The sequence below is a fragment of the Syngnathus floridae genome, chromosome 12 (genome assembly GCF_059516105.1).
Source record: "Syngnathus floridae isolate MCC-2025c chromosome 12, RoL_Sflo_1.0, whole genome shotgun sequence".
Classification (NCBI taxonomy): Eukaryota; Metazoa; Chordata; class Actinopteri; order Syngnathiformes; family Syngnathidae; genus Syngnathus; species Syngnathus floridae.
Genome location: NC_142424.1, coordinates 2,959,349 through 3,067,441, shown reverse-complemented (window position 1 = coordinate 3,067,441; position 108,093 = coordinate 2,959,349). Strand labels below are relative to the sequence as shown.

At 40.8% G+C, this 108,093-nt stretch overlaps 3 protein-coding genes across 5 annotated transcripts; 2 read left to right on the top strand and 1 right to left on the bottom strand.

Moving 5' to 3' along the window:
- The first annotated feature begins 3,130 nt into the window (after window positions 1-3,130).
- Window positions 3,131-19,727, top strand: plppr1 (phospholipid phosphatase related 1). 2 transcript variants are annotated; one of them, XM_088392528.1, is made up of 8 exons: window positions 3,131-3,336; window positions 7,349-7,450; window positions 11,117-11,305; window positions 14,520-14,652; window positions 15,982-16,232; window positions 16,763-16,939; window positions 18,185-18,316; window positions 19,488-19,727. In XM_088392528.1, exons 2-8 carry the CDS (start codon window positions 7,391-7,393, stop codon window positions 19,530-19,532), a joined length of 987 nt encoding a protein of 328 aa, XP_088248654.1. In that variant the 5' UTR covers window positions 3,131-3,336; window positions 7,349-7,390; the 3' UTR covers window positions 19,533-19,727. The 2 variants fall into 2 exon arrangements, with proteins under 2 accessions (XP_088248654.1, XP_088248656.1); XM_088392530.1 differs by having other exon boundaries at window positions 18,603-19,727.
- An 865-nt stretch (window positions 19,728-20,592) lies between these two features.
- On the bottom strand, window positions 20,593-40,147 carry grin3a (glutamate receptor, ionotropic, N-methyl-D-aspartate 3A). Its single transcript, XM_088391127.1, has 10 exons — window positions 38,715-40,147; window positions 34,553-35,268; window positions 29,854-30,523; window positions 29,391-29,774; window positions 28,718-28,863; window positions 27,710-27,825; window positions 27,081-27,232; window positions 24,090-24,251; window positions 23,954-24,024; window positions 20,593-22,321 (listed from the first exon to the last, which is right to left on the bottom strand). Exons 1-10 carry the CDS (start codon window positions 39,429-39,431, stop codon window positions 21,769-21,771), a joined length of 3,687 nt encoding a protein of 1,228 aa, XP_088247253.1. The 5' UTR covers window positions 39,432-40,147; the 3' UTR covers window positions 20,593-21,768.
- unm_sa34860 (un-named sa34860) lies at window positions 35,502-105,761 on the top strand. Of its 2 annotated transcripts, none has more exons than XM_088391128.1 (21): window positions 35,502-35,538; window positions 59,278-59,338; window positions 72,333-72,413; window positions 74,330-74,394; window positions 78,668-79,382; window positions 87,873-88,028; window positions 88,354-88,692; window positions 92,072-92,196; window positions 92,711-92,800; window positions 93,109-93,178; window positions 93,332-93,434; window positions 95,415-95,482; window positions 95,915-96,040; window positions 96,103-96,288; window positions 96,390-96,451; window positions 97,862-97,929; window positions 98,025-98,166; window positions 98,934-99,083; window positions 100,285-100,478; window positions 101,572-101,736; window positions 101,798-105,761. In XM_088391128.1, the coding sequence occupies exons 2-21, from the start codon at window positions 59,296-59,298 to the stop codon at window positions 101,907-101,909; spliced, it is 3,060 nt and encodes a 1,019-aa protein (XP_088247254.1). In that variant the 5' UTR covers window positions 35,502-35,538; window positions 59,278-59,295; the 3' UTR covers window positions 101,910-105,761. The 2 variants fall into 2 exon arrangements, with proteins under 2 accessions (XP_088247254.1, XP_088247255.1); XM_088391129.1 differs by lacking the exon at window positions 35,502-35,538 and adding an exon at window positions 50,786-50,826.
- The last annotated feature ends 2,332 nt before the right edge of the window (window positions 105,762-108,093 follow it).

The following is a 108,093-nucleotide window of genomic DNA, read 5'->3' as shown; positions in this document are numbered from 1 at the left end:
GAGTCATTAACGGAGATGAATGTCGCCTCCACCTTCATCGCTGATTTAATCATATAATTAGGCTGCCACGCTCACCTTTGTCCGTATGTCCCATGCATGCAAACTCCAGAGAGAGCACTCTTGTATACTATTTTGGCCTTGCGTGGCATTTTATTTTATCCTCAAAATATGCTGTCAGCCTGTATTTGGACACAAATATTAAAAAAAAATCCTCATGTTTAAAAAATAAAACTCATTCACTCCCAAAGACGTATTTACAGGTCATTTTTTCCCAACAATTAGGAAATAAATGGTTGCTAATGTTATTGCTGCTGCCATGGCAACCACCAAAACATACCTAACCCCACCTCCACCACGAACATCACTGGTGTGTGCTTTGCCATCATTTTGTGTCCTCCTCAATGCACCTTTCACCTCACCTTTAACCCTTCCCACACTCATTTGCCAATCCCCGCCCCTTAATTGCATCCTTTGCATCCCAGCAATGACCTACTCCCGTTTCTCCCTGTGATCGCGTTAAGCTTTATGTCAGTATGAGTGTCTCAACACACAGGGCTAGGTTATGCTACATGTCAAAGAGGATGGCTGCTGTATGAGGATGATGGTGGGAGGCAGATGCAGGCAAGGGGTCACACGTGGGATCTGTCTGGGGGAGTCGATTGAAAGGAGAATCTTGCTGTAAATATTTTTTTTCATAATTTATTATTTAATTTAATTTATTTCATTTCTTTTTAATTTATTTCATTTAAATTAAAATAAATACTAAATAAATTCCCTTAGTGTGGGATTTTATTTTTTTCTAAGACTGTACTTTTATGTTGACAGCTGAGAAAGTCCTCCAAGAATAACTTCAACATTGTTTTCATAAAAAATAAATGAATAAATAAGCCTTGGTTGTTTTGCATCTCCCTTGCTTTCATTATGTCTTTTGTCACCGCCTGTCCGTTTGCTCAATGTACTTCTCTGAAGGAGCTGAGCATTCCCACCACTGGCATCAGTTTGTTGGTTGCCGCGGCAACCGTACGGTCCAGTTATTTATAGCGGCAGATCATCACGACTCCCACGAAAAATGTGAAGCAATACTTTTTTTTTTTCATAATTTGTGAACTTACCTCAGAAGAAGAACAGTATCTGAAAAGATGACTCCTTAATTCAAAATGGATAAATAAAATAAAAAAAAAACATTACTATCATCATGCTGCATGAAATTCACTATATTATATATTTGCGTTTGCAAAGTCTCTCCAGGAACGCTGATCACAGCCAAGGCCGGCGCTTCACGGGCAGTCTGCTCCATCACCATGGAAACGTGGAGCTCACAAGCTTAGGAGACTTCTTGGAAACCAAACACTGATCAATACGCCTCTCCAATAATGAGACCACGGACACCCCGATGAACATGGCGGTCGTACTATTGTGCAACTGCCAAATTCCTTTACTAAGAGGATAGGAGCTCATCTTCAGATAAATTTAAAAATTCCCTCTAGGGAATAAATATACTGTCCTTCATCTAAATCCCAAAACACGATCTCCATATTTCAATTCTTTCTAGCTCCACAAATGATTTACCGGATCATATTATTCATGCGCCATTCATTTGCATTCACCTCTGCCCTCTCTCACCATGTTTTGTTGTACGCCATCTTATTAGTGAAAGTCTACACAAAGCTTGTTGAGTCTGAGTGAAGGTTTGCTCGCAGATTAAAAGACTAAAGCCAAGCTTGAAGCGTATACGTCATGACAAACTCCGAGACGAGGTCTAAGCTGATATTTCTGTGTGGAAGTGCATTACAACATATTGCGTAATCCCCTGGGGGGTTTCCGATAAAACAAAAACACCCCAAAAAAAAATCCTCCATCCATCAATGCACTGAATTTGCATAGTTGACTCAGTCATCTGTTTGGTTAGCACCCATGTGACCTTTCTCTTTAAAACAAGTCTTCCGTGAGTGTGGATGACCTTTATAAATTTGGAAAGGGAAATAAAAAAAATGTAAGATTCAGCCGTATTCAGCTTGATACCTGCTGAGTTATTTGGACTTGAATGCCGCAGTCTTCAAGCTATCTTGCACAATCGCTTATCTCTTATACAGAAGGAATAATGCATCATGGGAATTGGAATAAATATGATAAAATGGATTCTTTGGAGGGTGCCATCAAAACATTGACAAATAATGCAGAATGATTTCACCATGGAAGTGGAAGTATATTATAAAAAAGATCTGGGTGTAAATATCACATTGGATTACTATCTTTGGTAGCCAATCTCCACAATCCAAACCAATTTGAATGCACAGATGGGCCACATCATGTTTTTGCTTCCCTTCTGTTTGCTTCATTTGATGGGAGGCCTCCAAGAAGTGAGCTGGGCAGGGAAAAAAAAATGCTGAAGACTGAAGAGGGGTAGACAGAGGACAGAGTGTAATGTGGCGTGCCATCTAGAATCTAGATCACTGAACACACCAATGTTTCCTTCACTTGATTCTTGTAACCACTCGCGTCAACCTGCATGTGTCTATCCCACCCCAGTCACGAAATATTTCTCATCTTAATAAATAATAAATTTAAAAATAAATAAATATATATGTAAAATAAATCTCATGCATGTGTCTATCCCACCCAGTTCTGACAGTTATGAAATATTTCTCATCTTAATAAAGGAATGAATAAATAAATAAATAAATAAATAAATAAATAAATAAATAAATAAATAAATAAATAAATAAATAAATGAATAAATAAATAAATAAATCTCTCAAATTTCAATGGGGCTTGGATTCAATGTAGGGGTGTTTGAAAGCCCCCACTGCCCCATTCAAAAATGGGCTAGAATCGCCCCTGGTCACAGATATTCCACTTATCAAACTTGTGTTAGTTTTGCTCTGCAATTAAACTTCATCTTCATGCATTTAATAAATCAATTTAATCTTGTCATTTTGGGGTAAATCACGACATCAACGCCTCATTGACTATGCGAACCCACATGGATAAGGACAAACCCCAATGGAATAAAAACAAGGATTCTTGTTGGGGTTGTAAAGGGCAGCCAGACTGGGAATAGGCGGACGAGACAGCCCACTTGCACGGAACACAAGGTCCCTCCAGCGAGTTAAACACGCTCCACTAGATCCCACTGCACGTCTTGTCCCCGCCCTCCGACAAAGCACAGCATCCGTCCTCATCCACGCCGCGTGATGCCCCTCACATCCACGCAGAGCAGCTCGTGGAATCGTAGTAGTTGGAGTAGCAGCAGCAGCAATATAGGAGTGTTCTTCACACCTTCGCCTTCTTTCATGGATTCGCCTTTTTTCTGGAATATCGCTCCATCCCATCTCGGTAAGGCGCGCGCGTGCGTGCGTGGTGTCGTGGGTGCTGCTGTGTGGGGGGAGAAATACGCGCACGCACACACAAACACAGAAGCGTTGGTGTGGCGCTATTGTCTGGTAACCGAGGCAAGTTGTGGCATGAAACGCGAGGAGGGTCTCGTTTGGTTGCGTTGAAAACGCTTCAATGCGTAAAAACCGCTTTCGGCGTTTGCGTGGAAGATTTTTCCAAAAATGATTGCTTGTGTTGGTATTTAAGAAGACACCTGTCTCTCCATCAGCAACAGTGGATGCGTGCCCCAAAAAACACGCCCTGTAAACATTGATAGTGTTTAGACTGACGTGCGCCTTATATGCGTGAATCCCTCACGCACGTTTGTCGCCTTTTTTTTACACAACAAATGCAGATTAAGAAATATAATGTGATTCTTTTCCCCGCCCCCCAAGACTATAGAGGCTACCCCCCCGTCTCTCCCCTTTCCACAAACACAGCCCCCCTTTGTGGACTCAAGGCGCAGTTGATGCCTCTCGGATCACTCAATGGCTGAAATCTCACGCTTGTTAAGATGAATCCATGAGACGTAACCTTGGAATACATTCAGGGCATCACCCTCGTTTGCAGCTTCACAGCTTCAAGTGTTTGGGTGGTTCTTTATTCAAGGGCTGATTAGAATGTGGAGGAACGGCATCCTCTTGATTGGATTTTCACATTCGTGACGCACATGTGTTTTCCCACGATGAGGCCAATTTATGCATTGTATTGCCTCAGGATTTTGTCTTTAGGAGATGATAAAAGTTGCTAATTATAATGATGTAGCCTTTTAGCAGCACCCTGAAAAGAAAAACTAAATAATTGCACTGAGTAAGATGTTTTGGAGGAAAATAATAAATAAACAATACGGTGAACACTACTAAATGAATCTTATTAATTTGAAAATTAATTGCAAAATTGCAATTATTGTAGCAATAGCGATTTTAGGCTACAACATTGGGTTTCTTAAAACAGCAGAGGTTGTAGTGAGACTGCAGGAAGGAGTGACTTTTGACCTCACAGAGGCTGGTTATTGATCACACACACATTTTATTACACACACACATAAGCGCACAAAAATGATTTAGTGATAGCGGGTATTTGATTACCTCTCCGGGTGCGCGTGGGGGTGGGCAGAGCGATTTGGGCAGTGGAGTTTTGATGATTGGGTCGTAGATCTGTCAGTGATCCCTCAAGGGATTGATGGACCGTAAAGGTGAGGTACAAATCCACCCCTCGGATATTTTACGAGAGGAAGGAAGAACACATTAGGATTTTTTTTGGTCCTGTTTGAGAAGACAACAAAAAGTTTTTATCTCTTGCGGTGGTTGTGTTGAGAGTTTGATTGATCTTCCTGATATCAGTTCCAGGGCAGATCGTGAAAAATCCTTTTCCACTGAAGAAGGACATAAATAACTGGAGTTAAGGACTGCTTGAGGAAATGCACCCCGCCCGGCTCGCCCATTTTTATTTTATTCGGATATTATGCAGAGCTACCTGCAGGTGTTTATCAGTAATCATTTTGGCTATGCAGGACAACCCTCTTCTAATTTTTTTTGACTGCACATGCCACAAAGTTTGAGTTTTTATACTTTCTGGAGTTGGACTAATTAAAATGAAAACACGGTTGCCTCTTTTGCATTTTTCAGAAGCGGTTGAATCTTGATTTGCACAGACATGCAGAAAAATGCCCGCTTGGGGAGTCAGCGCTTTACAAAAACACAAACTTTTTTTTTTTTTTGGGCTTATGGCGTGAGAAAAGGCAGAACACTCAAACATGAATCAAGCTCAGAGAAGCACAGGGGAGGAATGAAAGATTCTATTTATAGCGGCAAAGATGCTCCATTGGCAAGAGAGGCAGCCATGGGACAGTTCTATCTGCGTAAGAGTGTGTGAAGTGCAAATGAGGAGTGCAAAAGGACTTGTGGACATTTCTTTCATGTGGAATTATTTCATGTTCAATGTATAGCCTGCAGAAGAAAATATCTCTGTCTCACAAGCTAGCTTTATTTTTAGCGCTGGTTAGATTAGCCAGTGGTGGTTTTTACGCAGGCGGGATTTTCAATTTGGGGTAGTCAACAAGTAGACAGAGATCCATGACCAGCTAAAAATAAATAAATAAATAAATAAAACTCCATTTTATTATAATTATTTAATTATTTTAGTATATTATTATTATTATTTTAGATTTCAGCTCTATATTTCACAGTCACTTCTTGCCAAATCTCGCTCATGGAGAGGTACGGTGCCGTTTGGACAAAATCATCGCAGCTTGGCTGAGCCAAGAGGACGAAGCTGATGAAACGTGACAGGGTCTGGAGCCTGTGAGTTTGATGAGCTCGCCTTTGGCGGCGACTGTCTGAGCACCTTTCAGCCCCAGCAATTTCAAGAAAAAGGGCTCTCACTTTGAATCCCGGCGATGTCCCGAAGCTTCGTCGAGGCGTGGAAGAAATATATCAATGTGGTGAAGAGCCACGTTCATACTTAGAAACAACTTGGTCTTGCTTTTCCAACTGTGAATTCACTTTGACATAAAAAAGTAATATTTTAATATTTTATATTATGTTATGTTGTTATGTTATGTTATAGAATTTAGGTAGATTCAAATAAGGTTGGGCAAAATTTTCCCAAACCAGAAGAGGCACTCCTACTCCTACCTGCCGTAATCCAAACAGACAGTGAGCCACCAGAGGCCGATTACGGCGTTGAAGTGCGCCGAGACGAATCCAATGAATGTTTTCCAAGAAGTTGCAGAGTGCAGTTCAATTTACACGAGACAAACGCTTAATGTTTTAGCCAACCGGTTTGAAAGAAAAGACACCTGGTTCACACATATCATACGGTGACGTCTCAAATGTTTTGTCACTGCCAGTGTTTGGTAGACTGACATCAGCAGATGTTTGTGTCCTCGATGTTTCGTTTGGCTGAATGAGACATCAGGACAGATGTGAGAGTGACGGTCAGATTGCCGCCGCCATCCAGTGTCAGCGCGAGATTGCTGATTTTAGTTTTGCAATGAGAAGGGACAAGCGCTTAGGGACTGATTAAGGCTCATCATCATCACCGCTGTGTCTTGCCTGCATCTAATGACTCAATTTAGGAGGGGGGGGGGGGGAGGGGGGGTGCAATAGTGTGTTGTATATTGTGATTAAATAGTATTCAACAACACAGAGGAAGGCTTGTGTATAGTTTTTTATCATTTATTAGTGGCAAGAAGATTTAAGTTTTAAGAAGAAAATGGTCGTCAAGAAAATTCAAACAACAAAGAGCAACACTTTCCTTTCTAAGTAGGTTAGCAACAAACCTCGTACTCTTAAAAAGAAGCTCGAAAAATATCTCTGACGGGGATTACATAATTCCTTTGGCTGCGGGAATGCAAATGAAACAATGCCAGGATGACACTTTTCAGTATTTTTTTTTTCTGCTTAGGCTACTTATGTGTGCTAATGTTTTCATGCGTTGTTTGTAAATACGGAGAGTAAAAAAAGAAAGTTCAGCTCGGTTTATATTGTCATTTTTCAGGTTCCATATCTCAACAAACTAGAAGTCATTTCCAAAATATGCCTGTTTGCGACAGATAAAGTCAGTAGTGGAGTTTATTCCCTTTTTTTTTTTAGGATGGGGGTCCTCATCCTATCATGAGAAGTGACCCACGTTGATGACCCCGTGGGTCAACTCAGGCACGGTTGCGAGACGACATCTCGCAGCTGTTGAGAGTCCCCCAGAAGGAAATGAGTTGAGTTGAAAGGACATTTGAGCTGCTCTGTTTGTTCTTTTGTGCCAATGGGGCCAAGGAGAAGCGGCTCAAATGTTAGCGCGCAGATGTTTGGGTAGAATGTTCCAAGGTCACCACCGTTCGTATCTGTTTACATTTCATAGACACAATAATGAGCAAATCAATCAAATGCGATTTTCGACTCCTAATAAAATAAACTTACTGGTGAATATCTGACTGGGTTATAAGATTAGCATTGACAAGTGATGTCTTTTTCAGAGTGAGGTGAATCCTGAGAGGTCTCCAGGAGGGGGAGACAAGATGGCATCCAACCACATCCTACGTAGCTACTCCATCATTCCATGTTTCATCTTTGTGGAGGTGAGAAGTTGCCCCAAGTGCCGACGATAAAAATCTGGGAATGAATTTTGTGTGAGATATTTTAACCATTAGCAAAATGACCTTGTCTGGTTGATTTTAAAAGTCTAAGTGGAGCGTGAAGTGTCGGGATGAGTGCGAAGCAAAACGCGTGTGCCATCTTCCATATTTAATTACCTTGTAGCCGACGGTCTTAAATCAGCACCAAATAGTACTTACATTCACATTTCCCGGAGAGAAATCCTACAGAATTTAGTGTGGCATTACTATTCCAACCTCGTGCTTTCACCTCCACTGACTTGTCACTTTCGGACGGTCCACCCTATGCATCTCGTGTGTATTTTAATTTCTCTTCTGCGCCTCAGAGCTTCACCTTGCATTCAGGGCAGCCTCATCTCTTTGCGCTTGTTATGTAAGAATCACATGACAGATCTGCATCTCTTTTCAACCTCCTCTTACAGCAAGCAAAGGGTCTAAATAAAATAGATCATGTATAAAATGTACACAATAAAATACTGTAGCTCTGTTAAGAATGAATCTTTGACGTCTATAGCCGTCAATGGCAGTGAATGAGTTCATTTTTGCGTCCGGGTCATATCGACCCGTCAACATTTTTTAGTGTATCAAAGAAACAAATTGGGGTGTTTTAATTTTATAACATAAAATGTACTATATTCATTTTTTATAGGTCAATTTGACTCTAAGTTGTTTTAATTGGATTAAACTCGTTAAAAAAATGATTTATGATCGTTGTGGAGTTGTAGTGCTAAAAGACGACAGTGGTTTCAATCCAATTGCAGCCAGATTGAGTCAAACCATGTGTAACATTGCTCGGCAGCTTGCGTTGACATTAAAAAGTGAGCCCAGACGCATTTGAAGCACCATTGCCTCTATAAAATGTTGTTGTGTTGTCTTTCACAGCTTGACTTCATCGTACAACAATTTGCTCAGATTGCAGCTTTCAAGTGTCTTGGCTTGAAGTCGGTGTGCGCCGTTCATTTGGACATTGCTAATCACCACGCAATTAACTCAATGAGGGTATTTGATTGCAAGAGGGTCAATAAGTGACTGTTAATTGCGTTGATGACAACATCCGCCAATTAACATAGTGGTGGTGGGAAGGCCTGCCAAAAGCTCCAAATTATTCACTGTTGACACGGATATAAATACAAATATTCACATCAGACGGACAGGCGCTTAAAAAAATGGCCACTGGTTGAGTGCTTGTAAAACACACGTACCAACAAGACCTTTAAATCAAAAGTCTTGGGTAATATATACTGCTCGGTGCAGTTAAAAAACAAAGAGCCCCTGCGCCGTTGTGGGTGTGAACACAGCTGACTTAATTGGCCAACACTCGAAATGAAACCTCCACTGGAAGATTATACTCGGTGTATGTGACACAAATAAATAGAGACAGTTTTTTTTTTTCATGTCACATGATCAAGACATGAAACCAAAGTGGAGCAGCTGGCTTGTAAAATTTTGCCCCACAGGCAGTGTTGACAGTTTATGTCCGTTTGTCACAACCTTGCTTTCATGAACCTCAAGCGCATGTTTGTTTCGCCATTACCTTTTTGCTGAAAAATAATCCAAGACAAAAGAGGCATAGAAATTCTAATGAGAATCACAAGAGGTGGGATGAAAGTAAGCAGGATGAGTAAGGTGTAACGAAGTGAGCTGGAAGGAAGAGGGAGTAAATTAATTAAAGGAACAGTTGTTCTGAGAAAAAGTGAAGCAGATGGAAGCTGAACCTCCCTTTGGGTGCGCTTATGTAACAATACAATTTGAATTTCCTGGGAAAGGGACAAAATATTCATAGCTAGGATGACATCACTGATTATCAATCACCGATATATTGTCTAAAAAACACCTGATTTCATTTTTGCATGCATGTGGCATTCCCCTCGGTAAGCTCTGAAAATGCATTACAGCCGATAAATTATTCAAATCAACCAACGCCTACTTTGTATTTGTGTTCAGCATTCATGTTTGGAAAGTGACTAAGTTCATTTCTACAACTTGCTGTTGGTTCGAAATCAGGTCATGCATTTAGTCTGCTGATTGCATTTGACAATCCCGGAAGCAGCTGGCACACCTTGGTGTGTCTTCTTGCGTGTTGTCCTCTTGCTTGCGTGGCTTTCCACAGCTGCTTCTTCCCTTCCCTTCCCTTCCCTTCCCTTCCCTTCCCTTCCCTTCCCTTCCCTTCCCTTCCCTTCCCTTCCCTTCCCTTCCCTTCCCTTCCCTTCCCTTCCCTTCCCTTCCCTTCCCTTCCCTTCCCTTCCCTTCCCTTCCCTTCCCTTCCCTTCCCTTCCCTTCCCTTCCCTTCCCTTCCCTTCCCTTCCCTTAGGCATGGGAGCTTAATTGAGGACTAACACAACTTAAACACAAAAGGTGACGCAACACATGTAGATGGGTAATATACATGCAACAGTACTCGAAAACATACTTTCTTTATCCAGTATGAATGACTGATATGACTATGTAGCGTGTAACTATTATATTATACTGCCCCCTTGTGGCCAAACATTTCATGATGTATTCGGATAAAAGTGAGGTTCCAGAGACATTTTAACACCTTGAAAATGTTTTATATTGAGGGAAAAAATATATAATATGCCCATTCCAATCCTGCTCACGACCACAAACGACTTAACGCCAGTATAGTCCGTCAAGTTTGCCCTTCAAGGTAGGCCGGCTTACTGCATTAACTTTGTAGCTTGGTTTTACGAGCACCAGTGCCATCAGTCTGCTCTTCTCACAGTTGAGGTGGCATGATGCTGGCTGGAAGCGGAGAAGCACATATAATGGAGCCAACAAATTTCACAGAGAGGGACCCTTGTCTCGATGGGATATAAATTTGGAACATACACAGACCCGCTATAATATTAAACAGATACTTGGGAACAAAACCAGTAACTCAATTTGACTCAAGTGCAAACTGAGGTTTTGTGTATAATAATTTCATATTTTACACGAGTAGGACTCTCACATAATTTCCCAATAGCACTAAATATTTAATAGCTCTAGCGCTGGCTAAAATGAAGGCCTCTATTAAAACATAACTCCATACTTCAGAGGTAATTTAGCGACACCAAGTGTTCGTGATCGGTATTACATATATTCTAAACTAAAATTAAAATGCACAGTTTATAAAACCACAAATGACTGATGTTTCTACATGTATTTATATTTTCGGGACCTTCTCTTTTGCCCAGATCCTTCAAACACAGCCTCATCACACTCCTTTGGCTAAAAAACAGATCTTGCCGCATTAGCGAGTGAAGAATACAAATGTGGAAAAATATTCAAAGAGCCACTTAAAAAGGTTTTGATACGCTTTCCGTTTTGCATTGTAGCCTGGCTTCGTCATCGCGGGCTAAATATACCATACTTTATAAAAAGAAGCAAGCATGCCTTCAGCTAAATTCTGGAAAGAGTGGGGTAAAAAAGCAGAGACAAAAGCTTCACGTTGGAGGGATGAAAAGGACGAGGGGGTGCAGTAGGAGGAGAGCGAAAGAGAGAGAGAGAGACAGAGACTGTTTCTGTGCATGTTTTGTGTGAAAAGCTGCCAGACAAGCGCAGCCGAGGAGCCGAAAGCCTCGAATTCACTTTGAACTTTTTTCACTATGAACAATTCCTAAGTCCTGCAACATGTTCTTCTTCCAGCTGGTCATCATGTCAGGTACGGTGTTGCTGGCCTACTATATGGAGTGCACGGATCTTTTCAGCGTGCACGTGCAGGGCTTCTTCTGTAACGACGCCGAGCTGATGAAGCCGTACCCCGGGACGGAGGAGGCCAGCTTTGTACCCCCCCTCATCTTGTACTGTGTGGTAGCCGCAGCTCCAACCGCTATTGTGAGTAAAACTGCCTCAGTGAAGGAAAACGCTAAATTAGTTTACCGCATGCATTTATTCATACATTTCATATAGCACTTGTTCCTTTATTTTAATTTTAAAAAGCGATAGTGGATGAAACAGTGCCCTCTGCTGCCAGTTGAGGGCAAATTACGTAAAAGCCAAAACCGAAGCATTGAAATTCTGGACGAAAAGTGCCTGGATCAGTATTTATTCTTGCCACAAAAAGCCAAAATGCCAAAGCAATATTTTCATGCAGCGTTAATTCTTTCACGCTGGTAGAAATAAGATTTACTGAGATTAGAAATTAACGTCTTGTAACTAATGTGAATGACTTCAGAAAGCCTTGCTGACCATTGTAAATGAAGTCCAACTTCTCTCAAGCAGCTTGTAATGATATTTTAGAATGAAACCTATTTGTCTCATTCAAATGCCTTGAAAAAAGTGACATGGCTCTGCCGATAGGTGTCAGTGTTGCTCCTTCACTTTTGTTGATTCCAATTAGAGTATTAGCTTATTCATCATAATGTCATATTGGGTTAAACACAAGTTAAGATAGGCCTGATCAACTAATGACTCCGTCATATCCAAAAACAAAATCTGAAAAATAATATGGTAATTTATTGGCATCTGTTTTTAAACACATGTATCAAATTCAGCTGCATGCAATTTGTCATCAGGCCTTCCACTCTAATAGGATGCCAACAATCGGCTCTCTAGTCATGTTATATTTAGCATCTCTATCTGATGCATTTGGATTAGTTTTTCCCTCTTTCCGCTAATTTCATTTTTCCTTTGAATATTTCCATAAACGTATTCCTAAGCGTATAAATCCTTTTAGCTGTTTGTCCCTGGTCATGCTTCATCTCAGTGACGTGCTGCGTCAGCTTCGGTTTAACACTCCTCATCATTTCCCGTTTTACCTTGTACACACGTGTATTTTTTTCCCACTTTTTTTAATTGTGCCCTCCGAGAGTGCTTTGTCAGGTGTTACAGTTGACTCCGCAAATTGCTCCTAAGTCTTCTCATGTGTAAAAAAGCAGCCAATCAAAATTAATGATGTTAGGTCTGGGAAGTTGGCCAATTAACATGTAACCTGCTTCTTTTTTGAAGGAAGAACCCCCACCACGTATTTAAATATTTATATATACATTTATATAATTTAAATTTGATTTATTTCAGAAAAAAGTGGAACTCAAATCAAATTCCAGTGCTCATTCCTACCACCAGAGGGCAGTATTTCTCATTATTTTTCCCTGGACAAGGGCAGTTGTCCTTGTGGTTCTTTCCAAAATTTCAACGACTGACTGGCCTGGAATACACAATTCCAGTATTTTCACTAAATTGAGATATATTTGAAGCAATTTGCGAATTCTAAATCGCAACGTGGCCTGACATTACCCCCGAATTAGATTCAGAGCAATTCTGTTGAACTACCTGATCAATTACTGCCCTTACTAACTAGCCATAAATCAATTTCAATTGGAGTAGTTTGAATAATGTATGAATGTATGTTAAAAATTGGTATTGGAGGAGAGATTAGAACTTTTAAAAGCCCATGAGGTTGAAAAAGTGGTTAGTGTCGCTGTTTGTTTTCATTTAAAAGCAGACCGATTACAATTAGTGGCATAGTGCGATAGCCATTAGCAATTGAAAATTGAAAATTGAAATTCATATTGTTCAAAGTTGGGGCAAGTGGTTTTCAAAGATAACAAGATGAAATTCTAAAGAAATCACTCTGCAAAATGAGAGAGCGAGAAAAAATGTGCCTTACTGCATAACTGATTTATGTCTTGAGTTATTTGTTTCCTCCTTGAAGGGAGGCATATTTGTTTCACAGTTTGGGCATTAGCTTGCTCGAAGAGAAGATTATGCAAAAACGCTGCGGTGCAAGAAAACAAATAGAGCTCGGAATTGATCGGTGGCATCGGCGGATACCGAAATCATTTTATGCCTTGATCATTTTGAATTGAATTCCACTTTTGTTTTTTTTTTGGACGCTAGCCCTGCAAAGGCTAAGTGAAGGATGGATGATATTTGCATGGTACAGTTCAGCTGATTTGTTTGGTGGTCACAAAGAATTTGCCATTTGGCACCATCTTATGACGGAATAGAAAGGCAACATTCATCAATTGTGGTTTTTCCTCCCGGGGACGTCGACTTGCCATACTTAGATTGTGAATAAGGTGACAGACACGCAACGACTCAGCCTGAATCTGTTGGGCAGTTGCAATCCGTCATTTGAATTTCACAGGTGAGGTGTTTTATGGACTCGCAAGGATATTGCGACCCTGCGCTTCCCCTTAATTACTCTGCCAGTGTTATTAAGATACATGAAGCTGCTGCTGCTTCCATTCTGTGTCAGGGAAGAATGCGAATGAGTCACTTGGTTTAATTCTGTGTGGCATGCAAAATTTCTTCAAGCCCACGTTTCTGTTTTTAGGATAAACACCTATTAGGGGTATTCAGGAGATGTAAAGCGATTACAGTCTATGTTTATGTCATGATGCATTTTATGGCTGCATAATGGTTGCCAGGCGTGAGGGCACTTAGATTTAGTCTTCTTCATAATGATGACTATAGATGGGATATAAACCAGCTCAAAGTCTTCCACGTATCAGTGTAAAACACTCTGTTCGTCTTAAAATTTAATTTAATTTCTTTAATTAGGTTACAAATGAAGCTGTTTTTCCAGCTGTTTTCAGTGTTCCGATTGGAGAATTAGGTGTAATTGCAGATCCATGACAGTAGATGGCGTAGCATATTCGTTGTCAGAGTTTAAAAAGGAATTATTCGCAAATTTTTGGTCATTTAGGGGGGGGGGGGATAAAATGGAAAATAAAAGAAGAACCAAAAAAATACCCTTAGTCAGAGTACAGTAGTATTTCTCTGTTTAAAACCGCAAATAAACATGTGGGCAAGATTCCTTGGAGTTTGTTGCGTTCAAGAAAAACATTCACGAAGGACATTGTGAGGGTCAGAGCGGAGTCTGTTATGATCACAAACCCACAGCAGCTTGCCTCACTGTAGGAATTTCATTTAGTGTGTCCAGCAGCAGTTTTTCCATCAGAGGTAATGAAATGTCACCGCTGTAATAGAGCCGAGCAAAGACCGCATTGAGAAACACTGCTTGTGTACACAAGAGCCACCCACGGGCTCAATGTTATCTCCCGTTATTATTATAACAGGTCTCTTTCTTTTTGTGTGTCTGTAGATTTTCGTCGGCGAGGTGTCCATGTACGCCATGAAATCGACAAGAGAATCTCTCCTGTCTCAGGAGAAAACCATCGTAACTGGCGACTGTTGTTACCTCAATCCTCTTATTCGCCGCGTCATACGCTTCATCGGTAAATAATATTTTTTTTAAATTAACATTAGCTAAACAATATTTCAAGAAACGCGGTGATCAAGCAAGTTAAATTTCCATGACCTTTGCGTGCATGATGAGATGGGGCATTTGTCCAAGATGGCACCAAGCCAGTAGATGCAGTGATGGATTCGATACCAGCCGCAAACTAAATAAAATCTTTAATGGCCGCCTTTTACAAGGCTTCTTTGGAAAACGTTCATTGGAGTTCACTTTGCTTCTCGCAATTAAATTGCAGCACACATTTTAGCGGTTTCTTGACTTAAATAAGTGTTGTTGTTTTAGTATTTTTTATACTCAAATTAGAAAAGTGACATTTTGGACAAAGCACTACAACAGCTGCCCCGTGTTGCAGATGAGAATACAAAGCACAGTCATTTCATGCCTATGCAAGCCAGATAGCTAATCAGCAGCCATATTTCACAGTGAAATCAATGCAGACGCTGCTAAGATTGATTGGGCTGCAAATGTCCATGCAAATATGCACATTAAGCAAATATTTGTAGCTTTGCTGCCATGCAACTCAAACTTTTGTTTTCCTGAGTTTGTAGAATATAAAAATGGATTTTGCAAACAAAGTACAGAGACAATGAAAAACACAAACTCAGCCAAGTTCAACAAATGGAAGTGAGAATGAAACAGTGACCTAAATATAGGCCAGGTGATGAGTTAATAAGTTACACTTGGACAAGGCATGAGTGACTGGGCGGAGCTTATTGCTCTTGATACAAACCAGCAGGTAGGCTAGAACAGGTGGAAAAAAACAACAACTAATGAGCAAGTCAAGTCATGAGGAAAAAACACAAAGAAACCAAAATTGACAAAACAAAATCAAATTATAAAAAAAAGTCAACAAAACATGGCAGATCAATTTTAATTACCTAGAAAAGACAACACAGCAACAAGACGGATGTGATAAATTTCCCAAAATGCAAACGTGCGTGCAACAAAAACAATACGAAATGAACCAACCAAAATATATAATTTAACAAGCCATGGTCTTCTTGCTAAAGCGTTCTCTAATAACAACAACAAATAAAAATGGCTGCCATCAGTCGGCTTCCCGTTACATCCTGGTACGGCGTCTACATTTATTTCAGTATATATCATTCGAGTTATTACTTTAATTAAGTAAAGGTATTATAATAGTTTTCCGCAGTGTAAATGATGATTTTGGCTCAGGCGCAGAAACCACAGCCCAAATTTCACACTAAACTCATATTTGCTATTACGCAATACCACATGGTGCTTTTTTTGTAGGTTTGTATCATCCCGAATTTTCACATTGTTATTCTTTGTGCGTCCATAGGTGTGTTTGCATTCGGACTCTTTGCCACAGACATCTTCGTCAATGCCGGGCAGGTGGTCACGGGCGGCCTCTCGCCGTACTTTCTGACAGTTTGCAAACCGAACTACACCGGCACCGAGTGCCGTTTGAATCACCAGTTTATCAATAATGGCAACATCTGTACCGGAAATCCCATCATTGTCGGGAACGCCCGGCGATCTTTTCCGTCCAAAGACGCCTCGCTGAGTGTTTACTCTGCTGTTTACCTGACGGTGAGTTTTGATGATGTCTTTGTGTCCATTTTAAATACCGCCAGTTCAAAGTGAATGAAAGATTCAAAGTATTAGGAACAACTCATTTCACACCCAACCACAATTTGAGCACAGGCAGTGCTTTTCGGAGAAAACATCTATTTGTATTCCCGCTTACCAAAATTCTTTTCAGCTGCGGGAAAGTGAAAGGGGAATAGAAGTGTGTGTTTTGATAAACAGAAAATAATAATCCACAGACGTGTTTGTTGTTGTGGGCGCAGCAATACGTCCTTGAAAGGCTGTTGAAAAAGTGTCTGGCTTCAAAACATGACCTTGGTCACATCTGGTAATGTGAATTAGGTTGTGGATTTGTGGGAATAACAAACCATACACACAGTAAAGCCAGCAAACTGGTTGCCTTAGTCAATATTTTGAGAAACTCAACAGAAACAGATTTCGGTACGAAACTCTAGTGGTCTCGGTACGGTTCCATGCAAACTCTGCCAAGGTTAACAACAGAGTTTACCAATTACTCCATCTTCCTTTTCCAGATGTACATCACCAGTACCATCAAAACCAAGTCTAGCCGCTTGGCCAAGCCTGTCCTCTGTCTCGGGACTCTCTGTTCAGCCTTCCTCACCGGACTCAACCGGGTCTCAGAGTACCGAAACCACTGTTCGGACGTGGTGGCTGGATTCATACTTGGATCAGCAGTTGCACTTTTTCTGGTGAGGACAAAAAACAGTCTGATCCTGACTTATGTATTTTTCTTTCAAGGTCACAATTGTTTTAAGTCGAGGTGGTCTACCAACGAGACCCGTAGGGAACTCCGTCCGAATCGAAAACGATTTATTCCACAGTCTCAGAGGCTTCTTAGGTGTAATTGCTGTCAGGTTGAAGAGAAGAGAGAAGATATAGCGGGAAGACTGACGACACGTTAGCGAAACGGGAGTCCTACTGGCACCGAGCGTGCTTTTAATCAGGGGATTGGATTGTTCCCCCTGCCAAGGTTTTATCCCACATCCGTCTGTTTGTTCGTCCGTCTGTCAGCTGCTAAAAACTATCAGGCTGATTTGCCTCGGCTGCTGTCAATACGAGTCGACGCCGCACTTGGAGTTCATCGCAAAGAATTTTTAGCAATTTATTACGTTCCTTGTCCAATTTTTGCTATTTAGTTCAGACTTGGTGGCGATGTCCAATGTTTAAATTGGATTGTCCGTGTTGCTACCAAATAAGAAATCCAACTCAGTCTGGATGACAGGAAAAACAAATTGGTACTAAGATTGTCTCGCATTTTATTTGGGAGCTTTAAAACAAAACACTGTCTGGATAGTTTACTTCAAATGAGCTTTCTTGCGCAGGATCAGATATAATCTGTCAGTGAGCATCAGGATTAAGATTAAACACAGTGTTTGGAATCACACCACCAAACCCGCTTGGGTTTATAAAATATTGGTTTTCTTGTTCAGATCTAATCAAAGAGACATTTTCGTATCTTATCCGAGGAGCAAAGGTGTTTTCTGCTTCATGTTCTGAGACCAAGTTTGGTTATGAGATATCCACTATACATTTAAAAAATGTCAAATTTCCTTTCTCTCTTTAACGTTATTCCTAGAGAGTTTTGACAACCTCAGATGTGTGACATATTGAAATTAATTCAGCGAAATGACATTGTTGAAGACTAACTGACGATTCTACTACAACGCACTCCACAACTGGACCAAACTTTCTCTGGGCTTATTACTTTCGATTTTACCGTAATTAAAAACATGGCTTGGGAATATGGCCTATTATTAACTACTGGCACTCTTTTAAGAACATTACAAATTAGTTTACAAAATCCCCCAATCCAACAGAGTCTCCCTAAACGCATTAAATTTTCTATAAAATCCTTCTAAATACTCTCAGGTGGACTCGTACAGTTTGCATGACTCGTTTCCCCCGTCCCGTATTTATTGTCGATTGGGCGACAGGGGGTGTGCGTGGTGAACAACTTCAAAGGCGTCCACGGCGCCACGACCAAACAGAAGAGCGAAGATTACCGCGGCCTCCCCCTGATGACTTTCCCTCGCGTCGAAAGTCCCCTGGAGACCCTCAGTGCACAGGTACAACCTCGAAGTTTTTTTTAATAATTGGCAGAATTCCCTCTAGGCTTTTTTTTCTCTTTCTTTCTTTACAAATGACTCATCAACGAAGCATGAATGTTTGCATGCACCTTGTCCTCGTCTCCCTGAATGAAACGCTAACAGAAGATCCTGACACTTGCCTGATGATGTTTTCCCTCTTTCCATTCACCACGACCCCTTTCCACATTTCTCCCAATTCCTTTTCTTGTCCTTAAAATCCCCCCCTCCCCTTTTTATACCCTCCTGCTATCACATCCATTTTCAGAACCACTCGGCATCAATGACGGAGGTCACATGACTAAGGGGGCAGCACCGGGTCACGTTTGCGTCTCCGCAGCACTTCCAGACACAATGACAAGGACGCATGTCACGTGGCTCCGATTGCTTACCAAAACCAAACATTTTTGTCTCGTTCATTCCTCCCTTCCCGATGGGGGGGACCAAATCCACCATGTTTGTAATGGGCATCGGTATTACAAAGCAAACTCAAGCACAGATTGTTTTCTTCATAACAACTCATTGCAACATGGGGCATTTACGTTCCTCCCAGATGTTCTGTTTTTGATTGGACGAGGGTGTTTTGCACATTTTGTATGAGCGATCGCTGTCGAACCCAGCCTGACGGTGCTCCACACCCCTGTGTCGCATCACATCCCGTCAGGTGACTTCCCCCCCCGTCCCGTCCCCACCTCAGTCTGAAAATGTGCTATGAAAAAAGTAGCAATGTTGATGTTGTCATTCTGTGATGTTTGTCATTTGTACAGAAAAAAAAGAAAGAGATAGAATTCTTCTTTCCATGACGCCTGAATATGAGTGTCGGGTCGAAATTTTGTAAAGATTTTGGTTAATCGATCCTTTTGGACCTGTTTGCCTGCTGTAAATGTCGACGTGTTTCGATATCGGTCAGACGCATCAACCACGTGTGAGACGCTACACGGTGTATCCAGATTCATTGTTTTGCTGTTCGGAATTTCTTCTCAGAGAGGTTCTACATGGCTCGCCTGTGCCAGACCGCTCCAAAATGAAATTTTAGTCTGTACACTGTAGAAATGTGTTTTGGAGGGTTTCTCCAAGGTCTGGCTAGCTAACGACCTTGGCTAGCTGACAACGTGAACCAGGCTAACGACCTTCTTCACCTTTCCTCCTTGAGGTATCCCTCCCCCACCCGCCAGTGGATTGTGATGCAATGTTGTGACTCCATTTCCTATTGGAAGAAAACGCCCAGCATGAAGAGAGAAGTCAAGATGTTTTATAAATATTCATGATTTGAATGATAACATTGTGATGATACTTGCCATTTTATCATATGTTGGAAAAGTTTTCAGTTCAAATGCTGCATAATATTTTATTTTCTCGGTTTGTTCTCAAATTAAATAGTCGGTAGCAACGATGTGGCCTCCTGAGTGTATTTTTCCCCTGACTTATACCCCATGGTTTACATTATTTAGATCATAGGTGTCAAACTCAAGGCCTGGGGCCCAGATATGGACCGCCTAATAATTTTAAGTGGCCCACATAGACAAATTGTGCATCGACTTCAAAAAGTAATTCTGTTTTAAATACTACTGTCAGTGAAATTTTAACAGGTCCGTAACTTAATAGCGGCGATTTTTCTAAAGTTCTAGGCGTCACAGGCTTGGTTGAAATAAACAGGAAAGACAGATAATATTGGCAGGAGCAACGTGTCATCGCGTGGAAATGTATTGACCAATTCCCAACCTGAAGAGAAGCACTAATAGACTTTGAATTTAATAGCATGCCGCACAAAAGAACAAGACGTTGAAGGAACACAATCCGGGAGAGTCCCCCCAAAAATATTGACTTGTTGCTAGCTAACAAACCTTGACTTTATTTTCCTTATTTTCAGTGCTTTCTTCTTCAATCGACGTTCCTCAGACAGTAGGAGCCCGAGATGGGTGACCTGACACTTTGTTTTGTTTTGAGTTAAGTCATTCCGTCACGGCCTTATCAACCTTTGTGACATTCACGTCAGCACAAAGCAGAACTCTCTGTCTCGCTCTCTCTCCGATTCACAAAGAAAGCTGGCTGCCGTGCCAATGCACTTCTGCTCGGTCAGGTATTCATTTCAACGGTGACAGTCGGCGCTTACCGCATTAGACACACTGATGAAATATAAGAGCTTGTTTGTGTGGGTCGCAGTCCTTGGCTTTTCCCAGACTGCCTCCTTTGTCTATATCGTTCTCTCCAAGCAATGTGGGATAGTGCAAGGACCTAATATTCGTTATATTGCCGGCGGTGATGTTTGAAACTATAATGGAGTCTTTTTTTTTTTTTAGATTGAAAAGCATGTGTAGCTGTAGGTGAATCTCAGTGGTCCTTGAAAAACAATCCTCACAAATAAATATTACAAGAATGCAGCCGACAGTGATAAATAATTTCGTGATCATTATAAGTGCAAACGAGAGAGGTCGGTCTTTAATGACAGAACTCAAAAGTTGAACAGCAAAGGTGAAACAGATTTCATTACAGGGAGACGACTTCAGTTGTGAATGTTAAACAAATATGTCAGAGGTGGTTTGTGTCAGATGTTCACAATGCACTAAAAAATTTAGACTGTTTTATGTTATGATACGTTTTGAGCTTCTTTTTAGCAAGACAGAACAAAAAACGGATCTCCAATGCCAGGGGTAGACAGGTTCGGTCCTAGAGAGAGTTTTCTTTCTTCACACACCTGATTCTAATGATCAGGGTCGTTCTCAAGCTTCTACAGAGTTTGCTGATGAGGTGAAATTTGGAACCAGGTGTGCTGCAGCAGGAAGACCTGGAAAACTCAGAATAGATCATGACCAGAAAATGAGACTCAAACCAATCGATTCATAACCCCAAAGAAGTCATTGGTAAACCAAATCAGGTTTCATTAAGATCTAAGGGACACCAAGACTTAATGGCTGGGTTCAAACTCAGGTCATGGCAACTTTGGCTGAGCTGTAACATAAGACTCGGGTGATTTGGACCATTAGGCTTAAATACCTATGGGTCTTCATATCTGGGATGGGGCTTATCACCACTGCAAAGCAAATGTGCTCCCTTGAAGAGGCGAGGCTTAGAGGTGGAAGGCGCCAGAGAGAGAGAGAGAAGGAAGCAGTAGGGAAGGGATGAAAGAAAATGACGGTAATGAGAGGCAGGGAAGGGAAATGGTTTACACAGCTCACCACAAATTGCAACAAGCGAGGAAGGACTGACTTGGTGCTCGGTACTGTTCGCGACTCCCCGTTAAATGCAATTCACAGGTTAAGAAATGATCGATTGATTCTGTTGGGATTGACTCAGACCAAATGGAAGGATTCAGTCCAGCGTTCTGGAGTCCTCCCGGGCCTCATAACATCGTTCGTCTGTAAATGCCTTAGCTGCATCTTCTTCTAGGACCAGCACATGAGGGAAGTTGGCCCTTGACAAATTGGGAAAATGTTTCAGAATTCTGGTAGTGTGTTTTGGTGTTGGTTAGTCTGTTGGTGGGATTGTGGATACTGTGAAAGCTGATTGGACTGCGGCACCGTAGCTTGGCTAGGTGGAGTTTGGTTTGCTAACGGGTTTTCCGATTGGTACTTTTCCAGTTCTCTCTTCCTCCTCATGGCCGATTGCAGCTGTTGTTTGATGACGGAGATTTGAGTCTCCAGTTCGGACAGCTCTTGCACTAGTGGGATGTGGCCCACACCCAGTCCAGGATCACAGTCCCCCGCACTCAAACCCAGACACTGTCCTGGTGTGGCGCTCCCCTGCCCTCGCCCAAGTCCTTGGGAACACAAGCGGCCCAATAGGTTGGACCGCCCGTTCGAGGCGGTCACAACGGGGAGATGTTTGCCCAGTAGAGGAAGAGAATGGTGAAGCGGAATAGCCGAAGCCGGCGGGGAAGATGGATGCTCCAAGTCATTGTGCGCCTCGTTGGGAAGAACCCTACGCCTGTTACAGATCGACGAATCGGCGGGATTCCAGGAAGCCGACTGGTTGTTTCCTTCATTGCACCTGGAGATGCAGACAAAGACGGAAATGTAAGGTAGGACTTTTTTTTTTTATCTTTGCTAATATGGTCCATGTACTGATTCTTGGAAGCCTACAGCCATGATGCCTTGACTAATTATACAGATGACAAAACCACATTTTTACTTAGACCTGAAGTTAATATTATCAAATAACATAACATAACATAACATAACATAACATAACATAACATAAAAAGGACAAACCTGGAAGTATGTGTGTCCAAAGTGAGGAAATAAATATGTGTAACATAACATAACATAACATAACATAACATAACATAACATATATTAAATCTAAATAGGTGCATCCTTTGAAAACTAAAGATCCCAAAATAAATAAATCAAGTGGACTTTTAAAGCCCTGACAAGTTTTAAACCAGCACAGAAGGTTTTACCAGGCTTGACAGCCTTAAGTGTGATTCAGCTGAAACGTGAATCGGTTGAACATCTCCTGTGACTGAAGCTGCTGCACCCTCTGACACAACAGTGACTCCTCTTCGTCCAAGTCACTTCCATCCACGCCATTTGTGATCTTGATCCAAAATCAAAATGAATTGGGCCCGTTCAGCACTTTTTACACTGCAACGTGCTATGGACTGCAATACGCGGATTTCTATTCATTTGCTTATCCGCACTTCTCTAAACTGGTGTTTCCGTTGGGTCAGCAAATTTATGATTGTATAGTGTTGTATAGTAAAACAAAAATCCCGATTGTGGTCTATGATTTAATATTCTATATAACAGGATGTATGGAGCCATAACCCCATGACAGCCTATAGTTCTATTCATTATTCAAACAGCAATAATTAATTTAGTTTTACAAGTGCTCCGAGTCAGACAACCGCAAAAGGTTGTTTTTCACTTCTCTGTCCCACTTGGAGGACGCTATAAGCATTTTCCTTATGTCAGTTTCAAAAATAGCCGACATGCACTTTGCCACATTGTCCACATGCTCATAATGTGCATAAATATTAATTTCCGACAATGTTCTTAAGTGTTACATATGTTTTCCTCTCGGCAAGTTCTTCCTAATATTTTCTCGACAAAGGTTGTTCGCTGATAGCCTTTAAAAGCTTTTAATTGGAGCAAAATACAGACTCCATTATACCGGCAACACACTGACAGGTTGACAGTTATAACTTGAATTGGAAGGGCACAGCGCAGAAGGGCCTGATAGAATGAATTGAACTCCACGGGCAGAGTAATCTATTCTCATTACTCAGACATTCCTCTTGATTTGGAGTGTCCTCTCTGCGTGTAGAGCTAAGCTAGGACAAATTTGAAACGGCATCACAGAAGCTTCTCTCTCTCACATAACAGAAGTCTTACTCAGCAAAAGCTCAATGGATACTTTAACCTCCTCTTGAAAGAATAAAGCTACGAGTGTAGGACACAAATCATCCTTATCTGATAATCTGCAGTCATGGTGACTCATGAGAAAAGCTGGAGTGGGTGCAGTGATGGTTTTCTAAAGAACTTGGTTGAGTTTTGACCGTCACAGAGGTGGTCTAAATTGCGGTACACTCAAGGCAAAGAGCGATTTAAAACAACTGTATTTGCAGATATTAAGGGATCTTTGGGTTATACCGAAAATAGCTAAAGAAATCGATGTTACCTCTTCTCGGGTTTGGTGACAGTCTGGAGTTTGTCGTCAGCGAAGACGGAGTTGAGGGCTCGGTGTAATCTCTGGAGAGGAAGCAACACATCACTTATTTGGCCTCAAACAAACTTTATGAGAAAGAGCTGAGTACCTGACTGGTATGCAACCAATATTTGAAGCGTGGCTCCTTGACCCTCGGAATCACCAGTTTATACACGATGTGTTCGGCAATGGTGGTCAACAGAGATAAAGCCACGCCCACGCAGAGCATCACAAAGAGCCCGGAGAAATGTTTTATGCCCATTTGTAAGGTCTGCGGGGAGATAGAGGAATACCAAAGTTGGTGTTGAAAGCAGAACGGTCATCTCAAATGAATTTTCTCGAGCATGAATGTGTCAGCGCTCCCTAAGAGGCGTATCATGAGTGTGCAAGTAGCAATCAACAAATGTGATCTTGCACTTTTCTTAATGGAGCTCTTGCTACAGATACTGCCGAAGCACATCCCCCTCGTATGAATCTTTTTTACTGCCCCGTATGGAGTAGCTCTCAATACGGCTGCAGTGGCCGCATTATCAAGTGATGTGGGATGTAAATACATGATGGATTAAATTGGCCATCTGCCATATTGTGACTCAACTAAGATGGCTGTAATGACATTTCAGGTGAAGCCAATTACTTCCAAAGCTGGGGGGAAATTGGCCCAGTGCTGTCAACATGTTTGGCATCATGAGAAATTCGAAATATTTTTTACTGGGATTCCACAGTGGGATATTCTTGAAATAAAGAGGAAGCGAGTTGAAGAGTTTTTTTAACTTTACCGATTTTTAAATTGTAAGCAAACTCAGCCTGGTGCCTCGGTTCATTCGGGCTGCCTTGAAATAAAACAGGAAAAAAGTTAAACCAAAGTTAACATTCACAGACTGAACAAAAAGGGTTCAAGGATTGACCCTTGAGGGACTCCACACAATGGCCAATCAATCGCATTCAAAAGTTTTAATGCTAACAAAATACCGCCTTTCCTCTAAGCATGATAAATTTAGGATTGTTCCATCTAACTCCACCCAAGTTTCCAACCTGTCTAACAGTATATGATATCAAATGGCGCAGAGATCGATAAGTGGCTAAGCGAGGTGATGATTCATCCCGTTCATTGAATGTGTGGTATTAATTAATCAATTAGTAGTCAAGAGATTATTTTTGATATGCAGTTATTCTCTCATGTTGTCTGGAGTTCCCCACTTTAAGAAAGGCGATCTATCAATTTTGTTCCTGTTTTGTCGGACAAAAGTTTGCCAGCCATCCGATTGAATGATGGCTTTGAAAATGCTGAGCGTGTCTCAAACGTAGCAGCATGGTCAATATTTTACTGCTTGTGTCACATGAATCTCTTTGCTTATTCTGTCTTATGTTCACTTTGACAGAAACTTGTAACATTGCTGAAAATGATTGCAATGTCAAGGTAATCACAAGAGTTCATTTGCAATGAAACATGAGTAATGTTTCGTTGAATCATTTTTTTACAAGGCTTTCATTTGACAGTTTATACTACATATTTCGCCGCCCGCCACTTGGTGCACCTCTGGCATCATTCGTGATCTGCTTGCCGGGCCTCGGACGGATAAATCGCGGAAAATTGAATGGCATCGAGCTAAATGCCTGCAGTCATCATAGAACGGGGCATGGTGCTGGAAAATGAAAAGAACCTGAAGCGACTTGAATGTCTGCAGCGACTGACACCCTCTCGAACAAATCTGCGGTGTGAAAAAGCTGACTTATTACTGTATTAAGGAGACGTGGGCAAAGTTTTACAGCTCAGATATGTCTTATAATTCTTTTATTTCATCTATTGTTTTTATATTGGTCCATGAATGTGCTTAGTCCTAAATAAATAACTAAATAAATGAATACATAAATAGATAGAAAATAAATAAATATAAAGGAAATAAATATTAAATAAATAAATAAATAATTTTTTAAAAAGAAATCTATATAGCACTATAAGCAAATACGGCGTCTTTGTGAACAGAATTAAGTTACAAGTCCCGAAACCACATTTTTTAAAGACCTAATAAGGTTTGTACAACCCAATGTAAGCAAGGAGACACTTTACGAGATCCCAAATCACAGCCGGCAGTTAAAACGACTGACTTGTCGTGGACAACGGTACAAGATGGAGCTCAGAGGGCTGTTTGACTGCTAAGGACAAAGCAAAGTAATGGACGTCCAGCTTGGTTAGCAGCTGGAGGGTTTCAAGAGGGCTGACTTTGAATTACAAGTTATTGCACACATGGTTGTTGAAATGACCTTGAATGGAAAGCATAGCGAGAGCACCTTTTTCCTGACGTGTTTTTAAGAGGTAGCCATTATTTGAGTATGAGCATGAATCTTCAAGTAGCCTTGACTTTTACACAAGTAGCCACACTTCTTTGTACTCGGACTCGACGCCATTATGTAAGGAGAAACGCTCGACGGATGCCACTCCAACGAGCTTGTGAGTTTTATTTTATTGTTGCCAAATATAAAAGATTGAGTGCAGTCACAAGTGACACACATTTACAGGCAGCCAAATAAAAGGCTGACTCATTTCCCGAGTTCATTTATAGAGATTGTTGATTGTCTTTATCCTGACTACCTTTTTTTTTACTAAGTTTAATCGATAATAATTGATAGATATACTTTACCGCAGCTGTGAGGCAAATTAAAGATTCCGACAATTAGGAGGGAAACAAATGTTAAAGCCAACAGTTAATGATCTAGATAGCCATCCTGCATCTCCTAATTAAACATTAAAGATGCATTAGGAAGATAAGCGGAAGTTGATTGTTTCAGTGAGTTGCTAGTTTTCGGACTTCATCGCATTAATAACGACATTAACTCGTGCTTATCAAAAAGAGCTCAGCAAAAAAAAAAAAAATGAAATTAAGAAAAGCAATTTAGGATTCTGCTTATCATTTCAGCAGGTCATGGTGCAACATAGACGTACAGTACCTAGAGGCACACAAAGCGACTCTCATCGATGCGAGTACGTTCAGTGAATATAAAGAACGCAAACTCAAATAAATAAACATGACATCGAGATCAAAACAACATCGGCGGGGTTTAATTGAAACGCCGCCAAGGTGAAGGCGGCTTGCGTAATTACCTCAGTAACAGCAAAGCTGCGTTTCCCGCATGGCACCACCTTGTACCATTTGTCATGCAGCATGTCCATGAAGCCGTCCGACTTGTACTGACTAACAAGCTCGGAGAAGTTGGAGGTGAGCGGAGAGTTCTGAGGCAGACCGATCCCGTATCCTGTCAGTGGGCACACAATCAAAAACAAAATCATCCATTTGTGTGGCAGCATTTTTATTGATTTCAGTCTTTATATAAGACAAGTTTTCATTCAGGTCGCAGGTGTCTACGGTGACGACCGTCTTTTTCGAAACTTTCTGCTTTCCCTCGGCAACCAACAGTGTCTATAACGGCAAATTACTAAACTTACCACTTGATAATGTGAATAGACCTGGAGGCTGCATTAAGTAATTAAAAGCAGCGATGGTATGTGGGACTATGGAGGCCTGTAATGGACGTTAAAAACCACGGGGACGTTTTCACTGCGGGTGGAACGATGCTTTCTAAATGGGCCTGCAATTATCAGGAGACTACGTGAACTTTAAGCTTTTGAAAGCTACAAGATAAACACTGTTAAATGATGTCTGGTAGGAAAAGTTGATAGATGGAAACTGATCATAGGAGGAGGAAGAAAAAACTATTTTTATGTTCGCTTACCTTCGATCGCAAACGGTTTGCCAACAGTCAGAGTCTTACAATCTGCGTCGATTGAGACCTCGTAGTCCAGCAGAGCTTTGTCCATGATGAAGGCGTCCAGTTTCTGGGGATCGGCCCTAAAAAAAAAACATTTTTCACTGTGTTGTCTTGCGGCTGGATCCAGATGATTTTAGTTCTCGAAATAAAATTGACTCATTTCAAAACTGGCTTCCAAATATAAACATGTTTATTTCATGAACTTTTGAACCCACCACCACAAATATCAGCCCGTTGCCGACACACATCGTCATTTCTGTAGCGTGGCTTCATCGAGCTCTTCTATTCACGCTCCATCTCTGAGGTTGATTACTAAAACGTCTTTGCATCTTGATGCTTGCAGGCGGGTTAATAAGAAAAACCTGTGCTTGAAATTGCATTGTTTTGAATTCATCAGCGACGAGTTGAGCCGTGAAAATCTGGATCCTGATGGAGGTGATAATAGCAAAAGACGAAGCAACCCTGCAATATTTTTATTATATTATCACGTGACTGTCAAAAAATGACGAATTTCAGGCGTGCATCCTTAAGATACGATTTCCGACTGCTGAGCTGTAATTTCCTAAGGTCGACATTTTCCTTGAACCTTATAATCAGCATTTTAGAGACTCAGTTGAGGAAAAAAAAAACATGTTTCATCCTTTTAAATTGTGTTCTCTCCAAGCTCTGTTTGTATCCAAGCGGCTGTTTCTGACTTTATTTTTTTGCTTTGCTCAGTGGGGACACCGGTGGAATGTCGAAGCAGCTTAGGATGACAGCGATGGTGGTGAAAAAGAAGACGATAGGAGCTGAATTTGAAGTGAAGGCAGACTCGCAGTAAGGAAAATGACAGCAGTGTTATTTTTTTTCCCTCTTCTTCCCATTCACTTGACATTTGTGTGATATTTCCAGAGACAATAAACCCTTGCAGGATCATGACTGTGCAAATATTTGTATACACATGCACGAGTATGCAAAAAAAAATGGAATTACTTCAGATTGTGTATGCCGTCCGGTGTTGCCGGGACGTTGTATCGCCGCATGTACTCGTGCATTTCGGGAAAACTCTTTCTGACGTAGTCCTCGGCGCTGCTTTCCCTCACCGTAGCGAATCGGAATCCCTGAGAGGGATGGTGCAACTGCAGGAAAGATAGCAAAGGCATTTAAGCTTTAATAATATCAACCCTACCACCTTACTTCAATCTACTATTGATTTTCTACAGTTACGCAACAATTTCCGCATTCGAGTACCTACATTTAGCAGTGAAAGGTAAATACATCCAAAAGAAACTTTTTTGTATTACCGTATCAAATAAAGTCTAAGAGATATGTTTTTTTTTTTGTGATCAGAATTTGGTTGTCGGTTGAAGATGTTTCAAATAATAAAAGACATTTTTATTCTCAGTACCAGGTTATATGGCGTATTCAAACATTAACTTTAATTTGACATCCATACAAAACCGCACCTGATTATAAGGTTGGTTTTGTGAAAATGTAAAAATTTTGAATCGTCTTTATAATCAGAAAAATACGGGCAATACATTTTTTTTAAAGACTTATCCTGGTACATTCGCACTGTCTGAGTAGGAAATGAGGCCAAGCTGACTGCATGAACACCTCCACTGACAAGTCAGTCTCCCCGTCTGTCAGTTTTTGTGTCGAATACCTTTGGGTCATGGATCCCTGACAGCTGCTCATAGGTCTTCTCACCAACCATGACCGCCGCCAAATTAGCAGTGTAGGTGGACAGGCAGAAGAGACAAAAAATGGCCCAAAGGTTCATCAGCAGACGGCCCGTCCAGCACTTTGGAGGCTTGATGGCGACGGTTCTCCCAAAAAGTATGGCGTAGCACACGTTCAGAGCCGAGGAGAAGGAAAAGACACGGTCGCGGTTGCGTCCCCGTGGCGTCATACCAAATGGGCTGTGCCACTCGTATAAGGTGAGGAAGATGGCGGTGACGTGGAGCGAGACAAAGATCCCCAGCCACATTGACCAATGGAGAGGCCACATGAAGGCCCCGATGGGTGCCGCGGTGTCACGGGTACGAACCTAAACACAAATTCGGAACAAGGTTGAGGTGAGGTCAATGATAATAGCAATAGAAAAATGAGAAGAATCAAAAACTGACCAGAATTCCCAGGCTGGTGGAGAAGAAGGGCGAGGTGAAGTCAATGACTTGGCTTCTTGCTGAATTAATGCTAAAAGATGTCACAGCTAGGTGAGCAGCACCGCTAAGCAGGTCACCAACTAATCCCGTCCAGCGTCCATTTTTAAAGCCTCCGTATTTCCCATCTCCAACAATGTAGAGGTCAAAGGTGAATCCCATGTCCTCTGCTAGCTTCTCCAGCAAGTCAATGCAGTAACCATAGCAACATTTCTTCGCATCTGTAGGGACAGATCCATTTGGTCCTGCAAGATTTTGGAAAAAACTCTGTAAAACCGATGAGTCATTCGTGAGCGGGTCGAGGCACAACTGGCCGGCGGGACACATCCCGTCTCCATCTACATCCCGGGTGAACACAAACGGGTGCTCCACCAGCGTCACCACCCGTAAATGCAGCCTGGTGGGTCTGCGCCAGTCACCTCCCCCTCCGGAACCCTGGCGGCTCGTCCAAGCCCCATGGTCCATCAGAACTTTCCCCCTACGCCAACGTCCGAGTCTCGTCCAGGTTGGCTGGCCGAGGGGGTCCAGCTGGAGGGACCAGATGTAGTGATGGGCTTCTGAGATTACATTTTGGCTCTGACGATCTCTGGATATAAAGCCACTCTGGCCCTCAAAGGATGTGTTGGAAAGAAATCTGAAGGGGACCAAACAGAAGCATGACTTAATAACCGTTCAACTTGGACAATGGATCCACCAAACTCCCTCAACCAATAAGTCAGCTCCACGTGACGGTTTCTCGAAAATAGAAAGCTGTCAGCAACATCAGCGACAGACACGAGCCAATTTCACACCGACTTCCCAATAAATTGCTGCTTCAGACGTAACAGAAGAGCCAGGAATTATTTGGCCGTCTGTTTCAGACAATGGCCACCCGAGCGAGACGTCGCCTCGGCCAAAGTATGCAACACTCGGCTTGTCGTGAGATAACCGGATGGATGGCGACATTAACACACCGTCGTTGTTTTGCTTTCAACGCCAGGGACCGGCTGAAGGAAATATTGTCATTGATGATAATCTCCGCTCTCTGTTTATCCACCTGCGTTAAGACCCCACCTCCCATCTCATATTGGTAGCATCCACACAGGAACGTGAGCAGATCAGAAGGCCTCTTATCTGTGTTTACCTTAAACACGTCACTTTTACCTTTGGCGGACATCTGTCAAGCCATTGCCGCGGTGTAAAATCAATCCACTCATAAGGACAACATGAAAAGGTCATAAATGAACGATGATGTGTTTAAGGTCAGAGAATGTTGGTTAGTTGGAGTTCAAATGTCAGAATATTCTTTAAGTTTTAATTTGTATGTGTTGTGATGAAGAAAAATAAACTGTTGACAGGATTCAGTTACGGGTTATATCAGTCTGACTATTCATAATATACGAATATATTAATATATATGGATGTTTGTCAGACTATAAGGTGTACTATATATTATAAGGCGCGGGATAAATTAATGGAAATATATTTATAAGCCATTAAACTTTATTTAATTTCAATTTGTCAGTGCCAAATAAAGTGTGCATCTGATTTTTGGGAAGAATAAAAGAGTTTGTGTACCTCATAATCCCAAAATACGGTCCTGTACATTATTTTCATTTTATAAAGTATTTTGTATTTAATACAGAGCTGTGGTTGACAAATAACATTTGAAGAATCCCAATAATTCTGTTGAGCTTCAACTGTTATATCTGCTTAAATATGATTGCATAATGTGACAGAATAGTTTTTCTGGTGATTGTTGCGCCGCCATTTTTTTTAGCCCAAATAAAAATGCCCGCGACAGAGATGAGGTGTTCATTTTGGTGACTTGAGTATTTGCGTGTGAAAGTGAGTGTTACAACAGAGGACAGAGCATGGCCTCATGATCACGCCATGCCTCGCAGTAAGCTACTGGCTGTCCGAGATTGTCCGGAACCAGAACAGACACGCACGCTAAAACACACCCGCAGTCATGTTTTCCATCACACCCTCGGAAATCTCAATGAAGTCAATACCTCGCTTGTCCAGATCCAAAACCTGACCACACAATCGCCACCCAAAGATTTAAACTAAACTTGATATCACGACAGTGACTCCTTGCAGACTATGAGAAGAGAAAGGAGCTGAGTTGGTAGACTTTTCTTGTGATGCACAGTCACGATTTTGGAGGACGGCCTCTCGCGGTTGTCTCTTTCATCTCGGACGCCCGCCGTGATTTTGCTGTCTCACACAACTCCAACAACGCAAAGTGACATTCAACAAGAAAAATGGCTCCAACTATCAAGAGTCTTGCTGACAAGTGTGATGAATGTCCAAGCTGATTTTCTTTTGTAGAACCTGATGGGCCATTCGTTCTCATGCATCATCTACTGAGGAGTGGTTATCGGTTAGGGAGAGAGACTAGTTTGTCCAATACGACCAATACCAATAATTTGAATTTATTTTTTCAATTTCAGTCAATTATGTGCAGATTTTTGCTTTTCAAAGTCTACTCTGAATTCTCTAGAAATAATGGAGGTCCACTGTGCAGTTTTCAGTTGTAATATCACCATCCACCTCTAGATGGCAGACATTGTTAGTTTATACGTACCTATGAGGCCCATTTGAGCAAAATTCAGACAATTTTAGATCTCAATGATTAATTGACTATAAAAAATATCGATTAATTTGATTGGTTGTCAATTAATCGATTACTCATCACTCGGATTGTGATCACACATACGCAATTTACCTGCTTAACATTACGTGGCATTATTAAGATTCCTGATCCTGGTAATTCTCATGATAGTTGCTCATAATCAAATCCAAACATTTGGTGGTGTTCCACGTCATAAATCTGATTTATTTGGTGTGTAAACGCTCTGCTCAAGGAATTTTAGTGCGAATATATTCTTCTGCTTCATTTCACTCATTTGCATGGAAGCTAGTTTTATCGCTGAGGGATGCTTCACCCTTTAAACACAACTTAGAAGTTCACAAGTAATAATAAAGTGTAACTTTATTTTCAGGGTCGTCGGAATCAACGCGCCACATAAAAATGAAGTTTTTATTATTTCCTGTGTGATTCACAAATGGAAGACTGATGGCATTTGAAGCGGAGAATCCAAGCTGGTATTTTAAGCTGGAGAATGACAGCGGGGTGAATCAAATCTGTTTCTCACCATCACGACCTCATTGCCTGCCATGTCAGCTCTGTGTTCTTGATGCCAGAAGATACGCGAGCAAAGAAGCGCAGCTGTTTTTATAGAGGCTTTAAAACAATCTCACACGCCCAGAGCAAAACGGAAAGTGTTTGACTTACACAGTACAACCCACGGAGGGAACATTTATTACGTAGGATTTTTTTTTTTTGGTAACCGAGCTAGCTTGGCACATTAAGAGCATAAACCACTCCTCTGATTAGTGATCTCATCTGCAATTTGTGCAAACACACTCAAAATCTTTCTGGGGACTTGACAAGACATTATCATCCATTATGAAAATTTGCAAAGCTTTGACAAAAATATACAAGAGAGCCAGTGCACATGGCTGGCTTAAAATCATTGACATTTGCTTGGTCGTAAATGGCATCGACTTTGTCGTGATGCGCATATTTAAGCTATTAATGGCAAATGACAAGCTTTGCATTTTTGCAGGTTGTTTGGACCTGAACGTTAATCAATGTTTGGTTTAAAAAGTTCAGGATAACCAAAAATATGGGATAGTAAATTGAAAACAATTTAATGTGAGTCTTTGCCTTTGCTGCTGCCAGTATCCCTATTTTCCCTCATCATAATACAAAGTGATGTGCCTTGAAAGAATCTTCCCACAGGAGCGAGAGAATTAACATCCAATGATGCAGCACTTGGTGCTCAGCCATCAGATCAGAGAGGTAAATAGAAAGGAGTATAAAGTGGCATCTCTTTGAGGACTTTATAACACTTCCTGCTCTAAGCCTATAAAGGCAAACCAAAAGTAAGGACAAACAAAAAAATAAAACCTAACCTCAACAATGTTAAATTGCCAAACTTTGCAGTTTGTTGATTATTTCAAAGATTTGCCACTTATATTTCCCTTCCTTTGTCGACTCTTGTTTCAAGCATTCAAGGTGTCTTCAACATCTCGAATGTCAAAACACAATTTGTACAACGACACGTTCTCCGTCACGGGGTGGCAATAGCTCATCTTTGAGGAAGGCTGTAATCCCGGACGGGGTTCTCCTCAACCCGCTTGTCTTTGTCGACTGATACATGTAATTCCAAGAGCGACTACTCAATAATTCATAAGATGCTCCAACCAGAGTAATGTTAATACAAGCCTAATTCCCTTGCCTTTCTTCCTTGAGATGCTGATTCAGTTATTTTAAGGTAAATCTCAGCAGGAAAAGGCACACTGGAATTGTAATGCAGCGGCTTGTTCACTTCACCTTCTCATCAAAGCGCTACTAGCAGAAGTGCCATCAAGTCAGTCTCGGTTGGCTAAAAGAAAAAAAAATGCTACAAGATAATGGAAAGTCTTTAAGAGCGGTCAAATGGTTTGCTAACTACCTTAGTGACTACCAAAATGGTTCAAGATGATGGTATTACTACATGCCACCTGTCAATTTATTATGGTGTCCCCCAAGGGTCCATACTAAGTACCGTTGTATTTACTATTTAAAATGTCTATCGGGGGAGAAATAATAAAATCAGCACGGTCTTCTTACCTTGTCAAGTATTCCCCTGAGCTTCCATTTCTCGGTTGTACATCCATACAATTTGTAGTTCCAGGAATGAGCGCCAGGGCGGGATTCTCTTGGGCTGCACTTCCGATAGCCCGTGCCACCAGTTCCAACGAGTCTTGGACGTACTTATCCAGTGACGGTGGCGCCATGATCCCGTGTGCCAATAGTCCAAGGGGTAATCCTTCTGTTCTCAACTCAGCCACATTCTGGCCGTCCCCTAAGATCCAGTGGAATTCCGGAAGCGTCATCCGAGTGGCCGTCGCCCAGAGTCGACGAACCTCACGAATCTCGCAACCGAAGGTCACCACTCCGACTGTGGTCGAAGGCTCTCTCAGGGCCTCCAACTGCCGCATGAGAGCTTGCTGCTGCTCTGTTTTAGCGTTGGAAGCCGAAGCAGGTGAAGACAAATGATGGGAAAATGTCGATGACAACTCCATTCCTGTTGAGACACTTAACGCGCCTCCTGAGTTAGATAAAGATGATGACGGCAGTGCGGAAGTTGAAGATGTCAGGTTGACAAGCGCGCCCAGGTGGAAACGGGTGTTATTTTTGATGAGGAAAATAAATTCACTTATGTCCCATTGCTGGCAGAGCAACACGCTTATGTCCCACCAGCCATTCATCATCAAAAGCGAGTAGAGGAGATAAGGTGCCGGGGCCTCCGCTGATCGCATTGCCATTTGGAAATGAAGAGGATTCTGATGAAAGAGGAGATTAATTAGCACGTGTAAGAAAATAATTAAAAACATACACAGAAATGTGTCATGTGATGTAAATGTGAGATGACAAAAAGGAGGGTTCCAAACACGTGTTGTTTTACCCCCAACCACTAAGGGGCAGTCTGTTTATTTTTACTCAGGTGTGGGCGGGGCCAATAGGCTATAAAGGTGGCCAGGTATGACTGATTAGCAGAGCAAACAAACGACAAAGGTGGAAGTTACTGCTGAAGCTGTTGGAAAAGTTTTAAGGTAGGACCTACATTTTTTGTCTGAACAAAAGAAAACCAAATGTTTGTACTCGAGTACATTTGTTGGGCATTTTGTTGGTTCCTGGTTATGAAATACAAGTTGTTTTCTTTCAAGGAATTATAAGTTGAACATTATATAAATGGAAAGACAATTTTGTTGGTTCAGTCAGAATTTAAACACTTACCACAAATTTAGCAAACAAAGTAGTGGTGGACATGTCCCCAGATATTTTTAGACATTTCATTTATGGAAATTTCTGAAAATAGACTTCTTCCTCAAGTCTTTTCAAGAGATTTGGAAAATAGTTGGAATGATAAGGAAGGAATGGAAACGATAAGATTAGGATAATATCAGTGATAAAAAAATGGAATGACGCAGATAAGATTTTTGAAGGGGTCATTTGGATTTCAGAGAGGGCAAGAGAGACAGTGGGGAGCACTGCGAGAAACAAAATGAAATGCAATTAGACGGAAGGGGAAATCCGGATAGCGACTGGGGAACGTTACAGTACGGGAAATGGGATAGCGGGCGATGGCTTGAAGATGAGGCCTCGAAAACAGATGTAGTGAAGTGGAAGAGGAAATAAAAAATGGGTTATGAATCCAGCACTGGAATTACTTTGCCGCTTTGAATTCAATTTGTTCCTTGAGACCAGACACAGAGGTGAAGAGAATGGATTTTCAACCTTCACTTACCTGCTTCCATGAATATCATTACTCACATCACAAGTTATACTACATGTGTTTATGCCAAAGCAAAAGACAAAAAATGAAATATAGACAATATTCGTGACATACTTTATATCTTCTAATCGTTGATAAAAAAAGGGAGTTCCACGACCTTTTAAAAAAACCATGATAAATGAGAAACTTATTTTAAAAAATGGCAGTAAAATGGCTTTTCAGATATTTTTTGTAAGGTACACAAAGTGATGTGTATTATGTCTCATATATATTCTTTATTTATTTATTTTTTTGCTTAATTTTGTTTCAAACTGCCAAAATGGAAAAAAAATCCACTTGTTTGATATCCTAATTTTTTTTTCCATCTTCCTACTCCTATTCATGTACAAGAAACTGAGAGGAATATCTTGGGATGTACGCATAAAATTATTTCTTAACATTTCCTCACAACCGACATACCTTACTGTTAATCGACTTTACACAACCTGTGAAACCAAAATCTATCAGAGCCACCAAAAGCTTTTAATCACATTAGTCACTTCATATGCGCGTAATAATTTTTCATTTGCTTTCTAAACTGTGCCAATATAAGCATCGGTTACAGCCAATTAAAAAAGCTGTTTCCTGATTGGAAGATAAATAAATGCCACTTCATATTGACTCCAACCGCCAAAATCTGCACGACCCAATTCAGTTCTCATTGTACTGTGAGCGCCTAAATCTGTTGATGTCATGAAAATAAGATGAGGGGGGAAAGAAAAGCTCTGCAGTGCGGCTACCTGTTAACATCTCTGTACAAGATCCCAACTGTGTACCAGAATCATTCATTCATCTGTTTGTTCACCATCAAGCCGGCTATCCATCAATTTGCTTCCAAATACTACCTGTCTATCCGCTGTCTAATCATCATCCAGTCATCATACATATTCACAGTTCCCACCATTGATCCTTTTCACTTCTACCGTCCATTCATCCTCCATACACTGGCATCTTTCATTTATTCACAGTTGACAAATGACTCAGTGGATAGATGGACCCCAAGGAAGATCAACGGATGACTGGATGGATGAATTTATTACTGGATGAAAGGCGATGGGACAGATGAATCAGAGGATACAGTGAATGGATGTTTGACTTGATTGGTTACTGGATGGATGGACGGGATACATGCAAAGGTTAGATTACTTGATGGATGAATGGACAACCCAAGTAGCTAAGATTTACCCATATGTTTCCATCCATCCATCCATCCATCCATCCATCCATCCATCCATCCATCCATCCATCCATCCATCCATCCATCCATCCATCCATCCATCCATCCATCCATCCATCCATCCATCCATCCATCCATCCATCCATCCATCCATCCATCCATCCATCCATTCACCCACCCAAGCGCTCACCATCTAGACTTTCTCATCTAAGGTACGGAAGTGAGAAAGAGACAAAAACGAAAACACACACAGTCTTTTGTGTCTGAAAGTGGCAATTGTCCCAGAAGCATTCATCCCCACTGCATGTGTGTGTACGTGTGTGTTCGTGTGCACGTGTGGGTTTTATTTTGAGCTGTGTGCACGGAATATCAAAAACTCCCCCGGTGATGAGCAATGACTCTCCTGTCAGTGCAATTTAAGAGTGTGCATTTACTTGCAATAAATCAATTTAGTTTATGTGTCTAAGTGAGGATGGCAGATAAAGACACTGTGCCGTATAGATTTAATGTTCAACTAATTTCATTTTTTAAGTAAAAACCTGACAAAGTTCACTTGTGAGTTCATTAAAATGACTAAACGATCTTTTAAAACAGCAGCAAGGATGCTAACAAATTTCTTATACGGCTGAGATAAAAGATTCCTTTCTCCAACCGATTCCTCAGTGACCATAAAACCCGCATTATCGATCCAAGGTACACAAATCAACTAATTGTTTCAGCCTTTAAAAATAACCATGAGAGGTAACAGGTAGGAGATCAATAGTGTGGATGAAAGCCCATCCCGAGGCGAGATTGTCCTGTGTAAGTGTGTATTCATCTTCCACTGACTTGGCAGCGCTATAATAATGGAATCATTGGCTGCCAGGTGATCACCTTCGATCATTTATGGAAACGGAATCACCCCCACCACACCCCCGCCCCCTCCTGTTAACCGCTACCATGGACAGCTCCCTCGCTTCCGTTGCCATTTTGGAGCGACGTGCGTGTTTTTGGAAGCAAACACAAAGATAAAATGCAAATTCTATATTGCACGAAGGCCTGAGACTAAATTTGAACCTTCAAATTGTGAAGCGGATATGCTAACCACGTGACACATAGTTTTACACCACTGGAATTGTAAAAAAATGGATTCTGTTACATATATTTATCAAGAAGCATATTAAATTGTGCGACAGTCTATTTGATGATGTAAATGTGATGGAATGTGAAATCTTTTTCAATTTATCTTGCAAAAGCATGTAAAAATAAAAAAAACAACTTCTGTTTCTGATTATTACCTCACTTTGTCGCTTAAACTCTCTCGGAAGCACGCTGACAACAGGCACCCGAAGAGCTTGAGATACGAACTCCAACTTAACAAACTCGTCACGGTTTCGAGGGAAGGACACCACGGCGGAGATCCCCTGCACGACCACCGTGTGACACACGCTCTCCACAAAGGACAGCGGGTCCTCGTCCTCGGGGCTTCCCGGCGAGGAGAAAGAAAAGGCTGGAAGCTCTCCGAGTCCTGAGCCCATCGCCATGACGAGCTCCAGTGACAAATTAAAGGGAAGAATCCCGGCTCGGTTCACAGCCTCCACCGCGAGCAGGATCGACTCTCTGGGTGCGAATAAACGATCATCCCACGATGTGTTCTCTTCCCTCTGCCGTGCGTGGATTTTACCCCGATTCCCACCCCGTGGACTGGGAGCGGAACTTCTACTCCGAAGGCTTCTGAACTCGGCACTTTTGGAAAGCTGCTTGTCCACATGCGCTCGCCCATCTCTGGTCTCCGATGGACCGCCCGCGGTATTCCAGATATCGGAAGTGCTGGTGTCGGGGAGTAAGCGAGGATGCACATGCAGAACTCCCACCCGAACCGTGTGGCCGATGCGCTTTAGAACCTGACAGGGCTGCGGGTGCGAGTAAGAGCACAGCGGGAAAAAGACAATTGCGCACATCAGTAAACACACTGAGGAGCTTGTGCCATTCACCAACATCATCATCAGCCCCATCTTCAACGTCCCCAAACCATAACCGGATCCCCACAGATCGGCCCAATGCGGGGGCCGCTCCTTTGGTGCCCCTCCCGGGCCCCACGGCGTGGCCCTCGTGATGCGCTCAAATCAACCGCAGCCCCGAATCCAGCTTCGGTTCCACGTCCAGATGCCGGTCCAGCTCCCGGCAAAGTTGCGCGTTCCTCCACAGACTCGAACAACAGGCAGGAGCCGCGCGCAGGCAAGTAAATATCCCCCAAAGTGCCGTTTTTCATCTCAACAGATTGCCATCATTCAAGCCTAACGCGAGGGAACAGGTTGTGCCATTAAATGACATCTTCACGTATTGGACGCGAGGAAAAAGAAAAAAGAGGACGATATGAAGACAAAAAATGTCCACTGCGCATTAATGAACATATTCCAAAAGAGTGGAAGCCCCTTTTTGGCTTGTTGGCACAGAATGAAAAATAGCCCATTTTAATCCAAAGCGCAGGCGCTTCAATAATCTCAGCAGGTATTAGAAAAGATGGACATAAAAAAAAAGACATTTCCCACTTTGCTGAGCTTGTGTTGACAGGTTCGAGTCCACGTCAAATACTGACACCGCTGCCGGCACGAGAGCGCAGTGGGTTGGCTCTCATTGCGAGGAGGTTTAACCCTCTACTGGCTTTACCCCCACATTCCACACCTCACTTGTGTCGGAGAAGAACCGAAAATGAGACAAAAGTATTGGGACACGCGGTCATGACGCATACAGTCAATTGCTTTCTTGCGCTATTCAGTGAAGAACGTTTTTCCCATTGTTAAAATGACTATGTAATTATGATTTCTGTTTTATTTTAGAATGTGATTATGTCTGATTTATCAGAATAGAATCAACCTAACAAAATATACCAAAGAATTTTGTGCAAATTATTTGAGTATTTTTAAATTGACTCGCTGTTTTCCGTTTTACAATCTTAAAATGACTGATATAAAATTTCAATATTATTACTTTTAATTTAATCACATTAGCTGGTGTTTAATTGAACCTTGATGTATATATGTTGCAAAAAGTAGGTCACTTATATGTCCCCAAAAAATAAATCACAATTAACCAGCATGGAAATTTAATCTGTGTTGATGGACAGGCTTGAAATAAAAGACACTAATAGGGACAGTGATCCTGAAGGACGAACAGAAGGGGCAAATGTCTTTTGGGCAACAGGTGATCCAGAATGGGTGCACAACATCAAAGTCAAATGGGTTGTCATGTCTGGCGGGGAGAGTGACATGTTATGTCACGCATTACGTCCCTGCTGCAGGCACTGTTCGGACCATCTAACCTCTACACCGAATGCAATTTCTGAACTCAAGCGGTGGGCGAAATAGTCCAGTTATGACACAACTATGGCTCTGTGATGATTTTTTTTTCCTAGCTTTTATTTATTGCTCTCTGATAATTGAAACAATAATTCCATTAATTTCTTGATGACAGTAACCTCTGATCAGGGCATCCCTACTATTTATTATACTGTTAGGCTAGTAAGTTTCGCTACAGGTGCCTGGAATGAGTCGGGAATGTTGGCGAGCAGCCAGATTTAACAGTTGCTGCCAGTGCAAGAGTTTTTTGTCAGACTGTCAAAAGCCGCCTAAGGGCAGCCATTCTCCTGGCCGGCCGCTGACGGAAGCGACCAAACGTTGCTGGCACTGGCGTTAATGCTTTGTAGACCATCTGGAGGGGACTTACCAAGACCAGAAGACTAAGCGGGAAGAACCGCTCTGTGAAGATCGAAGGCCATATATGAAGGTGAGCTTTGTGTGGGGAAGTATAAACCCGAAAATCCGAGGTGGCTGTTTGGCGACAAAAAAGGATGTCAAGAAATGTCTTCCGCTTATCTATTCACTGCTTACTTTTTGTTTTCCCTGTTAATCCTTTCAACTTTTCCAGGTATTTTGTCGTCTGTGATGTAGCGGTCACCCATTTTAATCCCACCCAATTTTAATCTCACATCCGACTAGCCATTGCTCTCTTTTTTATCCCTGTCTCAGGTCTATGACCTTTTTTGGTTCAGGATTCTATTAAGTCCACTAGGCGATGTTACATTTGTCTAATCTGGCCTTTCGATTTTACACACTCGTTCTCCTGTAAATTGACTTTACGGGGACCTCTGTAACACACCACAAACTTTTTTGGGGGACTCTAATTAACATCTGATTTATTTGGATTTTTAAACATAGGGAAAAGAACTGCATATGGAAAAAAAACAAAAAACAGCCAGTACTGGGAAAATTCCAATTTAGAGGTTCCTTTGTTTCCATTTGTTTGTCCCGGTTTACACCAATGAGTTCCCCATCATCCATCTCTCCGTGTGAGTCCTCTTGCTTTATAGTCATATGTTGACCTTTACACCTGCCATCCTAATTCTTCCATGGCTCATTTCCCTCTCCAGTGTCAGGGCTCATGACCAGATCAAACTTGAAGATGAGGATAAACTTCAAGGTCAGAGTGCGTATCTGTGTATTTGATCACAGCATGGGTCAGCAGAGAACGACACTCAGATCTTTCCCCGTTTGGGAGGGGGGGGGTATATCAACAAAGACAGGTCACGGAGTTCTTTGATAGTTCCGTCATGTTCAATAATAGAGTCCCAGGCTTTAAAAAAACGAAAGACATCTACAGCTCATGCTTTTGTATGCATCCTTTCTAAAAAATTGAAATTCAATAGGAGGTCATTCGATGTCTTTGCAGATTAGATATAAATCAATAGCTTGCACAATTATTTGGACAACTTTGCATCGCATGGAATCCCTAAAACAGTTGAGCCACGAGTAAACACGCATTTTTAATTAATTAATCCGTCTCATTGGTTAGCTTAACACACATAACTTTAAAATGACTTTCGGGCTTCTCGTAAATGAATTTGTCACTGATAATTATCAAATCAAACACTTTCGGATTTTTTGCTTTTTTTTACTTGTAGTCTAGAGTCGTGTTTGGTGAAAATCAATTGAGAACGACACAGTCCAATCAGATGCAATCACATTTTGATTGCGTATTCAAATTCAAATCTCGAGCTCAGGGATGTCAAACTCATTTTTGTTGCGGGCCGCATCGTAGGCATAATTTCTTTCCGAGGGCTATTTTGACTCTCAAGGTCGTATACAGTATAGGCTACACAAAAAAAAAAAGATAAACTAGTTTTGAAATAAAAACTGTATTTTAACTAGATGAATGGTAATAAAAAAAAAAGTGAAATATGTAATATAAAAGTGAAATCAATTTGTAATTTTAGTATTGACACATAAAGTTGATGCATAATTTGGCTTCATGGGCCACATAAAATGATGGGACGGGACATACCCGCCCCCCCGGGCCTTATGTTTAACCCCTATCTTGTATGTCTCGTAAGTCAGACAAAAAGTTCAACGCATCATCATGTGCACCTCTTATGCAATTGCATGTGTAGCGGATGTATCGAGCAGGGAAAAAAGGAAATGCTTATATTGACACGGGCCTGTGGTCTCAGCTCATGCTGACATTAGCGTTATGCTAATCGGCTCTTCCGCTGGAAATTTAGCACACTGTGCAACACCTTTTTTTTGCACAAATGTTCTTCAATTTAGGGAGATGAAAATTACATATATACATATAATATCGGGAGGGGAGCCAAGAAAGTAATGATTCAATTTGAGAGCATAGCCAAGTGATTGTCGTCATAGCAACCGAGTCACAAAGCAAAGGATTAGTGGGCAATGGGCTAACCTTCGGCTCGTTCTTCTCCTGCTGAGTGGAAGATATTTGACAAATGAAAATACGTGACCTGAACGTATTTTAAAATCAGGAGCCGCTTGAACGCAGATGATGATTATGATAATATATGAAAGAGAAAGTGATAGTCTTGCTTTATAGATTCATATTTTGTGTATGAATATGCTATAAGTAGAACATGTCATTTTTGGCTTGGCCACAGAAACGCCAAGAATTCCGTGACAGTGCCACGTTCATATAAATAGCTAATATTAATGGGCCGCGCATCCGCAATGTCAGCCGGTCCAATGACATCGTGGAGTCTCATATTTCAATGAGCCACTCGAGTCAGCACATACTTTATTTCTCGGGATTTTTCTATTTTTTTTTGTTTTGCACAGGCAGAGGATTACTGGCTCTGCAGGATGGCTCCCCCCGTCGAGATAGCCGGCCTGGAATCATCACATACACCGTTTCTTTTTTGGAATCCTCATTCCGACATTTCTCTATCACCAGCAGGCTGTGTCAGCCCTGCTCCAAAATAGTCAGCCATTTTTTGGTGACTTTTTTCATAGGTGTCAAAATCAAGGCCCGGGGGCCAAATATGTCCAGCCACATCATTTTATGTGGACCCGGAGAACAAATCAAATTTATATCAGTGCTAAAAATGCTAATTGTTTTCATTTTTGAAAAATAGATATTAGCATTTTTTACACTTCATCTTTTTAAATTATTTGATTTTTTTTCCCCCTTTTTTTAGATTTGAAAAATAGTTATTCATCAATTTGTTGTGTAGTCTTTAATGTATGTAATACGACGCCTTCATACATTTATTTGGGTTGAAAGGAAACTTTTCTGACTCTGAAGATACTGAATGTGTTTTTCTGTCGAGAAATTAACGGTTGAGTGAATAGAAAAAAAAATGTTTCATTCACCGTCCTCACCTTCAGGCTGTTCAATACCCAGTTGGGTATTGTAATGCAATCTCATTGCACCTTTAATTGTCCAGATTTTCTAATTTGCCCAAGAAAAGAAATAAAAGTTTACGAGTGCTGTGGCGGGGATCATTGAACCGCTCATTGGACCACTGTGGCAGTAATCATCTTCTCCTCGCTTGCTATATTCTATAATTAACCTGCTAAAGAAAGCTACAGACAGCCAGTAGAAAAAGATGGATTGTGCTCATCGTTTCTTTTTTTTTTTTGGTGGATTGCGTTTAGGCGACATAACAAGATGGCGGATACAAACGTGACAGACATATAACGACTTGCGTTCAGTCGAGCGAAGTTGATTGCCTGACATGTTGGATATCTACGGAGCACACGGGGGACACTGTTAGGCGATGTCAATGGGGACAAGTCCAATTACAGCATGGAACAGGTGTTCCTTGTAAAAAAAAAAAAAAAAAATATATATATATATATATGGCTGGTGTCAATATTGTTGGCGGAATGGGATTCGTGATGACACTATAAAGTTTTTAATGAATATATCTGAATAACTAAGCTGAAATGATATTTTGTGAAGATGAAAAAAAAATGCGAGAAGACGGAAAACTAGAACATCAGCAAATTGAGTTGTGCCACGAAAATGAGTCTATAATCTTGTTTTTTTTTTCTCGTTCTTGAGCCTCAACATGAAGAACAACCATTTTTGGTTGCACATGCACCTTTTAAAAGCTGTTTTTAACCCCGCTCAACTTTAAGGTTAGTCAGTGCACATCATTTTCATCACTTACATTCATGAATAATAATATTAATAAAAAGCTTTTTCCTGTAACACCGTCCAGAAATATTTCAGAAGTTGAACGTGGCAACTGAGCCTTTCTGTTTTGGGATGGAAAATCTATAAAATGTTTCCATATCTGGTCGGAATATGAGCATCGATGACATCACACAAATGTTTTTTTTCTTGATCAAATCCATATTTTCTTAAATATTAATTATTATAGGTGGATTGACCATATATCTATTCTTATTTACTGTCCTAGTCACTGCTCACCCTGCTAAAACGTGATTAGAATCTCATTCCACTCTCTCATTAGGCATTTTAAATGACTTGATTAGGTTTCCACAACACACACACAAACACACACAGTTCTGAGATAATACTGACTGTCTGCACTTTTATTCTACATGTCATCATTTAGGATAAAACGAATAATGGTGATTGTATCTGATATGATCGTATGTTAATATATATCAATTATTCGACATATTCAACTTTAAGTTTTTATTGTTGGTGTTCCCCGACCTTGGAAAAAATTTCGTACCACTAAGCAGAACTGTGCCAAAAATGGACACCTGACATCTGGAGCCATGTTAAGTGTGTATCGGGTTAAGTATAATTAGAATATATGTGTTTTTCAGATGCTGTGTGTGTGATTGCATAGTTGCTCAGGTGTCTTTTTCATTTTGTGAGTGTGTTAGTTTGTGCGCCTCTTTTTTGTGTGTCGCTTTAGAACTCCCAAGTGGCCAGTCTGCTGTCAGTCACATTGATGCAGCGTGACAGCACATCTTCCAAGATCGAGCCCAGCCAAGAACCTTCTCTCTCTTTCACTTAATGCTGCTTTTCTCTCTTCCTGCTTTTTTTTTCTCCTCCTCCCTTCTTTGTCCTCCCATTTCCATTTGTCTCATCTGTCATTTAGATCCTGCTTTTTCTCACTTCACCTTGCATTCTCCATTCAAAGGTATTCAACTCCATGCATAATCAGAGAGGAGGAGGCAATCCATTTGTTTACTTCCTGTGTCTTTATCACACAATGTCAACAAATATAAAAGAACCGTTCTGGTGATCGGCTAAACGCTGACATCGACTTCCAGTTATTTTGTCGACTATTGCTTGTGATGAAATGATGGACAATTTTCCTTTCATAACGAGACAAATCCCTTGAGGGTGTTTATCACAGAATGTACAATATTTAATAACTGGCATCACTTTCCAGGAGGTGCCATTAGTCTGTCATATAACACCAAAGGACTTAAATTATATCGACATTTGATGAGCTTGCAGCATTTTGCCCAAATGATTTTTTCTCTTGCCGGGTTGCTCGGATTAGTATAAAAGGGTTCATATCAATCAGATTAGCATTTGGATGTTCAAATTTAGCAGAAGGAAGGCAGACATGAAGATACACTCGAACATCTTGAACACAGAACCATGCTAGAGCGTTTAAATGTTCTAATATAAATATGACCTTTACTTGAAAAACTTTATCCTTTTTTTCAATTGACATCGTGTCTTTATGTCTACTCGTTACGATCGCTGCATCAGAGCTAAGTCACGCAAATTTACACTCACCATAGCATAACTTTATTGATTCATTTGCTGACCTAAACAGTCAAGGACGTGATAATTAATATTCGCCGAACCGTCCAAAAGGTCACAAAAGTAGCAAGGCTGCTTTCATTGCTATTCTCGCTGTTGGGTCCATGCGGCAAATATGCTGTCAACATCTTAAATAGTACATTGCGGTATGGGAAGCTAGAGACTACCACGCTTTGTGTCACCAGATCTTTGGGAACAACATTGGGGTATAGCCTTCTGTTCAAGGACACTTCAAGATGGCATCCCGGGGAGGGAGAGGGTGGGGTGGGGTCCCAGGCAGATACCTCCTGGATCATGTCAACACAAGTTAAAGATCTTGACAGGGGAAGGGAAGAGAATTGAACTTTCAGTCCCCCCCCCAAAAAAAATATTTTTGAGACGGAAGAGCCACTGCTGCGAAATACAAAGTCCGGGAGACACAGCTATCCTTAATAATGACTAATGACCTGACAGACTTTAAAATAAAGTGTTGCGCTCAGTTTTATTGGGTTCCATTATTTATAATCATATCAGTGTGAGTGCTGGAATATTAAAAGAGTCACAAGACAGAGAAACTCTGCTAATGCTTCTTTATACTGATAGTCCAATTGCAATATTTTATAAAAAAAAGTATAATATTTAATATTTTTTTCATAATTTTGGTTGATTCGGTATTCAGTATTAAAAACACAGTAGGTAAAAATTTAATTTGTTCCAGAATATTAGATTTCTGGTGAGGTTAACAGAAACTAAAATTGCAAATGAAGTACCTGTTGATGAATGATAGAACTCATTTAAAATAAATTTACAAGGAAATATTTTTACCTCTTCCTAAAATTGATCCAAATGACATCACGACACAATCTTCTCTTCACCTGCAACCTTTACGGATCAGATGTAAAAGTGCACAGCCGCTGCCGAGTGCACAGCATAGCAAGCATGTGTCCCAAGGGTCGGGCGTGAAGGTTAAAGAGAGGAGGGAGGTCACCGCCGCTTATCATTTTGAGTGTCATTTTGGCGTCTTACTCTGGAGGCTTAACGACACACTCCATGTACTGAACCATATAGATAAGCACACGCGGCTACGCATGCGCACACGCTTCCGGCAATTAGCTCCATCCACAAGGACGTGGAAAAATTAAAAAAGATATTTATCACTGCATCGAGAGAGAAGTCACTCATACATCCAGTCGGGGAGAAGAGACAGGAAGTTAGGTGGCGACTATTTATTTCGGGGTGCGTTCAGACATTAGAGCAGACTGTCTCTCACTTGCAGCATGGGCAGAATTTACCACAATAGGTCAGGTGTTAATGTGATTTCCTTGCTTACATAATCTGCACCCCCCCTATAAGCTCATAGAGGCGCGGGCCAACTCTGTCGAGTCAAGTCTGCAATTTTTGCAGACTCGTCTTCCTCTGGTAGGCATGCGGGGACGGTAATCGCAGGGAAAAGCAGATCGGGTCGAATCTTTTCTTGCTATTTCTTGGAATATTTTGTTTTGAGTTGGCTGAAATGAAAGTCACAGAGAATATATTTCCTGGAGATTTGTCTTTTTTTTTTTGTGTATACCTTAAACTCAGTTGATGATGTTTGGCAATCCCAAAAAGTGGAAAAAAAATACCGGATTGTGTCCGGGGTTAGGGTTAGGGTTAGGGATTTGTTTGTTAGTCTAATGTCACTTATTGTTAAATCGACAATGAAGTCAGCGACATGTTGGAATCGGGCACATATTCCATTCAGATGGCAGATTGACATTTTGCTCTGAGTCATAGGGCAAACTTTTTATTCATTGTGATTGATTTGTTGTCATTTGTCAGTCAGCGGCTGAAGCACAGCAGAAAACATGGCCGCAGGTTTTATGTGGTCTTGTTCTTTAGGACTGTCAACCGATGGAAAGCCCGCAGCTTCATTACACTCATGTTAAGCCGGCGAGAGACGACAAGGGCATATGTGAACCGTCAGCGTAATGATACTGATTATGTACACTGTCATGTAATGATATGATTGTTGTGGCGGGGTGAGAAGTCGAGATAACATCAGGCTCGCAAAAGTTTTTCCCAAATTGCTTCTCGTAATCGCTGCATCTTGATATGTTTCGTTTAATTTTCCGTATCTCTGAAATTAAAAAAAAACAGCAGGAAGTGAAAAAGGGGATTTTCCTTACCGTCATCGTCAAACAGTGGCGGATCTAGAAGGGGGGGCCATGGGGGCACTTCCTCCCCTTGTGAACTACTGTTTATTTTTCTTTTTGAGAGCTGCACCGCAATTTATATCTGACACCGCATTCTGTCGTATGCCATTCACAAAAAAACTTCAAATGCTAATTAGCGACGGCAGCGTTAAAATCTTACCTCATAAATTTCTCCCAGCGAAGAAGTTTAAAGAGACCTTGCTAATAAAAGTTTATGATTCATTAGAGAGGTGAGCCAGGTGGTCTAAAATCTTTTTTTTATTTCCTGTGGACATTTCCAGCTGTTGCTTTTCCTCACCGTAGTTGCGTTAATCTCACATCTGGGCCGTCATTAACTTGATAAATTAATTTCCGTCCTACAAATCCTTCATTCAGGTTGACTCCCATGCGTTTTGTCCCGCAATATAAAATGATTTTACAACCTTGACTTTTTCAAGTTCATCTCAACCTTCCCTGCGGTTTCTGTCCTCTTTCTCCATCTTTTTACACATGAATAATTGTTGAACGAGGGCATGTTCCCCCCCCCCATCTAGTTTTCATCTTTTTACTTGTCCAATATATTTCCGTCACAACCGCTGTATATCTTCCACCTGCATAACTTTCCTCTCGTGGGAGCTTTTACTGGAATTTGGTGCTAAAAAGCACACACACATAAATTAATAGAGAAGTTCATTCTCAAAATCTTACTACCCTGCACTCTGTACTGTCCTAGTTAAATTTGATCGGACTTTACCGTCACCCTTATTTTACTTCTACCGCCCCTCCAGCAAGTCTAATAATGCAGAACAATCAGTTTTGAGTCTTGGAGTGGTGATCAGTAGAACAGTTTACGTTTTATTATCCGGCGGAATTAATGCGGTCGATACAGATCAGTGTGGTGATGAAGCCGATAGCTGTGAGTCAGGACCAAGTCGGAATCAATAACACTCTAAACTTTATGATGGTTATAAAACGCATGCATACACACCGGGATGGATTTACAACAAGTGTGCGTTTAAAAAAAATGACGCTGTTGTAAAAATGTCTGTAAAAATAAATAAGGGATGCTGTTTGTCATTTTTCGGGGAGAATCTGAAAAAAAAATGCTTCTCAGCAAACTGCGAATTCAGATATTTGCCTTTCTATATTTGTAAATCTCAATTAATCCATTACGAGGACCCTACGTTGACGAATTTCTGCACAAATCCCCTTCACACAAGCTCGAGATTTAAAGTGCATATCTTGAAGACACAAAGAAACATCATTAGTTGAAGCTAGGCTGGCTTTTGAGTGAGGCGTTAGAAATATTTTATATAGTAGACGACTTGAAATGCATATTAATTACTTCAAAAGGTCTCGGTACATCAATGCAACTCATGTTTGGCTTTAAGGCTTCATTTAAAGTTGAGGTCAGACTCCAAGGGTTTTTTATATTTTGACAGAAGATGGAATAAGTAAAAACGATTCAAAACCTTAATAAACATTTGTCTCCTGCAAAATCTGGTCAGCACCTAAAATTTATGTACTGACCCTTAGCTCGAAGAGATTTTTAGTTAGATATAACGATCAGGATGCGTCAACAAATTCAGTTCTGGATATGATTAGGTAACGATAATTTCGTTTCCCATTTTCTTTTCATAACCGACAATCAGCTTTGTCCACACCCACAACGGCGCAAAAGAACAAAACACCAAAACAAAGTCTAGCCTGCCAATCCGCAGATTTTAATCGACTGTCTTCTTCCCTTTCCCACCTGTCAGGTTGTGATTAGTTCTTTTGTTTCCCTTGTTTGTTTTTTTTCATTTCTCAGCCGCTTTGTCTTCTATATTGTCTAATGTGTTTGTGTTTTTCACCCCCAAGGTTTTCTAAACAGGATTTATCATTTTTGTCCAAAGTTTTTCTGTCTTTAGCTTCACCTGCCTTCACACAACAAGCAGGATTATACAAATGGAGGCAATCCTCTTTCCCTCGATATGTCCCAGTTTTGGAATCCTGGAAGATCACTAAAACTTATTATACTGCTACAGTATACACTCAATTTATAATATGTACTTAAATAAAACTTGTAGGTCAGTCTTGCAAGTTTTATTTAGAATTTTTCATTTTCAAATCCTTACTCAAATTTGCTTGCTGTGCTTTCAGATGCATCGAAATAGCCACAACGTGTTTTAGAAAAGTGTTACGATTAGGAGGATTACATGCCTCGGTGAGTGTGAAAATGTCGTTTACATCAACTATAGCCAATCGTGCGACTCACAAGTCTTTTTTAAATGCAGCGCATGTGTGTCTGTGGTGTTGTGCAATGTCCAGCCCTAATCCCACTTTGAGAGAAGCAGCCACATATTTTAAATTGAATAGCTACCCAGTGGGCTCTGTTAATCTTCGATTTCTGTATTGTGCATTGTGCTTGCGCTGCATGCATACAGAATTTTGAAGCTGCAGTCAGCGATTGAACGCTTAAGTCAGATATTTGGAAAACCACTAGTGAATTTACTATCAGAAAATTAATGAATGCCAAATACTGGCTTGGTTCAGTTGAATTTTATGCACATTTGCATGATGAGTTTGTGGAATATATTCCCCATATATGAAAGTGGTGTTTTTCGAATCGAGGTCCTGAATATAACTACTTGCTGAAGATATATTATTTTATAATTTTTATTATTTTTTTGATTTTTTAATTTTTATCTAAAATTCTATATATATATGTATATTTTTAAATTTTTATATAAATGAAATATATTAATATTATATTATATATTATTTTTAAATTTTTATGTAAATTTTATGTATCATTTTTAGTATTTTTTTAGTTTTTGTATGAATGAAATATATTTACATGCTTCTCGCAAACAGTGTCTAGAATCAGTATGTCCCATCAAACCCTTTCCAAATATCCATCTGGCCCCTTCTCCATTTATCGGAACGTATTTTTTTTATATGACAGCCGTAATAATAGCACATTTGCAGCTCGGATCAAAATTGTCATACATGATACAGTGACACAAAGCGGTGCCAGACTATGTTTAACATCGACTCTAAAAAACGCTTTCCAATAAAAGCTGACATTGAACACATTGCTGCCAACTCACTCGACTCTTTAGTACAGCAATTACACAAAGTGGTGACACGTATTCTATATAGATCCATGGATTATCCCAATATAACCTCACAGGCTAGTGTGAAATGAGTCCGTCTCCACATCATAAAGCTAGTCATACATCCCGAGAGTGTCTACAAGATGAGGTCGCAACTCTTGATGAAAAATTGTGAAAAGGAATCCAAACAGACCGCACATGGTCTGGAGCAGCCAAGTTCCAACCAGCTGCTCAGCTTCAACGAGAATGGACTCGGGAACGAAAGTCCGCAGCGAGTGGGGAGGAAAGGTGGCTGATTCATAAACAAACTTGAAAGTGAGGATGACGAGCACGGTGCTGTGAGATGGGAGGGGGGGAGCAGACAGATGAAGGTACATGGAAGTCGAACGGGACGGGAAGGATGCTGATGTAAGGAGACAAGGGAGAGAGGCGGAGTGAGAGACAGATGCTCAAAGAGTACAGAGCCAGCATGTGTCGACACCGTTGTAATTGCTATCTCATGATGGACCGTCTGAGTGGGAAGTTGAAAAAGGCCAGAGGCTGAGATAACATGGTGAAAAACTCAATTTGACATTTTGTGACATGAACTATGGTGCTTAGGCTACATAACAAGCAGAATAAGCTTCACATATCGGCGGGAACTTTGAACTTGACATCGGGACTTGCTGAACTGGATGTTTCCATAATCGTGTAAATGAAGTCACTCCCCTAATTTTCAAGCTACCGTAAATTTCCAGACGATAAACCGCGACTTTTTTCGCAAATTTTGAACCCTGAATTACGAGTTTTAGCTGGTGCGACTTATAGTCCGAAAATTACGGTAATTTACATAGGTGTCAAACTCGAGGCCCAGGGGCCAGATACGGCCCACCACATTTTAAAGACAATTTTTGCATCGACTGACTAAAATTACAAATTGTCTTTTACTTTTTAAAAATAGAGATATTAATTTTAGATATAGACATTAGATATAGATTTAATATATAGATATCTATACATCTATATGTCTATATATGTATCTATATATATATAGATATATAGATTATTTCTATTACTATTATTAATTTGACACCCCTGAATTCTACATAATGCAATTGAGGACATATTGAAAATTTGACGTTTTCCATGATTTTTAATTCTACAAAAATTCACTGGGTCTTTCCTCACTGCCTGTTTGTTTTAATGACTCTTTTACTCAAGGAGTTGCACGAGAATGAAATACGTTTTCAAATTAAGTGAGGGAACTCCTTTCACTTAATCCCAATATGAAATAAGCATCCGTCACCTGTCCAATAATCAGGCTTTCAATTTGATATGAGAAAAAAAAATAAAATTGCCTCAAAAGCTTTCGGGCAATGAGTCGCTCATTCTCATCTGCTAAGTAATGCACCAATTCTACCTTTCCAAGCAAATTTTCTTCAACCGTTCAATCTGCAGGGAGAAAACTTTTCCACACCTCGAGTCTCCTCTGCACTTAACATCTGCATCACCCTCCCACCCCCACCCGCCGCGGCTTGTCTTCATGTCCCATCTCTTTCTCGCACTCAGCTGGCATCAAAGGCTGGATGTGAGGAAGAGAGGCAGCGAGAGGCTGCCAACGCGGTTGGGGAGCCATCCACAATGCGTTCGGCATACTAAAAGCTCAAACGGGATTTTAATTCAGGATCTGGCTTTCATTCAAAAGCCATGATTCACCTTTACAGTTTTATCCAGTTATGTATTTTTAAAAAGAACACACAAAAAATATAGAACAAGTAGATATTTCAAACCACACGACGGTGATGAGGACAAGGTGGCGACTCTACACGACGTCATTCCATTTCGTTTTAATATTAGAACAGAATTCATAATGGAGCTTTAAGGTGGCTCTTGAAACAGATTAAGCCGTTCCATTAATGGAGATTGTGGCTCATCCTGGAAGAGCTGAGTCGAAATATCTGCACTGTCATGGATATAAGGCCACATGATTGGAACTGACTGCCACAATCTGAAATCCAATTTGGCACGCGGGCCAATTTGGCTCTTGTTCAAATACACTCCAAGATGTGAATTAGTGTTTGTGATGAATTTTTTTTTCTCCGTGTTTTTGCTAATGTACGCTTTGTCCTGCACCATCTGTGAAACCTCAAGATTTATTCTATGTATGTACATGTGGGCCTTAAAGTATATTTTGTCTCACAAGTGTTTTATATATTTTTTTTTAGGATGTGAAAAGTCGTGGTAGGACACGCAGGTAACAGCTCTCGAAAAAAGCTTTTCGGAGTTCCAAACCAAAAGGGACGACTTCTGAAAATGGATTTCTGGCAGAGTGAGAAAATGAAAAGACTTGACGTTGAAGGTGTTAGAAAATAAATAAATACATAAAAAAATACATTAAAAGATATATATTTTAAATTTTTATTGAGAAAAAAAAAAGAAAAAAAAGATATACATTAGGCAGCCATTTTTTTAACTTTTACTACACACACAAAGAGACAATTATTTATTTTCACCTGACAGATTGAAGCAGGCCTCGGAGAATATGACTCTCCCAACAGCCCATATCACGTTCCCACAGGTGGCCCGAGCCGGCGGCTGAAGTTGTCGCAGTGCTGTGACAAGGTCACGACCCCGTCATCAGTTTCCAAACTGTCAACTGTGCCAGTTGTAATGCAAACTGACTTAATGAGCCTTTTGAGACTGTGTTGAAGAGGTCAGGCTGTCGTTTCTTTGCGACTTTTGCTACACGAAAAGGCGAATGAATACTTAAACATCACTAAGCATTTGGAATGGCTAATTATAATATGGCAAATATGTTTTAAAATGACTGAAAAATTATATTACACTAGATGGCATATTAAAATAGTCTGAAAAATGAAAGTAGGAATTAGTTCAATGCCCCTTTGGAGTCTGTAATTTCATCTTTGAAATATAAAAAGAGAGCAAGAGGGAAATTATACTTCAGCCCGTCTTAATTAATGTAAATACGTATTGAATTGATTGCTTGGGGCGCGGGCCATATCGGCACGCAACCATCCCATTGGTTTGTCTTGGCTTTTGGTCCAAATTCCCGACAGACACGTTAAAACTCTTCCAAAGAAGTAGATAATAAAAAAAAGACATTGACAGCTCCATTTCTACTTAAGCTTATTGGCTGTTTGGATCCAGGATCCATAATGATACGTAACCGACTACATTTCTGTCAGGGTGCACATTGGTTTTTCGATCTGCTCACCTTGCCTGCTTTGACTCGCAAGTTGTGGGTGGGAATGAGTTTGTCTGGCAGGACGTGCTGATCTTTTTGTCTCTCGGGATCTTTGGCGGGCTTGAGGTATGATAAACGAGAAGCTGCCTAGTAGGTTATCAAAGATATAATGTTATGTTATGTTATGTTATGTTATGTTATGTTATGTTATGTTATGTTATGTTATGTTATGTTATGTTATGTTATGTTATACATATTTATTTCCTCACTTTGGACACACATACTTCCAGGTTTGTCATTTTTATGAGACCTTTATGATGTGTTTGAGCAAGGGACTGAGAAAATTTGATTTTTTTCTTTCCTCCACCCGCCACTGTGTAATACAGCACATGACATTTTGATCAAGAAGTGACTTTTTTGCTTTGCCTTTTAGCGATGGCTTAACAAATAGTTATGTGAGGGGGGTGCACACTATAGCAACACTGGGGGGGAGAACAACCGTGAACTGATGGACGAGTGACATTTGCAACTTTTTTCAACTTTAGAGCGTATGTGTGACAAAAACCGACGTCTTATATTAGCACTGACGTAACATTATGAAACGTTATTTTATTCTTTGCTTTTTATTCGTTTCGTGAAGTTGACCTCATGGAAGCATAAATCAGCGCCACTGATTTTCCGATCGTCTTCATTACTTTGTGCTTTCCCGAGATCTGCAGCAGACTAATTGCTGGACTGACATTTGCATACTCGTGCTTGTTTTTTGGTGCACAAGCAGAAGAATGAATTTTAGATTATAAAGCTGGTTAACACTCTAACGTTACAACTATGTCCTGTTGGTTCACCGGCTCCAGCTGACCTGTCAAGTGACCCCATTACTGGATCCGTTGGCTCTATTAGACTCTCTTGTTGCTTTAATGAGTCTGTTCAAGCACAACATTAGTTTGAATGATGACTTTGGCATGATTGGCCGTGACCCTAATTTGCCGGTCATAGTGTTTTCTCTAAATGCTTTGAAATGATGGGAACGTTACAGACCCAGAAATTTCCTTGTTCTTTTTTTTGTCTGTGTTTCGTTACTTGGTTTCTTTGACATGTCTTGTTTAGAACTTTGCAACAGAAATCACTGACAAGATGAGACAGCACCTTGAATGCCCGGACCTCCAGGAGAAGGGTTGCATTCATTTATCTGACAGCATGTACAAAAAATGCTTGGATCAAATAATTGACTTTTGGGTAGTTTTTGATTTTTCCATTTTTTTCCCTCCGCATTTCCATCCGACCCTGTTGAGCTCTTAATGTATTTCTATCAACATTTATTTTTGTAGAATTATTTGGGTTTCTATCCTTGACCTCCCCACAAAAATCCTAACGCCAACCAGTGCCAGTACCAAACAAACTCCGGAAAAAAAAACCTGATCTGTATTTCTATTACCTCTTATCTATTTCCATCACTAACGCTCTAACTTGTAAATAAAACTAATCACTTTAATTTAAGCAGGGAACCCATTTGGCTCACTCCAGCTGCACTTGCATTATTGATTGGAACCAAACATCGGTTGAATATATTACCTTTCCTATCTCACACCGTTCTATTCGGAGCAGTTCGAGATGAATGACGCAATTACATTTACAGGTAAACGACATCTGCCAATGCGATTTGGTCATACCCGCCATCGTACGTAAATCAGTTCTACGAAACCATATGAGACGTCATGTCTTTATTGGAGTTAGCAGCCTCTTCAAACGATTGTTTCGGCCCTTGTATTGAATTATCCTCGCCGTCACTTTGAGAGCGCCGTAAGGTATTGACGTACGGTAAATCACGGAGAGAACCCGACGAGAGAAGTGTCGTTGGACCGGAGTTGTCTGCGTGGGTGTGCTTTTCAACAGGCTTGCATTTTTCCAAGCGGCGCACACCTCCCTTTGCAGTGTGACGCCCAGTCCCAACGTGGCTCAGTACGACAAATGAGAGGTCATTAGATGATTCTCAGTCAAACGGTCATCAGCTCGAGCCGACCTAATCGCATAATGGCCTCAAAGGCTGGCACGGAACAAGCTGGGGAGGGAGGGGGGGGGCACTGCTCGCTCGGCTTGCAACCATCTGGATGACTAATGAACTTGCTTTTCCACCAGGAAAATTGTTAGTTTGCAATCACGGTAATTTGATTTTCGAAACTGAGACTGTGACAAAGTAGCTTGTTTTTTGGTGAGGACCATCACAGGCACCAGTCGGCTTCAAAAAGACCCCAAATAATAAGATTTTTTAAAAGTTTCCCTATGTGGGTCACTACTCAGTGGACTTTGGAGAAGTGCGACTTTGGACTTGTGACTTTGTATGTTTTATTATTTATAGCTGCTAATGTGTTTTTGGATCTCTGAGGATGCTCCCAATGGGTCACTGCGTCACTTTGTGTCAAGTCCACGGATCCTTTTTGGGACAAGTTGGAACAGTTCTTCATGAATCAATGATTCCAATTAGGGGATTACCATTTGAGGGTTTTTTTTTTTTTTTTTTGCAAACACTACATTTTATTTAGGTCAGTCAGCTACTAGATTTTTTTTGCTCTCCCAAGGCTGTCAATGTAAAAATGTGTTCTCTTGAATCACTGTGCTTGTTCAATTTAATGTGGTTTTTCCAATCCCATGCTGTGCCCCTCCCTCGTGGGAGCAAAAGCTTGGGACTCCCCCCCCCTCCACTTCTTTATTTTTTTTGCTTCATCTATTAAACCCGGGGCCCCGTTCGGCAAGTCAGGCTTCTCTGGTGAGTCTTCCTTTGTGTTTTTCTGACTCTTGGACGGGTTGTGACTCTTAAGCCAATTTTGTTGTTCTGTGCAGTGACAATAACTTTGATTCCATTCCGTAACTTGGAATTATTGCTTGTACGGCTTCTCTTGTTTGAGGTCATTATTTCCACTTTATTTCACATGAACAAGTCTGTCCCTTTGCGCTGCATTGATTTCACTTCATGTTACATTTTGTTTTCACTAACTTCATATTTCTTCGACACCATCACTGAGGTATTCCCTTTGCGCTGGGAAGATTTCATATCCCACCTTTCTCGTGCAAAGAAAAGGCAACTTAAATATTAAACGACATCAAACGGTGCCATCCCATTTGCATTCATGAGTTCCTACTTTTATGTCTGAGACACCAGCCAGAATGATTTCTGTGACATCTTTAGAACAAATTGAGCCAAGTATTTTAAAATGGCAAATTTTGTTCCTTCAAATATTTGCACACGAGTCAATCAGAAGATATTCCGTCTCAATACCTGCTGGATACCTCACACTGGAGGGTTTTCAGGAAAGTCCATCCTGGTAGGATAACCCAGGATAATACCGGAACATCCCCGGTGGGATTATGCACCTCCTCTGGCCTGCATGTGAACACCATTTGGACCCCTCACTGCTGTCGAAAGGAAATGTTCACATTCCACCCTCTCGTCGGATGCTGCTGTTACATGATTGCTAAGAAAAACAAAATGGTTGGAAAGGTGAAATTATCGTTCGTGTTGGAGACTAAGAAAGTAATTGACAGTTCAAGGTAGAAAGACAAGGCGAGAATAAATTTTATACACCAATCCCTATTAAAATGCATTGAAGATAACACGCTCAATCTGTCAGCTGTTCATTTTATCTTGACGAGTTGAGGAAACAATGGGCGAGGGAGCTGTGATAAGGGTCAATCCAAAAGGGGAGCTGGAAGAAAGATCAGATGCCAGGACAGAAAGGGACCCAAGATGGTTGTGTTGTGCAAGGTGGATGAAAAAGGGCTTCAAAGAGGAGGAATTTAGTGGACTGCAGAGGAGAGCAGGACGGGGTTGGGATGAAGAAAGTTAAAACAGGCATCCCTGAAGCCAGGGGGAGAACTCACTATTTCCTATTTTACAAAAAAATCCGTCTTAGTTTCTTTCTGTAATGGACACACACACACACACAACACAGATAATAAACACAAGAAGTAGACTGTGAATAATTGCCTCATGGGAGGAGGGAGAAGAACCCTCAGCAATGGATTGACATTTGGGCTGGTGAGTGGAGCAGAAGGGACTGATTGAGAGAGCTTGTGATATTTATACATAAACAAACAGATACATGTAAACAATATGTTCTCGTTAAATATCGGTTACATCATTGTTGGAGACTCAATCCTTGTGTGCCTGTTTTTGTGAAAATGATTAAATGGGTCCAAAACACGAGTCGGCACGGATTGCTGAATTACATAATTTCGAGATTATATTTTAAAACATGGGTAGGCAAGTTTGGTGGACTTTGTGTTGTCCATGTTTTTTATGTCTCCCTGTTAAATGGGCAGATAATTAGGAAGGTCTGCAGGAGCTGGATAAAAATCTGAATTATTTGGTGTGTTGCAGCAAGGAGATGTGGAAAACATGCAGGACTGGAGTTGCCTAGCCATGCTGATGGAATTCTTAGGTGAGTAAACCACTAAACAAGTCAATATGAATTCAAAGTGAGATGTGAATTAGATAACAAGTGTGATGATGACTGCAAAGCAGCAGGGTTTGCTTCCAGGATGCTTCATAAATTGTATGCTTCTGACATCTATAGGTCAATAGAAACATTGCAACGTTTATTTTGTACCTAAAAAAAAAAAGCTTTGAGGTTAAGAGGAAAATTAAAAAAAAAATTTTTACAACTAAGATATAAAACCATTAAAAAACGTACTTTGCAAAATTATGTTGGTAAAATAATAATAAAATAAAATCAAGACCATAATGTAAACAAATATACTTTCCAGTATAATATATAAGTATATAACAAATAGAATAATTTTATAAAAATACATGGATCACCTGTATTGATCGCAAATGACTGAGAAGGTTGTGGGAAGTGTTCTTATAATTAAAATCCAAAATGTCAGTGTCATAATCCTTTCATAAAAACGGATCCTGTTTTGCATACCTTGTTCTGCTTGTGAACGATGCCCATTAAATCACATCATTGTCAAGCCTGCTAAAGCAGCAGTGCAATTAAAGAGCAATGGACCAAATCATAAAATTGTCAGAGAATTTTATGTCAGCATCTACGCTGAATAGCTTCACTGATAATGAACTCTCCATACGTATGACTAAATAACAAGCAGCAACAATAAAATAGCCTGGTGGTCGCTATCATTTTTTTTATGTGGCTCCTAAATATAATGAATTCAGAAATCCTTCTAACCAGATGAGGGTGCTAGTTGCTCACACTTCCACTGTCTAGTTTAACTCAAACAACTCAAATAGTTCTTTAATTATTTTGTTTTATTTTATTGCAAACCATCGATTTTTTTGTATACCACAAGCCCTCAAAATATTCCAGATATCTAAAGTAAATTAATAGAAATAAATTAAGTGGTTTATTTAAGTATTTTTATCAGTCAAATAAAAGTGACCAAGCTGCACAATGAAAAGACACATTAATCTATGTCTAAAAAAGTATTACATTGCCATTAATCTCACTAGACCTCTCCAATTAGTGTAATCTAATTAGTTTGTGCTGGTTAAAGGAGGCCAGTGGCTCAACCTCTGACAAGTGCCGTGGACCATAAAGGGCCTTTGTGCAGATGTTCGGTGCAGTATGTTTTATATTGTATTGATATATTTAAAAAACCCAAAGTAAAGTAATAAATTAAAATAGTGGGATATTAGACCAGGGGAGCTCTGGAGGAAACATGGAACCAGGGGGAAAAAAAAGTCATTACTTTTCAATTTACATTGGATATAATATGTCCACATTATTTCCTCTATCTTTCAATTCTGAGGAGGGGGGTCGCAGATAATGATGCCTTTCAGGTGATGGACAATGTGATTGGGTGTAGGGATAGCAAAGTGGATGAAAAAAATCTGAATTGGAGAAACACAGAATTCAGCCCTTTGGCTATGAAGGATATTAATAATGACAATGGCCAGATAACACACTTGATATATTCAAGTCTACCAAGACATGGATGAACATCAAATGTCTCTCAGTCTTGATAGAGTTGACCCAGAAATGAGTAAATTAAATGTATTTATTTATTTATTTATTTATTTATTTATTTATTTATTTATTTATTTATTTATTTATTTATTTATTTATTTATTTATTCATTTATTTATTTGAATAGGGACAATGCACATGAATTAATGCAACATCAGTATAAAAAAAAATTATTTACGTATATGTTCACATCCAGCACCATTCCCAGTTGATTTTTTCCGATTCGTGCCGACTTCATTATTTACACACTCGAAATAAACGCTCCATAATCAAACACATTAAGCAATTTGCAAACACAAACAGTCTTATTGACAAGCGTCTTATTGACAAAGAACAAGAAGCAAATCTTTCTCCTTGACTAAGCATCTGCTCGAGTGAACAGAAAACCGTTTAATGAACACGGATCGGTGTCCGCTAGCAATTAACGTTTTCCCAGCGAGGCCCGGAAGGCCTTCAAAAGGAAAGCTCAAAGGTAATCGGCAAGCCCACATAAGGAAGACTCACCTGGGACCTAACACAATGTGCTGCGGAGGAAATTCACAGTTGGTGCTCGCCTCAAATGGCTGCAAATGTAGGAACAAGGTTGGAGGAAAACAGAAAAAGAGATGAAATAAAAAAGCGGCTAGTGAGAGTGGGGGGACACAAGAATGTAACAAAGTGCACAGATGGTGGGGCATACGGTGAAATGTGTCGCCGCCGATGCTAGCAAACTTGGGGGGATGCTAAATCTGCAATGTGTGGGCATGTGTGTTTATATTTTATAACCCGTTACGCCTTATATTTGGACATTTCCTGAAATACCCCAAGCATTAAGCACCTGGGACGAACAATACCGTCCGAACAAATCGATTTGAGCTCGGGCCTAGGCTGCGGCTTTATCAATAATAGATTGTTTAGTTCGGCTTTTCTGTTCTTAGCTACTCTTTGTGCACTTGCAAAACAATTCAATCTGAGATAAGAATGGCATGCACTTACCTCACTCCATCTACATGCACTTTGGTGTCTCCAAGGATGACCTCTTTGTTGCCAAACTTGAGGCAACTTGAACTTTATTTATTCATTAATAGCTTGATTAATTGTTTAACAATAAAGAAATAATATAACTTTCCGCAGCTGATCTGAATTCACGAAGATGGACAGAAGTTAATATTTAATCAAGATAAAGGGATGGACCAAGGTGGCCAAAGAATATGAATGAGGGTTATGAAAAATAATGCATGCGGGATAATTTATTCCTCCGCTATGCAAATAGTGTGACATATAATGCTATTATCTGTAATTATATTAGGCAGCTATTTCAGGAAGAGAATCTGCCCCCAGCTGCTATCACAGATGTTGAAGCAGAGATTGGAGGCGAGGGAGGGGTGAGGGGGGGGGACATGTTTATTTTTTTCATGCTCAGGCAATAAAGTGCATGTTTGCACGCATGTTTGACCTCCCCGTTGGATACGTGCATATTTGATTGGATATGTTTGTATGCAAAAGTAAATTGCACTACAAGTGCGGGTATGCATGATCAAGTGTGTGGACCCCGTTACCCCCCCCCCCCCGACATTTGTCCTTCCTGTGTTAAGGTATCCATCTTGCCAGTATTGTGATGTTTTCATCCATGTGTGATTGCTACAGTTCCCCTCAGCCAAAACACACAGCTCTCCAAAGGCACACGCCGTGCCAGCTTTAGCCACCCTCCGAGGAGTGAGCGTCAATAAAATATGAGCGCATGCATACACCCAAGCAAACAGACACTCGCTGCGGGTCGCACATCAATACACGCAGCCGGGCCCGACCCGGCCTGCGCGTTTACACTGCTGTGAACACCGACACTAAGTGGAAGTTTGCACGCAAACATGGCGGCCACGAGTTACCTCAGGCCGACTGTCATAGAGAAAATCATGCTTCTCACGCTCGAATTTTAATTAACGCTTTGTCTTTATATTATTATATATATTTATATATTATTAAAATATTAATAATATATATTTTATAGTATATTAATATATACACAAATATTAATTATATATATTTTAAATATTAATGTATACACACAATATATTTACATTTTTTGGACCTATTAAAATAACATTTTTCATTCAAGTTTGAATATATATATATTATATATATATATTATATATATTTATATATTAAAATATTAATATATATTAATATATACACAAATAATAATATATATTTTATATATTAATATATACATACAGTATATTTACATTTTTGGACAGCCATATTTTTCATTCAAGTTTGAAGCTCTGCGCCATAGTGGCAGTCATCTCAAACTTTTGCTAATTAGTCCAGACAATGAGAAATGGACTTCTATTAATGCTTGTGTTATCGCTTCAGATCCAGACTAGCGGGGTATTTCATGGTCTGGCTGAGAGGACATCAAGCGTGGACTGACGTTTGCAGTCTTTTATGTAAGTGCTCAGACAAAAAAGGAACCAGAGTTGATGAACTTTCATAACTCCATCATATCTGCGCTTCGTCGAATGTTTTTCTTATCATGAATTGCATTGCGAGTGAAACAATAAAAATCCTTGTTGGCATCCCTACTGCTTTTCCAAACCACTAGGCTCCCATTAGATGGTAAAAATACAATTCTGATTTGCCCTACAGGGCACTTGAGTGGGAGGAAGCCAAAATACTCGGAGAAACCCTTCAGGTTTGAACCCAAGTTCATCTTGGCTGTGATTTCCCAAAAACGCTTTTCTGTGCCATACCTGTTCTCATGTTCACCTTCGCTCATGGGTGACGACACCGATATTTCTTTTTGCTCAAAATAAAACCATTTAGATGTATAAGTGACTTAAAATACAAAATTGTAAAATTAAATAATTTACATCGGTTGTAGTAACAGTCTGCAAAAGTGTCGAAGAGCTTATTGCCAAATTCCAATCACTTGTCTTTCTTTCAATTGCGGTATGTCCAAAGTTATGGCGGCACTCATTAAAGTCTTTCTTTATCATTTAATGAAGTCATTGGATTAGAGGTGATGCTTGGACCACTCAAACACGGAAAAGTCTTGACGCCGAGGTGTTTGATAGCCCAAGCGAGAACTTCTATTTTGCACTCTCGCTATTAATTTATTGACTTTCATGACTGGCGCTCGCTACAAAAAGCTACAACACAACAACATGGTCCAACGTTGTCTTAAAAACATAAATTGCGGATCTAAACAAACCACAGAGGTCACGACTTCATTAATTTAATATGAAGTCATGCTCAATGAAGTGAGACTGTCAACAATCTGTCTTGCTCAGCCAAGCGTTCGTCTTTGAGTCGACGCACCTGCTTGTTGGGCAAACGGCGGAAAGGTTTCACAGACACATAATATTTACTTCATTAGCAATAGTCTGGGATCAAATCTATTTATAATTTACAATGGAAAAAGTCCAATTGAAAAGCATGAATTCTTGATCCTCGTCTGTTTTTGCTCTTTGCGGACATTTTTTCAAACTTCCATCCTCTCTTGGTCGTCATCCTGTGGGGAGAGAGTCGCAGTAGAATTACCGTCCTCTTGATTTATAATTACCACGTAATTCGTTACCGCTGGCTCTTTCTCCGTCCTTGCTTGCCAAGACAACGTGGACGACGCATGATGTTCTTTGTTGAATAGTTTGGTAACATATTAACAAGATGCACCCAAATCGCTGAGAACTGTAGTAGGCCACTTCTTCACACAGAATACTAAAATGTTTTATATAACAAGTCTTATTCCAAAAATATTTTTTAATCAAATTACTACACACTGCCTGAATAAATTTACATAAGTATTCACAGTTCTTGCTTCATTTTGCCCACGCATCTTTTGTAGCAATTGCAGCCTCTGATCTTTTTTGAATATCTTCAATCAATAGTTTGAGATCTGGATGGGCCACTTAAGGGCATTCATGGACTTTTCTTGAGGTCATTCTTTAGATATCTTGGCTGGAAGATGAACTGTCGTCCGATTCGAGAGTACTCTCAAGTTTCATTTTACCCTCGATTCCGACTCAGTTCCTCCAATGATGCTTGACCTTCTAGATAGGTGTCAAACTCAAGGCTCGGGGGCCAGATACGGCCCGCCATATGATTTTATTTGGCCCGCAAAGACAGACTTTGTGTTTGACACCAGGTTCTCCTCTTTCCACACTAGAAGTCCGAATTGCAGAGAATAAAGTTAAGAGAACCGCGTGATCGAATCAAACGTCCATTTTTTTTTGTACTCGCAGGTGGATGAAAGACGACTCGCGCTCGGCGATGATTCAACCGCCTGTTTTTATCACCGTTGCGCTTCGTAAAATGAATCAGATGTTTCTGTAAAAATTGATAAGACAGTCAATAAGGCGGCGAGGGTAAACACAGTTTGTAAACCACACTTCTATTCACCTCACCATCTATTATTCATCGCTTGAGATGATTCTTTCATGAAGCCAGCTAGTTGCACATAATTCATAACGCTTGCTGTGGAAAGTAGGACAGCGTAAGATGCGGGCGGGTTGGGGAGGAAAGATGAGAGGGTTGAGGGAAAATGAGGGTGACGAAAAGGATGTAGACAGAGAGAGAGAGAGAGAGAGGTTTTGGAATTACAGTTTGAGCGGGGGTCTGTTTACCGCCGAGAGAAAAAAAAGGGGGAAAATTGGGAAATTAGGAGATAAAAGGCAAGAGAAAGACAGACTGACAAGCGGGGACGGATAAGCAGAGAACACCCCAAGACACTCTTAACAAGGACAGGATAAGGAGGGGGCGTTTGGTCGAGACATCTCTATTAAGCGTTGGGGGGGCGGAGTTTGCGGCAACAAGAGGACCTCCTGATTGGCTGTTTGTTTTACAGATGCAAATTTGCTCCATATGACAAAAGCCGTCTCCTCGACATCACCTTTTAGCGCTTTGCATCATGTCACATTCCAGATATCCATTTTCTACGCTGTTCAGGGTCAATGATTTGTTGGAATCTAGCCCGGCAGATTTTTTTTAGGGTACAGTCCATTAGGCCTGAATCTTTGACTGATGCTAGCAGGATCAAACGAAAAGAACCATGTTCTTGGATGACATGATTTGTGTGTTTCTCCTCTTTGACATGCTCCTCATAGATACATACATTTCTAGTGTTAACCCCAAACATCCTAGCTGAATTTCTCCGATAATCTCATCACACCCACGTTACCCCTGCAGCTATGTGGTGACATGTGAAAGGGCGGACTTTTTACTCGTCTCGGTTTCTCTTTCTACCAACCCCCGTCTTCTTTCCTCTTGATCCTTGCGCTGCCGACGCCCGTCAGTGGAACCTTCATGTCGCATTTTAACGGATGACTAAGTTATCACAAACACTTGTCTGCCGCAGTGACACGGGGAGGGTTATGCATATACACGGCAGAAGTTCACGTCGGTTGGAGCGAAGGGTAATGTTAATGTTGGTTTGCCTCAAGGTTGCTGTGTGTGTGTGGTTGCTCTTTGTTTATATTTGGGTCAACCGAGCTCACACATCCTGTGCGCTACGAGTTCCTGTTTGTGTGTGTTTGTGTGCAAAGTCCCCACAAAGCTTTGTTGACGATATTTTTGTGTATACCTTTTCTTCCGTCTTTCGCAATTTCTCAATTTTTGTTTATACTCATTTTTATGGTCTGCCTGCCCCATTTTGTTTCCTAATTTCACTTTGTCACATCCATCTCATGCTTCTTGCTCCACTCCTCTTTGCCACGACTCTCCTCTGCAGGCCTCCAATCCTCTTTCGACCTCTTCCTTCACTCGCTCTCTCCTTCTTTTCTGAATCTTCACTCCTTCTGTCTGCCCTCTCTCCTCTCTTTTGGATTATGGAGATGAGAATGTCATTGTTAAACGCGGGGAGTCGTCTGTGATCCCTTGGTGTCATTTCACCGGCAGGAGAGAGCAGAAAACATGTGACTGTCAAATTTAGGGGCACTTATATCTCAGAATAAGCTACGATAAATCTCGATACACAAACATACCGACATAGAAGCACTGAACTTGTGTAGCCATGGATAATGGTTAAACTATGATACAATAAAATCGAAGAACACGTACGATAATACAAAACTTTTGAAAATTCACATAAGAAACCGTCAACACCTGGGGTGTCAAACTCATTTTTGCACAATTTGTCTTTGAGGGTAACCTAAAAGGATGTGGCGGGCCAAGTCCGGCCCCCGGGCCTTGGGTTTGACACATATGGTCTACACAGTTTAAACTTAACATAGCTGTCAAAATAGTGGAACTAGCTCCATCTGGCAACCGCCAGGGGGTATCAAACTGCAGAGAGGGCCTTTTCTTTGTTTTTCTTGCTCTTCCTGAATTGAAATTTTAATTTCCCGCCGCTCGTCCTTGCCGGTGTTCTGTATTATGGGAACGAGCGGAGAGGGGCCGACTCGGAAGGTAATGCGATCCATTTGTTACAGTTACAGTCGGCCACTCAAATAATTTCATCAAATACAGGTTGTGTCCTGCTATATATTATATCTGGCTGGATTATTAATGGCCTTGTACTGATCATGAGTTCATTTCCGTTGTAATTAGCCTACGCTGCAGGCTATAAAACGGGAAGTGATTATACGATTATTATTATATACTATTTGCAACAGGATAAATGACAGTATGGAAATAAAAAACATGGAAGATTTGTTTCTGTATGTTTTATTGTGCAAAAACAGAAGCCACAATGTGGGATTGCTGGTGAGGTATTTAAATCCTTTCTCTCTTCCGACGACATTGTGACAAGTTAAGACCAAATTATTTTCCACATTGTTTTATAAATAAGGCTTGATAATGGAATGCTGTGCTGTCTTTGTCATCTGCACAATGTATGCAGGGAAGCACTCCCAAACCACCATAAAGCAAGATTAAAATAAGCCCGTCCATTTTGTGTTTACACACACACACACGGGCAAACACACACAAAAAATAACAACAGCAAATATGCAAACATAAATCACCTTGTTAAAGCCTCGCTTGTATCCGTGCCTGTGTTTAGTTTTTATTTATTTATAAAGAGGAAGCTGAACGGTAAATTGGAACGTAACCTCTTTTACACAATAATTATTCACATAGTGGCAATAAATCCCTTCAGCAGGGTAAATTTAGACTGACTTTCCTTTCTCATGTTACTTTTTTCATTTTATTCTGACACACTTTATGGCTTGTGTGAGGGGATAAAATAAAAGTTTAAATCATCATAAGGGGAAGATAATGAATTTTGGCTTATGGGAAAAAAAAGGCAAATGATTCCCAAGTTGACCTTCAGGCAACCGACCAGAACGATTTTTTTTTTCTTTGTGTACCTCGACAAAGTTTTGTTGACATTGGTTTTGCACTTGTTGGAACCTGCTGCGTGGTGTCCTGGTGTTAATGTTTTACAAGTCATACAGACTGCTGTGAAAAAGGGGTCATTATCAAAACAAAACTACTGGTGAGCTGAAACTTTTAGCTGGACTGTATTTTGTGGAGCACTGTATTAATAATTACCCACAGGTATGCTAACTGGGAAAAAAACAACTCTTGTTCTCTTGGGTAGCGGTAATGGTTCCATTCTCATTGTGAATGAATAAAAAAAAGGAGAAAATGAAGTTTTTAAAAATTTAATGAACATTGCACAGTTTTTTCAAAGCAAACAAACAAACCATGTGAATAAACCAAAACCATTGTTTGTTTGTTTATTTATTTTCACATACAAAAACAATTTAAAATGTACATAGATTAAATAAAAGTGATGGAGAATGTCTAAAAAACCCTCCAGGGGCTTACGAAGTGGCATTCTCCAGAAATATGAATATATTGAAGATAAAATTTCAATGGATAGAGAAATATGCATCCTAATACATGTCATACAGATGGAAAAAAAAGAAAAAAATAGAAGAGGGATAAGTTATACACATACAACCATAGGGGAAAAATACCATAACTATAACTAAAGAGAATAATGAATGGACCATATTTCTTTATTGACTTATACCACACCAACATAAATAACAAACAAACCCACTGAGGGTTGATTTTTTTTTTCTTCACTCATTCAACTGTGAGCATGGAGTAGCTGCACATCGAAGGTGCTCCTCTTCGAGCTCTTCTGCAGTGTCCAGCAGCTGTGCCAGCTCTCTCCTGGCAGACTCACGACAGTCATGAAACCATCTGTGTGTGCAGGCAAGCACAAGTAGATATAAATGTCCTCCTTAGATCTGGAAGCGACGCAATACCTCCTCCACAGCAACCAGCAAGTGCTTTTCAGTCCACATCAGGCTTGCTTGCATCTGTGTTTACCTTTTTGCTATTTTAGAAATGTCTTCGTCTGGTTTGGGTAGTTGTGATTTATTAAAATTTGATTTTATGGACAATTATCGTATGGTATTATATTGCTATTGTGGTTGTGGTAGCAAGATGAATAAATCTTGCTAGCTACAGGATAAAACGGGTCCCAAGTGAAAAAGGTTGACGTAATATAAGTCCACAGTAAATCCTCGACTGTGGCAAATTGTTTGGAGGCTCTTGACATGACCTTAACCAACATGTTTGCCTTGAAAGAATTTATATAATGTGGACCGTGCACGATAACACGCCTATTGCTCTCGTTCCTGTCCAGACGTTTTCCTCGCTGAACACGTCTCAATTTATCCAAGCCCATTATCACACCTTCCATGCCTACGCAGATTGAAAATGTTCCACCGGCTTTTTGTCTTCCCCTAGTTGGAATTATACAGGAGTCATTATGAGAATTGGTTGTATGCATTCGGAATGAAAAAAAAAGACAGAAATATGAAAAAACTGATTTAGTCATTTTTATGGATTTCTGCTAACTTTGGCTATCATACCTATTATGTCTTTTTTTTTTAAAGCTTCAGCAAAGTTTGGAGGAACAAAATGGAGGGAAGAGAACAACAAAAGCTAAACGAGATAAAAGGCAAGTAAAGGCCTTTAGGAAATAGATGTGATCAATTAAAAAAAAAAAAAATCCAGCTGGCAGGAACGATGGGCGAGTTATATAACCACAACGTGGCCGCCATGTCACAAATGTGTGGTTGTCCTCTGCTGACTGTTTAATCGCACCTCAAACATCGCCTTCTGCAAATAACGATGGCACCAACACGAGGCGGCGGCGTGCCAGTTCTGGGCGTCCCGTGATGATCCAAAAGCAGAAGTTACCATTTAAGCTGCATTGTAAATATCACGCGGTCGGAAGCCAACGAAACGTCGACATTGACCTGTCACGTGATATATAGAAGAATCAAGAAAAAAAAAATCATATTCCCAATGGCCACCACTTCCCGATATTATCGGATATTATCCGTACATCCATCGGGCTCAAGGAAGTCAACTTTATTTGATTCAGTTAAAATCCACATTAATGAATACGCTGCATATCAATTACGAGTATTCATTTAAAATGTTGTTTTAACACAATTAATTTAATAGAAAATTGGATTAAAAATAAAACCCTGTCAACAGCAGTCTTAATTTTGTTGGACGACATTTCACATAACAGTATATTTATTTCATTTACTGTAATAAAATTCTCATAAGCTGCACTTAGTCTAAATGAGCGTACTTTCTTTGAGGCTTGTCATGCATTCGCAGGCTTCTTATTTTTTTCTTTTTCTCTGATGATTCCACTTAGAAGAATCTATCCCCGTGGTCCTATACATAGCCCCTTCTCACATGAAGTATATATTCTGACTTGGGAGATAAAATGTGTGAAAGAAGAGCAGCAGGATTGGGAGCAGTGTGCAGAAGAGGGGGACAAGCCAAAATAGAGCGAGAATATCAGCAGCGCTGCCTGCCAGACTCGCTGAGCTGCTAAGCAGGGCTTAACGATGCCCAAGGGTGTGTGTGTGTGTGCAAGTGTGTGTGCGTGTGTGTTTTGGGGAGCTTTCCTTCTTTATAAGCCCCAAACATGAGTTCCATGTTTTGGGTTCAACCAAAGGCCAAAGAGTCTGAATAGCAGAACTTTGTTTGAAGGTTGATTACTTGGCAATTAAGTTGGTCAAGTGACGCTAATTTCGTGGGTGGAGGACGAGCGGTCGATTTTAAAACGCGGTGATTCAGTAGTTTTGGCGGTGTGATTTAAAAAAAATTAATTCTTGCCGGTCATCGGTCAGGGCACCTGCTGCTTCGCTCGACTGGAGTTCCTAATGAGGCCAACCACAGTTAAGTCAACCAAAAGTCCGACTTGACCTTTGGTCTCATGCCGCGTGACCTTCACGGCAGGGCCTGTTTAAACTCAAAAATTCAAAATGCATGAGAAAAGTCCAACCTCAAAGATGCGACTTGAGAAATTAAAGGTAAATGCTATCAAATCATGTGTTTTTTGGACTTGATATCTTTTTTCTGGCATTCTTCTCTGCAAACATTGCATGGAATTAAACAGCGACACCTTGAGCAAAACACACTTTTCTGGCATCCCACAACCACCTCCACACCCGCTGTCACACACACACAAAAAACAAACACCCACACCTACGATGATACTCATCTTTTTACACGCAAGAAATAATTCTATTCCATACTCAGAAAGGTGAGAATATTTAGGAGGTCATGCCAGCTCGAATGTAGCTGCCCACATTTTTGGCAGTCGCTGTACACAATATAGCAATATTTTTGGATAATATATAATAAAGTGTCAGAACACAAAAAAAAGCCCTTAATTTAATTTAAGGGGAAATTTTTTTTTACACAATTGAGCTTTTCTCCTGACTTAGCAGTTTAATCACAATATGTCACAATATTAAAATGAAGGCATAAAAGAAAGAAAAATCAATAAGCCGACTGTGTAGTTAACAACAGACATCAGAGTGGGAGTGCAGCAACACTTAATTGTCAGTGAGTCACGACTCCCAAAGTTTACACCACACAGATTTGCACCTCCATTAGCTGTCGCCTGAGGGTGTCTACAAAAAAAAAAAAAACACACAAAACGGAATAAAGTGTTTCTAGCTATCGGTCTAAAAGGAAGTCCTTTGCATGAGAAAAAAAAATAGTATTTATTTTGTTCTTTGGATTTTATCATGCATCTGGGCAATGTGGGGGTGGCCCCACTGATGAAAAATATGTCCCCCCCTGCATTTTCTAAATTGCCCATCTGTGTGTGTCACATCCAATTAAATGGCCACACTTGCGCATGTAAAGCCATTACGCCTTTATTATGAGGAGCAATTTTGAGGCTTTTGCGCCACGAGGGTCCTGCGGTGGGGTTTACCTGTGGACTTTTCCTGATTGGATAGGATCGGATTTTAAACCCCACCCCCTTCCGCCCAGTCTCTCCAGCTGGTGATCGGAGCGCACAGTTAGCGTTCAGCTCCCCGCTGCAGAACATGAGCTCTCACCCCACGGATCGGACACTCCACGTCACTCATGCTTTCACCACGCGAATGTTGAGGGAACCTGCCAAGCTTCAGGCACCAATTTGCGTTTGAATCGTTTTGTTTTTCTTTATTTTTTGGATGCGCCATGAAAGCGCGTTGGAGGAGTTGTGGAGCGGCGTTGGTGGCGTGGACGTGGGTTTGGAGTGTGGCGTGGTGCATCCCGGCAAATGAAGGTAATGTCTCTCAATATTATCTTCTGGGCTTGACTTGACGCTGACAAGTCAGTTCGTGGACCTCCGTGCGCGTCTCATGGATCTCCGCCTCCTTTTGACATGTCAAAAAAAGACATTTTTTACCTTTAATGTCACTTGCGCGGACTGACATCTTAACTGTAATGTTTCCTCTTTTGGATAATTAAAAAAAAAATAAGTTAATCAATAAACTGTCAGTATCATTTCATCACCTCATGCAAACATGATGACATAAGTCACCTGACGCGTCATATTCACCTGTCACCAAAAAAAAATGGGGGCTGATGTCAATACAGCTTGGAACGGAGTGTCAGGTTGTGTTCCCACGCTATTGTCTGCCCACTGTGCAGAATTCTAATCGTGTGAGATGAAGGCTATTGTTGAAGGCTATTAGTTGGCATTATCCAGGCGAGAAAGAGAGAACATTCTTCACCCTGCTTATTCTTCACATGATAGATTTATTTGAACAAAGTTTTGGGTGCACTGAAGAAGTGTTTTGTCCATTGTGTGGTTGTAGAATGGCTCGCTACTGGTGTTTGCTGGGTACACCATAATTCAGTAGAAAGTTGGAATTCACCTGATTAGCAAGCTTTGATTGAACATTTTCTTCCCGTTTTGATTTCTAATTTGAAAATTTGTTTTTGTTATTTGCTATTTCCATCATTCTAATCGGCCAATTGTCTTTCTCTTGTTTGTAAGGCTGGTGATTAATTGGAGGCACAAACTGTGAATACCAAAAAGATCTTAATGGCTCTTTTAATATTTAAAGATGAGCTCCAGTAGTGAGGAAACTTCTTGAGTTGCACATTTTAATTGATTGTTTTTTTTAATCCTGTTAGTGTTGTGCAAGATGCCCACACTTTTGTTTTAGAGACCGCCAGGCCTTATTAATGATAATATTATTTGACATTAGTGTCGGCCAAACCTTTCAGAGTGGATTAGCCAAATTTGGGTAAATGACATGAAATAAAGTGGCTGTGTGTGAAATGCATGAGAGGTTAGCCATAAAGATCACGCTGGAGTGATTCAAGCTAGCTTGCATGAAAACAAATTTGGAGAAGAAAGAGAAACCAAGACCAGGTTGGTTGTTGTGAGGTCACATTAATGCCGCCCACCTGCGTTTTTATTCCCGAGTTCAAAATCTTAAATATGTAAAATAACGATGACTTTTAAATGCCTGGAATGGATCATTGTGACGAATTAAATGGTTAAAGGTAGAGTGAAAGCAGCCACGTCTCCCATATGATCTAGTTCAGCATCACTTATCTCTTCTTTATGGCCTAATTAGTTGTCTAACAAGCGCCAAAGGACATCTTTTATTATTCTCAGCAGAGCGGTAGGGACTTTAAGATTAGCGGAGTTTGTAAGGGAGCGAGTCTTTAGGCACAGAATAAGAAAAGTTACTTTCGGAGAATTCGGAATTTGATTTTTTTTTTTTTATTACGTCACTCAACGTGGTTTTTTATGGCCACTAGGTGGTGTCGTTTAAAATCTGTTTATTTTTCACAGTTGATTAAAATAATAAATAATCCAAAATCCATCCGTCATGTGGAATTTTTCTTTTTTTACTGATTCATTGCATAACTGCATTTCAGTGAGCTGGCAAACATGAACAGACAAGAGTTGGACTTTCACTTTTATTATTTGAGTGCAAACCGTGTACAAGTTCAACATTATCACTGATGTGATAAGGGGAAGTGAACCTTGCCCACATGACTCAAGATGCTTTTACCTTATCTTGCGTCATCCCAACCTCTGTTTTCATTCCTCGTAATCAAAGTTACCCATGTTGCATGCCACGTGAAAATTACCTTTGTGCACTTTATTCATTTCTCACTTCTGTATTTCGATACTTTTCACATCTTTGATTTCGACTCACTGCTATTTTTATTTTACAGTTAACCTGCTGGATTCTCGCTCTGTGGCGGGAGACCTCGGATGGGTGTCGTACCCGAAAAATGGGGTGAGTGTGCATAAAATTCATTCAAAGGGAAAAAATTCCACCTTATAATCAAATAGATTTGTTTCAGGAATGTTGAAGGTTATTTAAGTTTCTAAGAAGTCCTAGTTAATTCTAAGGGTCATTTTAATTCATTAAATAGACGATTGAAATTCATCAAAATTCTTTTTTAGCCGATTAGTCAATGGAATAATCGGTAATATAACCGATTAATAAAATCTCATCTGTAGTTACTTATGTATTTTCCACGTCACTACAAACATCAACAATAATTGAATTCCTGTTTTGCAGCCCTGGGAAAAAATACAATCTCCAATAACAGAAAGCTCCATTTAATCCCCATTGATTACCTTGTAGCCTATATGCTAACATCTCCCGCTTGTAAATATTCAGGTGTACACGTCAAACCAGCGTACACGCTGACCATAGCGATTTCTTTCCTCTTTTTTATATTCCGATCACGGCTCCTCAGGCTGTTTTGGTGCTCCATGGAGGAGATGTGATGCAGACATAGCCCCAATCATATAAATCTACTAGGACTATACCTCATGTGTATATATTTATCTATATTTATTTAATAAAAGACAATATTCTCACATATTAGCATTTTTTTTCCTTCCATTCAGTGCAAGCTGCTATTTGTTTTTTTCCATTTACCATATTGTCGCTTGTTCAAATGATTTGCGGGAGGAACAGCAATTACTGTTGTTCACTATTAGAATTCTTATTGTGGAAGCTGTTTACAATGGAGTCCAATTTGGAGCAGCCTCTATTAGCTCACACACACACACATGCACACACACACTTGCACACGACTTGGCAGCAGCGGTCTACTACGGCTAAATAAGATGTTAAGCAGGGGGCTTTTTTGGGGGCTCATATTCCAGATGGTTTGTTTCATTCTCCTCCTCCGCTATCTTTTACATTGGCTTCTTCTATCTCTCCTCGTTGCCTCTCGTTTCTTTTCATGTCCTTGTTGCCATCTGCTTGTCTTTTTATCTCACCATCCTTGCTCGTTTCCTTTCTTTGCTCCCCACCAAATGTTTCAGTTGGCTTTGAACAGAAAAAAAAAAAACCACATGGAAGGTGCGTTTGAGGAATATTTTGTCTGGAATTAAATGGGATTAATCTACTCCTGATGCTCCATATATTTCCCAAAATTTTATTTACTTTAACGTTGTGTAAAAGGTTTCTGGATGGAAGTCAAGCCTGAATTATTTGCAAGTTACAGCCAGACCGCAAAGGCAAGTCCTGGCGAGAACACTTAACTTTGTTCTTTCTTCCAGTGGGACCATCCCTCCTCCATTTCATCTCCCGTATTGTGTCGGAGAGTGATGGCAGATTAGCTGAGCTGCTTTTCGCATGCTATTTCACAGAGGCTTTTATCTACTGCATCTTCAAGCAAAGAAAAAAAAATAAAAGAGGCGGCACAAAAAAAACGAGGGTTGTCACAATAAGCATTATTTTTCCATCCATGTCACCTGTCTCGGTTATATGCTGTTAGTCTAACCAATTCCAGGCCCGGTTTGATCTGGACCATATCTCCTGGCTTCATCGAGAGTGCTGACAAAGGCCCAGTGATGAAAACATTTGGACTTGAAACATTGAAGGCACGAAAAAGGCACGTGATTGCCAGCTGCCAGCTGGCGTCAGATTGGAAGGAACCAAAACAACTCTGAAACTAGCTACTCACTTTTCACGCACTTGAAAATCTGAAAGAGTTTCGTGCATGCTTGGAATATGAACCGTGGATGCCTCATGGATGGATGATTTTGAATCAAGTTCTTTCAAAAAAATGACAGAAAACATCGCGGAAAGACTCAAATTTAGTGCATAAGACATTTGAGAGACTACTAAAAATCTTTTTTGGTAGTTTTACCACATCAACACACAAAATAAGCTTTCAACATAAGTGCATCATTCAAACACACACAAAAAATAAAATCCGGCGCAAACTTAACACTTGACACAAACCTCACTGAAAATCTCCCCTACAAGCTCGTCGGTGAAAACGCATCGGGGCGATGATTTAAAAAAAAAAAAATTCAGGCACGCTTCAACCGTCTCGCTGATTCAGCGTGAGAAGCCCGAGATAAGGCCAGACGAGCGACAAGAATGCTGAACGCACACGTTCACAAAAATGGCATCGATGCCTCATGGTAGCCGACTCACGACAATGTGGATCTGAACTGTGTTGAAAGATTTAAAAAGTAATAATAACCCTCACTTACATCATTGTAACTTTTTTTATATACGAGTCAATTTTGCATGTGAACCAAATTGCCATTTCATTACGGGGGGAAAAAAATAAGACTTGATGGTGAATGAAGTCCAATTACCGGCTATGTGAAAAGAAAACTTGCAGAAATTGGAACGCGGAGGAAAATGATTACCGTGATGGACAGAGCAGAGTCAGCCGGGTGCAAAAGTCGATAAAATAAAAAAAAGTGAGGGTGTTACCGCCGGTTGTCGCGGTTGTGTTTCATGTTTCATGGATAAAGAGCCGGGGAGGTGCTGTTCTATTACGATGTCATGGCGGTCAGCTGTAATAGGCGGTAATAATAAGTTGGAGACAGCTTTGCAATGCCGGGAGGGCACTCCAAGCAGCCGCGGGGGGTCGGACGCTGACTGATGTGACACAACGCAGACACAAACACGCATGCACATAATAGTCAGCAAAACAAATACACACGCTAATGAGGAGCTGGAGGGATGCCTACGGGGACTCAAGCGTGTTTGCATGCGAGTGATAAGGACGGCGAGCCCGAGCGGGATGGGGAGGTGAAATAGATCAAACTTTGTCGTTATTTTCACTTTAGAGTGACGATGTGGATTATTTTGCAGATCAATCTTGAGTTTATTTTATAATTAAGTTACTGATCGTATTTTCTGGAGTATAAGTCGCAGTTTTTTTTCATTTTAAATTGCCTTTCAAGATGACATGTCTGTTCCTGATGTTGGATTTTATCAAATAAATTTCCCCCAAAAATGCGACTTATACTCCAGTGCGACTTATATATGTTTTTTCTACTTTATTGTGAATTTTATGTTTGGTGCGACTTATACTCCAGAGCGACTTATACTCCGGAAAATACGGTATTTATTTGGTATACTCACATGATAGTCCAGGTGATAGTCCAGGTCCTGCCTCCGCCCGACAGCCCCTCCCCTCCCTGATTCGCTGTTATGTTGCTGTTGTTTCTTCGAAAAAATCGATGACTTATCTAAATTGATCAAGTTCCTTTCACATTAGTTATATTGTGGGGTTACTCGGTCAGTGTGTGTGTGTTAAGCTGTGTGAAGCTCAATGATGGCTGCAGGATCCGTGCGATCTAACCGGTAAGAAGCTTAATGTCTACACAGGGGAGACATAACTCCAGTCATATCTCCACATGCATATGTTTGTGAATTGTCTCGGCAGTGATCTCGTCATGTCCTGAAACGTCCCCTCTTAGTAATCTCCTTGCGTTCCTATTGAGAAAAAAAAAAAAAATCAACAATCTTGTGTTAGGTACCTAAATGGCTCAACAAAGAAAGTGGATGATTACGACCTAAACAAAAGGCTGAGAGGTGGGGAGGGGATGAGGAGTAATCAGGTGGAAGGCGACTGATGCAGAAAGACATGAAGGGGGAGGCATGGTGGGGGAGACAAAGGCACAAGGTTGTGTACAGCAGCCGCAGAAAGGATGATTAATATGGGCTATTAAGCTATAACACCAGATCATAGTCTGGTCCCTCCGGCTATATTACGCTGACATGATAAAGCGCCTGTATTAGCCATGGGAGAGTGCTAGCGATGCAGATAATAGCCACATCCCAGGAGAGTTGCGGAAAGGAATTAATGCCACCGGAAATCATTTACATTCCAACTTTGTGAACAAACACAGTCGGGGATGACTAGACTGTAACTTTTCGGCAGGTGTGGCTCGACAAGATTCAGGCTAATTCGTTTTTTTTGCTGACAAGGACGCCGCCCTCGTTTATGGTAAATACATACACTCATAAGTCCCTCTACTCCTTTGGACTGAGGGGAAATGAGGTGGAAGGGATGAGGATTAGTTTGCCGTCCATATTGAGGCACTCATGGCTCTTTAGGTACTTTCCTCTTTCTATGTTAAGCCTTGACGAGATTTTCATGGTAATGGAATATTGTCAAATGATTTAAGGGATTTACTCATCTATGGATCGGCGGTTCCCATGGACCGTTTGGGAGAATGTGTGAAATTCCCAATGGCCACCACCACCACCTTAATCGTTTTTTTTTTTCTTGTACCAGTGGGAAGAAATCGGGGAAGTCGATGAAGACTATGCCCCCATCCACACCTACCAAGTGTGTCGGGTCATGGAGCAGAACCAGAACAACTGGCTTCACACCAACTGGATACTGACCGAGGGAGCCCAACGTGTTTATATAGAACTCAAGTTCACCCTGAGAGACTGCAACAGCCTCCCGGGTGGCGTCGGAACTTGCAAGGAAACGTTTAACATGTACTACTACGAAACGGATGGCTGGGAGTTGGAGGATGGAGAAATGGGGGACGGTGATGGGATCACGGAGGAGGAAGACCGGGCCTTGAAGGAAAGCCAGTACATCAAAATCGACACCATCGCGGCCGACGAGAGCTTCACCGAACTCGACCTCGGGGATCGGGTTATGAAGCTCAACACCGAAGTTCGGGATTTAGGCCCTTTGACTCGGAAGGGCTTCTTCTTGGCCTTTCAGGATTTGGGAGCCTGCATCGCTCTGGTTTCCGTTCGCGTCTTCTACAAACGCTGCCCGTTTCTCGTCAAGAGCCTGGCTGAATTCTCCGACACCATTCCCGGGTCGGAGGCCTCGCAGTTGGTGGAGGTGGTGGGTCGCTGCATCAACAACTCGCTGCCTTTATACGAACCTCCCAGGATGCATTGCAGCACCGAGGGTGAATGGCTGGTTCCTATCGGCAAGTGCGTGTGCCAGCCTGGATTTGAAGAAATCCTCGGATCCTGTCAAGGTGAGCACAAAAACTTTGAACCTGCTTTTGTTCATCTGGTGTCTTGACTGTATTTTTTCCACCGAGTGCATGTGCTTTTCCTCGGCTTAGTGGACTTTTTTTTTTCTCCTCCCCCTGAGCCTCCAAGCACTTTGCTGCTCTCATACAGTCGCCGCTCTGCTAAGCCAAGAGCCCAAACATTCCCGCCTCCGACGTCAACTGACATTCCCATGTGCATCCTGTCCTCTCTTGTTTTCGCTGATGCTTTTTATTTTTAAACAAGACAGTCTGTACAATTAGCATTGTTATTCTCAATATATTTAACAAAAATATTCAGACAATACTGTCATTAGTCAAAACGGCCGACGATTTTCGTCATCGACTCGTACCGTTCATTCACGAACACCAACTCTTGAATCTTGAATCTTTTGGGCGTTTACCAACTCTCGATATTTCACACTTCCTAGAAACATGGTGCGCTTCAGTCGTTAGCCATTTTGAGTTCAGTGTTGTTCAAGGACACTTAATATGAGCTGCGGAGCTCAGCTCGTCTCGTGACCTTCTGATTACAAGACAGCCAATCTACCCCCCACCCCTTTCCCGCGCCCTGCCGGCCCACTTTGTTGTTTCGTTGTCCCCGAGCTATGTGAGGTTAGTCCACAAAGTGGCTTTATCAAGGACCATTTAGCACGTCTTTTTCATCACCAGAAAGTCACAATACTTTCCCAGCTTCACGTGATTATTTGCTACAATGTCTACCTTAAAAATCATCTCTGCGAAAATAGATGGCAGAAAAGCAAAAGGAGTAACTTGAGGACAATTTACTTTCTCGTAAAGGTGGCGGGAATGTCCGTGTTTTATAACTGACAGCGAGTGGAGAGCACGTTTTGTCTGAGCCTCAAGGAGAATTTCTCCTTCCACATGAAAACCCCAAAATGAATTTAACTGTCAAAGTAAAATACAATGTGAGGATGTCTTTAAAAATATATCAGGAGGGACATTTGAAGGTTACCAAACATTAGGTGCTGTTCGTTTCAAGGCGTGTTGGCGTTTCCAGGCCCCGAGACCATAAAAGTTGTGTTAAATGCTAATTATTACAGCTTGTTCAACATTTATTTCTGGATAAAAGACGTCTCGCTGCTCACCGGTAAACACGGCTCACGTCGCTAACGGAGCAAAACAAATAAATGTGACTCCTCTAGCAATTAATGAAGCTACAGTCGTTTATACACCCGGACATGCAAATGAGGTTGTCACTCTGCCAAGTCTTTTTAAATGTTCGAATGAGAAAGGAAATATTTCCACTAATATAGCTCGATATTTATTTTTGTAAACAATCTTGTAACTGTGGATTGGTGTTGAATTCAGATAAAATATTGAATATTATTTATATATCCATATATATTTTTTGTAAATATACTAAATATATACTAAATATACTAAATATATATAATATATACTAAAATATATATATTTTTAAATTTATAATTATTTTTTTAAATATACTATATTATATATTATATATTTACATATTTATTCTTTTTTATATTATACATATATATATATATATATATATATGATTTTATGCAATGTTAACAAACCTATTGTATTCACTTCATTTAGTCTATTTTGCCCTTAAAAGCGAGACGCGGCTTTCTGAAAATAATACAATTGCATATTATTGCCACGTTCAGCCTATTCAGCACCTGTTTCAAGCACGCACGCCTCGCCGAGTGGGAATCGTTGCAGGTCAGAGTTCAACACAATTGGAGAAAATGTAGCACGCTGCCGAGCCGAGCATGATTTAACGCGGTCTTTGTAAAAGTGGCACGGAAAGAGTCGCGGGCAGCTCGTTCGCACCTCCTTTGTCTTCCTCGCGTTTTATTACCTTACCTCATTGGCACGCCGCTATTTCACTGTCTGGTTTTTATCTTTATTTGACTTCCTCCAATCTCCCTGGTGCTCACGTGTCTTTTCTTTTCCATTTGCCGTGCTCCACGTTTATCTCCATGTCACTGTCAATCATTTATTGTCTCCCAATTCCTCACGGCCTCACGCTGCCTTTTCTTGAATACAACCGCCTACATTAGCACTCCAACGGCATAAGCGGCGGGACCCTTTTCTCTCTTTGTGTCACCACATTATGTCTGTATTTGCGGAAAAACAACACAGGCCATTGAAAGAAATGGATTTATTTAAAAGGTGAAACTTCTGCTATGGATTTGGGTGTGTATCTCCAAATTCACTTGACATGGTCTTGGAAAATAAAATAGGAATGATAAAGTGCTTTTTTTTTTCCCCCCAGTCTCTTCACTCTTCCTAATCCAAAGCAAATGGAGTCATTGCTTTCCGCTGTAAACAAACGTAATAAAATGTTTTGCTTCGTGAAGTGACAAGACAATGAAACATTATCGGTTGAATACAAAACTGAAATAAGTCTCAAATTTGCACGTTCCAGAAATATTCCCTTCCATCGTAAAAAACTTGATTAACTGACCGTTTTATGATACTTTTGATATTCTTAACGGCCAGACAACTTTTTTTTCTTTATTTTACGACAAATGTGGAGCACCTAATAAAAATCACAGCTGTGCATTTCACGTCAGTCATCAACAACAAGAATCAAAATTAAAGCAGTGACTGTAAAACAATGGCGATGATTTCATTCAACACAAAACAAGTCATCAAAATTCAAGTTTATATTTACATATGTGGTGATATCTTGTTACACTGCAGTTGTGTGAGGTGACAGATAAAAATTCTGTATGTGCTTTTGTGAAATGTATAGATAATTGGGAAAAGCCAGCGGCACTGTCAGCACAGCGAACCTGTGAAGCGAGACAAGAACGAGTTGGGGTGGGACTGCAAACAAGGTGTGGGGGGGGGGGGGGAGTCTATAGATGGACAGACAGATAAAAAGGATGATGGGAAAACAAGTGGATGGAAGAGAAATGGAAGATTTCTCACTACAGGGTGTGAGGCTAAATAGACAAAGAGATGGATGAGTGTTGTTTCTGGGGCGACGGCCACGGAGGACGAATAACTGAGGACAGAGGTGGGCAGATGGATGAAGAGAGAGATGAAGTATGGAGGCGTGGGTAGAACTTGGAGATTGAGTTCGCTCTGCCCAACTTGAGCAATGAATTTTGGATGTATAACGCGAGTGAGAACATGATTAGATTGAATTTGGGGAGCTCGTGGAGAACAGGGAGAAATCTCAGTAGGACTTCAATCATGTGTATTTGAAAGAAACCAAGTGTAATTATTGCAGAGAAACTCATTCTTTTTCTCTGGTACCTCTACAGATTGCCCTGGGTACAATTTTAGTAACTTGTCAGTACCTGATGGTCCATTTGTAGAAATGTAGAAATGAAATAGAAGTGGTGTCAGGATTGACCCTTGTGGAACTCCGCATTTGATTTTTGTTTTTGTCGTCTGCTGAGCAGTTTATATGGTCAGCACTGACATCTCGCAACACTATGACATCATTTTTCAGATGTGTCCAATGCTGCTTCTCACCAAATGCCAATCGAACTAGACTTCAGTTTTCCTAAAAGACCAGTAGAAACGATGAATAAAGTTTATACGGTTCTGCATATACTAATGATGGAATTTCATCATTAACTGGAGAAAAGCTCCATTTGTATTCAAAGCATAACAACCAAGGGCATTGTTGAAAAGATCTTAAAGGAGAGCTGCTGAAATAATGAACGCTCCATTGAAGTAGTGGAATACCCTGACGGACTGTTTTCAATATAGAAAGAAAAGGTATGAGAGCTGGATGTCATGATGCAAATAAAGCTAGAAGCCAGTGATTGACGGCTTTGGTCTGTTCTGTTTCGGTCCAGGCTGACGAAAGATAAAATGTTATATAAGATGGCCAGTGAAATTGAGTGCTAGGACGCTAAGGTGGGGAAAGATGAAACGGGATGCCAGCGGATAAAGAATGCAAACGAAAACCTGGACGACGCTTACTATCAGAGAAAAGAAATTCCTGGAATGCCGTAGGGAATGTTCCTTCTATTTTTGTCGTCTAAATGTGTCATGGGCAATGCTGGATGTCCCTTTGGGATTCTTTGCTCAAGAGGCGGGTCTCCCTTGATGTTCTCCCGTGTTTGTCAAACTTGTCAAAGATAACAAACAAACAAAAAGGAAAAACATCATTACACGGAAAAACCGAGCTCAGTTTGTATTACCTCATTTGCATTTGGAGTCGTTTATAAAAACGCCCGATTCCCACACAATGTTGCTCCAAGCTTCCCTTTTCCTAATGTGTCTTTTGAGTCAAACACTTAGAAGCGAGCTTGAACAAAAATGGACGAGCCGTCATGCGGCACTAACAGAGGCGCCTCGGTGAATGATAGCATAGAAATCTGCAAGGGGCGGATGGAAGCCTTTTCCATCATCTCCTCAAGTATGAATTGAGTCAATTTGCTGCAAAAAGAGCTGCCATTCATCATTTTAGATCCCGCTTCACTGGAAACCGCCTGGCAGCTTTCATTGCATGCTCCCGTTTTGCGTTCTCCCCTTGGATTCTCTCCTCCCCCCCTCCCTCGCTTATCACCCCATCATCTAAACATGGCGATGCTGTCATGACAACTAAAGTGCTTCCTGAGTGCTTGTTGGGTAAACCAACTTCCCCACTCGGGCATCCTCTAGTTTACCCTCCCCACTGTGAGCAAGCTGCAAACAAGTCCAGACCTAATTTAAATACGGACTGATTTGGAATTGGTTACAATCATTTTCCAAAAATACCCACGAGGTGCACTTCTCAAAAATGAAATGAAGTAATGTTTTTTTTTCTATTTTCTCAAGAATTTCACGTATGAATTTTAATAAGTCATTCAGGCAGATGCAGCAGGTGTGTATTTACACTAGTTTTCAATCTGGTTCCGATCCAAATTGTGATTATTCCGCCTTGGCCAACGTTATTCTACAAAATGCGACTAACATTCTGATGCTATGATGATCTTTGAGTCACACGTGCCGGTTGTTTTGCTTTACCAAATATACGTCCATAACATCTTCCCTCATTATCTCATTGTGTTCTACGTTGGCGTTCCTAATATATCGGCGTGCGTGCACTTAATGACTTGCAGCTGTACGTGCAGCTGCACACACAAACACACACACGCATGTTTTGTATGCAGATTGTGAACGGTCCACATGGGAGATGCAGATTTTTTTTTCTCTGATTTGATACCATTGAGGTTCTTGACCCAAGTTCACCTCAATTCAGCTTTGGGTCATTTGTGAGCCGCTTTGTTATGCTAGCACGAAACGAGTAAACATTTCATAAATATTTAATCCGATATCTATTTTTATTTTTGTCTCGGTATTTTAGCCAGACTTATTTATGGTCGTGACATCTAACGTCCAATCTTCCCCAGCCGAGCTTCATTGGTCCACTAAATTGGTTTAGGTTCATAAGCTATCGTGACCTTTTTGCTTGGCCTTTTTAGTCTTGGACTGATTGTTGGATGACAGAGAGGACCATTGTCCGGCATGACAGGAAAGCCCCGTTAACTCGATTGTATATGACGACATTATCATCTGCCATTGTTTGTGTTCACACACAAATACAGACGCAAATTGGCAAATAAATGTACACAAAAAGCGAACGAGCGTAATAAACAAAGCGACGGAATCCCGAAACACACACAAACGCCCAAATATATTCATAAAGTCTTTGTTTGTGTTTCTTACGTCTCACTGTGGAACAAATACAGGAAGAGGATATTTACTTTGTTTCCTTCTGCCGTTTATTGGTCTACAATCCTACCAGCGAAGTATTCGAAACAATTTTGCGTTCAAGATTACTTTGGCGTCAATTTGTCTGCAGTGAACCAACAGAAATTTAATAAAAACACTCATGCTGATAAATAATAAAATCAATTCAAAACACTAAAAAGGCATTTTAAGTATTTAAAGTGACAAGAGAAGAGGATGCTCGTTAATGGCCATCATAGGACACCATTGGATTTTTTAATTGCCCGGGATGCGGCTTTGTGTGATGCATATTAATTGCGTATTAGACACACACATCTACACACAAATGGCGCATTAGCGTGGATTGCATATTAATTACCTATTAGCCTTTGTTCTGTGCATTAAACGCTGTGTGGCATCAAAAGACAGCTTGGCCAAGGGCAACGCGCACGGGAAGGTAGGACATATTTTAGTCAACCATAAAAAGCCCCCCCCCCAAAACAAAAAATGAAAATGAGCAATCTGATTCCAATGATTTAAAATGATTGTGTCACTAATTCAGAAATATTCATGACATTGTCAGCATATGTCCTGCCACGTTTGACAAATTCGGCTTGTAGTTAATTAATTTCCAATGATGATCAGTGTTCACTTTTATGCATGTGTGATGAATTTAACATAAATGGAAATGAGTAACACATATTAATATCTCAACATCAATAATGTTGCTTCCTATGAGAATTGACTGACTGACTTTAATTAAAGCAGCATACAGGTGTTTTATTTTTTTTATTTTTTATTTTTTTACCTCCTCTGTCTTATCTATACATTTTCAATGTGACCCTTTAGCTTAATTGACTTTATTTAAGTAATGACATGCGTAAAATTAGAATGAAATGGACTGACACTTTCAATGAATTAATTTAATTTCATTGAATTTAGGTCATTTACTCATCCCTATGGACAAATTTTAGATTACTTGGTTAAACTTTTTTTCCAAGTCTATTATTTTTCTTGGATTGGTTTGGATCCAAAAATCCTTATCCTTGCCGGGTTTTGTATTTGAAAGGAACAGTTACTTCATTCTTTGTAATCTGTCTGTGGGGGAGTTGGAGCTTGAAGTCAAGGGGAGCTACCGGAGATGATGGTGGTGATAAATCTGGCGTGTGTGTGTGTGTGTGTGTCGGGGGGTGGGCTGGAGAGAACAGATCAGGTGTCCAATTGTCTCTCCCACATCCTGGGTTATGCACACAGAACAAAATAGAACTTTATTGTGGTATTTATAAAGTCTCAAAAAGCAGTTTAGCAGCTCAGTGGTTTGGACCAAAACTCCCGGGCCGGTGTTCAACGGAGCGTAGACGATGACCACTGCCAAGGTTGTTATCCATTAACAAGAGTTTTGTTAGAAGGTCGCTTCCTACTTCACTGAGTGGAATTCATCGACGGATTCATAAAAAAGAGAATCTTAAAGTGAAAATAATGTCGAAACAACCGGTCGAAGCAGAATCAACAGCGCCTCTGCTGGTTGTAGACGAACATTGCACGCCATGATTAAAATCCCACACCAGCCTTTGCGTTAAACACAATCTCTTAAATGACGAGTCAGCAAAAACAATGCCCATATGTTTTCCAGACGGTTTATCCCCATTAGGCAAGAGGTGATGTCCACATCGGACTACCGACCAATCACAGAGCACTTAAGAAAACAAACAAGCCGACAGAGAATTTACTCTTCAATTAACCTTCCAAACCACCTAGAAAAAACAAATCGCACCACGACTCTCAGAACGAGAACACAGGCGTGCTAATCAGTCGTCGTAAAACCAAACAATCGTCATTAGGCTCGCTTTCATGTGTGGCATCGTAGAAGCTGTGTGTGTCCGCTTGGCCTGTCAGACGGCAAGGTCAAAGCGAGAATTTTTCAGGCCTAACGTTCCGTGACAAGTGGGCAAGGTTCCATCAAGGTGACTCACTGCACGGGCACACACACAAATCTTGCACATCTCCCCTCATTCCTATTTACCTCTGTGGTTTTATCTGCGCTTAATGTAGTTATTAATCACACTTGCCGTCTGAATGGTCCACAAAAGTGCCGCAATAAGAAACAAAGGAGCGATCAAGCCTTAAGAGGACAAGGCTCCCCCTGTGGAAGCTCCATTATCACACGTGTCTATTTGTATCTGTCTACCAGCACAAGGGAGAGGATGTTGCAGCGATAAGTCAGAAGTTGTCGATGCATTCTTGCGTGTTAACATTCGCTGTACGTCCACCCCGTTTATTTTTTCGGAGATTACATCTTGTTTCTCGCATTGTTGTGAGAGCACAATTTTAATCTGCTGCTGGCGACAAACCGCTGAAGTGGAGATTGACGGGTTGAACGGTTCGAATGGTTTTTTGACAGCCGCGTTGTGACAACTCGCAGCCCCGTGCGCGATCAATATAGCGAGGAAAAACAACAGAAGACAATTGACTTGCTAAAAAGTAGGCTTCAATGTCAACATTTGAAGAAAAGTCCTTCTCAGTGATCCCTTGAGGGATCCTGACAGAAACAATGCAAGAAATGTTTTTATTTCCTTTTTATTACGCCGATCGGTATCTCTGATGACATGGAAACTCCTCGGGGAAGTGTGATTGCCACTGTGACCTCCTTCTCCGTCAAAGCAACTAACTGCTTTCTCTTCTTCTCCCACTTCATTTGACCTCTCTGCCTCCATGCCGCCCTTTTCTATCTCTACATCTGCGACTATCATCTCATCTTTAAACCCCCCCTTCCTCCCTGCGGCATCCGCTCCCGTCTTTCAGCTTGCAAAGTGGGGTTCTACCGCTCGCTGCTGGAGTCTCTTCTCTGCAGTAAATGCCCGCCCCACAGCGTGGCCCGGCACACCGGAGCAACTGTCTGCAGCTGCGAAGAAGGATATTACAAGATTGACTCGGATCCTCCCAATATGGCCTGCACACGTGAGATTCGACATCTCTATTTGTACAGATTGACTTTCGATTTATTGTCTAAACAGTTATTTTGGTCAGACAGGAAAGATTATTTTATTTATTAAATAAAAATATTATTATAAGAAATATTTTATAATAAATATTGAACATTATTTTTTTCATTAAATAAAATATATAAAATAATATTTGTTATAATACATATTGAATAAATTATTATAATAAAATATTTATAAATTAATCTAACCAAAAGAACTGTTTAAATAGTATCTTAAGAAGATAAATTCACAAATGAATTTTGATTTGTTCTGACTGAGAAGTCCACTTTACCTCTCAGGGCCGCCATCGGCTCCCCGCAACGCCATCTCCAATGTCAACGAGACCAGCGTCTTCCTAGAGTGGTCCGTTCCAATGGAGTCCGGTGGCAGGAAGGACATCCGTTACAACGTCCTTTGCAGACAAGTCTTGCCAGACGGAAGGGGATTAGAAGAGTGTGGTGCCAATGTTCGCTTTCTGCCACGTCAGGTGGGCCTGACCAACACCTCGGTGATGGTGGCCGACCTGCAGTCCCATACCAATTACAGTTTCCTCTTGGAGGCCATCAACGGAGTTTCGGATTTGGCTAAAGAGCGTACGAGGCAGTATGTGTCACTCAATGTGACCACCAATCAGGCTGGTATGTAGTCGATTTACTGTTTGTCCATAAATGATCGTGTGTGGGCGGAGCTTAGTCAATGAGACTAATTATGCTGATGACATGCATGTTTACATGATGGCAGTTTAATTTTTTCACATTTTTTTTTTCCGTTGTCGAGCATAAGGGATAATAATCGAAATAACAGATCTCGCCATACTTGTCAATCTGACGAGCTTTCTTGGTTTCTATTCAAATGGAGATTAAAATTGCAACAGCATCTGCTTGGGAAGCCAATTTTTCTTGTTAACAAATAAATTGTGCTTGCGTCGTTTAGTTTTGTTTGTAATGAAATGGCAAGATGGCGAGCAGAATAAAATGTCTGCGTTCTGCTTCCATTTAGGGGATAAATTGAAAAAGAAGACAGTTTATTGACGAAAGGTTTGCACGCTATCGTGGAATCGGAGGAAGTCGTAATAGTGGACGGTCACTCGGTCGGGGAAAAGAAGAGACAGATGGTTGTTTGACAGTCAAGAGAAGCGACAGACCTCTAACCCCGCCGTCACTGTGACTGTCAGCAATCTGAGTGGATTACACCACAGCGCAGAGCTCCCTTTGAGTTCATCGGAGTTGTGGCAGGATTAGAGTTAACCAAATTGGAGATTAGGGATTACATTAGATTACATATGACTGGTAAAATCGCCACTCCTTGGCAATGGGTGCAATTATTCTGGTTAAATTACACTTGTTCTTTTCATTCAAGTGTTGGGAACCCATATTGGATAAATTAGCCCTTTCTTATGCTAATAGTTGTCAATATATCATAATTGATAAATCCAACAGATCACATGATTATTCATTTTATCCATAGGCTAGTTTGGAACTTTGTCAGATTGTCATCTGGATTGGGATCATGGCGAAGTAGTTACCGTATTTTTCTGAGTATAAGACGCATTTAAAATCGACAGTGCAAAATGCAATCTTAATATGTAGAGAGTCAATCAATTAACAGTTTTTCTATCATAACAAATCTTTCTGTGGTTGTCACCCATTAAAAAAAAAAGGGGTGGTGATTACACAAGCCCAATTCACGGAGATTTTCCCCCAAACGTCATGTTCTTATCCAGTCTGACCTGAAATAATGTGCAGTAATGCACATAATATTTGAAAAATTCCCCAAATTTTTGAGTGAGACCACACCTTATAACCCGGTCCAAAGAAAATACAGTATCAGATTTTTTTTATTTTAACACAGCAACAAAATAATTCCATTACTGCCTCCAGCAGATGGACAGAAAGATTACTCCAAAGGTATGATAATTACGTCATGACAGCAGGTTGCTTACACACAGTGAGAAAAGATATTAGTAAGCCCCCAAAGGACCCCCAAAATGTGCTGGTAGCAGTTCACTACAGTGCAAACCGTGTTAATTTCCTCACAGAGTTGTGTTCAATGGCTTGATTAAGGCTGACAGCTTTGTTATTTACCAGAGATGCAAAACAGATGTCACCTTTCCCAGATGTTGCTACCATCATCATTCCACTCAGGCTTTCCGCATCATTTCAATCCTATTCCCTGCTGCACTTTAAACAATCCGGAGCCCATTTTGGTTCGTCACGTTTTTCTGATCAGTCCTTGCGTTTTGAATCGAGACGAGAAAGCAGGCCAGCGGGAGAGCTGACAAGCCAGAGGACGAGTAGATCTGAAGTGTGGGGAAGTGTCATACTTGATAAGGGGTCAGATAAACAGACCGTTTCACGGTGTCCCTGTAAAGCCGCGTCGAATAATAAAACGGCGGTGCTGAAGGGCAGGTTCACGGAAGCGCCATGTCCATCACTCCGACTGGCAGATTAGAAATGTTGGAGGCCGTTATGCAGCACGAACACAGAACTTTATGAAGTTAGGGATTTTGTTTTTCTGAAAAGTGCATTGCAGATGTTATAAAACCAAAAGATTAGTTTGAAATAGAGTCGGGAGAAAACCAGATGAAATCGGTGAAAGCTTATCTACTTTTCTTACACTTTTGGTTCGACTGATATTTCTTTCAGTGTACTTATAAACCCGAGCTAGATGTTCGAGGGTCTGTATTGATTTTTTTTTTTTTCGTTTTCCAAAAGCTTGCAGAGCAAAGTGGTTGGCTCGGGTTTTATTTTCAGCACTGTGATAATGATGTAAGACGGAGGTACTCGAAGTTGACAAGTGGGCAGCTGTCAGCGTTAAGCTAAAAAAGTTAACGTGCGGAAAATTGCCGACATTGGTGCTCATTTTATGAAATAGCCCAAAATGTTTGCGCACGAGAAGCACGACGCCTTTCCCGTCGTGTCTGTTCATAATTTATAAATATGAAAAGTACTTTGAGTGCCTTATTCCCGGTTAATCTGCAGGAAAACTAAAGGCACTCTGTCACGATGACAGCCGAGCCTTTACAGTATTTAAAAACAGAGTGTGTGTCGGTTTTTGGTTTCAGGCTTTTAAGATGTTGCAGATAGGACTTTTGTGAAAGCATCTACTCCAGGATACAGTTACCGTTGTATGTAGCCGTGATTTATTCCCCGTAGAGTTCTGCTGAGACCATTGAAACTGAAACGTTGTTTGGTGTCACACACACAGACACACACACACACGTTGTCGACGTTGCCAGAGGGAGCATTTTGCCTGGTTAAAAGCCTCTTGTGTCGTAGATTCTCCAACTGTCCCTGGGAGAGTTGGACCAAGCGTTCAGGTTACGTTCAGGATGGCTCAATGACTCACGGAAGTCGGCTCACTCCAGAATAAATTATCTAAAAAAAAATGTTCAAATCGAATTCACACAACCTCAGGCTAGTCATTTTGACAGACCTCTCAAAAATTTTCCCTGAATTTTTTACAATTAAATTCTCAACTGTTCAAGTCTTAATTTGTTCACACCACCTTACATGAACCAGGAAGTAGCCAACTAAAATTGCTCCTAATATTTTTTTGTGTTGCGGCTCCCTCAGCATTGTGACAGATTGATACAGTTCGACTCGCCTTCTGCCAGCATTGAATGAATTGCCCAAGATTTAACGGGATAGTTTAATTAGACACTCGGGCATTTCAATGCCAAAATTGTCGCCGAGCTGCCTTGGCCTAGAAATCATCTCATTGGTTGGAACAGCTCAGTGGATTGAAAACAATCAAGAATTCCCGAAGGAGCTTGAATACAAAAAGTGTCGTGCCGTTGGGGGGGGACCTGATGGATGAAATGAGTCACATAGTCACAAATTACAACTGATTGGAAATATCTTCACAATTTCCAAATGGTTTCAGAATAACAATTTTGGCTCTTTGTGATATTTTCGACAGTTTGATTAAACTTCCTTGTCAGTTGTCAGCTCTGTTGTAATTGTGTGTGTGTTTGTGTGTATCTTGAATCTTGAATCTTGAATCTTGAATGTGCAGCACCTTCGCCGGTGAGTGTGGTGAGAAAAGGTCATGCCGGTAAGAGCAGCATCGCACTTTCCTGGGCAGAACCGGACCGACCCAACGGCATCATCTTGGAATATGAGATCAAGTATTTTGAAAAGGTAAAGTAACAAATGTTACTAATAGTAGTCCTTTAGTTGCGCAATACTTTATTTTGCCGATTTACGTAACCAAAATATTCTACTGCCGAACATATTCTGGGTTTTCTTCACAGTCCATGATTTTGCTGACACACCTACTAAACGGCACCTTGTGAAAATAATGTTGCCTTTCCCCAAAGCTGTTTTGAAGGTGGACATTGTTAAAGAGAGCAATTTGATGCTTCAGCTCAGTTCAGTGATCCTGTGCCCTTCCTCCTCTCTTCCTTGTAAGCATTCTTTTCTGGGAAGGTCATAATAAAGGTAAAGAGAGAGAGAGCGAGAAGGGGAAAAAAAAAAAAAAGGGTTGTGGTCAGTGGTTAGCTAATGGTTTCTGGCTAATGGACTGGCTTTGAGCCTTGTTTAAACCTGATGAGGTTACACTTGGGTAACTGATCCTCAGACGTTCAAACAAAGCCGAGCACTGAGCGCACCAGAAACATTTTTTTTTTCAAATATGCACTTTCTCTTCCAACAGGAGCAGGACTCCAGCTATACCATCATAAAATCCAGAGAGACGGAGATGGTGGTGGAAAGCCTCAAACCCTCTTCGGTCTACATCTTCCAGGTTGGACAAAATCCATATCGACATCGATTAATGATAATGAGATGACACGGAAAAGAATCTGCGCAAGGCGGGCGAGCACTTGCAAAGATTTAGCTTATTGGAAGTGACGTATAAATCAAACAAATGGTCCCTCGGAAATAATAACGCGCCGGACCAATAAAGATATTTGGAAGTGGTTATAGTCAGTAGAATTCAATACTGAGCAATCTGTTCCAGGCGGATGATCAATTTGATCACACTTGATATTAATCCCCCCTTTGAGAAATAATAGAAATAATGTGAGGATTGAATATGTGTGGACTTTGCAGGTGCGAGCCAGAACATCTGCGGGCTACGGCGCTTTTAGCCGGCGTTTTGAATTCCAGACCAGCCCTTACCGTGAGTTCACACAAAAGCGTTGGACGAGAAAAACGGGGAGTGTAAGCCCGAGCGGGCGAGCGTGGCGATATAAAAACCTCACACCTGTATCAGCAGTATAGTCCAAGACTTTTTACATCCCGTCTTTTTTTTTTTTTTTTTTTTTATTGGCAGTAACAGCTACCAGCGAACGTGCCCAGGCATCCATAGTAGCGGTGGCCATCACTTTGGCGCTCGTCCTGCTGGCGGTGGTGGCTGGATTTCTCCTCAGCGGACGGTAAGGCGGCCAATCGGTTCGGAGTCCGCTGCGCCACCTGAGCCGTGCCCTCAATCAATTTGACAGATAAGCAAAGTGATGCTTCCCCCGGGGATCGGCCGACGTTGATGTAGCTCGATTTCATGTGGTTGGATGGAAATCGCTGATCTATGTTATGATTACCTTCAAACGTAGCCCGACGTTGTTATGACAACCCGGTCGTTGCTCTTTGATGAGGACGATAGTTGTCCAAGGCATTCCTCATCTCGTTGGATCTGGATTGGCATCAGAAGTGTTTAAACTTGTGTAAAAGGTCGGTATAGAGCGAAGCCGACGCATCCGTCAGTATCACAGCTCCAAGCTGCAGCCTTCAGCCGCATCCGCTGTGGAGGTCACGTAGAGCAGCTGCTGTGGTCACAATGCTTTACTGTCAGAGCTTGGATTCATGAATATCATTGATCCTTGTTGGAGAATATGCTGAGCCGCGCTGTTTTCTGCCAGTGTGTTGTGTCTGTCTGGGGGAGTGCCCAGCATGCAGTATCTACAACGGATGGGCCTCGTAAAAAAAAAAAAGAAAAAAAGTCTGGACTTTAGTGGAATATATGCTGTGTGGCCAAAATCATCAATTATCATTAGAATATTCATACAAAAAATAATTCAAGAAAAGTGCCTGGATTATTTTCACCAAATATATGTAGCAATAATAATAAAAAAAAATGATAATGATAAATTGAAAATTCTCAAGTATTGTGCATGTGTGACAAAAGGTTAAAAATGGAAACCCAAGAGAATAAATAAAAAAATAATTCAAGAAAAGTGCCTGGATTATTTTCACCAAATATATGTAACAATAATAATATAAAAAATAATAATGATAAATTGAAAATTTTCAAGCATAGTGCATGTGTGACAAAAGGTTAAAAATGGAAGCCCAAGAGAATAAATAAAAAAGTAATTCAAGAAAAGTGCCTGGATTATTTTTACCAAATATATGTAACAATAATAATAAAAATAATAAATTGAAAATTCTCAAGCATAGTACATGTGTGACAAAAGGTTAAAAATGGAAGCCCAAGAGAATTTCCCCTGTTGAATTTGGGCCAGGAACCCAGCCCCAGGCCCCCCCCCCCCCCCCTCCCCATCTTTACCGTCCAGACTACTAACGCACATCCGTTGACATAGAATCAGGGCACACATGTGTAGACGCACTTCAACGCAGTGATGCATGTCCACACACATACACACGGACGTCGGCCATACAGGAAGTCCGAAGGCCGAGTAGCCACTGGGCAATCTCAAATCCCTTGACTCAACAGATCCGGAAAGCTAGACACCCTCGGGCAGACACAAAACACACACGCACGCACATATACAGTGAATTTCCAGCTGCCCATGGAAAGCCTCTTGGATTTTCTGTCCTACACAATAAGAGCTGCATGCGTGAATATTTGGAATTTGTTTGATTTACCCCCCCCAAAAATGACAAAACTAAGCTATGCTTACCTTAAATATATTATACATAGAAATTAGGGCAGCATTGCTTTACTCAATTGACAAATAAGCAAATTTCAAATAACCGTGAAAATAAGAAGCTTGTGTTCTTGTTGAGCATTTTTGGCAGGCATCATAAATTTCCTGATTGGATTCAATTACAGATGGTTAGCCGGCATTAAAATAATTGGAATGTGTGTGTGTGTGTGTGTATGCACCCATGGCTTTTTGCACAAAATCAATCTCCTTTGTTTAATCTAGGTTATCTGATTGTATCCGATGGCTCGGATGTGTAAATATTGACGTGGAGAAATTGTTTGGACTGGCGCAAACTCGTGGGTGGATTTTTGGGTACACAGGCAAAAAAAAAAAACTATAGTAAATTGCTCATACATAACATTTACAAACAAAAAAACCCAAACTTTCCTTCTAGTTTGCTGTTTAATTTTAGGGGAAAAAAAACAGAATAAATAAATACAATACTACAAATATATTTTTACTCTTTTCTAGGCGATGTGGCTACAGCAAAGCAAAGCAAGATCCCGAAGAGGAAAAAATGCACTTCCATAATGGGCACAGTAAGTTTGCATTGCATTTCGTCACCATCCAAAATACATTCTGGATTTCCGGGTGAGACAATAAGTCATCAGCGGTTAACTATGGAGAGTTCAAACGGTGGCCGTGTCGTTACGGGTTAGTTTCCCCCCTGGAAGGTTTGACCATGTGTGTCTTCATGACACTCCAGCCAGAGATCTTCGGGGCATTTGATTGTTGGCACACTGGCCGAATCCAAACATAGCCATGATGGTTTCCCCGTCTTGACTGCCTCATATATTTGGCAACATTTTGGCATTGTCTTCTGTAGCCCATCTGTTGCAATTAGGGATGACCGAGACTGCCGTGTTGGCTCAGAAGAAGCAGAATGCTGCCAGAGTGTGTTACTAGCACACTGAAAGACTTACCACGAATATACAAAAAAAAAAACTTTTATGCTATTCGTGTGTCTGCAGTAAAGTTCCCGGGAGTGCGGACCTACATTGACCCCCTCACCTACGAAGACCCTAACCAGGCTGTGCATGAATTTGCCCAAGAGATTGACGTGTCATTCATCTCCATCGAAAGAATCATTGGCGCTGGTAAGTTGTTGTTTTTTTTAGCTTGTATATTTGCAGCTCTAAGCTATGTGTGTGTGCCTCAGGGGAGTTTGGCGAGGTGTGCAGCGGCCCGCTAAGGTTGCCAGGGAAAAGGGAGATGCAGGTCGCCATCAAGACGTTGAAAGCGGGATACACGGAGCATCAGAGACGTGATTTCCTGTGGGAGGCGTCAATCATGGGCCAGTTTAATCATCCCAACATCATTCGTCTGGAGGGCGTGGTCACCAAGAGTCAGTGTCTTCTAATAATTAAAAAATATATAATATAATATAATATATTATAATATAATTTTATTTATTTATCTATTTATTTATTTATTTATTCTTTTCAGGCAAACCAGTGATGATTATCACCGAATACATGGAGAATGGATCACTGGACACGTTCCTTAAGGTAGGGAAAAAAAATATATTGCAAGACACAACTGACAAGTGGATGATAAGAAACAAATTTAATAGAGGTAAATATGGCACTAACTACAGACAATGGGGATGAATAATAATGAGCAAACTGAAAGCTAATCAGCGAATGGATTATCGTCGCTAAAGTGTGTCCTTCTCTGGATGTAAAAATGAATAAATACATTTGGGTGATTTTGTTGAATGCTGCACCGCAGTTGTTGGCAAAGCGGATCAACGGGGAATGACAATACAGCCAATTAGCTTTTATTATTCCAGCTAAATGCCTCATTAAGTTCAGACATTCAAAGCCAAATGTAGCTACTTGCTGCAAACATACTTCACATGACTGGAACGACGGGAATCTCAATGGTTCTTGCTGCAAACCACTTCAAGCTTTTCATACCTTCCAATGGCACCTTGTTCACTTAAAGCAGTTCAGGTTTGCTTCTTAAATTGGTTCATCTCAGCAATGTCAAACTGGTACTAAAAATCCTCCAGAATGTTGTGAGAAGCAAGGGAAGTGCTAGCAGGACGGTCCTGGGTGCCAAAAGGAGGGAGGGAGGGGTCGAGCAGCAGGCAGAGCAGCTCGCAAAAGCCTGTCAAGTAATTACATGGATGGCTGCTGTACTGAGGACAGTATAAATGACACCGCCAAGTGTCTGGACGGGCTTCTGGATTAGTTGTTGCACCATTTTGACAATGCAGTAAGCGATGCTCATACTCGTACGTCAGGCTTAACACGGAATTGAATTTCTAAATGGGACCTTACACTGTCGATGCTTTGGTGGGCTATATAAGTGGTGGAAAATCAGATTGAAAGCACAAAAGGAAAGTAGGTTCATGGTAATAAAGGGGATGTACTGACACGAGTACCTTGATAATCAATTTAGGGCTGTCACAAGTGAATATTTTTAGAATCAATTATACTTTTGATTAATCGACTCACCAGATAAAAAGGTTTCTGCATGAAAGTGTATTGCAAAATCATTTTCCCCATTTACTGTTGTTTATTTGGTATTGTTTAGTGATAAAAACAACTACCGTATTTTCCGCACTATAAGGCGCACTGGATTATAAGGTGCACCTTCAATGAATGGCCCATTTTAAAACTTTGCCCATATATAAGGCGCACCGGATTATATGGCGCACCTGCCGTAGCGGCTCAATATTGGTCCATATATAAGGCGCACCGGATTATAAGGCGCACTGTCGGCTTTTGAGGAAATTGGAGGTTTTTAGGTGCTCCTTATAGTGCGGAAAATACGGTAAATGAAATTTAGTGTTGAGAGGCTGACACTAAAAATGGCTCTCAGTTTGATAATCAATTGCTTGTCGATTAATCAGTTCATTTTGACAGCTGGAGCTCAATTCATCCCATTTATTTTTTCGTCTTCCACTCCAGAAAAATGATGGTCAATTCACTGTTATCCAGCTGGTTGGTATGCTACGTGGCATTGCATCTGGCATGAGGTACCAAACACGCACACACATAATTTGATATTGACAGCAATTCTCCACGGCTCCCTTCTAAAAGCCAATCGTCTCCTTCTGGCTAATGAATGCAGGTACTTGTCTGACATGGGTTACGTCCACCGCGATCTGGCAGCTCGAAACATCCTGGTCAACAGCAACCTTGTGTGCAAAGTGTCTGATTTCGGCCTATCCCGTGTTCTGGAGGACGACCCTGAGGCTGCTTACACCACACGGGTAAGGCGCTGCATTTTGATTTGGGAAAGCGCCTTGGCAGTTTGTTTTCATTTTCACATAAAAGAAATTGCTTGTCCCACACAGCCCAAGGTGACATTTAAAAGTTGACCAACTACTATGTTTACAATAAAAGGTAAATCACGTATTGAAAGGCTGAAAGTCGGATTATATTATATGCATTTTTTTTTTATCCACACTCCACAACAGTGGACGTCTTTTTTTTTTTTTTTTTTTTTACGAGTGACATCCTTTCAAATGAATCTCCAGCTTCCAGCCAATTAGTCGCCTCGGCCTCTCCGGCACTCAATTAGCGGCAAACATCCCGTCACTCACCTCTCTTCCTGCTCTCCACTCATTCTCACTCGCTGGCGTTTTCCTCGGCTCCGACTGAACAGCGTGAGGAACATCATCCACACCCTTCACATCATCAGACTCGGAGATATCCCGCTGCTGTGTTCATCAATGCCGCATCAAGCTAATTTCACTTCTCATCGACTGAAAGCACATTTGGCTCAGCAGTCATCCCGGGAAATGTTCTATCTTAGCGATGAGCGTTTTATAATGAAGTCACGCGGCTGCACACACACACATACACACACATCATATTTGTAAAAGAATATCAACCTTGTTATCTTTATTGCAAAATTAGCATTCATTAACATGACGGTGGGTTGTCTCGTGTTTAAGTTCAGTTTAAAATCTTTGGTAATAAAAATGAAAAAACAAAAAATCATTTTTTTGTAATATTCTCATATATTGTGTCACAGGGCGGGAAGATTCCAATTCGCTGGACAGCTCCCGAGGCCATCGCATTCCGGAAGTTCACCTCAGCCAGCGACGTGTGGAGTTACGGCATCGTCATGTGGGAAGTGATGTCGTACGGCGAGCGTCCATACTGGGAGATGTCCAATCAAGATGTAAGTTCTGGAATGTTTGTGTATTTTCACCTCACACAGATTCATCCTCCCTAATCATTTGCATAAAATATCGCAGATATTTTTAAAATGCCATGTTCCCGGTATTCTGTGCAAAAAAAAAAAATGCCGCAATGACGTCTTAGTGAAATGCACGAGTTTCCTTTCCAGAAGCTTCCTCTAATGTCAGAAGCTATTGATGTCAATCTATTCCTGTAGTGTTGACAATGAGAATGAATAGCTTTAATAGAAGATTAGATTTTCTAGTGTGTGTGGGGAAGGGCGGCGAAGCGCGTGAACGAGCACAAAGTTGCACAGCTAAGCAGAACCTCGTGGTAGGGAATATCACACTTTTTTTTTTTTGAACATTTGCTCCGTCGAGCTTCCATTTTATTGTAGCACCATGTCGGAGCAAATGACATGACATTTTTAAGTAGCCGCCGACCTAAATCACTTGCGGGTGAGGAGCGTGTCGGAGGATCTTAAAAGTACAACCCCGAAGTCCTCCAAGATTTCAACGGCGTGGAAGGAGACACACGTGCACACGCAGCCCTGCGGTGACCTCCTCATCCGCCAGCCCCTCCCACCTCCTTTTGCTTATGAGGCCGTCTGTCTCCAAGAAGTGGCGAGAGAGGGGGGATGAAAGAAGGGAAGTAGAGGAGGACGTTTGATGTTTAATTGAAAGCGTTATGGCGGATTTTCTCCGATCCGCACAAGAAATTGCAGCTACTTTCTGAAAGCCTTCTCCTTGTGTTTCATTTTTTTCCTGCACTCCATCGCTTTTTCTCTCATCCTGCCTTTTGTCTTTCATCTGCATTCTTTTTTTTTTGCCAGTCAGCTTCATGTAGTTGTGCCTCGTGGCGTGTTGGCCTTCTCACCGTGCCCTCCCACGCATGTGTGTTTAAATGCAATCTGTTTTTTTGTTTTTTTTGACTGAACTTCAACATCCCAATTCCCTCCAGTCAGTCTTGAGTCGAGCAGAAGTAGGCTGAGACCTCCAGATTTGCTCCATCTCGCACAAATGATTAACTAGCCGATACTAGATGATGCCTTCATGGTGCTCATGAGATACAACATCACAATTCAGCTAGCCAATAATCTCGGGTTTACCCTTTGGACGATTGTTGTCTATTTTAAGATGAAGGAATTGTCCTCGGGTGTTGGCCATCCTATCCTTCTCAGCAACTCCCACCCAATTCTGCAGGTCATTAAGGCGGTAGAAGAGAGCTATCGGTTACCGGGTCCGATGGATTGCCCCGAGGCGCTCTACCACCTCATGATGGACTGCTGGCAGCGCGAACGAAGCAACCGGCCCAAGTTTGATGAGATCGTATGTCTACTCGACAAACTCATTCGCAACCCTAGCTCGCTGAAAAATCTGGTCAACTCTTCACACAGGTGAGAATTAATCAAATAAAATAAAAATTCCTTAATACTTAATATACGTTGAATCAGAAGTACACATTAATCTGACTGAAATGGTATTTTTCCTTAAAATTGAATTTCCTCTTTTGACAGTTTGGAGAAAATTCACCTTGGTGCTAAATTAGACTATCTTCACCTTCCTTTACATATTCCTTCTCTTGTGAATTAAACTCGGAGCTAAACTCATCATCATTCAGATTAAATGTAAATAGAGTCTGTCGAATTCTTATGTGGCGGCATAATTAAATCACTTTAGACAAAAGACCGCAATCGCTTCGTGTTGTTGAGGGAAGAGCTGGGAAGAAAAAAAAAGGCATAAATGAAATTGATTTTCTTAAGAATAAGCAATAGTTTCAATTGTTTGCCTTTCAAAGTATTCTAACATCCAATTAGTTAGTTTTACATTAGCGTATAATGACATTAACGTGTTGTAATGGAGACATTTAAGTCCTCATTTTCTCGGTGGAGGCAATGAAACAACGGTTGATCATTTCTCGGCCTATTCTACAAAGATAAGTAAATTCCCGATGTAACAACCAAAGCAATAGCGCTCGACAGTTCAAAGGAGCTGGAGCAAAACCAGACCTTCCGCATAATGAAGCTCCTATTAGCTAGCAGCGGCGTAGAAAAAGCTGTTTGCAACCTTCGACGTTTGTATTTCAAAGCTCGGCGCCCTCTCTTTGTTGGCATGGAGAATAACCTGAATGATGTTTTCTTAGTAATGAGTGGACTATATATTCAGTTTTGCATCACAATGCATTCAGAGAATAATGAAGGCAATATGTCAGAAAAAAAAAATGCTGTCACTCTAACGATCTTCAAATACAACGCCATTTTGTTTCAAGCAGTGTGCACCGTTCGCAATATAATTAGGATTGCCGTAAATTGGACGTTTTTCTGTCTGAGGTAAAAAAAAAAAAATCTGAATTCCTTCTCGATCCAAGGGGGGAAATAATCAATATCATCTCAACCAACCTTCCGCCTTGACAGCAGATTTAACTTTCCAAAAGTTCCAAATCACCGACTGGATTAATGACTGTTTTTTTTTCCTGATTGATGTCTTCAGGGTGTCCAACCTCTTAGTGGAGCATGCCAGTGTAGATGTAGACTGCAACGTCTGGAGTAGAACAGTAGGCGAGTGGCTGGATTCCATCAAGATGGGTCGTTACACGGAACTCTTCATGGAAGGAGGATACTCGTCATTGGACACGGTCGCTCACATGACATCCGAGTAAGGAACAATATTAAATTTGATGATATCCGATGGTGTCTTCATGTCTTCTTGTTTTTAGGGACTTGCGGAGAGTTGGGGTGAACCTAGCAGGTCATCAGAAGAAAATCATCACTAGCATTCAGGAAATGAGAGTCCTCATGAACAGCTCCAATACCAGTGTCAACATCTAATGCGCACAAAATACGTGGACCTAGTATGAAGAAGACTTCAGTTGGACCTAGAGCGGCTGAGCACTTTCTAAATGATAAGGAGCAGACTTTCTATGGACCAGTGATTTTTTTTTAGGGGTGTCACAGACCAAACTGAAGGGAGATGAGTGGTTTTACAAAAAAGGGAACATGGTTGACTGAAGACTTTCCATCCAGAGGATTTCATTCGAATGGGATTCCTTACATCCCAGCACTGCTTCGGTTCTCGAATATGGAGAGCGACCAGCACTTTTTGGTTACACACAAATACGTTCTTCTTTTAGCTAAGGTTTTCCGAGTCCAGCGGATCTGTATGTTTTGCTTAGCGTCTTCTGGAAAGTGAATTGATGCACCAACGGCTACCATCTCTGGTTTTTGTTTGGTGGTCACGAGGACGCCATCAAACTCATCCACATTCAAGTACATTTCCATCAAATCTTTAAATGAACGGCAAGCATGTGTACTGACTGAAACCTGAAATGCAAAGGTATGACCCTAAATTTCTCGGTTGTTTTGATATTGGGTGAATGTAAAGTTCTCCAGATGCTCATCTGAACGGTTGCATTATGTTCTGATCAGCAAATGACACGGGGAACCCGCTCTTCTAAAGTTTGCTCGCAGATTGCATGACCATGTCAGTTCGCTTCATGTTGTCTTTCTTAAGACAAAAAATTTGGAACTTGATTGATCAGCGGATGTACCATGTTGCTAAGGAAACAGTCAACAATCACTCAACCATGATGAGTCTTCAAGTTAAGAATCAACCACATTTGAGATTCCAATGAAGCCTTCACGTCCACTTTCAGGTACTGCAAAAAAAAAGTTTTTCTCCACCACAGTGCACCTCATTGAAACGGAACCACTGGCAAATGGAGGCAATATTGAATAAATCGATAATCACTTATTATTTATTTGTATTTATATAAAATGCAAAAAAAAAAAAAAAAATGTTAGTGTTTGCGTTTAATCTGTGAAGCTCTGCCTACATGTATTTCATGTATATAATGTATTATAAATATTTAAAGCAGGGAGCATTGTTCTTCAGTCTACCATGCAGGTGGTCAAGTTGCTATTGATCGAGCATCTCAGTACTTATTAAAGACGACGTTTCTATATCGGCATTCTTAAAAGATCGACCTGGACACCTCTAAATTAGGGACAGGAATAATTGACTTTTGGATATTTTGCTTTCCAGGGATTTTTTCAAAGGTTTTAACCCATCCACTTCATGGAACGTGTAATGAATCATTTTCAAAAAAATTCCAAGAATATTTTGGGTTTAGGAATTTTATTTTAAAAAAACATTTATTTTTGCCCCCCAGCCCCCCCTCACAGAAAAAGCCTAGCTCCGCCTGTGCCGCCAAGAGTCATTTCTAGCAGCCTATATACAGAAACAGTGAATATTTTTCCTACACTATTCAATGTCTACAAGTTGAAAAAATTGTGCAGATAACTTTCCACATGAACCTCATCTTTTCCGATGACTGCTATTTTTTATTTTTTTTAAATGAACGAATATTAGGGCAACACTGGATTTTTAGAAGAAAATAACTCTAACAACAAATTGTCTAAATTTCTAGTCCTCTTAATGCAGTCTGATTCCGGTCCTAATATTCAAACATTATTCTCCATCCTCTTACTTTCTGTTTTTCTCTCTTCGGTGTGGCCCTAACACTCCTTCATAGCTTGTGTGGTAATTCAGGAGATGGTACTGAATCGAGATTGTAAAAGTACTTTTATAGGAGATGCTTTAGGGGGGGGGGGACACTCAATGGACTGTTTGAAAAGCACACTGGAAGAATGTAAGATTTTAAAAGGCTATTTCACTTTTTTTTAAGAACATGTTTTGACTTTTAAATAAGTCAAACCGAAGGCCTCTTCTGTGGTTGGGAGGAGTTATGGTGTTAAAACATTTTACTATCTTGTTTTATGTAATAGGACAATGGAATTGTTCTTTACATCAAAGTAGACGGGAATAAATTCAGTAAATGCACAGAAAGTGAGACCCGGAACAAATTAAGTTTGTGACTATTTGGATGGATGAACATTTGGCTGTCATGGGGGAAATTATCAATCGACTAACAAATTGTTTTTAGCTATTTTTTAATGAGACGGGAGACTCCTGCAAGTGTCATATTGAGCAGACTAATGCTTCCCCGAGGACTTGCTATAGTGTGCATGAATCTCAGCTAAGCGAAACTGACTGACAACAGCCCAGCCAAAATAATCGCGCTCCATTTTGCCTAACTCTCTTCAAAACACAATTAGTCAATAATCAGCTCCATTCAACCGACTTGAATCGTTAACATCGTTTATGGCCGAGCCATATACAGGCGGTGCGAGCAATTATGCTGCCTGTATCTGCTTTACTGCTTCTTAAATTACTTTCATCAATCATTTCATAATTTTGAAATAATGTGTCAGATTTGGGGGGATCACGCACAAACGTGGTGCTTATTGGCTTTTCGCAACCACCAAACTAATTATAACTCAAAACGTATGCCCAGGGCATGAACAGTTGGAAAATCGTACACCCTTCTAAGTGCCTCGTATCTTTTTAGCACCGTCGTTTCCTCCCCTGCCAAAATGCTTCGTCTTGATTGTGCCCCGACGTTTTATTCGCTTTTGCCAGGCAATAAGAAGAATGTCAGACAATGTGTATGTTGGAACTAATTTCATTTGCACTTTATGACAAATCTGTCACCCTTCTTTTTAATTCCCCGCCGCAAAGTTATTTGAAGTTATCTCTGTTTATATTCGGCTTGAGCACAAGAATTGGGTCGTAATTTTGAAGCATTCCCAACGATGACGAGCACCATTTTCTTTTTATGTGTGGCACAAATGTGATCATGGCTTGAACTAATGTATGACGGTGATTTGATGTTCGCTCAATGTTGTGAACATTATTGGAGGGTGTTTTAGGCATTCCAGCAATTCCACTCCGAAGTGGTCTTACGTTGACAGCTCGTATTAATTTGCATAGCTTTTAAAATCCATCATAAACGCATGTTATTGCTACTTACCACCATAAAATATTTTCATTTTTCCAGCAAAGTCTTGTTTCTCTGCAATGCCGCTTAACTGAAATGACTGAATTTCCAAATATTTATTAACTGCCATACACATGTAGAAATATGTGAACCAATTTATAATATTATATGAAAACTAGCTTTGAATTCTTTTGATGTCATTTGACGAAAGACTAGCTTTTAAGCTAGCGGAGATTTGCTGAAGGCAAGTCAAGAATAATGATCGATAATTGTAAAAAGAAGTATCGTATTTTTCTGACTATAAAGGCCTGTTCATGGAAATTTTCATGGATAAGGTGAACTGTTGATCTTTGAGGAAATTATCTTAAGTGTGCCTTATAGTCCAAAAAATACGATATACCGCAATAAGTTCCATTATTATGTTCATCGTCCTCCTCTTTTTATCGATGATGACAATTTTTTGTGCCATTAAAAACAACAACAACAAATAGAAGAAAAAGCCAATCACTCAAATGTTTTACCACCCGTCCCGTGGTTTGCCAACTTGCAAAGCGTTAGCATGAATCTTGACCTCGGGAAATCTTTGCGTCGATTTATCTCTCGCTATTTACAGACATGTGGTGATCAGGTTTTGCTGAAAACAAAAATTGTATTGTAAGCGCACACATTTTTTTTTCAACAATTGAATGACAGTTTTGGATTCATTGAAAGCACAGTGAAACATACTTAGTAACTGTTGTGCGATTAGTTTGTCTTTGAGACCGTCATGGATTATGTTTGTGTTGCTGTTTTTGTAGTGTGTTCTCAAATGCTCTATTTTTTCAATAAAATTGGACAAAAATTCCGTGTCTCCGTTTCTGGATTGCTTTTGGATCGGATTCATAATCTGGTGGAAGCAGACTTTGTTCTGATCTTATTTAATTTGTCTGTCTGCAAATCAGAAAAGCAAATGAGGACGAACACAACAAAAAATAGATGAATCGATGTTTTGAGGGTAAATAAACTTGACTTCATAGATTACGGAATGTATCCACAGCTCGACAAAAACAATTTCCTTTCACAAGAAACAATTTCCTTTCGCAAGCCGATTCCAAGAGTAATATGTCGAATATTATGTTACAACTGCACCTTGTCTTCCATCAGAATTTACGCAGAAATATTGTTGCCTCGCAGGCTACGTAATAAAGACCAGGAAGTGATTCGACAAAGACAGAATTTGGTATTTGAAATGTCACTCAAAATGGCATCTGATGAAAGATTTATAGAAATGCAGGTAATTGTGTGATCACAGTTGTCTGCGGGTGTCAAAGGTCAAATTTGTCAAAGGTTGACTAAAATTGAAAATTAAAACTACTGCTGGTTTTTTAATAACAATAGTGGAACTTCACTGGAAGAAACGAATAATAGCTACAGAAAAAAAAAAAGTCTGAGGAGTCCTTGGACTCATTCAAAAGTTTTATTTTCAATATTTGAACAAATCAAAGATGGAATAGCTTGGCAGAATCGATTGTGACTGACTCGGCCAGATTTTCCAGCCGTTCCATTTTGTTGAGTGCCTTAAGCTAACTTCCGTTGTGAATTGCGCTATATAAATAAAAGTGACGTGACTTGACAATGCATTAGCGGCTAAGAGTAATACTCTGTAATAAAACCCAAAGAGGTTTTTATGGTGTCGTTCCAAAGGCTATGATGCAAGCCCAAGCAACAAGAGTGACACACGCTGTTGATGTCAACAGCTCCCGTCTGTCTCTCGGTATACGTTGCAAAGAGTATCTTTTTATTTAAATCCTCATCCTCGTCTTCCAGACACCTTCATCCCGCTTTGACTTCATATTGGATTCTCTCAAGTGTGGCCTATTGTTTGCCATCTTTGTTCCTACCCCGTCCCGCTACCGTCAACGGTCCGTCTAAAATCAGGTGTCCCATGGTACGATAAAGTAATTTTCTCTTGAAGACATGCCACCGGTCGAAATATCCCTTGGGTCATTTGAAAATCATTGCAGAGAGTCCTCGGTAATCATGATGAATGACCTTCAGGAGAACCTTAGCTGTCACTTGAGAGGAATTGATGATGGCGTTTCTGTTTTGTCATGTATTATCTCAGTTTGGATATTTTACTGTATCATTTTTAGTTTCCATTGACCCAAATTACGTGCAAAATACTTTTTTTCCCCCTCTCCTAATTCCCCAAATGCAATTTGGGTAGCTGTTAGCTCAAGGTGGACACGAGCAGATAAAGATGATCTAAGTGTAGCGCCGATGCTTTGACATGAAACTCTGGTCTGACCCCCCCAGCAAATAAGCCGCTGGTAAATAGCCTTATCCATTCTGCTAGTGATCCGACAAGCCTGCCATGAGAGGGCCGTGTGATGTCAAGTGGCTGGCTGGCAAGGACACACACATACATACACACACGTCACCAGCAGGTCTTTGTGTAGCGTTGGAGATAAGTCAACGCACACACACAGACACGAGGCAACCACCCCCACCTTTCTCTCTTGCCTGTCGCCTTCATACAAAGGTAGCCAGAGGGAGGTATTTGTCATTTGCCCAGATGTTTTTTTCCAAGGTCCTTTATCCCGAGCAGTCAATCATACACGCGCTGAATTGTCCCTAATGTGATGTCCTTTCGGACCAATGGGCTCTGTCTTTTTGAGATACGAGCGATTGCACGCGTGTTGAAGGTCGGTCAAGGTGAATTGGAGGAAAAAATTGGAGACACGGGGGGGATACAAATATATATTAATGGCTGTAATATGAGCGCCGGTGCTCTTGGGTAATACGCTCTGATGAATGCCAGCGCAGACTTGCACGGTTTGTCACTGGCTGGATGTTCTTTGTTCTTGGCCATGCTGGTTCCTAATTAGTGGAGTCCATACCAGGTGATGAAATCTTGCGTAATGGCTTCATAATAATGTGCCGTGCATGTGTGGAGATGCTTGACGTGGAAAACAATGCAGAGTGGATTTGAGATTTAAACACTGTATATTTCTTTCATTCTAGGTTTTTTTAATATTATGCTGATTTATTATATTATTTTATATTATTGTATATTTATATTTTTTATTTATATATCTTATATTATTTTATATTATTTTTTTATTACGCACTGATTCACTATTTTTTTTACTAAATAATACCCCAAAGACATAAAGTAGCCAAGAGATTTATATTAA

Coding starts and splice junctions, on each gene's coding strand:
- plppr1 (XM_088392528.1), top strand. CDS start 7,391: ATGGCATCCAACCACATCCTACGTAGCTACTCCATCATTCCATGTTTC. Junction 14,653..15,981: donor CCGCGTCATACGCTTCATCG/GTAAATAATATT, acceptor GTGCGTCCATAG/GTGTGTTTGCATTCGGACTC. Junction 16,233..16,762: donor ACTCTGCTGTTTACCTGACG/GTGAGTTTTGAT, acceptor TTCCTTTTCCAG/ATGTACATCACCAGTACCAT.
- grin3a (XM_088391127.1), bottom strand. CDS start 39,431: ATGGGGCTGATGATGATGTTGGTGAATGGCACAAGCTCCTCAGTGTGT. Junction 35,269..38,714: donor AGTTTAAGCGACAAAGTGAG/GTAATAATCAGA, acceptor CTCTTTCATCAG/AATCCTCTTCATTTCCAAAT. Junction 27,233..27,709: donor CAAACCGTTTGCGATCGAAG/GTAAGCGAACAT, acceptor GCCCACTGACAG/GATACGGGATCGGTCTGCCT.
- unm_sa34860 (XM_088391128.1), top strand. CDS start 59,296: ATGCAGGACTGGAGTTGCCTAGCCATGCTGATGGAATTCTTAG. Junction 98,167..98,933: donor AGGCTGCTTACACCACACGG/GTAAGGCGCTGC, acceptor ATTGTGTCACAG/GGCGGGAAGATTCCAATTCG. Junction 99,084..100,284: donor GGGAGATGTCCAATCAAGAT/GTAAGTTCTGGA, acceptor CCAATTCTGCAG/GTCATTAAGGCGGTAGAAGA.